The sequence below is a fragment of the Bradysia coprophila genome, unplaced genomic scaffold (genome assembly GCF_014529535.1).
Source record: "Bradysia coprophila strain Holo2 unplaced genomic scaffold, BU_Bcop_v1 contig_232, whole genome shotgun sequence".
Classification (NCBI taxonomy): domain Eukaryota; kingdom Metazoa; phylum Arthropoda; class Insecta; order Diptera; family Sciaridae; genus Bradysia; species Bradysia coprophila.
In genome coordinates, this window is record NW_023503493.1 from 16,878,243 (window position 1) to 16,996,196 (window position 117,954).

Genomic DNA, 117,954 nt, shown 5'->3' on the forward strand with positions numbered 1-117,954 from the left:
AAATTTTGATACAATATCTGAGCAAAGACAAATCTTTAACATCCGAAGTTTCGTAGAATTCTTTGAAATTTAAATGAAGTGCACTGTCTGTCACGTGTAACATAAATTTTCACAGAAGTCTGACCATCCCTTGCATTACTAAATTTGTGTCAAATTCTCTAATTCGCATACACGACATGATAACATTGTATAATGATCAATGGATGCATCGCAATCAGGCTAGTATAGGCACTAAGTTAGAAACTCTGAAGTACATCGCAAAATTATGGCTTTGATCATACCAATCGTATCAGTTGCAAACGGACTTGGTTTTGTAGTGTTTGCTCTAAGCCGAACACACAATTTTCGAAACAAATCTGCTAATTAGGCGTACTCACTCGAACTCCTGACAAAATATTTCTAAGCCCGGCCTGGAGGTAGTTTCCGCCTGAGTAGGATTCTTACAATAGCACAAAACCGTGGTCGGAACAAAATCATGGGAACAAGTCAGCTTCAATCGGAAAAAGTGACAGCGCACACATCCAGTTGGGATTGTAGTGAAACAAACTGATTTTTGTTGTTGGTTTCTTCGTTATCGGTTGTTTATTTAGAAAAAACAGTTTATTTTGCATGACCAGCCTTTCGCATTTGTGTAAGAATGTTCGACAATTCTTCACGCTTCTTTTTGCCGCGGATGTGTGTGCCCAAACGAGCTTTGCAGAACTTCAAGGCGCGCTTATCCTTGCTGATCTTCAACAATTCCATGCATCGTTTCTCGTATGGTGCATGTCCGACGACCTCACGAACCAAATCTCTGACGAATTTGGTGTGCTTGGTTTGAACCTGAAAGAATTGGAAGAAGGAATTTTTAGCTTCATTGACTAGAAACGGTGACAATGACCGAAACTATTTTGGGTTTTATTTTGTGTGGGGTTATCAGAGCCTGCTTTAACCAGTAGCAAGAAGATCGAATCGAAACAAAAGGCCAATTACAAAAGAATATTGCAACGGATTCTGTCCGATAAGGTCTGTAACCTTGCTGTCTGTGAATGGATAAATTGGTTTTCATCATTTCAGAACCTCACACACACCCACACTCAAATTCGCAAACAATCTGCGAGTGAATCAAAAATTGAAAACTTACGTTCTTTAGCCGTGATGACCGTAAACCTTTGACTTTCTTGTCACCAGTGTACTTAACGTTCTTGATTTTAGCGGTTTTGTGTCCCTTGTTGAGACCAACGCATATTTCGTATCTGACAGGCATCTTGGTGCTGGAAAACACAAATAAGGCAGAGGTTAGCTGTTGCCTTCAAATGCGAATATCTCGCGATAAAACAAATTTCCGCACAGAAATCCATTGCACTATTCATGTATCACTTATAAGCAATCTATTTTGCTGTTATTCAAATGGTTTTGGATCGAATTTAGCGATAGATGAATTAAATTTCGTCGGATAAAATATTATTTCGTTACCTGCGAATAGAATGACAACCGGAAAGAGTTTTACAGAGGACGATGACGTTCGATGTAAACTTTGACAGCTCGGCGGGAGGTAAGCGCATGCGTGTTTTCTGATGGGTGCGATGTATGTTTTGTTTTAGTGCGTTTAGTGCAAAGGTTGGAAAGCCATCTACATATTGAAGCGATTAGTATTTTTTGATGACATTATTTATAATATTTTCCTAAATCATAATCCGCGGTGTTTCCGCGGTTGTCCTGTAGAAGCCGAAATAGAGTTTTTTTTTTATTTTTACAGATTTTGAAATGTCAATTTGAAGAAAAATAGTTATCTATGCAACTCAACATCATAATGTGCAAAATTTGCAAACTTTAGATGTCTCTGTGGCATAAAACTTTGTATGCAACTCGATGCAAATAACTAATTATATGCTGCCTACTGGGGACGAAAGTTGAAAAATGTAAGTCCAATGGCCGAAAGTGACAGAAAATTGTGAGCCAAAGGGACAAAAGCGAAGCTTTCGCCGCGTGGGCTAACATATCTGTCACTTTCGGCCTGTGGGTTTACTTTTTTTTTCTTTCGCCCCGCAATATATCAAGTCTAAGGTTATTTGAAATGTCAAAAATCATCCACAGAGAACCCTAACCTCAACGTATGCGCAATGAAAATGAGCAGGCACTTTGATCATGATTGAAATTAGAAACAAATGCTTTAATGGTTTTCTTGAAAAATAATGAGCCTAAACACCTACGCGCAGAGAAATGATAAGCACGGCGCCTCACGGCTGCGATAAAACACGCCTGACGGATTTTTTCTGAAAAATTTAAAGACGATGCGACCAGAACGTTAATCATTTAGTCAAGGTATAGTTAAATGTCGCTTATGAAAACGATATATATCGTAAACCAAATTTTCCAAATTTTACATACAAATGTAAAAAAGATTGACAGTTCAACCGTTCTATGAAAAAAGCAGTCAGGCGTGTTCTATTCCAGCCGTGAGGGACCACGCTTATCATTTCTCTGACTTACGACATACAAGAAACAATAATAATTTCACCTTTTATACATTGGAAATCTATTAAATTAAACGTTTTTGTAGATTCGGAAAAAACATAAAATTAAACGGCATCATCTCAATAATTCCAAAAAAAATTTTCACCGAGTTCTCTATGGATGACGGTGCAGCTGTCGGATTTACAGTTACTCGGACTTGATCTTCATGCGAAAGTGCCCAAAATAAATCGTCCACAACAGATACATAATAGTTATTGCATTGACACCCACGGCTTGCGGCTTCTAGTAAAAATTAGCCACAAAATAACTAACTTAGCATTTACCACTAACTGCAGTTGAACTTTTCATGTGTCGGGCCGAAAATGAGAGAGTTTCGAGATTTTTCTCGGGTTTTCGACCCCTTTCATGAAAAATTTTTAGGTATCTGTTTTGGACGATTGATTTTAGGCACTTTCGCATGTAGCCGTAGCCCTCACTTCGTTCGGGCTACAACTCGCGAAATTGCCAAAAATCAGACGTCCAAAACAGATACACAAATAACTAATTTGAACTGTTGTCAAAATTTAGTTTCATTAACTCGGCGCGTTCACTGGGCGACGAAAAAATAGGATTCCTGTACGGGCTCTCACAAACTTGGTAAATAGAAAGAGCGGGTAATATACCAACGTTTGACCTCTACAGATTCAGTCTTCAGATTGCATTTGTGCTGTTTGGGTTGCTCTTCAGTTTTCAAGCGTTTTCAAACTATCTACTTTGTATAATTATGTCGCGCCTGGAACAACAATTAGCTGATTCGCTTTGTGTGAGAGAAAAGGGCTCTAGGCTACGACGTTTGGTGATAGATGATTCTGACAGCATTGACTTTAGTTCAAACGATTTTCTGGGCTTGTCTCGTAGTTTGAAAATGCGAAATGATTACTTAAACGAACTGAATTCGATGCCACAAATATTGGGATCAACGGGATCTAGAATTCTAACGGCAAATTCTAAATATGTCGAAGATTTGGAACAGTACTTGTCCACTTTTCATCGAGCACCATCAGCGCTAATATTCAATTCGGGATTCGATGCTAATTATAGCTTATTCAGTACAATACCGCAACAAGGTGATATAATTCTGTATGATGCATTAATTCACGCCAGTATTCATGAGGGAATGAAGCATTCTCGTGCTGGTCGTCTGATAGCATTTGCCCATTCGGATATTTCCGATCTGAAAAGGCATATTGATACGTTGAAGAATACCAAACAGAATATATTCGTCTCCATTGAATCGGTATATTCAATGGATGGTGACGTGGCGCCATTATCAGATATTGTCTCGCTGCTTCGTTCGTATTGGCCGAATGGAGAAAATGGACATTTAATCGTCGACGAAGTAAGATAACGTTATAAAAGAAAATGGCAATGACTTATTCGATATCGGTTTATTAGGCTCACGGCACAGGTGTATTTGGTGAACATGGACGAGGTGTCGTACAACAGCTAAATTTGCAAGACCAGATCTTTGCTCGACTTCACACATTCAGCAAAGCGTTGGCTGGCAGTGGCGGTATGATCATAATTCATTCTAAATGAAATTCGATGCACTAAAACGTGTTACTTTTTTCACACACAGCGGTCATTTTTGGATCACAGACACTTCGACAATATTTAATTAACTATGCGAGACCCTTCATTTTCTCAACGTATATGCCATACAGTGGCCTTGCGTTGATAAAGACAGCATATAAACAATTGGAGTCAAAGGAAACGGTGAAGGTAAATGATTAGACTTTGCAGTCATTGTAGGACGTTAATAGTTTTGGACCATTTAACCAGGCTCAAAAACACTTGAATGCCATTATACGACGCTTTCGTGACACCATTTGTTTACCACCTGTTGCCAAACTATTACCATCTACAGGTCCTATTCAGGGCATAATATTGAGTGGTACTGCTGCTGTTAAGTCGTTTGAGGATTATCTGAACAGCCAAGGATTTATCGTGAAGGCGGTCATGTTTCCTATTGTGCCTAAAGGTGAGGAGCGCATAAGAATTTGCTTCCATGCCCATAACACTGTTGCAGAAATTGATAAATTTGTCAAATGTATTCACCAATTCTTTCGCATTTATTATTTGAAATCTAAGATGTAATTGAAATTGTTTAATAAGATGAAATGTTTTCCCTTTTTTTTCAAATTAATTTGTAGATTATTAACAGGCTAAGACCCTGTACATTGATTAACCAAATGGTCAAAGAGATTCTAATAAAAATAATTTTACTTCCTTCATTACCCGATTTTCAATCAACAATTTTCCTTAGACTAACCATACTCTAATTACTCTAAGCAATTTTCTGATTGAGAACTTCTGAGAAAGTGAGTGGAGAGAAAGTAAAATTAAATTTGTCATCATCCATTGCAAACGGTGCAGTTGAATAGCTTTCTCAGTGAACTTCTGTGGATCTTCTTACCTTTACAATACAATATTGCTGTACACGACACCATTGGGACGCAGGTTCGTTACCAAAATGTCGGCCCGGATGATCCTTTTATCTCCTCGTTATTAAATGAACTACCACTACTCATCGTCTCCATACTTTATTACAGCACGTTAAATAGAAAACGGTGAATTTTTGGTCTTTAGCTTCCTATGTACGAACTAGCGACTCTTATCTTTTCTTGATGTTGAAAAGATGACTGGAGCTACCTCTTGCTTCTGAATTACCCTTGTGCGAATGTTACAGCACAATCGTAGTGAACAAAAGTAAACCAATTCAACGATACTCAAAAATGAAGCTCCCATAAACAGTCCCAGTAATCCACCGCAGCTGGCGGCAAAGTCAATGGGACCATACAATTCCGATCGCATCAAAGTGATAAATTCATTTTCTTTGAAAGAGATTTCGAATAGGGTCGGTAAGTATCTGAAATTGAAATCGGAATTTTACAAATTCTTTGACTTCGTTAACAAAACCGGTTGTACTCAGACGATTCGTTCTTGGGCATCTTTAACGATTTTGAATAACTGTTCCAGTCGAAAGGAGTTTGTGATATTTGAGCATCATATGTGATCGAATAGCAAGCCGGCAAGCAGTTACATGGTCTACTCATACTAGTCTCTGTTATACTGGATTTCATTAGAGTATCGCGAACAAAGTGGTAACACTGAATGCGGTCAGATCCACAAATTGGTGCAGCTGCATCTCTAGGTAGTGAAAACTTGACACAGCCGCATGATTGAAGCGTAGCATTCGATAGGCATTCCAACTCGCAATTTCGTTGCGTGTACACCTTCAAAAATCGCAATTTTCGTTCTGATTCGAAATAACATTTGCGTCTGAAACAACAAGATTGGTGAGTGTATTGAGCGAGCAAATACAGGCGTGCACAGAAAAATTCACCTTTCATGGTGATAATGCCTTAATCCTTCCGATGTTTTGATGATATTAACTTTGACCGACACTGAAACGTCTTGCAACGGTGGAATGAGAAAGAAATGTTTTGCAACTTGGGGAATTTCGCCAGGAACATGCAAAACTATTTTATATCCATGAGCAGGACCATGACACCAATTTTCCCTGCTTGAAGCAGTTAGTTCAAGCCAAAGACGAAGTTTATCTCCATCAGCACCGGATCCGGCCACTCTGTATGGATACGTCGTCGGTGAATAAATTTCAACGTTGTTGTTGTAACCACTTTCTAAATTCCAGTTGGCTCTCTTTTTATGGTGAATTTGTGAATAATCCGGACTTATGCTAGGTGATAAGGGTATTTTTCGTTGTTTTCTAATACCTTGCATGTCAAATGGCTAAGTTTTAAAAATTTTACCTCTCCGTATAGGTCTCATTTCCAGTTAACATGTTGAATGTGAAGCAAAGACCCTCCTCAGTCAGTATCTCTTCAAATTCACATGAATAGTTTTTATTATTGAGAAAAAAGGAATCGTAAAGCGTTTCGTTCAATCTCGGGGCTGCCTGAAAGAGAACGAAAAGAAAACGTCAAGAACAATACCGACCAAATGATTCTTGACTGGACTTTTTTGTTGATTCTTCGATACTTAGTTTAAAGATTTGTTATTTTCATTATTCGACCTTACGAGAACTATTTTTGATTCAAAAAAAAATTGTTTTTCCTGATGCTTCCAGCCATTTGAAGATGAATAACGGCCGGCAGATTTTCCTTCTTCCTATGAATGGTTATTTATGCCACTCAGAATCATAATATGGAAAATTTGCAAACTTTAGATGTCTATGTGGCATAAAACGTTGTATGCAACTCGATGCAAAGTACTTCATTTCCATCAGGCTCACGGTGTGTATTATGACACACCTCTAATTACACACCTAGATCAAGTATTTTGCACCTAGATTGCATAAATAACCATTATAACATCTAGTGCAGAGTACTTCCTTAGGCGAGATGTATAATTATGACACGGGGCCTTATAAAGTACTTCGCACCGAGATTCATACAACAGTTTATGCAACAGATGCATCCAAAGTTTGCAAATTTCGCACATTATGATGCTGAGTTGCATAAATAACTTTTCAGTTCTGTACTTTTTTGTAGCATCAAAATAACCACCATAGCACTGTCCCTAGCAGTAAACAAAGGAACATAGAAATATTCGAAGGCTGACAGAAGTTACAGACATACAATCAACACACGACTTACGACTTCGGCCAGTGAAAATTCGTGTTTACAGTTACTTGGAACAAACCTATGACCTTTTAAAAATTGTGTTTTGGTGACTGACCTACTGCTATTTCAACGAAAGAACTACTGTTCTTATGTGGTAGATCCACACTTGATGCAATATTTGCACTACTGTTAATTTAACGGAAGTATAACGGATATTCAATCGCTTCTTCGGTGACTCACAGCTGCTGAATCAACGATGGTATTATTGATAGTTTAATCTTGTACTAGCTCTTCTAAAATTCACAGTAATACTGTTGATCAAGGGTAGCTCTACCCTATGCTACTATTGCTACATTGTTGTCGATGCAGACTAAAAATCAATCATATTTAAACCTATTACTCGTAGTAGCACAACTAATGAGCAACCAGTCAGCAACTAACAACTTTGGTTGCATCTTGCTACTGCATGCGTTGGTACAATACAAACAATCTTAAGCGGTAGCTCTCATCACTAAAGCCTTCCAACGTTGAAGCTGGTTAATTCAGTGTTAATGCTACGAGCAGTGCTATGTAACCACCGAATATCTAACTAATAGACCCATAGATCTTATTGGAAATATTCACGTTATGTAGGTTAGGTAACAATTGTTTTTCTTTTTTAGAGTTTTACTCGTAATTTATGCGAATTAGTACCTATACCTCACTTTTCAACATTTTTTGGCCTCTTTTTATTACTAAATTTAATGTTGGCTAACAACAAATCATTAAGCATTCATCATAAATCTCATTTTAGAGTTCAATGTGTCGGAGCTTTTTTTTTAAACTTTCTCATACTTTTGAAATTTCCAATTAGTGTGATAATCGGAAAAAAATTGTTGAAAATTAAAATTTTAGTTTCGTTGACCTAGACAGCATATCGAAAGTGGAACTAGAATTATTGAGGCAACAACCCGGGTTCATGGATTTAAAAAAACAGAGTTGTCGTTTCTAATCATGTCAGGTTCTTTTTCGACTTTTCATAGGGTTGTTTTTGTATATGAGCACCCTAGGAAAGTTAAAACTGGTATTTGAGATTAGTGGACTCAACGTACTTTAAATCAACATGTCACGTTTTCTGCATAAAACATTGTTGGATGTTGTGCTGTGTAAATTGTTACAAACGGAAACCAAAGATTCTAAAACTCGAAATACATTTGTTCAAATTCTACCCGTGCTGTGCGTGAAATTGAACTTAGTAATATCAGAAAGTCCAAGAAGGACCAAAATGTTCAGAGACATTGGTATACACGGAAACTGAGTATTTAAAGTATAATTTAAAAAATTAAAGATTTTATTGCATCTCAGTTCGATTAAGAAAATTCTAAACAACACCGATCCTTCGGATGGTTTTAAAATGCAGATCATTGCATTAAAGCTAACAGGAGCCCTCAAAAGTTCGTCTGCGAATATATTTTTGAAATTCTTGGCAATATTTCCATCACTCTTAGTTATATCAAACTTTGTGCCCTTGGTATTGTCTTTCTAATGCAGAGCGATGTTTCATGAATTTTTCTTTAAAATCTGTCTTTATGTAACGATGGATCGGTATTGAATATACTGGAATTTAGGATAAACTGACAGGATCATTTACTGGAAATACATCACTAATTTGTGTCATTAAAATTTATTTTACGAATATAGGTTGTTCATTTGGTTCAATCATCTAACACAATCACCAAGTCATTCATTGAATCATAGTCCAAAGTTTTTATACCTCTTTCAATAAATCCACGATGGAACTATCTGCAATGTTATCGCCCAATCCTAACTGTCCAAACGCTTCGCCAATATATGCATCGCAAACTTGACTGACTGCATTTAAGACGGTGTACCTGATGCGACAATAGTACGAGTTGTGAATATGATATTGTGATACAATGACATCAATATCATTACTCTTCATCTGAAAAATTGACCGGACGTCTTTTTTGAAGAATGACCTCTCCAAAGCCGTCGATTATATTGAACATTGTAGCGTTAATTTTGGTTGTTGGACAAATTGTTACAGCTGGAAAGGGTATGTGCCACACTGGTGTCGGTTCCTCGGCAAAGCTAACAATTACTGAACTGACATTCCATTTGTTAAAAATTTTGTAAATTAAACCGCCGCAACAGATGAACGATATGGCAAAACCGATAATCCACCAACATCTGTTACGTGTAAAACTATTCGTTTATTCACTCTGTATTCGTGCAATAAATTATACCGCTCTATCCAATGGCGTTTCTTCTCACCGAGATATTTTACACCGTGGATGCTGCTGTTAGCACAATATTCTCCAAATAATTTGTTGACCTGATCGATAAAAACATTTTCATTTAATTAATTTTAAGTTTCCGGTAGACTGGGCGAACTTAAACAACAAAACAAAGATTCATTTATGGTTCTTCGACCTTTAACGTTTCGGTTTGTTTTCAAATCTACCTTTTCCCTTCGTTTAGTTCGTTGAGGTAATTGATTCTCAACATCGCCAGGTTGTTCTTCGTCGATCACTCTGTGGGTTAAATATTCAAGCATATCAAAACAGATGATCAACAAAAACATGAAATAAAGAACAAATCTGTTTGCATCGTATGCATTGGATGCTATGTAACAACAAAAAATACGATGCATTCGATGCAAGCGCAACAAGTGATACAGATTTGAAATTATTTTGGGGTATCATGCAGAAATAATGGTGAAAATATTGGAACCGTAGCCGTATAACATGATAATATTTCGTCACTTCAAAGCACGTTAATTAACTCTTAGTATTTTTTTGAGTTAACAAAGTCTCGACATAATTGTCACAAATCGGCGAATAGAGCAATTTCAACAAACCCGGTAAAATCAGAGCTAAGGAATAAGTTGTGACATAATAGCATTTTCACTTTGTTAAATTTAGTTTTGTATTGTGAACAAACATTTTAATTGAAGTCATTGGCAGTTCACAATATATTTCCGTGTTCTCCTAAAATTTAATTCAATCCGGCGGTACACTTATTATTATTATCAAAACAGTAGCGTTTTCCGAAAGCAATTTACATAATTAAAATGTTCGCAGTTTCATTGAGACCACACACACCACCTACTGTGCTGTCTTCTTCCGATCACACTGGTGATGCAAGAAATTTCTAAGCAAAATAGATGTTAAATTGGTGTATAATTGGCACTAAAAGAATGTGATACTTTTTTGAATCTGTTCCGAGCAGGAACAAGGCGTGAAGAAATGTTGTCAAAATGTTATTATTAGACTAGATATATTCCCGTCATAATTGATTGAACAGCTGTCCAGTTAAATTTATCCGGGTTACATTTACATTTAGTTATTTTCCAGTTTATCAACGAATTGAATTTAAGAGCGCTTATAAGAGCTGACGGTGATGCAGCTACTGTTTATGCAGCAACTGAATATGAATACTGTAACGAGCAGTATAGTGCAGCATTACGTTTATGCATTTATGGTAGAATTCATAACTCACACTCATCTTCCCATATCACACATATCGCATCGCCCTAAAACAGATCGACAGAACATGAATGTAATTACTTCCAAGTCAATTATCGATAAAACTACCGTATAACATGATATTAAATATATCATAGAATGACATATAAATGAATGAAAGAATAGGATATTACGCTCTGACTGGATGTTTTTTTATTTTACAATGCAAAATACAAGGCAAAATTTAAGCGAAACTATTTTTTACGCTCATATCAATGAAATTAAGTAATTTCCGGGGATACTTTAGTAATTTTTTGGAGATTGTTATATGGACTATCGTGGTTCGAGCTGCAAACGTCAAAATAAAAATCTTCAAACCAATACGAGGGATTCTTTTGAAAATCCACCTATCAAAATCGGACCCATTTCGTCTGGGATGGATATATGCATGGTCTGATAGGTCTTTGCCAGTAGACCTCAAAACAGGCCTCACACAGTCTCGTGCCACACTTTGTTGCTGGTGGAAGATCTCCGAAGTTGGAAAAATAGTGTTTTTTATCCGAATTTTTTGGCCGTTATGAATGATCGTTCCGGGTGAGAGTGGGCTCGTTGGAAAGCTGAGCTTAAGTACTTTCGGGTCATGCCTAGTTTGATTAGATTCAATGATATATGTTTGCAAAAATTTGCAAGAAAAATTTTCAAAATCTGTGTGAACTTTAGACAGGTCTGGGCTGGTACTGATGACGCTTAATGTGAACCTAACATGCTAGTCGAAACATACATTGTCTATGCTTTCCGTTGATAACTCATTTGCAGTAATGGTGATTGCCGACATAACAGAGTTTTATGTTAGTACAACCGCTACTCGTAAAAGTCGCCAGCAATCCAAGCAGCAATCACCAGCACTGCAAATGAGGTATTTATGGAAAGCTTAGATAATGTACGTTACAACTAGCATGTTAGGTTCACAATAACCGTCATCAGTACCAGCCCAGACCTGTCTAAAGTTTTGAAAATATTTCTTGCAATTGCAAACATATATCAATGAATCTAATCAAACTAGGCATGACCCGAAATTCCTTAAGCTCAGCTTTCCAACGAGCCCACTCTCACCCGAAACGATCATTTATAATGGCCAAAAAATTCGGATAAAAAACACTATTTTTCCAACTTCGGAGATCTTCCACCAGCAACCAGGTGTGGCTCGAGACTGGGTGAGGCCTGTTTTGAGGTCTACTGGCAAAGACCTTTCAAACCATGTATATATCCATCCCAAACGAAATAGGTGCGATCTTGATAGGTGGATTTTCAAAAGAATCCCTATATGTAATTTACTATATTTCGCTGATACACCTCATATTTGGAAGATGCGGGAAAAGGCAATAAAAACGCATAAGATTCTATTCAGTACAATTAGGCCGTGTGTCACCGCACATTCTTTAAAAGAATTAAAAAATTCTCAAATAAGTTGACATTTTTAGTCCGAACATTTCTGAAAACAAACTTGATGTAAGCCTACACGCCAAATTTTCCAATTTTCAACAAACTAATCCTCACCGAGTTAATACTGCAAAATACGAATACGACACACAATTTGTGACTTGGACTTTGCCAAACAAAAACAAATTGACAATATAATAGCATTTCAGTTGATCGCTAACAAAAATCGAATACACACAACATTGTCCTACAAGTTCACCACACTAATTTTAACTGAAAGCCAGACTTCCACTTCCAAGGTCTTTAGGCAATATATACCTTGCGCTTTGCGTATTTGTGGGGAACATGCAAAAGTTCATCACAGTAGGCTATTGAACCCACTAAAATCTAATTTTAAATCGCTAGAATAATTCCATAAATCTAAATGTGATACTAAGAAACCACGTGTTTCAATAAGTCCTGGGAGCGATCCTAAAGACATGGACCTAATCTTTTTGGGCTGAACGGCGGACTTTCGTTCACTTTTCCAAGCCCTTTCAAGAAATATCACTAAATAACTAAAGAAATCCAACATTACATCTACATTACACATTATATTACACATTGCACATTACATTACATTACATTGTAATGTAATGTAGCGTTACAAACTGCATCTTTGATTTCTGAAGCCAATCGGCGAGATAAAATTTTTTGGTTTGCGAACTTTTAAAGTACTCACAAAAGTTCACCAAAGTGTGCTGCTGAACCCAGAAAAAGTTGGGTATTAGTAGCTAGATTCGCTCACTGAACCTTGCAATATTACGTAATATTACGTAATATTGCAAGGTTCAGGGAGCGAATCTAGACAGTCGGGCTTAACTTTTTCTGGGTTCAGCAGCGCACTTTGGTGAACTTTTGTGAGTACTTTAAAAGTTCGCAAACCAAAAAATTTTATCTCGCCGATTGGCTTCAGAAATCAAAGATGCAGTTTGTAACGCTACATTACATTACATTACATTACAATGTAATGTAATGTGTAATGTAGATGTAATGTTTGATTTCTTTAGTTATTTAGTGATATTTCTTGAGAGGGCTTGGAAAAGTGAACGAAAGTACGCCGTTCAGCCCAAACAGATTAGGTCCATGTCTTCAGGATCGCTCCCAGGACTTATTGAAACACGTGGTTTCTTAGTATCACATTTAGATTTATGGAATTATTCTAGCGATTTAAAATTAGATTTTAGTGGGTTCAATAGCCTACTGTGATGAACTTTTGCATGTTCCCCACAAATACGCAAAGCGCAAGGTATATATTGCCTAAAGACCTTGGAAGTGGAAGTCTGGCTTTCAGTTAAAATTAGTGTGGTGAACTTGTAGGACAATGTTGTGTGTATTCGATTTTTGTTAGCGATCAACTGAAATGCTATTATATTGTCAATTTGTTTTTGTTTGGCAAAGTCCAAGTCACAAATTGTGTGTCGTATTCGTATTTTGCAGTATTAACTCGGCGAGGATTAGTTTGTTGAAAATTGGAAAATTTGGCGTGTAGGCTTACATCAAGTTTGTTGTCAGAAATGTTCGGACTAAAAATGTCAACTTATTTGAGAATTTTTTAATTCTTTTAAAGAATGTGCGGTGACACACGGCCTAATTGTACTGAATAGAATCTTATGCGTTTTTATTGCCTTTTCCCGCATCTTCTTGTGCAGTATAATATAACTCTTGTCCACATATTGGCTCAGTGTTCGTCCAATGTGTGTTGTTGTAACATAAATAATATTTTGAGTAATTCGATTCACTTCTGACTCGACCATCTCGCACAGTCACTACAATAATTTTCCGAATGTCTCTTTATTACCTTGGATTGAAATTGTTTGAGAAAAATCGTAAAAACCGTTGAAATTGAGTGTTGAATGGACGAGAAATCATTATAGTGAAATTAAACGAGTGTGTAGGAGGTAAATTTGTAAATACTTTAAGAAAACCACCCACCGCTAATGATTCGATTAAAGTGAAATTTTTAAAATAGAAATTGTTAGATCTTACGGCTATTTATTTATATGAATTGAGCATTTAACTAAAGTGTGAAGAAAGTAATGAAATTGTTCATTCATTCATTTCATTTTTTTTTTCGTTTTTTGATTTACAGTGAACGACATCTCAAATGTCTCACTGTCAAATTTTTTTGAGAATTTTATTGTGTCATTGCAAATTCACAATGACATTCTCTGAAAAAAATGACAGTGAGACATTTGAGATGTCGTTCACTGTATGAAAGATTCTGTAACCGAAAACAGATATAGAAGAGTCAAGAGAACAAGAGATGATCTGCTAGTGAAATGATCTGGTCTTGAATAAAATGTGTATAATGAATGTACCAATCGATTTAATTAAGGAAGAGCAATGAGCTTTTTGCAATTAAAAATTATTTCCATCGGAAGCAAATTCATGCTGAAATTTCACTAACTCTGACTGTACGAAATTAAAAATTACTTGACTCTTGAAGACACGAAAGACAGCATCATAGATATACCTGCCTTAAGTGGCAACTTCCAAATTATCGCGAAATAGAAGCACATTTTTTTAAATGGGGCGATCACATAAAAGTTTATTAACCCAAACGAAGTCATAGATGTGTCTACAACACTATTCTATACTTTGAACAAAAACGCAACGGATTTGATCGTTTTTATGCGATCCCCTAAAAGTTTCGGGAATCGGGTATTTCCGACGCATAAAAGTATTTAATTTGAACATATTCGTAAATTTCAACATTTTTTAAGTAAAATGACGTCTTAACATCGTAAAAAAAAGATTTTGATATGAGTTGAGAAACATTTATAAAAAGGCTTGTCGGCCATTTTTGAAAATGGAGGAATTCATTTTCTGAAGTGCTGTTCGTTTTTTATTTTTTCTTAAATAATTATTTTTTATTAAAGTATTTTTATGTTCTCATGTAAAGTATGGTCCATCTAAATGGTAATAAGTCATATACGCGGCCTTCAAATGTTGACACTTCGTAGTAATGCGATAAATTAAAAACACCTACTGCTGACGGATTCAGAGCTCCACAGATCTGCCTCAAAAACAGGTTTTGATAATTGAAAGTACTTTGCTGTTGCATTGGACTCTCAGCTATCAGAAAAGTCATAGTTCATGTGAAATAATTTGATATACGCAGATAAAACCAGTTTGGTCTTAGTCAGTGTCCCTTGGCAAATTGTGTAGTCCTAGAACAATTTCGCTAAAAACTTTCCGAGAACTTATATTTTTACTGTATTTTTTTCGATTATAAATTCCTCACTTTTACTCAAAGCAAATTATCCAAGAAACAGCGACAAAAAATGTGATCTCAAAGCGAGACTTCAGTATCAGGCTTTTTCGTGATTTAAATTTCTCGGCCTTAACATCTCAGAAGCGGAAAAACCTTCTGCCTGGAAAGGGATGGACTTTTATAACTGAAACATAAGCTATTGTTTCACTAGGAAACAGGTCATGTTACATCTCAAATTTTAGAAATAAACTGATCCATTTTGTAGGGCCGCTCTCGCATTGAAATTGCATGTGAATCTAATTCTTTCGATTTTTCCCGAAATTTCTGATGAAATCTGTTAGGATTCCTTAGATACATATTTTTAGGATTCTTTTATCGAACTATGCTGGTATTACATTGATACTGAGACCCAAACAACAGAAACCCTGGTCTAAACTTGCCAAAGTCGTGAAATTTTAGTTCAATTTTTAATGATAAGCCCTAATGTCTGAGTGCACCCTTTTTTCGAACTGAGTTGGCTATTTACCTTAAAAAATGTTGAAATTTACGAATATGTTCAAATTAAATACTATTATGCATCGGAAATACCCGATTCCCGAAACTTTTAGGGTGCCCCTCGTACACTTGCCGTTTTTAAAAGGTCAAAAATTATACAGTGTATGTAACACCAGATTTTGTTACGAATGTCATGAATTATGAAATATGTGATAGTATACACTAGAGACAAAAGTATCTTGTTCTTCAATGCCGCAAGAACATTAACTTTAACACCACTCTTTCTTCGTCGGTGAATTTAACTTCGTCTCTATTCTATCGAATATAAAACTTTTCTCACCAATGTATGATTATGCGCAAGAACGCACCCAAATAAAATGTTTTCAAGGATTCATATGTGAATGACACAGACAGTTTCTTTCGTTGTATATCGATTTTCACAGCAATTGATTTGTTTTATGGAGAAAATATATTCTAAACCGGTGAAGATTGAATTGGTGAGACTCAAACGAAAGTAATAATCTCATTATTTCGGTTTGAAAGTGAAAGAACTGTTATACAATCGGCTACATACGCAGATTCAATGTAAGACTTTATGTTATAATGGTAAACAAGCCAGATTTTCATCGAATGTCTTTCGGATTTAAGGTTACACAGTAAAAATGACATCAATTTGTATGAACTGTGAAAATGCGTTTATTAGCAACGGGCCGTATTTCACCTGTGGAAAGTGTCATGGACCCTGTGATACATTTCGTTATACCAACTATGGGGTGGATGAATCTTACTACGACGCAACGCATACTCGACAAAAGGACGACAATTTTTTCGGCAATCAATCGAACAATGCAGAAGATCTACCGTTCCGTCGAAGAGTTCCCAAGCCAGAACCATCAACATCGAGATCATTGAAGAAGTCACAAGCATCCGATCAATTTCGAGTGTTCGGCTATCGCATGCTAAATTTTTGTTCACGGTAAAAGCTGCCCACATTCATGTGTTACAGATAATGCTAATGTTTCATTCTATGATTCGGGTATTCAATATGAAGGTATGCCGACCCATTTACTTGGCTGGAAATGATGCGAGACTCGAAAAGCAAATACGATGTTAAAAAGAAAGGGAAGAGCCAAAGTGAAGAAAGGGATGAAAATCCGCGCGAACAGGACAGTGGGAGTTCGAATCAGCCTTTGTAACGGAGTTTGGATAATGAAATTGGAAATTGAGCCAATGATTTGTTTTGTAAGATTAGAATATTTTCTTATAGCAATTGTTTATATATCTGTTATTTAACTCTTAGAGTGAACATCAAACTAAAATAATATTTTTTTTAATCTAACAGAGACACAAACTAATTAAAGTGTTATTTTGCCACATATATTTGTAATTACCATGTATACATACAGTGTTTTATTTCAGCTAAAAATGTTCTATGTTCACACACTGTTGTGGATTTTATCTATTCCATCTGTCTGTACAGTTTACTTTCTTCTATAATTTTCTGAGATCGATATCAATTGATATGTAGGAAATCTTTGGGCTGCAAAGGGTCGGTAGGTCCGAAAAATTTAAATCTTTTGCACCTTTTTTTGCGAATCCAAACTAACGATGATCAGGCCGCTCAGAAGGTTGGACACGGCACTGCATATAGGAAAACGATGATTGGAAACTATTGCTCAAATGTAATTCGCCTAGTCGGTTGGCCTGTAGATTCGTAACATTTTTTTTATAGTATACTTCATTCTCACTGGACTGGTGTAACAACGTCACATTGATTCATTTCCATGAAATGACACAGCAGTGAAGTTTGTTCATGAAAAAATAATCCAATGACAAATAACAAAACGTACTAAAATGTGTCTGAGAGAAAACGGCCTTTCCTTCGGCTTTTCGTTTTTAGCGATCTAATTAGATATGATAAAACGACAAATTGTCGTCGTACAGCGTGTTGTAAAGTGAAACAATTTTTTCCAGCTCAATGTCGTTAGCTTCCTACAAATTAGATCTACGGATTGCAGTAATAAAATGTAGATCCGGACGTACTTTTAGAATAAAAATCAAAAATAAATAGAAAATTGACTTGTCCATGTGTATACATTCACAATGGTCGCCATTTTGACGGGGCATTATTGTTGGTAATTATTGTTATTGTTGGACATTATCGTTTTTGTCCAAAAAAGCTGGCGTCCTCAATTATTATTTAGTGTTATTACAAATTATAAAATTTCGTCACACATTAAGGACAAACTCAGGACATTTATTTGGTGACGGCTACAGGTAAATCGAGAAGTATTATTGTTCAACATGTGAACATGCCTAGTATAGTATAAATCGAAAATAGAAAAACAAATTTTGGCGCTTTGGCAGCACTGTGGACACACTACCGTTAAATATGTGTAGCTGGTTGTATGCAATAGGTTTCTTCCATCGTACAGTAAAAACGAATTTTGACAGGCCGAAAACAACCGACCGTCATCCACAGAAGCAAACATAACCGCAACTTAAACAAATTTGTTCGTCAAAACTTCAAAGTGAGGTTGTGTTGGCTTCTCTGTGGATGACGATTGACATTTTGAACGACCTTGGAAGAAACCTATAGGTTTGTTCCAAGGCTGTATGAATTGTCAAATTTGATCCATAGAACCATAACCTCAATAATATTTGTGTGTAAATCACGTAGGCGACGTTGCCATATTTGTCTGAAACATCTCGTAGGCGACGTTGCTATGGATCAAATCATCGTGGTTCGGGTTGTCAAAGTTCGTGTTTACAGCTATTTGGAACAAACCTTTTCAGGTGAATTTTGTATGACGCTAATACATATATTTACAGCATGTTGTACGTTGTATACGCATGTGTAATTGATATACTGCGGTACCTTCAGTGTTTATATAAATACTTTGGTTGCTGTGACTTCTCTGTGGATGACGATTAACTTTTTCAACAACTTCGGAACAGAAAAAATTGGTTGGCCTGTAGAGGCGTCACAGTTTTTTCCATCGACATTAGTAATTTTGTAATGACGAAATGTACTAGAATTATACGAAAATCTATTACATTTGAGCTTTAGTTTACAAACAGCATTTCAAATGCGTAATAGGTTTGTTCCAAGGCCATATGAATTGTCAAATTACTGCCAAATTTCATCCATAGAGACACAACCTCATCAACATTTGATGTAAAATGACGTAGGTTATGTTGCTGTGGATGAAATTGTTGCCGTTCGTGTTGTCAAAGTTCAGGTTTACAGATATTTGGAACAAACCTGTTTACGCAATACTATAATCAGCGCCATCTTTTCGTTGCAGTCTTGAATTAACTAAATGGTGCAGTCTTGTGTCTATTAGTGAACATCAACATTCAACACAAGGTATGGTCGAATGTCAAACGTTGTATGGAGCGGGGGTCATAGCGATTTCATATAAAGAAACTCACCTCTCATGAGAGGTGAGTTTGTTTATATAAAATCGCTATGTCCTCCGGTTTGTATGAATAGACCATACCTGGTTTATACTTTCATTGGTGTCTATAGCGTATATCATGACAGTGATGACAGTCTCCATGTGTTTTTTTGAGTCATGAAGTGTCAGGAGCACAGTCTCGAGCAGTGCCTTTTATAAGGATTTTTCACTGGGGTGCACAACTTTCCGCAAGGCCCCATTTTTTCTCTCGAAAGGGACAATTTTTCTCGCCAAGGGGCCCATGTTTATTTTTTGTTTTCGTTAACAGTAGTGAACGCAGATAAACATACATTAGTCGGTTCAAGATATTGCTTTTTTCGCCGCAGGCAAAAATTTTTGAAGAAAGGCTGGTCACTAGTTTTGCAAGATCTCATGGCTTCAAAAAATCGGTCTCTTCTAGTTAACATTCTCTGATTTCGAGATAAAGGTACAAATCGCGAGCGGAGCGAGCGAGAAAATTTTCAGATATTCTGCTTTCAAAACGTTCTATTTCTCTTACGCTTACGCGCGATGTAAACTCCAACGTCCTAGGACGGCCCTCTTAACCCCTCTTAATTCATGTCTCGCTGCCGATGAAATTATCAGCAATTATCAAATAAATACAAAAATATAGGCGCAGCTTTGAATTACAGCGGATGATTAGTTTTGAATTGCAGCGCTAAAATAATTAGATTAAATTTGAAGAAACAAATTATGTGACAGATTACAATGAGTTTTTCACTGGGCGGATTTATAAACAGTGGGGTGCACTGATAGGGGACTGGGTGCATTTTTCCTCCGACCTTGTATGTTAAAAAAGGCACTGGGCACCAATGAAAGTACAAACCAGGTATGGTACATCCATATAAGCCGGATCAAATAGCGATTTCGTTTATTTCGTCCTCAGACAAACTCAGTTTTCTTTTAAATTTCACCAAAATTATCAAAGTCACCAAATGGTTTAACGTAACCTCAGACACAGAAAATTTAAAATTTTGTGTATTTTTGCAATTATCGCATCCAGAAACCATTTGATCACATTTATTTTAATTCAAATCGATAATGTGTATGGTCTTCTAGGTGAAGACAGTGAGCTGGACAGTTGTATTTGCAAATTAAGTGTGCTATTGACTAAATGAGTTGTGTGTAAACAATTTTCTAATTGGATTTTTTTTTGCTCAATAGCACACTTAATTTGCAAATACAACTTTCCAGCTCACTATCTTCATCTAGAAGACCCTACACATTATCGGTTTGAATCAAAATAAATGTGATCAAATGGGTTCTAGCTGCGATAATTGCAAAAATGTACAAAATTTTAAATTTTCTGTGTGTGAGGTTACGTTAAACCATTTGGTGGGTTTGATAATTTTGGTGAAATTTAAAAGAGAACTGAGTTCGTCTGAGGACGAAATAAACGAAATAGCTATTTGCTCCGCTCCATACAAATTTTGACATTGGACCATACCTTCTGTATACTTTCATTGCTGGGCACTTGTTTTATCAATGTGTCCCGTTTGAGTTTCTTTTTTTGCCCTGCTTAGTTTTTTCATCGGAGACATTTTTTTAGATCAAGCGTGGAATGTATGGCTGATGATATTTTGACGTTTGATAGAATATTCGGAATAACTGTAAATGCTAACGTTCGAGTGGGTGCGTTTTATGTCATTATATACGATTTATTTGAATTATAGGGATCCTAAAATATTATTTTGTAGTACTGTGGTGCACTGGGTCGCACCTAGAACCACTGGGTCGCACCGACGGGGGACTGGGGTGCACTTTTTCCCCGAGCTTATATGTTATAAAAGGCTCTGGTCTCGAGCACAGTATTATTACTATTCAAAAAACTGGTTGTGTTTTCGGTTTAATAAAAAAAATTGAAAACTTGAAGAGATGTTTTCATTTTTCAAAAACAAGTCTGTCATTATTGTAAGTTACTCATGCAAGAGAATATTATTGAACATCACCGACTGACGAGACCAATGAATAGGTTTGTTCCAAGGCTGTATGAATGAATGAATAATAATTTTATTCTCTACTGTTCTCTAGCCGAGTACAAGGCATACATAAGTATATCACAGAATAAACATAAACATAAATAAATTCAATAAATTAAATTAAGCGTAAGAAATTAATCATTTAAATGCAAGCAAAAAGATAAGAAGAAACACAAACAAGCAATGAATTGTCAAATTTGATCCATAGAACCATAACCTCAATAATATTTGTGTGTAAATAACGTAGGTGACGTTGCTATGGATCAAATCATCGTGGTTCGGGTTGTCAAAGTTCGTGTTTACAGCTATTTGGAACAAACCGAACAAACCTATATAAGAAATAGATTCACACTGCTCACAAGTTAGTTTGTGTCATCTTTTTGACCAACGAAGGTCGGGACGCAAAAAGATTACCGAAATCACTCGCACTTCATTTGTTTACATTGTAAACATAAAAGTTTCTTCAATTTTATTATTGTTTTCGATCACTGACTGGATCAATTTTAATTGAAACAGCATGGAGACTGTGTTAAGTTTACTTTTACCGGATACGCTCACATGCCGAGTAATTACTCCAAAGAATTACCCAGAACAAATATTTCCTCCGTTTGTAGTTGGTCGAAATAATACGGAATCAATAAATCATTTAGTGAAAATTATGACCTTCTCAAAACATATTTTGGAATTACTAGCTGCTCTAGAATCTGTATCAGTTCCTTCAGTGCCAGCAGGTGCATTGGTGATTTATTTGATTGGGGTACTTGAGCAACAAGATGATTCGTTGGAAGAGAAGATTATTGCCCACGTTGACAAGGAAATAATCACTCAGAGTGTCCTGCTATTTGAAGATCGTTTGTACGATGTGAGAAAGAGAATGGAAATTATTACGAGCTTATGTAAATCAAATAAAAAAGAAGCAGAGCAGATGCGAAACGAAATAACAAGTGCAATGTCAACGTGTGATCAAATGTATTATCACTTTATACAAAAGGAGTCGATTTTTTACAAATATCCGCTATGTTCACCAACTTACCTCGCAACTTTCATCGCTGTTTATAATTCCGTATTGAGCGTCGCCAGTCAAATCAGTTCTAAATCATATTCGCCTAGTCGGTTGGCCTGTAGAGGCGCCACATTTTTTTTATAGTACTTCAATCTCACTGGACTATTTTTTTGTGTAACAACTTCACATTGATTCATTTCCATGGAATGTCACAGCAGTGAAGTTTGTTCATGAAAAAATAATTCAGTGACAGCAGACTTTTGATGAAGAAAAGTACTAAATTGTATTAGATTTTACCCTTAGTTTCTAAACCCCATTCTCCTATAGTGACCTAGTCGTTCGTGATAAAATGGAAGAAATGAAATTATTGATTGAAAACTATACAAGACGGTTCTGGGAAAAAAGATTATCCGATGATATCATTTCCTACAGGCGAAGGGATCCCGTCATGCAAGATGTACGATGATCAACAGGAAATACTTACAGTAATCGAGGACAGTTTCAATCCGGCAAGGCATTTCGAGAATATGAGTGTATCTGGTTACAATGAATGGATAAAAAAAGATACCATGAACGATTATAAAATGAAGGTGTGCAAAGTCTACAACGATTTCTTCAATAAAATGTACGAGACGCTTGTTCCGCAACCGAAAACATCTGTTGACGACTCATTCAACATGAAGATCTGCAGGGAGATTATCGATAAAAAATAATTTTTGTAAAAGCTACCAAAACACCAAATATGTACATTCACAGTTGTAAATCTTTATCTTATCAATTTATAAACATTTCTACATAAGTGAATATAAACTTCAGTGTTTTATTCTACGTAAAAACTCGGACTTGAGTCGTCGTATACAACGAAAGTACACTCTTGAGTCATCGTATACAACGAAAGTACTATTAGTATGGTCAAAATTTGTATGAAGCGGAGGAAATAGCGAATGATTTTCATTGCAAGGTGAGTTTGTTTATATGAAATCGCTATTTCCTACCTTGATTTCCTCTGGTTTCTACATTCATTGATCGTATGGGACAAGTGGGTTGGCCTGTAGAGGCGTCACATTTTCCATAGCACTTCAATCCCTGTGGCTTATTTTCATGTGAGCCAACTTCACATTTGTCATTACAGAACAATTGTCACCAGTAATTTTATGACAGAATGTACTAAAATATAGGAAAACTCTATTACATTTCTTCTTAGTTTAAAAACATCATTCTCCCATATTGAAACTGAGGTTGTGGTCAAAGTCTATAAACACTGAAGGTAGCGCAGTCCCTCAGGGAATAGCAAGAAATACGGATCGCGATTTACAGCATGTTGTACGTTGTATACACATGTGTATTGATATGCTGCGGTACCTTCAGTGTTTATATAAATACTTTGGTTGTGGTGACTTCTCTGTGGATGACGATTGAGTTTTTCAACGACTTTGGAACAGAAAAAATTGGTTGGCCTGTAGAGGCGTCACAGTTTTTTCCATCGACATCAGTAATTTTGTAATGACGAAATGTACTAGAATTATACGAAAATCTATTACATTTGAGCTTTAGTTTCCAAACAGCATTTCAAATGCGTAATAGGTTTGTTCCAACAATGAAAGTAAATAGATAGGTATGGCCAAGCGTTCAAATTTGTTCTAGCCGGAGCACATACGGATTTGCATGGCGCCACCTCAAACGAACTCATTTCTAGTGCAAATTTCCACTAGAAATGAGTTCGTTTGAGGTGGCGCCATGCAAATTCGTATGTGCTCCGACTTGTATGGACTGGCCATACCTACTTATCTACTTTCATTGTGTTCCAAGGCCATATGAATTGTCAAATCTGCTGTGATCTTAAATTGTGTTTTTGTAAATTATCAAATTACTGTCAAATATCATCCATAGAGACACAACCTCATCAACATTTGATGTAGGTTATGTTGCTGTGGATGAAATGGTTGCCGTTCGTGTTGTCAAAGTTCGGGTTTACAGTTATTTGGACGTGTTTACGCAATACTATAATCAGCGCCGTCTTTTCGTTGCAGTCTTGTGTCTATAACGTATATCATGACAGTGATGACAGTCTCCATGTGTTTTTTTGAGTCATGAAGTGTCAGGAGCACAGTCTCGAGCACAGTATTTACTATTCAAAAAACTTGTTGTGTTTTCGGTTTAATAAATAAAATTTGAAAACTTGAAGAGATGCTTTCATTTTTCAAAAACAAGTCTGTCATTATTGTAAGTTACTCATGCAAGAGAATATTATTGAACACCACCGACTGACGAGACCAATGAATTGTCGTAGTAACTTTCGACTCGTAACTCGAAAATTAAACCTTCTCATTCCTTTGAATGATATGAGACAAAGTCGCTTTTAGACGTAATTTATCTACCTATCATTGTCCTGGTCGGTTGCGGTACGGTGCAATAAAAAAATTATTGAATTATGTCACCTTTCAGGGAAGTTGTGTTGGAACAGCAGTTGGTGGGCTCTTCATTTTAAAGTAACATAAATACAAGAAATGTACCACAGTATATCGGCCCACGATAATTGATTTTGTAATCAAAATTTCAGAGATGCAATGCAAGGGGAACGATTCAAAAAGAAGACTCGAGCTGAGAATAAAGTCGTATTAATTGTATGCAGTCTATTCTAGGAGTATAAATCTACCGGTTAAATGTCCAATCTTCCTTGTATTTTCAGACCGGTTGCAATACGGGCATCGGCAAAGAAACGGCACTAGAATTAGCGAAAAGAGGAGCACACATTTACATGGCATGTAGAGACATGAAGAAATGCGAGGAGGCCCGCAAAGAAATCGTTCTTGATACTAATAATGGAAACGTTTACTGTAGAGAGTGTGACCTAGCATCATTTAAATCAATCCGAAATTTTGTGTCGCAGTAAGTTGGATCGGACCTAATGTTGAGATTTTCATTTCCGTCAGTTCGCGATACATTCTAGATTTCAAAAGGATAGTGAACGACTGGATGTTTTAATAAACAATGCCGGTGTCATGAGATGTCCTAAGTGGACGACGAAAGATGGAATTGAAATGCAGCTAGGAGTGAATCATATGGGGTAATTGTGTGTAGAATTTTTTGATGCACAAACTGTGGACTGCTTCGTTTTTGTAGGCATTTCCTGTTGACCCTATTACTGCTGGATACATTGAAGGTAAATTTCGAGTTTTCTGAATGTCATTCGATTTCGGATTTTTTTTATTATATGGCCAGAAATCCAGCCCCAGTCGCATTGTAGTTGTATCTAGCATCGCTCACGAGCGTGGAAAAATTAACCTCGACGATCTGAATAGTGACCAAAGTTATGATGAAGGAGCAGCATACAATCAAAGTAAATTGGCTAACGTTCTATTTGCCAATGAATTGGCGAAAAAATTGGCTGGAACTGGTGTTACAGTGAATTCTGTGCACCCAGGAATCGTTGATACCGATATCATCAGACATATGTCCTTTTATAGCAGCTGGATTGCAAAGTGAGTTAGACTGTGACCATTGTGAGTTTTCCATTTCATCTTTGAATATTCTTCAAAATCAATTTTGAAGCATCTTCATACGACCATTTGTGTGGCCGTTCGTGAAAAATCCAAAGTCAGGAGCGCAAACCGTTATAGCGTTGGCATTGGACCCGGAATTGGAGAAAACGAGCGGAACATATTTTTGGTAAGCGTTTCAAATTTTAGAGTCGATTCGGATCTAGTTCGTTTCTTTTTGGATTGACGGTATATCCAATCTTATTATTAGCGATTTAAAGCCATCCAAGATCAGTGAAGCAGCAGCCGACGCAAAAACAGCCGAATGGCTATGGAGAGTCAGTGAGAAGTGGACAGGAGTGTCATTTTGATTAATTAGTGTAAACAAAGATTAGGAATTTTATAGAAAGAATTATAGTGAAGATACGAATTGTTGGTACGCATTTTTCTGTAAGCTTCGACGACGACAACCTTTTATAACCAATACAAAATCTCTCACTTCATTTGATCTAACATCAGTTTTGGTGTATTGGCGATCTTCAAAATATCCAGGCGGCGTTACTTTCTCGGTGAAACTTGGCACTTTGACTGGTAACAAAATACAACGATTTTGTTTCAGAACTTTCTTCGTGAAAAGTGTCACTTTGTCTGGTATACAATTAATTACAGCTACGCGTCTCAATAACCAATAGTCTGTCGATATCTTTTGTTGTCACTGTCGCTGATACCATGATATGTTTAAATTAGAATTTTTCGGTATTTTTCAATGAAAGTAGATAAGTAGGTATGGCCAGTCCATACAAGTCGGAGCACATACGAATTTGCATGGCGCCACCTCAAACGAACTCATTTCTAGTGGAAATTTGCACTAGAAATGAGTTCGTTTGAGGTGGCGCCATGCAAATCCGTATGTGCTCCGGCTAGAACAAATATGAACGCTTGGCCATACCTATCTATTTACTTTCATTGGTATTTTTATCGTTGCGCTTTACAGGGCCGTAGCCAGACTTCAAAATCTGAGTGCGCTAGGGGGGGCGCAAGGTCCAAAAAATTATTTTGTATGGGAAAAATTAAAAAAAAATTGAAAAAATGACTTCGCTAGGAGGGGCGCCGCCCACCCTGCGCCCCATCTAGATACGGCCCTGGCGCTTTAGCAACGGACTATAGCAGTACACACGAGGAAAGTCTTCATTTAAAAAAATAGTCAACAGGTGTGTTTTTAGCCTTCTAATTGAGTGATGTCAAAGCTTCGGTGCTTGACAGTGCTTTGGTTTGTTCCAACCCGAACAACGACAATTTCATCCACGGCAACGTCGCTTACGTGATATTTCATACAAATCGAGCAACGTCGCCTACACAGAGATATTATTGAGGTTATGGTTCTATGGATGAAATTTGACAATTCGGTTCTATGGATGAAATTTGACAATTCATATGGCCTTGGAACAAACCTATTGGAAAATAACATCTCCAAACCGTCCTACCAGATCAAAACTGTAATAAGCAAAGCAGTGAACAACGCATTAATTAGACTAAAGACCTTGGAGAATATAAACATTTTAAAGACACAAACTAGAACGTCTCTGAGACATTCTCGTATTCGTGTATACCGTATAGTTCGACCTGGCCGGAGTGCTAATTTAAATTTGGCGCGGTTAAAAATTTGAGTGATAATCAGTGCTGTCATTCGCGAATAGCCAGTGCCGTCAATAGGTCAGTGCTGTTAACTAATATTACGTTGTCAAACAGGCATACCACCTGCATAAACCTAAAAAATAAACTTTAACAGAAAGACGCCGCCATTCTTCTGGTGACATTTCACCACTAATTGAACTGTGCAAGCATTCGGGTAACATATTTTCTCAGATATACATTTTTTGAGTAAAGTAGTGAAGTAAATAGACGTTCTGTAACTCTAAAGAACATCAACTGTGTTGCAGTTTGATCGAAAATTAGTCCTTGTTGCTTGCAATGCAACCAAATTTTTCGCAGAACACTTTCCCTGAGTTCATTTGAAAGATTCATTTTTTCCCCCAACAACTTTCTAATTCGAAATAATCCAACCAACATTTCCGAAATAAACAAGAAAAAGCGTTGTGAGACTGAAATTCCACTCACAGACAAAATCATTTGGTTTTGTCGCAATTAATCCTCAAATTTGATTCCCATCGTAGAACAGAAAAAATGGCTGATTCTGATGACGAATATGATCGTAAGAGGCGAGACAAGTTTCGCGGAGAACGTGAACGTAGTTCGGGCGATTACAATCGATCCGATCGCCGAGACGATCGGCCTAGAGGAGGTAGAGAGGATTGGGCGGATAGGTAAATTCGAATGTTTTTTGTGTGTTGCAAATGGTAAATTTTGATGAAATATTTCTTACAGAGGTAGAGGCCGACCGGACTACAGAGAATACCGTCGATATTCACCGGATCGCGGTCCACCAGTAAAACGTATGCGCCAAGAATGGGGCGATGATGGCCGTCCGATACGTTACGGTGGTAAATTTAGATTAGGCAATTAACGAAATTCAACTAAAAACTTAATGCAATTAAATGGAACCCATGAACTCAACTTCAATCACCTTCTAATTGATTTCATAATTCTCTTTGTTTGCATTGAACAAAAGGCTAGATGTGAACTGACAATGTTTTCTTGACACGTTTTAGGTCACGACGGTTATATGCCATATGGAGGACCTGGTGGCTGGGGAGGTCATGATCATTATCCAATGCATGGCGGACATGCACCTTTTCCGCCCAATCGTGGTGGACACGGAGGAAGTGGAGGCGGTGGCGGCGGTGGTGATCCGCAAGCGAATGGCGATTTACAAACACAACCGCCGATGTTGACGTTAAAACAGTTTCTTGCAACGCAAGATGATTCGATTTCGGATGCCGATGCTATGAGCAAATACAGTGAATACAAACAGGATTTTAAACGGCAGCAATTAAACGAATTTTTCGTCACCCACAAAGACGAAGAATGGTGAGTGTTCTAGAATATTACGTTAAATGCAATGTGTTTGTTGTCACATCAGATGAAAAACTGTCCATGAATGACGTCCAGGCCTCTTTGACCGTTGTGTCACTTGTTAAGCTTTGTCTAAATGTGTCAACCGTCTGCTTATCCATCCGGTGTATAACGGAATCATTTTAACGATATCACCGAAGAATATATCGTTTATACTGCAGTTTTGTCGAGGTGAATCTCTTGATTCGTTTGTCCAATTGTTGGTCAAAACGATTCAACGGACACGGTTGCAGTTACTGCATGTCCGGTTGGATGCTTATTCCAGTAATTTTATCTATTTACCCTGCGCTGGGACGTCATTTATGAACAAATGGACACCCCATAGACCAGGTATTGTGTAGACAATGGATCGATAACGTCAAACGTATACAGTGGAAACAAAACATTTTGCTCATGACCATGGATTGAATGAGTAAAATGAGACATTTTCTTTTTTTTAAATAAATTTTCTTTTTTATACAGCCACCAGTGTTTACCATACAATAGAACCATCAAATCGAAATTTTTTTATACATTTCTCACGCGTACTTTTATCTCGAAAAGTTTTTAAATTATTTGCAAAATATTTTGATGAAATTTTAAAATAAATAAGAAAGAATGAAAAAATGACTAGCGCGTTATACCACTACACAAACAACGGGTTTTAAAAATTGAATCATTTGAGCGAGCAATGCCGATGTTTACTTCAATTATTTTAAACGAAAAATAAAATTTATTGTTGTGAAAGGTAAGATTTTCTTAAAACAAAAAACGAACAGCACAACTATACTCTGTCTTTTAGCTCTAAGTTGTAGTTTTAAGAGTTTTTTTGTGTTTAATTTATTTTACCATTAAAGCCAAATTTAGTGATTTTAATTTATCAATGGTATACACACCTATGTGTTGGATGCATAATTTAATTTTATCATTTCAAAAGGAGCCTGCTGGGACGACAGTATTGATAGTTATCTCTGTGATACGGATATTATTGTTATGGTTCTACGATTTCTTTTAGCTATTGCGTTTTACATAGACATTTCAGAAAACTTATAACAAAAAACCTGACCAATTCATTCTGTCCCCAAAAGACAGAAAACCCAATAGTTTTCTTTACTAATCAAACTTTCTTCTCTTTTTTTTCCTTCTCTCCAAACAGGTTCAAGATCAAATACCATCCGGAAGACTCGAATCGAAGAAAGGAAGAACAGCTGAGTTTCCTGAAGGTTCGCACTTTTTACCCAAAATTTTTTCGTTCGATTTCACTTAATCTATTAACTTTCGTTCCGTTAGAACCGTGCGGATGTATTCACGAACCTCCTCAATTCCGGTGATGTAACAACCGTTAGTGTCGACACAACACAAACCGAGAAGCTGTTGAGACTTCTGGACACAGTTGTCATCCGGTTAGAGGGCGGCACCGACGAAGATTTAAAAGTTTTGGATGAGAAACCAGCTGAACCGAAACAATTTGAACCGCCACCACGGCCTGCGACTATTTCCAAGAACAACGACGATGAAAACGTAGCAGTTAAGCCAGCCGGGCGACCGAATAATCCGTTTGCCAAGAAAATTGAGGATGAAGCGACGAAAGGTGACAACGATTTTAATTGGAAAACATCGAACACCACTTCATCCGGCAAGAAGTCCAAGAATGATGACGACGAGGAGGATTGGGATGTGGATTCGGAGGATGGCAAGAATGCGGTGCCGAATGAAGCTAATAAGAAGACGGAAGATGATGATGACGAATGGGGCGAGAATAAGAAAAGTGAAATTGAATCTGGTGCAAAGGGATGGGATGATGAGCCAGCGTCACCAGATCAGAAAGATCAACCTAGTTCTCCAGATGTGAACGATAAGCAGATGGATTGGAATGAAGAGCAAAATAAAGAAGTGAAAAATGAGGTATCCGATATTCCAGAAAGTAATCCAAGGAAGAGATCCCGTTCGGAGTCTAGTAGTTCATCATCCAGTTCGAGTGATTCAGATGCTGAAACGTCACCAAAACAAACTATACCCCAAGCTGCTGATTCCATGGACGGTGAAACTAATGAACCCAAGGACGCAGAAATGGAAAGCGTAGAAGACACGGTTCCGTCTGAGCATCCAAAGGACTCAGAAGCAATTGACGAAAAAGTCGAAACCGACCCAGAAAAGACAGCCAAGGATGATGTGGACAAAGATGACAGCAAAACGGAAGACAAAGTCGAAACGATCGATTTGGACAAGGAAAGTGACACAAAGGAGGAGGGACCGGTTCACAAAGCATTGCATCGAACCAGTTCGATTTTCCTTCGTAACTTAGCTCCAACTATAACCAAAGCTGAGGTCGAGGCAATGTGCAAACGTGTGATGAGCAATGGTTTTCTGCGAGTTGCTATTGCAGATCCTTTGGTGGAACGTAGATGGTTCCGACGCGGCTGGGTAACATTCGAACGTGACGTCAACATCAAGGAAATTTGTTGGAATTTGAACAACATTCGGTTGAGGGACTGCGAACTTGGAGCAATCGTAAGTGCCTTACTAACAAATCACACTGTGCCAGTCAATAATTCCCTAATTTAATTCTAGGTCAACCGTGATCTCAGTCGACGCGTTCGTCCAGTAAATGGAATCACTGCGCACAAAGTAATTGTTCGCAGTGACATTAAACTGTGTGCGAAAATCACATACAATTTGGATAACAAAGCCGGTTTGTGGATCAACAGTGATGCTGCTGCCCAGGACAATGGAAGTACCACGTTCGGTCTCAATTCGAACAATCCCGTTCTTCAAAATATCACCGACTACTTGATCGAAGAGGCATCGGCCGAAGAAGATGAACTCCTTGGATTGTCCACCAACGAGAGTAAGGACGCTGAAGGTGAATTGCTGGAAAAAGACATCCATTTGATATCGGTACTGGATAAGCTAATTCTATACTTGCGTATCGTCCATTCGGTTGACTTTTACAATCATTGTGAATATCCGTATGAGGATGAAATGCCCAATCGTTGTGGTATTATCCACGCTCGTGGACCTGCACCGCAAAACAAGGTCACCAGTAACGAAGTTCAGGAGTACATACGGAATTTCGAGGGAAAAATGTCATCATTTTTGGCGAAGAGTCAACCCATTGAGGAGGAGGAATTGAAAAAACTTGGCACCAAGGACACTGAAGCTGAGGTCGAGAAATTCGTTCAAGCAAACACGCAAGAACTAGCGAAAGATAAGTGGCTCTGCCCATTGTCGGGTAAAAAGTTCAAGGGTCCCGATTTCATTCGCAAGCACATTTTCAACAAACATGGGGAAAAGGTCGACGAAGTTAAGCGTGAAGTTGAATTTTTCAATAACTATCTGCGAGATCCGAAAAGACCCCAACTGCCAGAACATCCTGGAAACAATCGTAAACCGCCAGAAATGCAACAACAACCAGGAGGGTAAGCAGTACTTAAGTAATTATATGCCATCTTGAGATGCAACGAAATTTCTTATTTTGTTTAGTTTTCGACCGGGAGGTTTTCATCATGCACCAGTTTATGGAGCTCCATACGGATATGCACCGCCAATGATCATTCCACCAAGGGGACCTCGAGGTGGATACGGTGTGAGACGGTAAGTTTTCTGGATTTCAATCAAATTCGAACGTTCGACTCATGTTTATATCCTTGTTTCCAGCGGTGGCGGTCCGGTAGGTGGTGACAGTCGACCAATTATTCATTATAGAGATTTGGATGCACCTAGGGAGCCAGAAGATTTTTTGTAAAGGAAACATAAGCACTATGTTTTTTCAACTGCTAAATAAATATTCTAAATAGAGTTGTCTAGTTTTTGTTGTTACTTTTCCTGAACATATGCAATCGCAATCCATACACAATGATTACTCATGAAGTGTTTCTCAGCTCAAAGATTCTGTATTCTTTTTCATGAGTGTGAAAATGTAGATAGAACCGAAGTCCGAAACATCTCAGATCCTTGCTCAATTACGCAAATTTCATCTGTTATTAAAAAAAGTAAAAATCAGAAAGAGTTAAAACTGAAGACGTTAGCATATGACTGAATGATGTAAATGGACTAATGGCTGGTAAATTAAGTTTGAATAATGATCATTTTCAAACCAAGAAGTAGTTTTATCGTTACGAGTACGAACACTCTATTTTTGGTCAATTATAACAGTAAGGTAAGTTTTTCGACGGATCTCTTCTGCACATATGTTTTATAATAAACTTAGATCGTTCGAAATCGTACGTATAATTATCTAGACTGGTATTTCGTGCGATAAAATGTGTCAAAAGCAAAATGAACAATAGTCTGAAACGTAAAGTGTTCGATACGTGTGTCCTTCCTGTGCTCACATATGGAGCGGAAACGTTAACGTTAACAAAAGCTTCCGAAAATAAATTAAGAGTGGCACAAAGAGCCATGGAACGGAGTATGCTTGGAATTACGCTCAGAGACAGAATGACAAATCAATGGATTTGACAACAAACAAAAGTCGTTGATGTCATGGAAAGAATAGCATCTTTAAAGTGGAGCTGGGCGGGACATATTGCAAGACGGACGGACGAACGTAGGACCAAAAAGATCATGAACTGGAGACCACCTAAAACACGACCTAGAGGTAGACCACCAGAGAGATGGAAGAATGGTATAAAGAGAATTGCAGGCGCAAATTGGCAACAAGTGGCAACGGATCGTTCGGAATGGAAGAGAATTGGAAAGGCCTACGTCCAGCAGTGGATAGAATCAGGCTGAAAAAGAAGAGAAGAAGAATGTGTCACCAACATCAGCTTGTATAAGATGCACATTTCGTACGATTTTACACCAACACACGTACGTGCTGACGCTTTTGATAGTTCAATTTACCCACTTAATAAGAGGGCAAACACAAACTATCAAATATTTCGTATTTCGTGTTGGGACCACATATTTTCAATGAAAGTAAATAGATAGGTATGGCCAAGCGTTCAAATTTGTTCTAGCCGGAGCACATACGGATTTGCATGGCGCCACCTCAAACGAACTCATTTCTAGTGCAAATTTCCACTAGAAATGAGTTCGTTTGAGGTGGCGCCATGCAAATTCGTATGTGCTCCGACTTGTATGGACTGGCCATACCTACTTATCAACTTTCATTGCATATTTTACGTAATTTTGTTCGAAACTTCCTCTCTAGGTATAATTACTCTTAGGTTATAAATAACGTCAAAATACAATCTTCTGAGCTGTACTTAACTATCAATTTTTTTTTTGATGAATGAACGAACAGAGACTTTTCGTAACAGGTGACAACATCAAAAAATTCACAACTTACGTAATCAAGGTTCATTTTTTCGATTCCATCGCTACAGATGCTACAGAGTATGGTAGGGGAACGGTATCCAATGGGTAATATACCAGTCAGAGCTACACATGACCTACTTCTAAATCTATGTTTTTAAAATTAAATTTTACACCCAATTTTAGTTCAAACAAGCTGGCTTAGTTTTTCTCATCATCTGCCAAATAATTTTTACCAAAAAAAATTTGACTGGAAACAACCAAAATTTTACCAAAAAAATCTGCGTCGCATGTGGCAGATAAATTTTCTTGCTGGTCTGTTCCTGAACATTTGCCACTTTGCGACGCAGATTTTTTTGGTAAAATTTTGGTTGTTTCCAGTCAAATTTTTTTTGGTAAAAATTATTTGGCAGATGATGAGAAAAACTAAGCCGGCTTGTTTGAACTAAAATTGGGTGTAAAATTTAATTTTTGCATAACGAAGCTGAAAGCGTCAACTCTAGCGATATCATTCATTTTAGAAATTGTACTTCAAAGACTGCGTCACACTTTTCTCGAAGAGATTTTTGTTGGGATATCAGTCGTTTTAGAAGTTTTAGAACACTGCTCTTTATAACAGTTTATAACAGAAATTCGGAAATTTGACGAAAATCGATAATTTGACGAAGATCGAAAACTTGACGAAAATCGAAAATTTGACGAAATTCGAAAATTTGACGAAATTTGAAAATTTGACGAAATTTGAAAATTTGACGAAAATCGAAACTTTGACGAAAATCGAAAATTTGACGAAAATCGAAAATTTGACGAAATTCGAAAATTCGACGAAAATTGAAAATTTGACGAAAATCGAAAATTTGACGAAAATCGAAAATTTGACGAAATTCGTAAATTTGACAAAATTCGAAAATTTGAAGAAATTCGAAAATTTGACGAAATTTAACGAAAATTACGAAATTTAACGAAAATCAAAAATTTGACGAAAATCGAAAATTTGACGAAATTCGAAAATTCGACGAAAATTGAAAATTTGACGAAATTTAACGAAAATCGAAAATTTGACGAAGAAAGTAATTCTCTATCTGCCACCATTCAAGAAATATCTTCAAAACCCCAATTGACCCACCCATTTCCAACTTTCGACATTTTTCGCAAATGCCCTTCTTTTCTACTCGTAAAACTCTGAGACTTTGCCGAAGAAAGTAACTCTCTATCTGCCACCATTCAAAAAATACCTCTAAAAACATAATTGACCCACCCATTTCCAACTTTCGACATTTTTCACATATGCCCCTCTGTTCTACTCGTAAAACTCTGAGACTTTGCCGAAGAAAGTAACTCTCTATCTCTCATAATCGCAAAAATATTACACGAAAAAAAAAAAGAAATATTCAATACCAATTTAATGTAAAAAATTGGTATCGAATATATAAATATTTGTGGCGAATATATTAGATAAACATTTGTAGCAAATAATTAACTATATTCGTTACAAATATATAAATATTTGTCCGAAATATATTTAATTATTTGCCACAAATATTTTTTTAATAATTCGTCATAAATAATTAAATATAATTGTGACAAGCAAATTACCTGAAATTTTGTGACAAATATAAATATATTTGTCACAACTATAAATATATTTCTAGCAAACAATTCTTTCCAAATCTTTTTTTTCCGTGTAGTCCTTTCATCCTACGCTCGAGTAGCTCAAAATTTGGTCACTCTAATCACTCTAGCTCAAACGAATCTGACCCGATTTTTTTAATTATTTTTTTGTTCGAATCGTGTTACGAATACCTTTCATTTGATGGGTCACATGCCTCTGTAGGTTTCAATACAGCTAAGCTACAGCCGAAAACGCGTTCCCGACCCTCGAAAACCACACTCAGAAACCACTTCGAGGCCAATAAAACTAAATTCTGGTTTTTCCTGAGGTAATAGCGTATCACATTTTCATTTTTATGCCCACCCTGAGGTTACTGCAAAATTTCATGGAGATTAGCTGACTAGTTTCCGAGATCGACCGTCGATAGATAGACAGATAGACAGATAGAAACATACAGAGTAAGTTGAAAGATTTTGATTGTTTGGAAAACGTTAATTTGGTGCATTTTCTATCAAAATGACCAACTTCAAAACGATGTATCTCCGGCAATTTTAAAGTTACATAGTCGAGTGATAGCTCGTTTTGCTCGTATTTGAAGCGCGAATAAGATAGAATAGGATTTGTGGTGATACAGGCCAAAGAAAAGAAACTTAAATTCTCGCCTATATATAGTTGCCGCGTCTCAAAAAATTTTCTTCGTTCTTTTTTTGGAAGTTAGACTGCGTCAAGTCCTCCGCTATCGCTCCGGACATGATTTTTAAGGCATTAAAGAATTTCAGAAGATCTTTGATAACCTCAAAAAAACTATCTCACTGGCACCTGTTGCTGTAGGAAGATGTAACTTAAAAAATACTTAGTCTAGTCTATAAAGCTTATTTTGAGAACTTAATCCACGGGCCTGACACTATTCACTCGACTCCTCATTTTTAAAATGCTGCTATTCATTGAGTGTCCAGCCCGTGACTTAATCTAACAAGGGATGGCACTTCGTTCACTCAAAACGTGGACCAGATTGTTACCCTTCGTGTCCGGAAACGTTTCAAATGACCCTCTTTTGGGGCGCGCACGTCCAATTTAAAAGAAAATCTAAATGAAACGATACATAATTTTTAATGCTCGTGCAATTTCTATTTATTTTCATGTAGTACATAAAACATATTTTGTTAAATTCTTCTATTTACACATAAAATTTCTACTTAATTTTTTTGTCCATTTTCTTTTTTTAAATTTACCTCCATTTATTAATTTTGTGGTTCTCAATTTTGTCTTAAAGCTTTTGTTCAAAGTGTGTGGTGTGGCTGATTTCTTTTCCGTATGTTTATCTTTTTATTGTTTGTTTAGTTAATTACAATTACAATTTTCGACCTTACTTGTTTTTATTGTTAATTTAAAATATTTTTTTTTATTTTTATTTTTTTTAAATTTAAATCAAAGATAAAACCTTACGGATTTTTATTCACTTTTTATGTTCATTAAGTTTTATTGACAGATTTTTTTTATTACTTCCATTTCTTATGTTCGTGTAAAAATATCGTAGTTTTATTATTTTTCCATTTTTTTGATTTTCTATTTTTAATTTTGGTTTTTATTTTGTGATTTTATTCATTTCTTTCTTCTTTTACTATTTTCGCTGTAATGTTGTAGTGATTTAAAGTTTTATTTTTGTTAATTTGTTCCTAAAAAGTTTTTTTAATGATAATGACACCGCAAAAAAATAATATTTAAAAATAAATGAAAACCTTTCCGTAATTTTGTTTTATTTTGTTTAAAAACTACTGATTGTTAAATACATTTTGTAGATTTTTATGAGTAATACTAGTATTTGATTCGTTTTTATTTTCTTTTTTAAATAACTTGGATTACATTCAATAAAAACTACCAACGAAGTAATTGGGATTCTTTTTTTATAGTAAAATTGTTATAAATTCACTACAAACAACATTTAATCATTTTTGTTTAGATTTTTCTTTGTTTTTCTTTTAATTTCTTTCTTTAAGTTTACGATAAAAATGAAACTGGAAAGTTTTTATTTTAATGGATTCGCAAACGAACTAGAGGCAGTATGCAAATTGTCGATACCAATGATTTCGGAAATGAAAGTCAATTCGTTTGTAGTAACACAAAAAAAGTTTCAAAACCGCACAATTATGTACCGATCACTGTTCCAACCTCCAGCAAGTTTATTTTGGATGAATTGAATCGATTTTAGTTGACTTGAATTTCGCTGATCTCTTGTAATCAAAATTAAAGCATCATTACATCGCTTCAGATTTAACTGTAGGTACCGTTGATGTATTGAGTCGGTGGGTATTTGGTTTTATCTTCAAAGACAATTACATCGAAGTAAATTATCGTCAATATCATCATCGTCAGCGTCTAAACTTTTGTTTTCAAAATGGTACGTTTTCGAGTTATCAGATGTCCCTTGCTAGATAAAAATTGGTTCGTAAATTCATAGATTGTTGATTTATTGTGCGCGCGGTATCTGTTCATTTGAGTAACTTAGTGAAATTTACTTCCCAAATTATCAATTCAAATCTTTTGACATAACGGAGCACCGTTTCTTAACTGAATTTTCGGCAAGGTAAGAGGATCAGAGATAAGGTCACAAAGAGAATCTTAGAGAGTTTTCGTTAGATTGCTTGGTTTGTTGGTGCGTTTAATTATCTGAATACAAGCTATAACATAGGTTCATCATTTGGAATAAGAAATCTTACAGGGAAGGAATTATAAATTCCATCAGCATTGTTATCAATGCAATTGATTTTATTCATTCAACATGAGAATCAACCACATGGCTCGTTTAGGTCAGCAATGAATAGAATCTAAATAGCTCGAAATACTCATGTGATTCTACGCTTCTAAAATTTCCCGTGTTTGTAAATTTTTACAGATTTTTCTTAATGTGACGGGGGCTCTGTGTTTATATTGTCCAACCCTAAGTTTGTAATTTGTTTCGTATTTCGTGTGTAAATTTCTATGTACACAAATTTATACACGAAATTCGAAAGGATTAGGGATACGCTGTTTAAAGCCCCACGTTTCCATGTGATTGTTGACCTCGGATCTTGGATCAACAAAAATCATGTGACAAGTAGACGTGTAAAACATGTCTAAAATGATTCTAAATGGTTTTTACGACTTTAAGTTATTCCTCAGAATTTTAATGGTTCTGCAGCGAATTTGTAATGACAAATGACACATCAGCAGAAATTCCAAAGTCAAAAAATAAATTCTCGAATTTTGTCTCTTCGTCTATCGCTCACTTAATGGATGAGATCACTCGAATTGTAAAAATGTAATCGAACTATACAAATTAACCGACTTATTTTATGAACCGGAATTCAATTTTTCTTTTCCGATTTTTATGGTGATGAGAACGTAAACAGTTCGTCCGCTTTTTCCTTAAAAAAATTAATATTTTTTTTACATTTTTTTTGTTTTTATTAATTTGAAGAACTAAAAATTAACTTTTTTTTAATAATTATTTACATTGCTTGACGGTTTAAATTATTTATTCAAATTTTCTTTTCATTCAGTTGCACAACGTTGAACGCTGAACATAAAAAGAAGAAAAAAAAGACAAAATTTGAAACTAAAAATTTACTTTTTGTTTTAAATAAAGTTCTCTCTTTTGTTACCATAATTAATTATCTCAACTCACACACATAAAAAAAAAGAATTTGTTTTCATATCCACACAATTTCGTAAATTCACCTTTCCGTATTTTTCACCTCTCTGTTCCGGCTTACTTACTTCGCGTCTTGTTATTACTGATTTTTGTTTGACATCTAATCTTACTTTGTACTCTTCGTGCTTTTTTAATATCACTGCTACCATTATTCGAATTAGTTGACCGTACTGCCGAACCAACCGTCAAATCATCGTCCATTTTTCGCTTATCACCCACTTTCGGCGAACCCATCGGACACGATGCGCCAGCGACCGTTTCGTCGTCCGTCGCACGTTTATCCGATTCGGTGTGATTCAATTTACCGTCTACGGCCGTTGCATCCGCCGTTGAGTGCTGAGTCAGTGTGGCCGGTCCAGCGGCTAAGATGGTATCGTTTTCATTTTGTATTTTGAGATCGACAATATTCTCGTTTATTTGTACTGGATTTTCTTTATCAATTTCTGCGCTTAAATTAAGGTGTTCGGCCTTGACGTCGACGATAGGCGGTAGATTTTCTGGTGTGACGGCAACTAAATGGCCGAACGAATTACTAACAGTTGTAGCTGGACTCTTTGAGCGCCAATATTGCAATTCTGTTTTGCATTTGTTTGCTTCCTGTGAAAATGGAATAAGGGAAAAGGGAAAATGAAACAACCGCCGAGCAACAACAGCAAAAAAATTGGGGAACAAAGTCTTGCTATTTTCGCAATTCAATAGACTAAGTCATCAAGTACTATCGAGGAAGAATTGTTACCTGTAACAAGGTTGATATTTTCATAGACATCTCTTCGTATTTCTTTTCACTTTCGTCCAATCGTGCCGCATACTCGTGAGTCTGTTTCTGTTGTTCAGCCAAAAGTTTCTGCATTTCCGTTAATTGTTTTGTTTGTTCCGTTGATTTCTTCTTACAAAACCGTAAATCGTTACGCAACACAGTTAACTGGTTGTTATATCTGCAAAAAACGAAACACCCCATTCCCAGTTGTTACTATCAAGACAATCGCAATGCGAGCGCAACAACAGAAACGAACCTTTTCATTCCTTGCTTGATCTTACGAATGCCCTTTCGCAGCACCATATTTGTTTGTGGCGGTGATGGCATCGAGCTGGAATGACTACTACTTACCTTGCGTGTCGACGTTGTCGAATCTAGTAGTGTAAATAAGAAGTTTGAATTAAGATTTGGATTGGCTATTTGGATGGGGGGAAAATGGAAAAAAAAAGAAAAATTAAAAACAAAGAATTTCTCGAGCTAATTGGAATATAATATTGGTATTGAATTGGGACAACCGAAGTGTCGTTTTGGGTTCATTCACTTACGTTTTCCGAAATCGAGAAAATCTTTATTGAAATATGCAATTTCCGGTAGCGTTGATTCCAGATGCTCTTTGAAATATTCCATTGCCATTGTGGACAAGTCAAATAGTTCCTCGATTATGATGTATGGACGCCCCAGTTTCGGTGTGGTACGGATATAGTTCAATATGTTGTAGACTTCATCCAAAATCTAAATCAACGGACGGTGACATTGTCATTCGTTTTTTTTTCGCTGTACTAATGACAATTTACTTACGCTGCCAGGAAAGAAACAGATGTGATTTCGGTCAATATGCTTGCCAAAAGTCATTTGAAGCAACGATAAACGCATGTGACACGTCTCGACTAGGTCACACTCACCAGCCGATGGATGTGAGCGTCTAGCTGATTCACTATAAATTAATGCAATTTCGGATGTTATTTACACTTGGATTTGATGCATCGGTTTTTGTTCAATTTACCGTCGTGGCATAATCTTCTTAACATTCTGGAATCGGTTTTGCAGCTGAGTTTGTAGTTTTTGAAATGTTGAATTTAGTATTCCTTTACAAACTTGGTTCATCTGCTGTGACACCTGAGGATAGATTGAGTTGAGTATTGTGATTTAAATGAAAACATTAGTTTCGAGTGACTCTGCGATTTCGTTTCAAGAGATTTTCTTTAAGATGAAATTCGCTAGGGAAAAGATTGCACCAAAGACATTGGGAATCAAAAGGAACAAAGGACTTTTTCATTCGGCACGATAACACTCAGCAGCAGGGCATATTTTTGGATTTTTTTGTGGAAATTTTTCACAAAATTTCCAAAAAATTGTCAAAAATTTCCAAAAACTGCGAACGTCGAAAAACCGAATTTTTCCACCATTTCGAACGGTTTTGGCAACTCCTGAACTCAGTCTTGCGTTTTAGCTAACTCTCAAGTATTTTGTTTGATTCTTGACACTATGAGCTTTCAAATGAAGTCGAGCATGATTAATTTGAAGGATGAGAGCGTCAATAATCAAACAAAATCATTGAGAGCTGGCTAAAACACAAGGCTGAGCTCAGTAGTTGCCAAAACCGTTCGAAATGATGGAAAAATTCGGTTTTTGAACGTTCGCAGTTTTCGGAAATTTTTGGCAATTTTTTGGAAAATTTGGGAAAATTTTCCACAAAAATTTCCAAAAATAGGCCCTGGTCTGCAACACAACGTCGTGTTATTGAAAAATGACTTATTTAACATTCGTTATACCTCATCTCATAGTTCCAATAATCTGGAACGTAATCTGATTCTACCGAAGTGCTGAGACACATTTCTCTAGGATCCACATGCAAATCGCGTTTTTATGTCTTTTTCTCTGTTTATATTTACTATGTTTACTCTATTCTCCACCGATTTCCCATTACTTTTATGTCAAGAATGTCGTAATTTGAATGACAGTGCGCATATAAGTGTCATTCGTGATGAAATTATCTGTCTGCTGAAACCATTTCTCTTACGAATCAAAGTATGTTTCAAATCACAGAGGTACATTTTGTGAATTATTATTACGAAATTGAACAAAATAAAATTGAAAAAGAATCCCAAGGTTATCTTTATACGCTAGACTCATCACCAGGGCGAATTAAGGTTTTCAGCGCCCCTGGGCAATTTCATCGTGACTCATACGTTATCAATATCTATCTTTTCCGATGAATTTTTTAGGATAGGATATAGTTGGTATAAGTAACGACCGATTATCCTTGCACCACAACTGTCAATGGGCCTGTTGTACATTCACTCATGATAACAACCAGTTTTTGACTTATCAGTGACGTAAGTATATGTTACTAATAGGGAAGACTAATCATCCATGATTAGGAAAAAAAAGCTATGAGCTTCTAATTGATCGATAGGTTGCTTTCAATTTCAATTTCATTTATTTCCAAAAGAAATTTGTTAAACTTCGCGCACCGCGTAGCTCCAGTATGCGTTACAATTCTAAGGAGCTACAACAGCTAAAACAAGAGCTACCGCTTTACGGTAGAGCCTTTACCTACTAAGCTACCTGAGCGTCCTAATGTGGACGAAATACACGAAACTCACATATTTTATACAGGCAACCTAAGGTCGACTTAAAAGATCGAAGGTGTTACTTTAGAGCGGTGAGGCTTGCCGAGCTTCTGTATCTTACAAACACAACAACAAGTATGTTACAGCCGAAATACACGTATATTTTTTGTTGCCTTTGTATTCTCCGCTACTGGATATAGGCCTTCCGATGATAAGGGATTTAACCATGAAACACAACGCGAATTGTTAAATTCACGTGAATTTCGAACCACACCTATAGGTTGGGAAGTGGTTAAGATTTTTGTCTGGTGTTAATTATATCTCCGGATAAAGTTGGACTCAGATATTTGTACACAGAATTCATTCATATAGGTCTAATATGTACGGTACGTTGAGGGCACCAAACTACCAAGATTATGATTGGGTATAGGCCTAGGAACATTACTTTTCTACAAAACACCGAAGAAAAATCTTCATGTTGGAAGACCAGTACGCTACCACTTTTCTTGATTTAATTGAGATCTGATAGAAATTGATAAGCGCTGCAGACGAAAATTTTTTCTTCTCTTACTTATTTCAATTATGAGAGATTTTCGTTAGATTAATTTCCATTTTCGAAGCTCCTCATATTTCCAGCGCCCCATTTCTCTTTCCAGCGCTTGGCTAGAGCCAGAATTGCCCTGAGGTTAATCCGCCCCTGCTCAGCACATTCGCACAGATTTAATCTGAGATTCAGTTGTGTGAAAAGTGGAAAGTTGTGGCCATTCCAATAACAGACATAAATCGCATGTAAAATTAATAGAATTCCCTGGACAGTCGATCTCATTAATTTGACCAGTTGGTCGAATGCATTGTACCACAGTAAAATGCGATGATTAATAACAGTTCGTCCAAATAAGGGAACATTCACACGAAAACCGACGAAAATCGATATTTTCATTTCAATAATTTCTTGTTCACTCTCTCCCGTATTATCAACACGCGTAACGAAATCTGCTGAATCAACTTGAATTTGCGAAAATGCCAGAAAGGCTAATAAATATTCATTAAATTATGTTGTTGCTATTTCGGACTATTTTTCTAAGTGATAGGTTCGTTGTCGGAAGATTAAAAGTTGTTTTTCATTCCATTCAATCAACGCTGCTCATTCATTTACAAAATTATACGGAGCCGACGACTAATCCTGGAACGGTAAAAAGAAAATACGTAGAACCAGTGCATGTTTAGGATGGTTAGACCGTAGTAAAATGTGTTTGATTATTCATTCACGTAAGTAGGAAAGAAAAAGGGGATTAAGCTATCCGTTTTGTGTATATAACGGCAAACACACTCTCTGTATGTTACAAAGTACACGAAGTGATTGAAATTAAATTTGATGGCTACATATTTTGACATGAAAAACTAATCAAAAGGGCGAACTGGAAACGAAATCTAGAAATTTGGTTTTCAAATTCATGCTACCATGTTTGTCTGTCGATACGAGTAAGAAGAGAAGAAAAGGTTGAATTATACATGAAGCCAAGTACATTTTTCGGTAATCACTTGTCCTCAACAATTAAAACAATTTCAACATGCACTCACATGGCTCTTCCAGTTACAACAAACACATTGTGTATGAGTTTCGCAGCGTGGACACTGCCATATTTGCAGATGATTATATTTATGTAGATAGAGCGCTAGATTTGTTCCACATAGATCTCATAAAGTCGTTGAACCCGTTGGTTTTCGTTTTGAGTTTTATCAACACAACACAGACACACGCACACAAAACAATTTTTAACAAAATTTCCGTTTAAAGTTACGCCATCGGAAGCGACCGTTGAATACGCATCAGCGATGAATATCGCCGAGCAATATTTATATAAAATACAAAATAATCATCCCATGGGACTCAAAAATGATTTCAATTGAAACTTACCCCTCTCATTTGCGCGCATTGTTTGTAGCCCACATATGAAAATACTTTATCCAAAATTTCGATCGGCAAATCTAGCAAATATATTCTTTGTTTTGGAATGTCGTCGCCATTCGCTGATCGAGATGTCGCACCACTAACGTTTCGCGCTAGTGTACCAGCCGATGAATCACTGAACGGATCTTCCACAGCTCCTGGCCCCGTCGTAATTGTCATTTGTCGTGTCGAAACCATTTTGCTCGCAATATAGATTTTCTTTGATTTTATGTACAGATCTCCTCTGGAAATTGGAACGGAAAAGAAAAATCGTTTTAGTTGGATATGTGATGCATTACACACTGTGTGAGACTGTACGATTGGTATCTATTGATATATTTGATTACTTCAGACAAAAAATATTCCACATAAAAAGCGGGTATGATGAGCAATAATATTAAACAATAAAAGTGTAGAGAGAGAAAAAAATGGCAATTAATCACACTCGTGTCTGTTTTTTATTTATTTATTTATATAAGTTCATGTATAATGTCTGGACGACCAACGTGAACGTAGTTTTTTGTGTGTTGTTTGTATATAATAAATGACTACGAAGATGAACTGAACGTAAGAACGTATACGAGAAAAGATGAACGAAATTGATTTTTTTTTTGTTCTTTAGTTTGAAATTCTGATCACGAATAAAGCATACGATTTAAAATTCTGGACGGTGGATTTTTTAGCACCGCTTACGACAATCGTATTTTTCTATTGTCAAGTACTTATAAGATTGGTCTCGCAGGATTTCTCTGTCAGAATGCAAACGTGGATTTAACTCAAGGTTTTGTACACGTATGTGCGTAGAGATGCCCTAAGACCTTTGGGAATAAACTGAAACTTTTGGAAAAGCCTTCGACGTTTGAATTAATTTGTGTCGTTTCAACTTTTAATTTATTCCACCAAATTGAAGTAACAGAGCGCTTCATTTAAGAATATGTCTTGCCGTGCCAAGTTATTTGCCGAATCAACATTGGGTTAAACTGTATAAATTATAGTATAAATTTCGTTTACTAAGAACGGAGCAACTGGAATATTTGATTTGATATACACAATTTCACTTGATTCCACTGAGTGTTATAACGAATAATTTATTGAAGATACTACTTTGACGAACGTACCTCTGGCATCGTTCAATAATTATACGTGTAACCAGTTGCTGGTCTTCAGTCACCTATGACTCTGAATGAGCACAACTTAAACGATGGTACCGAGTCGAAAGTCCTCAGCATTTCAAACTAGAGAACTAAGAACCGTATCGAAGTCTGCGTTGTATTGAATGTAAACCTAATCAAATTTACATACTCGGTCGGTACCTATATACAAATGTGTACGTATGTGCATGGTGCTATGTATGCTATCATCCACCATTTATGTACATATACAATAAACAGTATTTTACATTTTACCTAAATTCTGGTATTGTATACATGACTCGGCGTATAATACATTGGTAAAATACGTTTACATACGAGGCACAATGGAAGTGATATGATCACCGAAAATACTACATGAACCACTACATTATGTATAGCTAAACAAAAGGTATGTACAGCAAAAGGGCAGCACAATATCACGATTTAGGAGATTCGGTGCAGATACAAGAAGAAACCATAAAAAAAATTGGATGTTATTTCGTTATGCTTACATCTTTTTCGGTTGATGGTAGTGGTAGTCACTGTACCGAAAAAATAGCAATAATAATAGGGTGTTTAGTTATTTAACTGAACACAGAAAAAATCAATGACTCGTGAAAATATTTGATATTTTTTTATCTCTAGCTTGAGCAATATATCATCGTCTTTCTTGTACACGAGTACACGAGCATGATGTTTATTATACGAACAACTTCACACAGCTCAATTTTACTGTAAAGGAAAAAAGAGTCAGTATTTTCGTTTAGATGTTGGATGTGTCGAGAAAAATTCGTCTCGTTAAGAACGAACCGAATTCTTTCATGAATCTATTCGCTGGAAAGTATTAACAAAACACTTTTCTTCCAGACTGTAAATGCTGCAGCGTGCATGCATTGAAATTGTTTAGATTCATGTCAAATATTTGAGATTTTTTTGTGGTGTGGGTGAAGTTAAAAATTTCTTTTCCAATTTGTTATGTTACGTTGCGTAGAACATGAAAAACTTAGTTAGGTTTTGTCGAGGGTTTTGTTTTCTTACAGTCAATGCACTAACGGTCACAAGTAAATGAAATACAACTTGAAAATCTACCTTTTAGAAACTGGTAGAAAGACGACAAAATTATGCGATGAGCACTGACGAAGAAAATGTTTTACGACAAACAAAGTAAAAGACTTTGTATTAAACACGAGATGAAACGTTAAACAAGCCACAGATTGACTAGTATATATGACAAAGCATACGAATGCTGTTTCGGAAACAATAAAACCTTTTCTCTGACACAACTACTATGTAAGAATAAGAAATAAGGATCAGCCCTTGCTTTTCCATCTATATATTACAAAGTGTCTTCATATTTGTACTTTCTATAGGATTACATAAATCAAAACAAATAGAAGAGCATAGAAATAGTTTGCAGTACACGTAGCATCAGTTTCTCTATCCAAAATTGACCTGTCTTTGGGTTCTGAATAAGGGAAGACCGACATTTTCTACCTGTGAATTAAGAAATTTGAAATTACGAAATTTGATCGGTCATTCATCATTGTTGTACACAGAACGGGCTCAGGTATTTAATACGCGAAGATCAATCCTATTCGATCCGAAATTGGTAAATCTAATCGGTAGAAAGGATGGTATTCAACAGGAAACTCGGTTTCATTTCTACAAAATGGAGATGACGACAAGAGCTGTAGAAGTCGAGATGGAAATTTTGTAGGCACCGAGTTTCCTTTCGATTTCTTTAAATTTACCCCCACTGCCGATTCGCAAGATTATGCTTCCGTCCGCTCTGACAATAGTCTAACCAGTTAATAATTTCGAAACGACAAACGTTTCGTTAATCGTTAAATACGATACTTCATTTGTGTAAAGCGTCTCGTAATGTGTGGTACCGAATCTATCACATGCTGAGATCAAGAGATCACTAGCCAGAGCTCATGGCTTAAACATTGTCACAATTGTTTTTGTTGAAATTCAAATCCAAATCCCCTATACAATTTGCTAAATAGACACTTCCACCAAAATAGCAAATGTATGTAGCGCTCTGGATCGTCGACAGTGCGTGTGTGTCCCACAAAATACCGAAATTCACAAACGAAAAGATTAGATGTATACATTAAATGTCGCTTGATCGACGATAAATCCAACAAACCGGTATACCCGAATGGAATGGATGAATTTGACTGAAAAGTTTCAGCAATACTACAAAAGAACTGTGTGTGTGCATAAGATAATAATGCCGTACATAAAATGCCCGATGAAATCCGTTTATTTCTGTCGAAAATGTTTTTCCTCGTGAATTTTTATTTTGTTCGAAATTCTCCCCAAAAATCTTTTCAACATCAACAACAGCCATTTAAGTACATCAAAGCTCTTTACAATGTATAATATATCTACAAAAATGTGCACAACTCACATAACATTGTTGACCCGACCGCCTATGCAAGAAGGACTGAAACGATTTGCTATATACTACGAGGAATCGTCGACTGTTATCGTTGAATTCGGTCTCAACGATTCACATAATATATTGCCATTGATCGTCACAAATGGTGACACAAATGTATACGAGCTTTATGTCGGTACGATATAGGGGTCTGAGTACTACACACAACATCTCGAATGCACATTATATTCATTAATTGGCGTCAAATTTCATTTTATTTATTACATTTCGTGTATAGATCATTAAACCTACGACAGTAGCGTACTGTACGTATTATAAAGGGCTGTGCAATGGATGTTAAATCACAAAATTCAGAATAGATGAGGCACATAAGAGCTGCTTGCTGCTTGATAACCATTTAAAATTTACGCTCGCTTAGAATATTCTACTTATTTACAATGTCAGACCCATTCAACAACGAAATGACATTCATTTTGGATTTTGCATCAAAGCATTTATGGCTTATACGACATTCATTATTACTGTGCACCTATATCTATATTATGTCTCTGCACATAGTATATGTTGCTCAGTATATAACGTAGGCAAAATATTTATTCTATAATTGCACTTTAGACCAGAATATTTACTTTGCATTGCGTACATTTTCAATGAAAATTACCAAGTCAGCACATTACAAGTTTCACTTATCACGTCAAATCTTAATTTTGCAAATATCGTCAATGAAACAAAAGGTGTTGGAAGTTGGAGCACATACAAAAGAAAAAATGTTATGGAGAAGAGGTTCTCAACATACACGTAACGATCTGTGTGTTGTGTATTTATACTTCTGTGGTAAATGTTGGTCGTCAGTGAAAAATATTGGAATAATGTGCGGTATACATTATCGCTGAATGTTGTTATCGCCGCTACGATTCTTGATGCTGGGAGTGTTATACAGCAAATCAATATTAAAAGCAACCTCGAATTTTATGAAATTTACAACACAAATATAGATTACAGACGTGGGCAGACAATGAAGAATTATTTAGAAAAAAATTACGAAACGAAGTGACAAAGTTGATGGTATGTTTGATCTTGTCTTCATTATAATCAAAGCAATAGAAATCGACCGGTGTCGATACTCTTTCTTTCATCAAATTTTATTTACAAGATGTCGCGTTCCCGGCATTCTAACATTATAAAAACGAGGTTTTATTGAGTTCCTCCAAATTGTTTTTATTCACAATGATCATCTTGAATTCTATTTTTAATTCTGATAACCCAAAAACTACAGATTTTCCCATCGACTAATATCTTCATGAAAATGGCACATTTGCAATTTTTAATTGCTAAAACATTCAAGTTATCAAATACACAACCGCAGTTTGGAACTGAAGATATGGTGAGGTCATAACCATTACGCATAGTAATAAAAGAATGCGATAATTTTAGCGTACCTACAAGGAACAAATTGGTACAACAAGACAAAATATGGATTTTCCATACTCGAAATTTAGAACATTTTTGTGAAAAAATTGGGTGAAATAATCAGAGATTACCCAAATCCTAAGTGAACTATGGAGACGATGGAGACATAAACGAATGGTATATCAGTTGACATAAGTTGGAAGAAATAATTGTGAAAAAAGGAATGCTGAAATCAAAATGAATGAAAAATTTCTTCGTGAAGAACCAAAATGTCGATGTTCATAACCTGTCCATTTTTCACAGCGGAATTTATATTACCTCATTATTTGGTCGATTCTCGATCAGAATAGGGAACGTAGGTGTTGTTCAATCACAAACTAATCAACACAGAATTGTAAGAAAAAGTTCAGTCGAAATTTTCAAACTTTTCTTCTAGAAAAGAAAATGTATTTAAGGACGTTACTGTAACTGTAACCGTTTGTTCGTTTTCGAAAAATGTAAAAGTAAGCACAGACTTAACAATCGAAACAGTATCTTCACTCCAATAGAAAAATTTGAAAGTCTTATCGTATCACTTACACAGAAGAAGCAAAGAATCGGAACCATTGGGTAAAATCCATCTTCAATTGTTAAAACACAATTTTTCTGTATTTGACGAGAATTTTGTTACTTTTCATATTTCTAAAACTGATAACATGCTGTGACACAAAAACAATTTCAGTTTTAAGATTGCACATCATAAGAAATCGGAAAAATGGTAGGATGTGGTATAAACTCAAACCACAGAATTTACACACACACACAAGGTCTAACCAATTTTTAGTTACATCGCTTGTAGGTAGGAAATTGAGGAAATTACAAAAATTGATAAAATATTCAAGTAACTTACATTGATACTTACTAGTTTTGAATAAAGAAAAATTGACGAAAATATTTGTGCATTTCCAACAAAAAAAAAACTTTCAATCGAATTCAGTAAATTTTCTTGCATACAATTTGTACAACTTGACTTAGTCCAACGATTTGCGTTAACAACAGATAATTGGAACTACAATGAAACGAAATCCACTACTTGTGTATTAATGTGAGGCAATTTTCGTTGATTATTATCGTAGGTTTTCAATCAATACAAAATTGGCTATAGGATATATACATTTGTATACCGAATAGCGCACAATGAACAGGAGGAATTTCCGAATCGATTCTCGGAGAAAACAAATTTACTTTTAAAACAAAAATGTTGTGAACAGAAACCTCCACAAATGAAACAAACTCATCAAACACTTAAACTAAAATTTACATTCAATCGGAATGAAAACCTACTCCGCCATTTTGCCCCTTGGTTTTATTTAATATAAAAAAAATGTTTTAAATGAAATTTCGAACGATTTCAATTTTACGAGAAAATGATTGCAATTGAATTTCCACAAGCAAAATTCTTACCTTTTCCACTATTCCAAATCGTACGAAAATTGTTTATGGACACAAAGGAAAATCTCTTACAGAAAATTCAATTGTGTGATGGAGCGATGGTAAAAGAGACGAATATGTAAGTAAAAATATATCGCGGAAATCGAAAAGGCAAAAGACAAAATATACACTCGCGTGACGGGTCGTCCGAATAAAATTTAACGTCAATAAATTTGCATTTTTTTCTCTTCGTCGCCGTTTCGATTCAATTCAGTTCGAGCACTCGGACACAATTTTCATCGATTCTATTTCCATTTGGGATGGAACGTAGAAATTTAATTTTTAATTTATCAATTTTCTGTTAAATGATTTGTAAGAAAGTCTTCTTTTTGTTCGCAAATTCATTCAACGAAAAATAATGGTTGAGACGATGACTGTTCAGCACTGAATGTTGGTATGATTGTTTACAAAGCTAATAAGATCTCTTCAGTTGGCGAAACACCCGAAACACTAATGACAGAAATGTGTACAAAACGCAACTAACTTCACAATTTCACATAGTTAACCAAAAATGTAATTGTCGATCTTTACGTCTTACTAAGAGATGGTGCTGGGGTAAAACATAAAGGACCTAAGACTAACTAGGTATCCTAGGTATATGTTTGCTCCAAGTAACTGTAAACATGAATTTTCTCTGGCAGAACGAACACGATTGTATCGACATAGATCGGTTTTCATAAATATTGATGAGGTTCTATGTCTCTATGGATGATATTTGACAGTTCGTATATAGACTGTTGTTTCTGAGTCGCGCAACCAGGGGCGGATTAAAGCTTTCAGCGCCACTGGCAAACGTAATTTAAGCGCCAATTTTCCTATATGAATATCTTATAAACAAGGTGGTAATAATGAAAATTACTGCTTGTTAGATACGTACATTCCGGAGACCATTGAAATGGATCGTAGTGTGGAAGAAATGTAATTGCGAGCGCAGCGAGCAAGAAATTTTTCAAAAACAGACATCACTAGAGAAATTCTGATACCACAAGAAAATGCTGTTTTGATTATTGGCATAGTACTGGTATGAGCTAAAAGTTACAAATTTTAGTTCATGAAGACCACATCACAATTCGTAGTTTTTACGCTAATTCAATGGTCGAGCTTTCCTTTTTCGAGGCATCCATTCTGAACTAGTTTGAGAGATCGAAGAGGAGCGGTTTCCTTCTTTTTTGCCACTTTCCATTATGTAAAGGACTATTGTTTTAGACTTCACCATTCATGCTTCCCGGCAAAATAATTTCTTTTTGTAAATGTTCGGACTGAATACTATGACATGCGAAATGAAATTTTCAATTTTAACCCGTGAACTCATGCACTCGCCAGAATAAAAATTTGGAACTCCGTGCGTACTGTGCTTTACGAGATTAGGCATCAGCAAACACTCTACAGTTTTGTGATAGATTTCAGTTTGAAACTAATAAACAATTTCTACTCAGAAAATAATTGTCAATTTAGTGACTGAACTCAGCGCCAAATTTTTCCAGCGCCATGGGCACGGTCCCGAATTTCCCATAGGGTAATCCGCCCCTGCGCGGAACGCAATCGAAAATGCATGCGTTTCTATGCGTTTTCATGTAAACTTTTAATGCATTGCGCGACTCAGAAACAATTTTTTGTCAATTATGATGTTCTAGAGAATTGTTTAGTGTCCGATAATGAAACGAAATCGATATTCCTCCGAAGGATCTGAATCAAATTTTTTTAACGTTAGCAGTGCTAATGATCAGAGCGAGAGAACCGAAGACTAGTTAATTATTGGGATACTTGTCAAAATATTGCTTTTTCTTTAAACATGTTACGTTGAGAGCGAGAGGGCCGAAGACCAGTCTATTATAAGTTGTCTTGGGGTACTTGGAGTACTCTATAGTGTTATGATGAAAGAGAAAGAGATGTTTTGACAAGTATGCCAAGGCAAGTTATAATAAACTGGTCTTCGGTCCTCTCGCTCTCAACGTAACACATTGAAAGAGAAGCAAATACTTTCACAAGTACCCCAAGGCAAGTTATAATAACTAGTCTTCGGTTTTCTCGCTCTGATCATAACAGAATACTGACGATTTGCAAGAAAGGGTGGGAAGCGTATTGGAAAGAAATTTGGTGACAGTTGTTTTTTCCAAGGTTTTCTGTGTGAAAAATTTTAACTTATGTCTGATGTGTCTGATATTGAAATATTTGAACAAAGAAAGTAGTGTCATCTGTTGACTGTAAAAAAACTCTAACATATTGGTATTTCGTCCGACGAGGGGTGGATAATCATGGTTCAAACTTGTTCAGGAGAACTTTTTTTTGAAAGTGGACCAGACCCGTATTTTTGGGTCGGTACATAAAACTGTTACTTTACAGGAGAGAATTTGGTTTCTCAATGCAAACTGCCATTAAAAATAAGCGCTTAGTTTGAGCATTAGCTTAAAGTATTATTTACTTAAAGAAGAGGCAAACAAACATCATGTTATTTGAATCACTTGTTTCTTCTTCTTCTGTTTCAGCCTGTTTCTATCCACTGCTGGATGTAGGCCTCTCCAACTTCTTTCCATTTCGTACGATCCATTGCCATTTGCTGTCAGTTTGTACCTGCAATATTCTTAATTCCGTTTGTCCATCTCTCTGGTGGTCTACCTATAGCACGTCTTTTATATGGTCGCCAGTTCATGATCTTTTTGGTCCAACGTTCGTCTGTCCTTCTTGCAATATGTCCCGCCCAGCTCCATTTCAGAGATGCTATTCTTTCCATGACATCAACGACCCTGGTTTGATTCCATTGATTCGTCATTCTGTCTCTGAGTGTTATTCCAAGCATACTCCGTTCCATGGCTCTTTGTTTCACTCTCAATTTATCTTCGGATGCTTTCGTTAAAGTTAACGTTTCCGCTCCATAAGTGAGCACTGGAAGGACACAAGTGTCGAAAACTTTGCGTTTCAGACTATTATTCATTTTGCTTTTGAAAATGAGTCTGAGTTTTCCGAACGCTGCCCATGCAAGACCAATCCTACGTCTTATTTCTGCAGTCTGCTTGTCCAGACCTAACTTCAGTTTATTTCCTAGATACACGTAGCTGTCGACTCGTTCAATGACAGTGTCACCAATTTTGATTTCTCTATCGTCCCCGATGTTGGCCATGACTTTTTTTTTCGATAAGTTCATCTTGAGGCCAACTTTGCTTGCCTCTTCACTTAACTGTTGTAGCATAAGCTGAGCCTGACCTAGATTCGCTGATATCGGTACAATGTCATCAGCGAAGCGGAGATTGCTCAGGTACTCTCCATTTACCTTTATTCCCATTTTACTCCAGTTTAACTTCCTAAAAACACTCTGTTTAGCATTTTAAAAATGTAGAAGAATTTGTTTCTGAATTTTCAAGGGAGTAGGCATACCGAAAAAATGTCCAGTCAATGCCTAATATCCACATTAAAAAAATGCTTAGCCTAAGTCCAATAAACCAGACTAATTAGCCCATCCCAATAACCGTTACATGTTTAAATTTTACTATTTCTGTCAATTTCCTCAATTTGAACAAGCCCATTCGTCTATAAGTTGGATATAATCTGGCGATCGCAAAAAAAGATGTTTTTTCATTGCACAAATTTCGTTAGTTTTATTCCATGCACATTTTGTAAAATAATCTGGTTGTACCCAAGGCTGTATACTTTGGGGAGGTCACGCAGATCGCCATTTTATTAGATAAGCGGGAACACACTTTTCCATACAAACAAATTCACCAAAATTGAATTTGTATGGTGTGGTGAATTTTTTTGTATGAAACGTGGTGTGTAAACCACGTATCTGCATCTGCGTGACCTCCTCAAAGTATACAGCCTTGGTTGTACCAACTCTTTTCCTTTCATCCAAACTATTTAGAAACATTAGCTGCATTGGAGCAGGCTTTAATATGTTTTTTACCATCGAGATGCTGATTGAACAGAACTTCATTGGGTATTGTAACGTCACAGGGTTTACAATAAAAATACCCGGATGGAGTTCGATATATCGAAATGTCTCTTTTCTTTAAATGACCTTTTGTTGGTTTAGTGTCTATGCACTGTAGAATGGTATCATTACCATCAGCTGTGTATGGTGGTGCTCCTGTACAAAAAGAATATTTATTGTTTCATCTACATCCGATTGTTAGATCCGTGGTTGCTGCATACCAATGGCTTTCAGTTTTTTTGCATGTTTTTGCCCTTCCAAATGCAGCTTCATTTGCGGTTGTGATGTCACAGATACATTGCAAATTTGACAATATTTATCCGGTTCAGTTTCCACCGATGGTGATGATGTTGAAGGTGCTATTGTTGATGGGGTTGACACCAATGTTGATGATGTTGCGCTTTCTGATTCCTGCTGATGATTATTCAGAAATGACTCGCCAATATTAAAACGTCCAGTCGGGTCAACTGCAACTTTGGTTTGTCTGTAAAGTAATGAGAATGAGGGAGTTGATGGAAACGGAATTTTGTTCATATTCACATTCGTATCCATTTGCCGTCAGGGCCATAGTAGCCAGAGCCATGCGGATTTGAACGGCCAGCTAGTGCCCTGAAATATTTTTTTAACTTTTGAGTTTGGGTAAAAAAGTAATTTGGCTATAGTCTGAACGACCAGCAGTAATTGCAATGGCAATAATACGGGCACAATAGAACATCCAGTGTCAATAAGAGAGGCAGAGGATGTCTTAGGTGATTTTGGACGCTCTTTATATTTAACTACCCATCGAGTTCAGCCAAGCCCGGAGCGATTCCTATTATAATTCTGGATATCTTTCAATATAACCCAAGACATCCTCTGCCTCTCTCGTGGACACGGAATGCTCCATAGTTCCTGGATTATAACAATCATCTCGAACCACAGAAATTCTGTGCAGGTGGTACAGACTGTCGCCAATAATTTTAACGATTTAAATACATCCTATGTCTCTTTCCAGAATAATGTTGATTAGCGTGTTGCAAAGAGGTCAGTGGTAAGTCACACAGTTCACAATGGAAGGCATTCGGTCCGGAAGGTCCTTCTGCCACCTGAACACAAGTGTTAAAGAGTGTTTTGTACTTGCTTTGCATCATGCATAAATTCTCATTTGACACTAACCTTTTGTCTCTTTGGAATTGGTAGGCCGGTACGCGAAGACCATTCAAGCAGCCATGCATTGACCTTTTTATCGTGAGGTTTTGCCTCGTAGTGGATTTTTGCGGTTATCGGGGAGTTCAACGTGACCGAGCACAGTTCACAATGCAATGGTAACATCAGTTTGTTTAATTCGATGGGAAGAGATTCGTCGCAAGGTGGTCCTGAAACATCGATAGGTTTGTCTATTACGATCGCTCTACATTACGGAACGTAATGGCTCAGAACTGTAAAATGAACGCGGTGCTCCGTCATCAAGTTTTCGTTTCTTAGCAACAACATCGGTTGGTGGCTTAGGCGGATACAGTGCCACTGCTGGTTCTGTTGAGTAATATTCCATTGGATTTATTTGATTCACTGGTTCATTGTCAGTCGATGTTGAGCTCTTGTGCGGTATTTTGAAGTTTAATGGAAACGGAGCGGATATTTCGCCTAGAATGTAATGCGAATTAATGGAGATGATTTAGATGACTCGATTCGGTGCCAAATCAATATCATATTCGGATGACAAATTTTACGCTGCAGTAGTTACATTTAAGAGGGCGTGTACCTGTGAATTCATCTTCGGCGTTCATTTTCAGTGGCACGGCTGATGATGCTAAATTTATTCCGTGATTAAACTTGCACGACGAAATTTGGATAGAAAAAACAGTTTTTTGAAATTTTATTATAAATCAACAAACTTGACAGATTTGACAGTCATACACATTTTTTGAACTTTGTTATGACATTAGGATGGAGATAGAACGGATAGAGAGGAACGTACGGCCCGTGTGACGTCTGTGTTGGTGGAATGATTTTGAAAAATTATCAGGAGTAAAATGCTTATATTCTGGTTTATACTTTCATTGAGAAAAACCAAACGTCAGCAAGGATAGTCCTAGCGGTCTTGAGGTCGAAAATATGAATGAAATGCTGAATTTTGGATTATTGAATTGATCTTTGCCTTAGTGAAGTCAAAAAGAAACGTAAATGTGGTCACTGTTGGTTTGAAGCGAGATTAAATAGGGAACGCCGACCACCAATAATTTTTTTTTCATATTATCAATCAGTGATGGACAAGAACATCACACAGGAAAAAATCAGACCGAACGGCTGGGCCGTTTCTGAGAACCAGCAGGTGTGTCGTCCACGGCCGGTGGAGTAGCGGGTAATTCTAAGACTTTTTATTTAAAAAAAAGTTCACATTGGAACATCTAGTTGGGCAGCTGTAGCCCCAAGTAGTCGAAAAATCACGATTTTCAATGAGCGATATCTTCGAAAGGAAGCAACCGTGAAGTTTCGGATTGTTGATATGGATAGAAGGTTACAAGCCCTGATTTTTTAGATGTTGTCTCTAATGGCCAATTTTTTACCATCTTTTCTTTTTTGCTTCCATCGGCGAACTTTGAGCACTGCTGGAACACTTCCAACATATTAGCCGAAAGCTTAAGCTTTGTAACGATACCAAACATGATACACATCGGTCGCGACGCGTATCCTTTTAGTTATATTTTTTGTAGCGAGATCGCTCTACGACGAAATTTACAGTCGAATCTTAAATTTCAAAATTTTAGAAGAAACCCGCATAAGCCCAATAGTGACACCTACACCAAAATCAGTCATATCTGACTTCTTCGACACTCAACTGCTGTCTATTAACACGAAAAAATCATTCAAGAACAGAGGACACGAAGTAGCTGAACTACAATTTCGAAATTTAAGATTCGTTTGTAAATTTCGTCGTAGAGCGATCTCGTTACAAAAAATCTAACAAAAAGCGTACGCGTCGTGACCGATGTGTATCATGTTTGGTATCGTTATTGTTACAAAGCTGCAGCTTAGAACTAAGCAACTGTACATATTTTGATTTAAAAAAATATGTTGGAAGTGTTCCAGCAGTGCTCAAAGTGGTAGCAAATGGTAGCAAAAAAAGATGGTCAAAAATGGGCCATTAGAAACAACCTCTGAAAAATCAGTTACTAGTGGTGGACAGGGCTGGTAACCTTCTATCCATATCAACAATCCGAAACTTTCACGGTTGTTTCCTTTCGAAGATATCGTCCATTGAAAATCGTGATTTTTTGACTACTTGGGGCTACAGCTGCCCAACCAGATGTTCCAATGTGAATGTTTTTTTTAGAAAAAGTCTTAGAATTAGTCGTTCTACCGATCCCAATATAAGGTGTTCCTGATCGACAAAAGGTTCCATCGATTTTTGTTAAACTGCTAATGACGAGTCGTAAAACGAATACATTTTCAATTGAAACCCAAACGATTTCGCCGTTTACTTTTATTGCCACACTTAGTTAATCTTCCAACTTAAATGCTATTAACAAACTATAAGCCTATTGCCACTACTACCAATCCACAACATGCTTCAGTTTTTTCCTTCCTCAATTCGAGCCGCTCTTATTCGAAAATTCATTGATTTCCACCAGGCACCGTCCAAACTCCTCCAAAATCATTTTCTCCGCTGTTGTCGGGTCCATTTTAGTCTTTTGACATTCTTCGGCCTGCGCGATGACACACTGAATGGTAGCTTCAATAACGTCGGACGTCATAAAATTGCAAGATCGTTTGCCAATTCCAGCGGTCGTCGATGGCGGTGTCATTTCACGTAGCAAACGATTTTCGGCTGTGGTGCGCTCGATAAACGATTTATCGAATGAATTGTTCAATTTTGCTGAAGCATTGTTTTCGTACATTGACTCATCCATGTCAATGTTACGACATCCTAATATTAGGACAAATTTTTTTTATTGAAAATCAATCCACTGGGAAGATGATAGACGATAGGACACTTACCGACACACTTGCAGTTGTCAGAGCATGCGATTTTCGCTTCGTAGCATTCGCAGTAGTTCTTAAGGCATCCCGAACGTTTGCAGTTGCAACCCTTGGTGTGTTTTCGATTAGCACTGTCCAATTGATCGCGAGCCTTACCGATCTTTGGTCTAGAAAAGAATTTCTTTCAGTTACAAAAGTTTCAGTCAATCAATTCGGTCACGCTTACTTAAACGCAGCTGGATTACGTTCCAAGCAGATGCGAATAGCTCGCTGTCGTTCCTCTTCATTCTCCAAATTATTGAAGCATTCCTTGCAGTTACAATTAAAGCAGAACTCTCCGTTTGCGAAACAGTCACAGTACAACTTCAAGCACATCGACTTGTTGCAGTTACAGTGTTTGCGTCGAATGCCTAAATATTGACAAGACAAATTCAGAAATTGAAACTTTCTTGTCTCTGGCAACTGTTACCTTCATCGGATGACTGAGAACTTTTCATTAGCGCAACATCGTCATCCTCTTCCGCTTCGAGCGTAACATTTTGTGTTTTCCTCGGTGAAGCTGGTTGTGCACTGTCATTTCCACCTTCGACTTTGATGAATTTCGGCTTGGTAACCAACACAAAATGTGTACGATCCTCAGTTGCTGAATCTTCTTCCTTTATCAAAACAGCCTTAGAGGTAGATGGCTGTCCAGCTGAAAATCTCTGACCCGCACCAACCGTTTTGAACGAGTCCTTGGCATTCTGGAACAACAACAAAGTTAGTGAATTTTTAACTAGAACTACGGCGCCTTAACATCAACTTACATTTGTCCTCACAACATTGCTTCCGATAGCTAGACCAACCGTTGTCGGCTTTGAAGTTTGGACGAGTGACGGTCTCGAATTTTGATTCGGTGCGCCCTTGTTGTGTACAAAAACCTTTGGCGGTGCTTTTGTGACAGTTTGTTGTGATGGTTTCGTTGGCGACGATGTTGCAGATGAATTGGAACCCATGACACGTACATATTGGATACCCTTTCCAGCTACATTGACCGCCTTTATTTGACCGCTCTGTGCAAGCTTTATCAGATTGGGTGGCAACGACACTTGCTTTTGTTCGCCAGATGGTGTCTGGATGATAACTTTTTGCGTTACAACCTTGCCGGTTGGAGATATAGTCGTTGTTGGTCGGTTGTTTTCTGGTGACAATGGCGTGTTGATTTTCCCTTGTTTTTGGGCAGTGGCTTGCGAAACAAGTTCTTTCAACTTGGATGAAGAAATTAGTCCCATTTGTTGTGCTTGGGCAACGGTAAACGTCCTTTTGACTCCGGTCGGTGTTGATGACGCATTTGCTCCGACAGATTGTGCACTCGTAGTTATGATTTGTCCGGCACTGTTTTTCGAAATAACTCGTTTCACCTGAACCGATGAATTGGCTGATGTTGGAGTGGTCGGCTTTTTGGTCGAACTAATGCGTAACAGCTTTCCATCGGCTGTTTTGATGAGCTTGATGGGTCCACTCGACGACGGTGTATTTGATGTACCTGCGATTCGAATCTGTTGTGTAGTTCCACCAGGCCTCTGTATGACAACGATTTGGCCCGGGACTGCTTTCGTGGTGCTGATTGGCTTCGGAGCGATTTTCGTCAGAGTCATCGGTACAATCGATTTTGCTTCGGTTTTCAAGCCACCGTACTCATTTGTTGGTGATGATAAGATTTCTTCCTGCATATCCAAAAGATAAAATTTAATTTCACGACTTCAACGAAACATTTCGCACAAGAAACTTACGAGATCGTCATCCGATGTCTCATGCTTGATCATTGTTTTATCATTTTCAGTGAGTGGTATTTCGTCTATGTCCATAATGATGTTGTCGAGTAAATCTTTGTCCACTGAAATATAAAATTTCAAATTTCACTCTATTGTTTGAATAAAGTTTAAAGATAGGTTAGTCGATAATTAGTCGATCTAATAAGTGCAAGCGTCGAAACAACTTACAATCGTAGTGTAACCGAAATGTGGCGAAACAAATTACCGAATTCCATTTTCATTTTTAAAAAAAAGCAAAAAATTGTGCGAAATTAAGCTAAGTATTGAGAATATGAAGTTGGGGCGTCCAAATTCTTTTTTTCATAAACATATCTGTCAGCTCGATCTAAAAACGGTTACATAGTTGGTCAAAACTAAGGAGATTGTGTTATATCACCAATTTCGACACAAGTTTTGGTTTAAATTCTCAAAATAGAGAAAAGCTTGACGACATAACTCACTGTCAGATTAAACTTTAGCGGAAAATCATTCAAAAAGTCCATTTCTTTTGGTAAGGTTGATGATGGGGCGAGGTTGACCCTAATTTTAATGGTTTAACAAACAAAAATTTAATTAATTTCATCTCAATGGACACAAAATCTTCTAACAAATACAAGGAAGAAACGAACGGTAAATAAACGGGATAGAAATTTCAATCTGGCATATCGGCGAAGTCATCTGGCGAAATCCAGACACATACCAACTTCTTCACTCATTCAAATTCAAATTTTCAAAATTGTAAGATTTTGTTTCGATAAAAGATCGGCACCGTACAAATGGAATGCTTTGCTAAATCGATTATAAAGTGAATGCAAAAACGGGTGTAATGGTAGAGACGATTTACCTTCCATAGTTAACAACAATGTATTTGGCTTTATCAACTTTTTCAGAGTAATATTAAAAAACACATAAAGTCACGGCCACCATTTAGGCAAATTGAATATTGCGGAAAAAGGCGCACTTTTCACAGTCCACTTTTATTTCTTTGATTACACTGTGTAGCGCACCACTTCTTAATAGCGTTAATGCTAAGCGATTTACAATTGCATTCGACAATTTCAAATAGAAATGTGTAAATAATAATTTTTTTTGAAAACTACGAAACTGTAGAACGCTGCTTTTTTCGTGTGCAGTTTCAATTTATTTGATAGAAGCGAAGTCGGTAATTTGACACTCCAAATTTCGAGGCGATCCCAGTGGCTAGAATTCAAAATTTGAAAATTTGAGCGCAACGGCAGACGGTGAAATAAGGTTTCTTTGCCGGTATCAGGAAATAGAACAAAATTATGAATATATATAGTATATATACTATAGTAGTGCTACCTCCTTTGCTCGGGATCGATATAATCTCAAAATGTTTAAATTTCACGCGTCGAAAATACATTTTCGCCAAACGCCAAAATTTTTTCTTCATTTATGCCCTTCGCACACAATATGAGCGACATACACAACGAATTAAAATTGCCATACGATTTGACAGTTAAACTATCAAATAAATATTGCGAATGTTGAAATGTGTTTATGAAATATTGTGTATCTTGTGTATACGATTGTGTATGATTCACCCCGTAAGTGTTCCAAAAATTTGAACGAGTCGATGAAAAATTGAACCGAAAAATACAGTTCAACGCTTCCTTGTATGAAAATGACGCTGCGTTAGAAAGACTTGCGTTAGAAAGACTTGCGTTAGAAAGAATTTGAATATCGACCGCACTTACGGCGTGAATTGTGGCACAGGCATTAAAGAATAGAGTTTATACTGGAAACTACAAAAGCGACAAAAGCTATATAAGAATTGCTGACAAGTGGAGAAACCGTCAACAAAAACATGCGATACCCATCCACGATGCAAACAATCAAAAAAAATGTGTGAAAATGAAATTGACTTAACGCGTTCTTCTTGGTAGTCGGAACAAACCAACAAACATTAGACTTTAGTTGCATCCAAATTTATACTCATTAAGTCAAACGACGCAGTGTCTCGGAACAACGAACTTCAAGCATGAGTGGTGCTCTAAATAGGGTACTGAAACTTGACAGTGAGTCAAACAACTGTAAAACACTATAAAAAGCATTTCATACAAAATAGTACTCTATTTGGCAGCTGTCAACTATGATCACTTTTGCTTGAAGCGCGTTGCTCGGAAGCATGGTGAAATTAGTAATCATATTTATGGCTCATGACGTAGCCACCTTTGAGCTTTGTGAAAAGATTAATTGAATTCGACTTTTTGTTTGTATTGATCAATATGCTGTGTAATTAAGGAACTTATGTTATGTAAGCAGCACCTTTTATGTTAAATAAATGTTTCTCCCTAATCGCTTCGTTTCATTGATACTTTTTTCAAGTTTATTCGAAGCTATCATCTAATATCTATTGTCTATTTTAAATTCTACGTGGGTCGCAGGGTGCCGAAGATGGCTGAAGTCATTTTATCAAGGTCAGAACTGTGAGCGTGATTTCTCAATATTTTTGCCCAGTCCCACTGATTTGTCATAATATTTATTTACTGGGACTATATTCGAAACAAAAACAGTGCTGCCAACATCCATAGCCACCTAGTCAAGAAAATTCGAACTATCCCATGTCTCTTTCAAAGTTTCTTTGATAAAATCGTGAACGCACGTTTTTGGGTGAGCGATATTTTATTGATTTTTTCCAATTTTAACTCAAAATTTTGATCATGTGTACGATCAAAGGCCTAGCGGCACATATTTTACAATTGAAAAAATCAAAGTTTCCGTCGAAGTTCATAATTCGGCAGTGTTACACTTGATGGACGTGAACTAACCTCAAACTTTTTCTCATTTGTTTTACAGTTTTATTTGCGTTGATACATTTCGCTCGATCAAAATGGTAAGTGAAACCGTCTATTCATGGATTCAGTTCTTCCGCAATCGAAATGTTGACATTTGATCGTGAAAAATGTGTGTTGTTGTCACTTGTTTCACGTTTGCTTTTTTCGTTTGACTTTCAGACGAAGAAGAGACGTAATGGAGGACGATGCAAACACAACCGTGGTCACGTAAAACCAGTACGTTGCACAAACTGCGCACGTTGCGTACCAAAGGACAAGGCGATCAAGAAATTCGTCATCCGTAATATTGTGGAAGCAGCTGCCGTTCGTGATATTACTGAAGCATCGGTGTACAGCTGTAAGTGAAAGAAAATACTGCGTTCCGTCCGCAATGAAAACTGACCGAAAATATTTTCGTTATTTACAGCGTACGTTCTCCCGAAACTGTATGCAAAATTACACTACTGTGTATCGTGCGCTATTCACTCGAAAGTGGTCCGCAACAGGTCAAAGGAAGCTCGTCGCATTCGTACACCACCACAAAGAACTTTCCCTCGAGATGTAGCACGTCAACAGGCTCAAGCCAGAAAGTAAATTTTGTTTAACGCAAAGTTCCAATAAAAATTTTCTGAAAACCGGATCGGAGACTTGTTCATTCAACGGCAGATAACAAAAATACGATTGAAATTCCGGTACTTGAGACAGACACGGCGTTTTTTGACGGAGGTAGAATTTGGTGTCCAATGCTTAGCTTAAGTAACAGAACGTAAATTTACGTTCCACCTAGCCACGTATTCTACATTTTGTAATAATCAGCGCTACTGTGACTTAGAATGTTTTACGCAGATGGAAAGACAACGGGAAACCTCTTATTGAGAATAGTCAATGTTCTCCTTTAAACAATCACAAATTTGACAAAACGAGTCGCTGTTCGTATACGTAGAAAGGTAAGCGATGCGAAAAAAATATATGAAAAGATGAACCAGCATTCCTTCCTAGAACATTGTTGATACTCGCATTTCAAAAGGGGTTTTGGGTTGAACTTTCTCTCTTTTTTATTAATTCTAAATTTTATGCCGTCTCACGGTAGGATTAAGAAATACAAAAATTAGGTGTGTTCTGGCTGATGTAGTATCCCTCACATTACCACATTCAGTATGAAAATTTTCCTCCTAACCGTAGCTCGATCATCCAAATTTGGCTAAATCTGATTGAACTTCATAATATGGTACAGACGATATCAGGAAGCTTAGAGATGAAATTGCTTCCCCGCTATTTTATTTTTCATCTTTCTTCACGGCCTGCGGCGCTGACACCTATGTCAAAATCATGATCGTATTCTCACTTAGGATTTTCTACTCATGTGTATTGACTGAATTCCAGTACAATCTCGTCACAATTATAGTCGATCTGAATTCGCTCCATATACTCAATATACTCGAGAAAAGTCCATATACTCGTAAAAAGTCGAGAAATACTCGACATACTCGAATGTAGTCCAGATATACTATAATAAAGTCAATATATCTTATAATATAGTCAAGATATACTCGAATATTGTCGATGTCCTCGAATATTGTCGATGTCCTCGAATATTGTCGATGTCCTCAAATATTGCCGATGTCTTCGAATATAGTCGACGTCATCGAATATTGTCCAGATATACTCGAATATAGTCGAGATATACTCGAATATAGTCGAGATATACTCGAATATAGTCGAGATATACTCGAATATTGTCCAGATATACTCGAATATAGTCGAGATATACTCGAATATAGTCGAGATATACTCGAATATAGTCGAGATATACTCGAATATAGTCGATATATACTCGAATATAGTCGAGATACACTCGAATATAGTCGACATATATTCGAATATATTCCAGATAAATTCTAATATAGGCGATATACTCGATTATAGTCGATGTCATATAATATAGTGGATGTCCTCGAATATAGTCGACGTCCTCACATATAGTCGATGTATTCGAATATTATCGATGTCCAAGAATACTGTTGATGTACTCAAATATAGCCGGCATCCTCGAATATAGTCGATGTCATCGAATATAGTTGATGTTCTCGAAATATAGTCGATGTCATCGAATATAGTCGATGTTCTCGAATAGGCGATATTTTCGAATATAGTCGATGTTCTCAAATATAGTCGATACATACTCGAAAATATACTCGAATATACTCGAATATGGTCAGAGATATATAATAGATCATAGATCTGTGAAAGAGTTATGTACACTAGTGGTCGGAGTAAAAAACATAAAAAGATTCTAAAATTTTTAATTTTTTATAATAGTCCGACTACTCATAGATATCCGGTGACTGGTACACTGACCCTACGCCATATATTCTGCTAGCAGGTGTTATTCACAATTTGTTTTTAAAATATGTGTTTTGTAGTTATATTGTCCGGGGTTATTTTGTCCGGGGTAATTTTGTCCGAAAGTTATTTTGTCCGAACGCCCCAAATTTCACTAACGTCGACTGTATACGAAATGTATCCACAAATTACGTCACGACGCTTGGTTTGATTCGGAGGTGTGGGGTAATTTAGTACACAGTGCTACAACAACGCATTTTGAACTACATTAAAGGTGAACTCGCACACGATTTTTCGATTCGATACCAAAATTTTATAAATGTAGTCATTAAGTCGATGACATGGCTAAAAAGCTTTTGCAGCAATAAACTTGCGTGTGCGAGTTCACCCTTTATGTAGTTTAAAAGTGCGTTCTTTTTGCATCGTGCGCCAGATTCCCCGACAACTATCATTCGGACATTTCGCAATCGACAAAAGTGTCATTGTCGTTGTCCCCGATACACATCAAATTGATCGTACGCTCAATGTTATGCCGAGTAAAGTACTAAATGTGTGGTGTGATAAATGATCAACTTTTGAACTTTTCTATCGCTAATGAGAAGAATCGAAAAACCAATATTTTTTGTGTAAACTTCTAACAGCAGCAACTGATATCGTTTTAGGTAGGTAACGGAATAGTTTTAATAGTCCCTACAAGTTATGTCTTACGTGAATTGACTGACCCGGCGTTTTATACTATTACTACTATTTTTTACTATTTTATAGCAGTGGACTCACCTTCGAATGGCACAATCAAGTAGGTTTCAAATGAAGAACATTATCATTGAGTGAAAAACGGTTGATAATTCCAATTTCTAAAACAATCCCCAAACGAAATCGGACAAGAAATGTTTACATTTTCGTATTTTGTGCCGTTAATGTGGTGAAATCTCAGTCACATTTTTCTTTTAAACTTCGGAAATGTTTTTCGGTGTCTAGTAAAGATACTACACACGAATGTTTAAAATTGAAAGAGACCGCCCTTATCAATAACGAACATTTGATTTATTTACTTAAGTTGCTGCATTATATATACACACACACGAGGCTCAATGGTCGAATTGAAAGTTCAACAGCGTGTCGGTTATTCCATTCTAGCGACGTAAATTGATTCAATTAATGTGAATTCGTTATTCGATGAAACCAAAGTAAAATAAAATTGGAGCTTCCATTGGAAACGGGGATAGAGTCTGTAAAACAGCTTCCGAGTGCACACATTTCAATCGAAATAATCGTCTCGCATATTTTTCTCGAAAATCTTTTTTGCGTCACAGAAACCTTGCTTCGTCTTGCCGAACGAATTCGGACCGGATGACGTTGGGGTGTCTCTGCGTAAGATCGGAATTATTAATTGGTGTTCCAGTCAAGCTCCGTTGCCTGTGCTTACCTGCCGATATTTTTCATTCTCATTCTCGCTTCCGGTGGCATTTCTTCCACTTCTTCGTCACTGTCGTTGCTGAAAACTGAAGCGACTTTGATTTTTTTGGTGGGTTCTTGCGGCTTCGGTGCAGCTAGCTTCATTTGAACAGGCTGTTAAATTACAAGCAATTAGTAAAAGAAATTCGAATTTTAAAATAGAAATGGTGGCACATACCGCTATCTTTGCTGCTCCTCCAAATGCCATGGATACCTTGCCTGAAACCATTGTAAACAGACTTGAAAATTGATACCTAAAGTCACAAAGTAATAATTTACCGATTCGTGGAGGTGGTGGAGGTTGAATGCTCTCGTCGTCGGAGTCATCTGCAAAAAAAATTTAAATCAATCCACGGGCTCTGTATAGTCAACGAATATTCAAGGTCGTTTCAAAGAGAATTTAAAACAAAAAGCTGAACAGAATCAGAACCATCCGTACCCCAAATAAAATGAGTGTTTAAAGTCTTACCTTCAGATCTGTGTACTTTTGATGACCTTGCCGACTCGTACCGATTTTTATCGCTGGAATATTGTTTATGACGCCTATCGTTGGGAGATCGTGATCTTGACCGTCGTTCATATCTGCTCCGATTATAGTTAGAGCCTGGATAATGTGACAAACTGGCAAAATTAAGAACTAATTTCAATATTACGGCTTATAAACAAAAATAATGGTCAGCCGTATTGCACAACTATAGTGTTATCCTATCCGCATCTTCCGATTGAAAGGCTAGCCAACTTTGAATGATATTTTCTGGTAGATTTTGTTAGTTACAAAACGTTTTTCGTTTCACGAATTTTGGTCAAGGCATCGAAAAATCGAACTCGTCAATTTTTCGCAAGCCAAATTACAGCGTCAAATAAATGAAATAAAAAAAGGTTTGCTGATAGTATCGGGTTGCTTACCTTTGGCATCGAGTTCCTCGCTTTTATTACTCATCGTCCACAAAAACCAGCTTTGCTTAAAAGTCCGAACGAAAAATGATAAAATTATCGTCGCAAATTCAGCTGTCACCACAGGTTCATCACTGACGTTTCTTAAAAGTCAGCCATCGTGCATGAAAGAATAATGACATCTGAGAATTTCGAAAAACTTCTGAACACATTAGTGAGTGTTGTGATTGAAGATTATTCTATCCATGGACCAGGATTAATTCACTCGTTAAACTGTGAAAACAAAATCAACACCATGATGGCTACAAGGTTTCTAGCCAAACGTCTGCATCTATCATTTAATTCGAACGGTTCGAGGATAATTTTCAAACTTCGTACGGTTCGACATACGGTTCGATACTCCACTGTATCGGATAAATTGAAAACCGTTGCTAATGGACCTGGATTGAAGGAATTTTTAATTGCTGGAAAGAATTTACCTGCTGTCGAGCTGGAAAACAACTCCGTACCATATTTAGCATCGAGCCAATATGACGGAAATGGTCGCAAAGTATTCTTCGAAATATACGGTTGCCAAATGAATTCGAACGACGGCGAAGTTGTTAACTCCGTCCTGAAATCAGCGAACTATGTAAAAGTTGACAGCATTGACCAAGCGGATGTAGTTCTGCTGGTAACGTGTTCTGTCCGAGATAATGCTGAGGCGAAGGTGAGTTGAATTCTTTGAGCTCTGCATTGATACTTCTTCAATGAAAACTGGTCATCGGAAAATTCTCAACCGGATTTCCATGTTCTAGATCTGGAACCGTCTAGAGCACATTACGGCTATGAAGAAAAAGCGTTCGAAGAAAAGGGGACCATTTCAAATTGGCATTCTTGGATGCATGGCTGAGAGACTGAAAACCAAATTACTGGAAAAGGAGCAGTTGGTAGATGTTGGTAATTAGCCGTTCGCAGTTTTCATGACTTATGATGTGTCTATTCCCCGGGTTGCATTTTTATTATAGTTGCCGGACCCGACAGCTACAAAGATCTTCCCAGATTGTTAGCCTTGACTAGAAACGGACAGAGTGCTGTCAATGTCTTACTGTCGTTGGACGAAACATATGCTGATGTTATGCCGGTACGCTTAAACGAAGGCTCAGTGACTGCATATGTGTATGTAGCTGATTAATGTTATGCCTGACGTTGATTTGTAATCTGGAATTTCATTTTAGAACAATAATGAGAGGATGTGACAACATGTGTACGTACTGCATAGTTCCTTTTACAAGAGGCAGAGAACGATCTAGACCAATGAGTTCAATCGAAACCGAAGTAAAACTATTAGCCGAACAAGGTGTAAAGGAAATCACACTTTTGGGTAATTAGTTTCTGCCATTTATTACGTAGAAACAAATGACTCAACAGGCAAAACAAACAGGTCAAAATGTCAACAGTTACTGCGACCTCAGCTCCGATCCAGACCGAATCAAGAATGCAGAAATCGTTACAGGTTTTAAAACTGTCTACAAACGTCGAGCGGGTGGTGCCCGTTTCGCCGAACTCTTAGGTAATTTACTCATCAGCATCAAGTGCGCTAACCGAAATCAAAATTCCGAAAATATTCCAGAAACGATAGCCAGAGCGGTACCGAATACCCGAATCCGTTTCACGTCTCCTCATCCAAAGGATTTTCCAGCCGAGACTCTTCAAGTCATCAGAAATTATCCGAATATTTGTAAGAGCATCCATCTACCAGCTCAATCTGGTAACAGCGCCGTTTTGGAGAGAATGCGTCGTGGATATACTCGAGAAGCATACTTGGAGCTGGTCAATAACATTAGGGAATCGTTGCCAGGAGTGTCCTTGTCCAGTGATTTTATTTGTGGATTTTGTGGCGAAACAGATGAAGAATTTGCGGATACACTGTCGTTAATGGAAACCGTTAAATATAACGTTGCGTACATGTTCGCCTACAGTATGAGAGAGAAAACTACCGCCCATAGACGTTTTAAAGACGATGTACCGGAAGAAGTGAAAAACGAACGACTTAATACGATGATCAAAGTATTCCGGGAAGGAGCAGCCGAAAGAAATTCGGCATTCATTGGCAAAAATCAACAGATTTTAATCGAGGGGGTGCGTCAATATCCGTTTTCTCTATAAGCAAATTCCTTTTCACAATATTTTAATATTCCATTTCAGAGGAGTAAACGATCGTCGAACGATGTGTACGGCAGAAATGATGCTAATATCAAAGTTATAATTCCATCAATTGTAATACCGAATTCAACTGCAGGAGAAGCTTCAACGAACAGACATATTGAAGCTGGTGATTTGGTTATGGTGAACGTTACGGAATCAAATTCGCAAGTCCTAAAAGGTCAACCGTTGTACCATTGCCATGAATTGATTTAAGGAATAAAGACAACGTTTGATAGTTACACTAGTCACGGGATGATTTCTAGTCCATACTCAAGATGTACGTATCTTAATGATTGAGTCACGGATCTAGTCAAGATGTACATGGGAACATATTCATGTGTGATAGTTATGCATCAAAATTCTACTATACTCACTCATTGAACTTATGTTACTTTCTCTGTAAGTGATTATACTTCGGAAATAGATTCATGTTGGCCTATACTGTAACTGTATATGCCGTGCGTAATAACAGGTGAATTGAGGAATTAACTTTGATAACTTTGTCTTTGCTGTACCAAATTTTGTTTGCCTAGACTGTCTCAACAGTGTACAGGTTTGTTTTAAATTACTGTCAAATTTCATCCATAGAGACATACCCTTATCAATATTTGAATTTCCTCTTAAAAGAAACTGTCGAAAGTCAATTGCGTCAGTTCAACTAAAGCTCATTCCATTGTAGCATTTCTGGAGCGTAAACAGATTCCTCCTAGGAGGACAACGTCCGCGATTCATTGGTGTGAAATGTTTGACCGATCTCTCAAATTAAATGCATCCTCTTTAAACATTGTTATTGCAAAATGCTGCGGAAATGGGGGTAGAGCATACCTTCAACTTTCCAAAGTCTATTGGTTGCAACACAACATACCAATCTGAACAAGAAAAAAATATTTTTCTTACTATGCTGCACTGTGTGATTGAAAAACTACTCAAGAAATTCACCCAAAAATGATATACAACAACGCCTTAGATTAAAAAAAAACGAAAATTTTCACACGGTGTGCCTGAACTAAATTTAATCAAATTTTTTGCACTTCTGATTTTTCTTCTTATTTCTCTTTTTTGGGTCATAACAAACAACTTTTGTTCGAGGGCAGAAATTTTAAAATTTTAATAGAGAAGCGCCTTTATGTACCTCGAAGACAAAGAAAAGACACTAACATTAATAAACTGTAGTCATATTGAACTCGGGTTGGTCTTACAATGTTGTTACGTACGGCTATACTCCGTAATTTTGGAGCGCTGCTCACATACATACAAGAATATCGTCAGAATTGTCACATTTAGTGGCACATTAAGTTCTTATAACTAGTTGAGAGTACTTTGATCACTTTCAATGATCAGATGACTTACTATAGTTATGTAATAAGTCATATAGCCCACAATAGTGCTAGAAAAGGCCAAATAATGGACTTCAGTTGAAGTTTTCCGAATTTTTTCGAAAAGCGCCCGCTGCGCCACCCTACCCCTCAAACAAAAGTTGTTTGTTATGACCCAAAAAAGAGAAATAAGAAGAAAAATCAGAGGTGCAAAAATTTTTGATTAAATTTGGTTCAGGCACACCGTGTTCAGTGTAGTCGATAGTCAAAATCATTACAATCTGCGTTATCGTGAAGCAGTTGCTCATTAAGGACACAATATCGATCTGAAACACAGTATTGACAGTAATCGTCTCGCTCTCGTCGAATGTGTACGTTCATAGTGTAAATATAATTTTTGTTAAAGGAGCCAAATTAGTCTACAAGTTGATCCACCACTTTAATATTCCTGCCTCAAGTCATCGTATAGTAAATTCAGAAAAGTTCAATTTGAAAAGTAAAATTCAACTCATCTCCTTTGCTTTGATTGACTTGTTTTTTAAGACAAAACTCGATTTTACAATGAAAATCCAAACGACGTTTTTTATCTACATCTTTTGTCTGGGATTTTTATTAACGACTGCAAAGCCTAATGCGATTCACAAATGGACAGGACTCAAATGTGGAATCATAAACGAAAAGCTGCATGACCGAACACTCAATTTTGACACGTGCTTTGCGTACTGCGTAAGCACTGGTGGTTATGGTGAATGCAAATCGAGACCGAACGAATCGGAAAATGGGAATGGTGAATGTCAATGTGAATACTGAATCAGCTCCAGAAAACCGCTGTTGAAACAATTTTCTTTCATCATTGATATACAATTCAGACGCAATTAGATTAAATGAAGGTTCAATAAAAACGAATTTCAACAGAAAAACCGATTGATTCTCCTCCGAAAACAATGACATTGAACAATAAGCCTAATTTTCCTAATAGTGTTTCAAAGGGGCTATTAATTCTACTTATATGGGGAATGGTGGTAAAGAGAATACTTAGTGGCCCATAAGAGAAATTGAAAATAAAGTGGCTTATAGGCTCATAATCTCCAGGAGACATAATTTGCAAGGGTTTGTATTTCCATCAAGAATTAACTTCTTTAAGAGACGTCAGAAAGTGGTTGTCGATTTCTTGTAACTATGACGAATTCGTTACATTTATAGACTCATAACTCTTGATGATATCCATCGAAGGCCCATAAAATTGGAGAATTTGTAATAACTCTAGATGACATGTAACTACAGAGGGCATTAGGACAATAATTCTCGATAAGTTATGGCTCCCGATTCTTGATGGAATTGTGAAGAAAGCGGTTACCTTGGATCTGGTAATACGGTTCCATCGAAGAAAAAGCAATGAAAATATCTTTTGCTTTCAATTATCTTGTTCCCGGACTCCGAAAAACCATGTCTCATGTAAAATTATAAGGAAATCATTGGCCTCAGCCATATAATACAACTCACAAAATCGTGTCATAGTGTAACACTGTCACACAAGTTTTTCGTCGACTTTTTTTTAATGAAACGAGCAGAGTTGTTATTTTCAAAAGATTCCACCAAATGGTGTTCAAATATATCGACAAACATGTTTAGATGAAGAAAGTTATTATTATAGGACGTTTATTAATTGCTGAAGTAAACATGCACGAAGGCCGTTGACGGGCCCATTGTGCGACCCATTTTAATTTTTATGCGGTAGTATTACACCCCATATTTCGGTCGGAATCTTTCTCTGCTACAGATGTGGTTTAGGATATCTTTACGCACTTCAAGCAAAAGCGATTATATTTGATAGTTGTCAAATTGAGCACTATGAAATGGTTTTTTACAGTGTTTTATAATTGTATTACACAATGTCAAGCTTCAGCCCTATTTAGAGTCTTGTCGCTTTCCTGTATATTCGTAAGGTTCGAAGTGTTCTGTCATTACTCCTGTATCAACTTTCAGCCTGGTTCTATTGAGGTTCGTATTAGGAACTTTTTCTTTTTATTTTAAGATAAGCGAAAAAAAAAGACTGCTCAAATTGCACAGCCAGTAAAAAATCGATCGAAATTACAATAAATAAAAATCGTCCACTCTATTCCTTCCCAACGTTCCAAGAATACATGCTGCGTTTCCTCTTTGAATAGCAATTGAACTAAGCTAATACTTCGATACCTATATTCTCTGATTTTCTGTTCAATTGAAGAGATCGGTATACATATCATTCTATCACTGGCAGATGTGAATGTTCCTTGTCCAGCTTGTCAGCTCTCTCGTTCCCTCAATGACTGGGTGTCCCAAGTTTTTTAATCGTAAGTGTTAGAAATAAAGGTGAAAATGGAATACCTTGCGTTGAGTTCTTTAGTTTGTGATATCAAATCGAGAAAATATGTAAGTGAATTGGTTAGATATTCACCGGTATATGAGATACAATGTGTTTGATTTAAAAAATTATCATTTTATTTCTATTGTAAACTTGATCCAAAGTAAAATATTTTTTTTTCTTTATTTACAAACACACAAACTTAACCAAGAAAAAAAACCTATAACTCTTTTGTGTGTAAATTACATAATCATTTCCGTGTTCTATCTATAGCAGGAAAAGAAAGGAAGTGTTGAATAAATAAAAAAAAGTATTTTTTTTATTCGCGCTGGTTAATATAAGTTTGGTTGGTTGGATATGAATTGTGTTAATCTCAATCTTATATTCAACAATTTTTCTTTTGTTTTATTCTAATATAAAATTTTAAAGTTTCTCATATTTTTCTCTTTCTTTCATCATTTTTGTTTCTTCTTTTTTTTGTTTTACCTAATATCACTCTCGAAATTATTTTATCTTTTTATTTAATCATTCCAACGAACAAAGAATCCTATTTCTTCTCATACATTTTATCTGGATAAAAACGTCGTCTATATCATCATTTTCTAGTCTCTTCTTTGTGATTCCAATGCGTTTTATTTTTATTTTTTCTCAGTTGGCAGTTCTTCGAACAACATTTTTGATATAATAATTAAATTTTATAATAATAATAATTAATGATTTCTCCCATAATATAATTCTTGTCACATACAAAATCATAATAAATCGAAAAAGAGAAAGAAAAACATGAAATAAGGAGGAAAACTTTCATTCAACCGCAAATCCACACGTTTCTTCCACTGCCTGAGTCAGTTTGTCATTTAACAATTGATGTGTTTCGTACGGTGGCAGATCGATACGGTTGAAACATGTGTGCGCCTTTGGTAGATTTTGCGTTGGTACGTCGGCGGTCAAATGGATGGTAAACAGTCTTGGACCATTTGCACCAGTCGATCCTTGTAAAGCTCGAAAACCTTGAATTGGTACGCGCGATGAACCGGTTACGAATTGCAGCAGACGAGCTCTCATTTCAGATGAATACGATTCAACGATCTGCAAAATGAAATTTGCACGAATTGAATTAAAGTTTTACTAAGCGGTGGACAATCACGAAAAGTGGTGGAAATCGTAACTAGTTAAAACTTTCGAAAAAGAAAGTTAGTTTGACAAGTCACTCGAGCTACACATAGCGACGGGAAAGAGTCCTAATTCAAAATTTTCTTTTGTTATACTCTTCAACTTGACAGAAGAACAAACCACAAATTTGAATTAGGTATCTTTTTCATCGCTCTGTGTAGCTGGAGTGACTTGTCGAACTAACTTTTTTTTAAGTCTTAGTAATCGACCACACATGGTGATTTAATGGTTTGGATAACCAGCAAACCAGTCTCGGTAAAGACACAGAACTATGCGAAGTATACCGATCAAAATATTTTTAATTTTTTTATTTCAAATCTTGTACTTCAATTTTATTAACATGCATTTTACTATTTAAAGGACCATATTACTTAGAGGTTGTCATTATTTTTGCCGTCGTTAACGATAACAGATGAATAGTATGTGACAGGTTATTTGATTCAGACTGGCTGCTTAAAATAATTGTGAATAACAGGCGGAAGAAACGATGATCAATAAACATAGTCGTTAAGTATGATTTGAGTAATAGGTGTTGTAGCTTTATAGTAGTAGTCTTGGGACCATGCACTGCATTAGCATCTGTGGATCATAATCCTTGCTTCTCATTTACCCTCTCTCATCTGTTATCGATAACGACGGCAAAAATAATGACAAACTCTGGGTAATATGGACCTTTATATAGTAAAATGCACGTTAAAAAATTGAAGTACAAGATTTGAAATCAACAGATTGAAAATTCTTTGATCGATTGAAGTAATAGACCCGTTAATAATAACATGCTTGCCGTCTGTAACAGGATTTCTTAAAAATTCCATAAAAATAGGCCCTGGCTTTCAAATATAAAGGTCAGTTTTTTTTAGCCACATCGAAACGAAATCTGCCGGATATTCTCACCTGCCAGAACCATTGAACTTGTGGCGTATCAGGTGTGCAGTGCTTAAGTCTAGTGTGCGTTTTCCAGTCAACTACATCGATGCTGCTGATGCCACCAATCACAAGTTCTAATTCTCGTTCATCGAATGGGCGCAAGAACTGATTAGGTATGAGCTCACAGAAACCTGTGAAACAGCGAAATGGAAAATTATTTTTTTTCCTGTCCAATTGATTTTCCGAAACGTGGTCAACATTCGCCATCTATCATATTGACTCACCTTTTTGTAATGCCAAAAATTGTTGCTCTATACCGCGCATAAATCTGTAATTTACGTACAGTTTCACATATTCTCGTTTATTTTCCTCCGTCACAGTCATCGTTGCACCAGCCGGTTTCAATTCGTGAACTTTCAGCACTCCAAAACTATTGTTTTCCACGCTAAATGTTGAATCGATGATTCCGTTAATATTGTTCTCTCTGAAATCAAAGAAAAAAAATTTTGTTGTTGAAGAAATCCACGCTTCAAACGCTCTGATAGATTGCTTACAGCATCCAAGTTAAGCTGCGATGCAAGTCGGGATCGACACCTTCGATGTCACTCAATGTAATTGGCTTATTCAACAATTGTTTGTAGAAAGGTGTCGTAAATCCTCCATCCAAACAGTGACCGTGAAAAACAGCAATGCCCAATATTCGTCCAACGAAATGAAAATACGTTAAATGGTCCGGATTTACGCCTGTAACGATTTCATAAAGTCAATTAATGGAAAAGCGGTACCGACAACGAATACAGTCATTTAAAATGGCAAGGTGTCTCGAACTTAATCAAAAAAGAATTTATTTCTAGAATCAACTCACCTGAATCGGTATTGATTTGCAATGTGTAATGATCGTCTCGACTGTACTGAAACAATCCATATTGCGGATTGAGCATTTCCCTAGATAGCAAATGTAGCCACTCGCGTGCCACACCACCATAATCCAGTCCCTCTTCGCCGCGAAATTTAACCATAAGTCTTTTCCTCATTTCCTTCGGACGCATTTTCATAATCACTCTGTAACTCTCTTCGAAAATTTCCGCCCTAGACACCTCTAAGCGACAATGGCCCGATTGCGGTTGTAATGCTTGCAGATCGGCACGGAGAGCACGTATTTTACTGACTAAATCTCTGCGGTATTTAGGCAACAAATCGGCACCCTCAAGCAGTCCTTGCGGTAAGTCTGACGGTACAACGTGCGGTTGAATTGTGCGTGTTTCGTTCGATATGTTTCGGTTGTTTGGCGTGCCATTGGTTGTGATTGTCGTGGAATTGTTGGAGTTTGTTTGATTTTGTCGTTTTAGTTGATTGATTATGTGACCATTTAGACGGGGATCGGTGAATTGTGTGGTACGATTGTTGTGGTCCACGTAGTACACACGACCTGAAGCAGTTTTTCGTTGTTCCCATCCAGTTGGTAGTGGGCCCAATGTATCAAGAGCCAAATTTTGTGGATCGAAGTCTCTGGGAATCCGAGGATCGTGCCTTTGACAAAAATTATTGGGAATTAAGAATTGATGACGACGAAACGGATTGGTGTGCTTACCAAGTTGAGACGCCTGTAGGAATATGATAAAAATAGACTTGACCCTGGGGTGTTGTGCGCATTTCTAAAAAAAAATATTTCTTTAGAATTCCGATGTTTTAACAGTCGAAATGCAATCATCGCCTTACCATAACCAACTGGTAGATCTAAGGTCGGTCTAATCGATGATCCACCGGCACTTCGACTTGCCGTTTGTGGACACGATGTTGGTGTTCGTGAATTTCTAGTTCGTCGCCTCGATGATTCTTCCAGAGTTCTCGACGATCTACGAGTGCGCTGCATTTGTGCGGAAGGAGATTCCCTCGATAAATCAATGTTTCTGGACCCAGAGTCATTCGATCCATTCACATCTTGAACACTAGTGGCATTTGTTGTTGAGCTGTGTTGTTTGGGAACATTAGGTGTGCTTGCCGACCGTTGGGGTGAATCCAATGCAATTGAGCCGATAGCCGAGGTCAGGGTTGTTATTGGCTGATCAGTTGATGTTACGTTAGCTAACCGTGTTGCACATGTTGTTCGCGACAGATCACTTTCGATAGCTATAGAAACGGGACTGGCAACGGCACTTTGGGGATTATTTGGACTAATCGGACTTGGTACATCTGACGCAGCATTGTCATTTGATATGTTGTGTCGGCCGGTGCTGGATCTTTAAATGAATTTATTTGTTTGAGGGTTGAGATCGATAGAATCAATCAAATGTTTTATAACCTTTGTTGGTCTTCCTTAAACCGACTGGGGCTGCAATTATCTTTCATCAAATTCAACAGAACTTCTGTCGAATGTCTTCTACTAATCGATTCGTTATTTCCATTAGCCAAACTAGTTGAAGTCGACGATCTTGACGTTCCAGCTGGTTGAATGTCATCGTGATGACCATTGGCTTGGGTGGCTGGTTGAGTTGGTTTATCCCATTGTGTGGATTTCGTCACATGGTTAACATAATAACTTCTACCGATGCTAGTCTTACGCTCTTCCCACCCGTCCGGTAATCCATCAGTCGCTGCAGCTTCGAGTTCTGTGGGTCCATGTACGTCGCCACCAGGTCCAACTATAGCCACTGGATTGCCACCAGACGGTCCATCTTTTGATGTTAATGATATTATCAGCTGTCCCTTAACAGGATCTGCATCGTCCGGACTTGATTTGCACAGTTCCAGTCGTTGATCTGAAGCGATAAATTAATCAAAACGTAAATATCGGTGTCGTTATAACGGTTCTCTTCGCTTACATCCGGTATCTTTCAATCGTTGAATTGTGCTGGCTAAAATTCGAACACATCCTAAGAAACCGCCTCCATGTTTTTTGTGCACCTTTCGTTCATTCCATACTGATATCGTTATGCCGTCATTACGTCCCAAAAATAGGTCGTAATGAACATTCCATTTCGGATCTAGGGACGCCTTACAAGGCTCTGTGGTAAACACTTGCCCCGTACCATCGACAACAACCTTTGCAAAACTATCTGGCAGACCTAATTTTTTTACACAACAGAAAAAATGATGTTAAGTACTGTGACGAATAACTAGGGGTTAAACACTAGCACTTACGAAATAAATCTTTGCGAGCGAGGTTCCTTGCACATAAAACTGTAACGAAAATGTACATTGAATGAAATTAATTTGAATTATTTACTGCTGGGCGAAAAAATATTCCAACGAGCGTAGCGAGCGATTTTTTTTTATTTTTTTATTTGTTTATTCAGTTGAATGAAAGGTATTTTATAGATAGATAATAGGGTGTAGCGTTTTGACGAAAGTATTTTGTTTTTTAAGGCCTGCGGGTAGGTTCGATGCAGAATGGTCCATTGAACACGAAAATACGAAGAAAAAAAAAATTGAAGTTCGAAGCTCCCATGCGCACCTCTGAAAACCGACTTTTTTGGTCTCAAAGCCATAGTGAGATTAGTTCTGCCGGCTGTGCGGAAAAATATATCTTAAGTGTATATGATAATTAATCGTAGAGACCGTGGCTTCAATTTGGCACACTTTAAAATTCAAAAAAATTTGAGTCACCGTTGAACAATTACAAAAAGTGCTCCCGACCATGATTTTTTCAGATTTTCTTTGGATTTAAAGCTTTCTAAAATATGTGACTGGAAAGGAATATAGTCGTGTCGTAGCTCATTTTAGAGCGAATATAGACTCGACGTAAAGATTCACCGGGTTGCAGATTCGATGACCTTCTAGTGTGTAGAAAATGGTATGAGAAAAACCATATTTTTTTAATTTGTCACAGAATTTATGCGAAAACGGTTCCAAATTGTTCTCAGTATTGCTGGCGTTAATAATGCAGCAATTCTGGGAAAAAATAGCCGAATTTTGGGGTAGCTTTAACTCGAATCTTTATGATAATCGAAAAATCATCAAACTGACCATTTTTTTTAAATTTCTCCTTATATCGCTCATTTCTTCCCAGGATTGCTGCTCTATTAACGCCTATGGGAGTTTCGAACTTCAATTTTTTTTTTCGTATTTTCGTGTTCAGTGGACCATTCTACATCGAACCTACCCGCAGGCCTTAAAAAACAAAATACTTTCGTCAAAACGCTACACCCTAATACAACGCACCGTATACCCATTGAATCTATATGATTAATGGGACTTAAGGGATAGTCGTAACTAATTTGTGTTTATTTTATCATTGAATGATGGGTAATCGGTTTACATATCAAAAATTATCCCTTAAACCGTTTCTGAGATTCGATATGAAAAACGAATTTTACTAAAAATCATTTATTTCGGATGTCAATCAGAAATTTCGTTGTAAACAAGAAGTATAAGTTCTCTATAAAAGGATATCAATACTGAAGTTTGTAAGGGGTACTGAACCGTATCAATCCACTAAAAGCAACCTTTTGAACCGTTTTTTCTACAACGTTCGGCGAACTCTGGCACCATTTTCAACATTTCGCAGCATTAGCCTGAATTCGATGCTTTACAGCGTACAGCGTATTTCAGTTTACCAATGAAAAATTAAGATTTTGAGTGTCAAAGAGCTGTAAATCAACAATAATCTCACTAAGCGTCGTTTGTACAGTTGGCCAATAATCACTCGTTGACTCCGACATAACAGCTTTGCAAATATCGGTAAAAATTTTGAGGGATTTCGTTGCTTATAAAGAGTAAAGATGTTTAATTTTGCCGCTTGTCCAATAAATAGTAAGAATTCGTACCGTCACTAGACTCCTAGGTCGATTTTTTTCATAAATAATTCTTTATTATCACGATTCAAAATTGAAACTAATTCAAAACTGTCAAACTACTAGAGTACCAACGAACTAAATCGCTTGTTTTTCCACTTGAAAAAGAAGTGGCGTTCTCGGCGTTCACGACGTTCTCGCTTTATATTCCAGGTTGGTTCTTCTCTATTTACGATTTTCACGGACTGACGAGCAATTTTGTTGATACACAGCAAACTTGTATACATACAACCGGACTGTAAACGGCGAAACTTTTATCAGCTTAAACGTGTAAGTGACTAACTTGTCTTATTGTTTTTGTCGTTTTGCTTTCAATAACTAATCCGAAGTATCACGTTTGAAAAAATGGGTTTATGAAATATTAACACATACGATGTGTACGGTAAATTATACGTATAGTACCCGAGAAGTAGATAGTTTCATTCATTGATTTCGATGAGAAAAGGAAATTTGAAATTCGGTGAAGGAAAAGAAACTGGAAAGAATTAGAAAGTAAAGTAAAGAGGTAAGATTTTCGGTCTCTTCCTTTCTACGAGAAAATGTACCAAATCTACCCTTGTTTGAAACTTGAATTGAGAAAATGTGTTGTATAACCGTTGACCTACCCTTAGCTTAAAGAAAATAAAAGGAATCATGAAAAAGGCTCTATTAAAGAAAACCTCACAGATAAAGAAAAGAAACACCCAAACATGAAACCCGTATAGATGACTCAGTAACATTGTGCGAATGTCAACAATATGATGAATTAAGTGCAGTTTCTGGTAATTAAAACTTTAAATTTAGTAATTTTAATCGATAATCGATTAACGATCTGAAGATGATATTTCATGATTTTTACCATTATTCTAATGACTCCACAAAACACATCTCCAATATGCTGTAGCTTATTTACAAAAAAAAAGAAGAATTTTTAATGTCGATAATGCATAACGGCAAACAAAACAATCTTGAGCAGTTATGCATGACTAAAATTGGAGAATTGTTTGTTGCTTAATGAAGACGCAGTATATACCTACATGTATGATAATCGTAAGTAAAAAGATTTTTGTATTATTTTTCTGTAGAATTTTTCGGTATATTTATGTACATTGAACACAATATGCTAAGTACCGTTCTGGATCTAATTGATTTTTTTTCTTCTTCAATTAATAAGCGAAAATTCTAATTTTAAAAGAATGCTCAAGTGACTTGAATTAAGTATGCACGGTGACAAGAATGAAGAGAATGTTTTAAATTTTTTTTATTGTTAACTCACTTGTGATTCTTATTTTGCTTGTACCACGACGGTACTCCAATTTGTTCATTGTTGCAGTAAAGCCACTTAATATCAACACAAAACACCATTTAACATACACGAAATATTTTCACTTTTTTGCTTAAATGACACAACTAAAATAGCCTTCTGCACACAACTTGTTTTCCTCTGCGATTTATTTTGAAAAGAACCAATAAAATAATACATATATATTGCTGTGTGCTGTTGCAGAAACGAAGATCCTTTCTATTGTCCGATTGCGATTAACTGATGGCCGCGACAAACGATATCATAAACTATTTACAATGGTAGCACACGACAATTGGACAATTGGAGATGTAACATATTTGTAAAAATAATTAAATCAAAGAAACCACATTAAAAACCGATGTAGATCATTTTGAACGGCCATTTTTGTTACAATTTTTTCGAACCTAAGTGACACTTCGAACGCTTCGAACGCAATAGTCGTTTTTGGAACTTGACACTTGACAGTCTACCAGCACTGAAAGTTCATTTTGAAATAAATTTTGTTACCGGCGACAACGTTCATTATAATAAAAAACAAAAATTAAAAATATTTTTGCAAAACTTAGCGATTAGTAATCTTAGGAAGTTAAGTGGCAACGAGAAAGATATTGTGAGTGTTTTTTTAATAATATCAGCGAAATTCTTCAATTAAAATAAAAACGTTTATCGACTACTTTTAAGGTTAGATCGGTGTAATTTACTTTGTTTGAAGTATTTCCGGTGATGATTGAAACTTACAAACTTATAAAGATCACAAGAAAACTACTTCCTCTGAAGTAGCCTAAGTATTTCTAATATTCCTTTAAACAGATTTTAACTATCGTTAACCAGTTGTATGCCAGTCCATTTTGTCAGTGTAAGTATGAGACTTCAATGTATACTAACCCTCTTTCTCCTCCCTAATTCATTATATCATGAACAACTTTGCAGCACCTCTTAGTTCAGTCCAGTTCAGTCGATAAGAGTTTTTGTAAGAGTTCAGCGTCCACTTCATCCCAGTTCCAGTGTGCCAGTGTAAGTATCAAAATCTATCTTATCTGACTCTCTTCCTCCTCCTTATCTAATCCAAAATATGCTATTCAAGTTTATTTGTACAGGTGTTTCTGTGTTGACCGTCCATCAAAGATTTGCTGTTTCTGTTCCGTTTACAATTGTTCCTTGTGTGTGTTTGTCAGCGTTAAAGGTTAGTATTCGAGATAGTGCGATAACGGTAGTGTATTCTAGACTCCAGACATAACTAGATATAGTTTGTTAATTGTAATCTTCGTAATTCCACAATATTCAAATAAAAGATTTGTTAATTATTATGACAGAGGTAGCACAGTGTGTGTTGTACAAGATTTTAAAGCTGCCCTCCGCCAAAAACGAAAATTGCAAGTGTTACGGGCCTAATATCTTCATAACATGATCAAAACATTCGATAGGTTTTATTTGCATTACAGCTTCCTACCTCGAATTGGGATATTTTTTAGTAAATTCCACTCCCTTACAATCGTCGCTGGCTTGGTGAAAAATCAGGCCAGGGCTCACCGACTTCGGTGAACATTTCTAGTAATTTCTATGCACTAAATGACTGTCCCTTGAACAGAACTCGTTATTGTCTCGTATTCCACGGTCCTGTGAATCACAATACAAGTATGAGACCTACTTTCAATCCTTATTTCAAATGCTGTATTGCTTTGGTATATTCGAATTCGAAAATCATCTTGAGATAAATTTTAAGCATGGAAACTTGCGAAGTAAGATAATAAAGTAAAAACCGGAAGAAAGAAAATTTGTGCTATAAGCCCAAACGATATTAACGAGCCGGGCTGATTGTTAAAACATTCACTGGATCATTATTCGATTAATATAATTCGTTAGGCGAAAGAAATCTAGAATAGCCGAAAAAACTTTCGAAATCTGTAATTACAATCATATTGAGAAAAAGCGAAATTATCTGTACATGTTTCAGTGGTAAGAAAATATGACGGAGTAAAGTTATACGCCCAAAAACCTAGCTCAACAGGCACTGTGACAACCATAGAGGTAGACATTTATGACACACTAATATTCTTGTTAAATGATAAATTGGATATAGCAGCTGATACTGTTATAATGTGTAGATCATTTTTTTTGCTAAATAAATGAAGAGATGAAAGTTTGAAATGAGATTTTACGTTTAAATTAAAATTGAAGGTCTTCATGCGAATCTAAAAGATCGATCTCGAGTCCAATGAGCCGATGACATTCTTCGAGGCTTTCATCATCAACATCATCAAGATTGTTCATCTCGATCTCGATCCCAATAAGCTGTTGACGTTCTGTGGCATTATCATTGTCAACATTCTCAACTTGTGTGTTCTCATGTAGGTGTCCCGATTCTAGGTGTAAAATATTTATTTTATTGAAGAAAATATCTTTTTGATGCAAACGAACCTTTGCGGTGTTCAGTGAAAATTTTTCCTAAAAGTTCTGGCATTACAACTTCTTGATGAAATCTAAGTGCTTTCCCTTTTGACTTGTTCCAAAATTCAGTGTCTGCATCAACCCGTAAAATTAAAGTATTAAGAGGGGACCATATTACCAAGTCGCAATAATCGACTTCGGAGAGGTGAATCTGCATTTGTATCTTATAGAACAACTCATGATCTCGTTCAATTGCAAAATTATCATTGACCTTGTTTAAAATATTTTTCGGCTTCCGTGTCAATACATCAAAATTATGACAGAACTCAAGTACTTTGAAGCATTTAATTTCGATGCAACCGTTTCCATGGCAGCTACAAGATAATAGCCCGTCGGACGACACAGCAAAGTATGGAAAATCACCGTTAATGATTAAACCACTTTCCTTGTAAATGAAATTTTCATGGTTTTCATCATATACTTGGGTCAGATAAACGTTCAATGCTTTTTTCTTATTTTTCTGGTGATATTTGATGCTGGTGATTTGATCCAAATTTTTAATGGGATTGATGATTCGATTGAGAGTTGCAATCGATGGTGCTACAACGTTTGTTACGCAGCAATCTTTAAAAGTACAACCGGTTATACGTCCTCGTCTTAGGGCTAGCCAAAACTTTGATTTATCTTTACGTACAGTTAACGAAGCAATTTCCTTAGATTCTTCTTTGGACACTTGGAGTTGTTTCTGCTTTCCCATCAAAATTAATTCGTCAAGAGACTTATTCTCGTTTTGCGAATTGTAGATACTCGCTAGGAAAAAGTCATCTTTTAAATTCGATGCTCGACGAATTTCGTTAGGATACATAAGTGTTCTCAATGCCGATTCTTGGCCATCTGATTGAATGAGATCTAGGAAACTGATTACTTCTTCATCCATAAATGGGGTCAATGAATTACAATGAGCACGAAACGTCGGTTCTTTATCTTGTGGTGAAGAACTAGGCTCGATTAGTTCTGCCGAAGTCCATTGAATATCTCGAACTGAACTCATGGATACATCCTTAAACTTTGGAACATTCCATTTGCATAGCATGTCTGTTACTGACGTCTGATGAATAAATTTGTGAAATTTACCAACATATTTTTAAGGTTAATTAGATTACGGTATCTGTTGCTTCTGATAAATTCATAACGGCGAAGCAAATAGCTCCAACGTGACTGCATGTTTCTGAAAGACCAGCTATGCATGTACAATGCGCACATATAATTTCTCCATCCATTTTTGCAAGCACCCAAACTTTGTGAGGGGGATCATTCATTCTTTGAGAATGTCGTACCTGGTAATATTCTATATTAATAAAAAGGAGTTAATAACCGAAGAAGTCTGATTATCTTACTTTACCGACTAAAATAGCGGTATTATCGATTTTCCGGGCTCCAAGGGACAAAACATAGCCGGATTCAAAAAACTTGTAGCCGTCCAAGCTCTTGTAGGCCTTAATTGAACGTTTTGTGAAAGTACTTATCGAATGGATCATGTAATTCCCGATATCTAACAACGTTATTTCGGGAAAATTCGACCGATCTACCGATAGGGCCTTTTCTTTTATTGTAAATGGATCGTTTCCACCACACTGTTCCATTTTCACATCATATCTCGCTTTCATTTCTTCATTTAGACTTTCATAGTAACTTAACTTGTTTCGTGCCATATTCAACATACCTAAAGTAAAGACAGAATGTGTAAAATAAAAGTGTCTTCTAGAAAATGGTTCTGAAATGCTACATTTGCAAGACCTATGATTCAAAGAAACAAAGTCTTTTTCGGATCCCTCATCGAAATGAAGAAAATTCAGAACGCTGGCGTCTTTGGTTGAAGATATTGGAAGAAAAAGAGATCAATCTCAGTAAAATCAGAATTTGCTCTGATCATTTTATTCAAAGTAATGTATTAAGACCCTTACAATTATACCATAAAAGTATTTCAATTAAGTTTGGGGTCATGAACAGCACAGTGACTTGCAGATATTCTTTGATATTCAATTATTTTCAACATTGAAAAGAAATTTTAAAAATACAAGCTAATTACAAGCTAATGCAGAGAAATTAATCCATTCTGTCTAATTCAAAATAATTTCTATTTACATATGATGTGTTTACCGGCATGACTTTTCCTTCTGCTCGGGTAGAGATTTGTCTAGGTATCATTCATGAAGTAGGTCACGCGTGACGACTATTCGCATCTCTTTCTGTTACATTTTTATCCATATCTTGCATTTCTTTCGCAAGCGTGACATACTTTTTGAATGATCCCCTAATTGATATGTGATGTATTTAGCAGTTTTATTCATTACAGATCTGAACATCGAAAGAGCCCATCGAATCGATTGAGAAATCTCATATTTTTCAATTACGAAAAGAGAGAAATCAGAGATTTCTAGGTCGATGTGCTGTTTAGATCAGTGATCAGTTCAGTGAGAAAACATTTCATTCGAGAAGAGAAACCACGATTTTCTGTGTTGTTGTTTATTATTTTCAAAAGTTTCAATTCTTTTAAACCAAATCTATAAATAATTTTAAAGTATTTAAGGAATCTGATGTTCTTAACCTTTTACGGGCGGCTTTTCATCTGTTGTCGATAACGACGACAAAAATAAACACAAAGCTCTAACGAATGTGACGTTATAAAATGAAATGAAGTAAAAGATTTCGCATCGATCTCATAAAACTTTGTAGTTACAAAAATTATAAGCTTGTCGTCTGTGAAAGGTTAAACATCTACAATTTACTTATTTTCTTACAATTTATTCTACTGTTACAGAAAAACCCGCGAAAAAGGAAGATTACTTAAATGTTGATTGGGCTCCCAATCAAAATTTGGGACGCTATGCAAAGAACCAAAATGTTTGGAAGTACTACCTTGCTTCCAAAAGTCGTGATGGGAAACCTCGCCTGGTAATTTACAAAATACTAAAAAACGATTTATCAATTATCGTGATCTAAATTTAAATTTACAGAACAACACTACATCTAATGGTCAAGAGACCATGTCGTCGAGTCTACCCGAAAAATCGGTTTCACATCTGCTCTCAACATATGACGTAGCCCCGGGCACACTTACATTAACTCTAAACAGCAGCCAATCAAATGCCAAGTCACCAGTGGGAGCGAATACTCTGAACTCACTTGTGCCTGTGCCTGAAAAGAAAAGAAAAAGAATTGAAATTATCGAACAGAAATTTTTTTTCCCAATGGAGATCCAGACTGAACTGACAATGACCGATATAAGTTATCTGTTCTAGCAATATCAAGGTTTAGTTCAAGACAGAGAAAAGATGCTGTTGCAGATCTCAAATTTGAAATTGGATTACGACTACTTCCGAGGTAACGATAAAAAGACTTTGTTTTACACTGGGCTGCCTACTTGGAAGTTGTTAAATCATTTATTTAAGTGGGTTGAGCCGTTTTTGCCAGAGCATGGAAATGCGAAACTGTCCCCTTTTCAAATGTTTGTTTTAACGTTGATGAAGCTTCGACTCAATCTTCTCTTTACGGACCTAGCTTACAGATTCGAAATTCAAGTAAGCACGGCCTCAAACTATTTCCATCGATGCATATACATTTTATACAAAAAGTTTTTCGGTTCTAAGTTAATTTTCTGGCCTGATGATCAATATTTGATTATAAACACCCCGAGCTATTTTCGAAGTCATTTAAAGGATAAAATTACAGTTGTTGTCGACTGTTTCGAACTTTTCATTGAGAGATCATCAGTTTTGCGTGCACTAGCACAGGCTTGGTCCACCTATAAACACCATGTTACCATCAAATTTTTAATTGGCATAAGCATGTCAGGCGCAATCATTTTCATATCGCCAGCATTTGGGGGTAGAGCTAGCGATAAAGAGATTACCCTTAAAAGTGGTTTCCTTAACTTTCTTAAAAAAAATAATCTCGTGTTGGCCGACAAGGGATTTCTTGTTGAAGAAGAAATCAAAAAGACCGGGGCTTCTCTACGTATGCCTTGCTTTGTCAAAAATGTTAAACAATTGGCCCCGACGGACGTTGAGCACACAAGAGAAACTGCTAACTTGAGAATTCATGTGGAAAGACTTATTTCGGTCCTTCGACAAAAATTCAATATTTGCTCAGATTTGGCTCCTATGTCAGCCATATCGAAGAAAAACGATTATTATAATAACGACCTCTACGATAAAATTGTATACATTTGTTGTTGTTTAGTCAATTTGTGTCCTCCGACCATTGTTAATAACTTTGAAATGTAAATACATGTTAATACATCAAACCAGGCAAAGTTTTCTTTCTCTAGCATAATGGTGATTATGGGAGGGAGGAAGCATCTTACTCAAATGTATTTCGTCTATTTCAACACGATAACTAATTGCTCAGTAAATCTTTAATATCTGACTTCTACATCCATTTTCATTTCAATTGTTCGTTCTCATGTTCCCATTTTCCAATATTTTATACGATTATCTTTAACTGTTGAACATATACATGATATTGCACATTAGTACAATTTGTTTATTAGATATAACTACTTACATCAAAATGATAAAATTTAGTATCCTCGAACAACGAATTTACGAAAGGAATGACCAGACCACGCATATGTTTTGTTGTCTGACAATCGATTTTAAAGGCCACTGAAATTGCCACTCTGTTGAACTTCAAGAACGAGACTTTAAACCTGATTAGTGGAAAGTGAATTAGGAAAGGCTGTGAGAACATATTGAACTCTGATACTTACATTGACCGTCTCAGAATCGACTCAAACAGTCACGACTTGACGAAACCATAAGATTCAAGATGTTTAAATTGACTTCTTTTTGACGATACGAACGGGTCTTTAAAGTTATTACAAAAAAGGTTAGACGACTTTTAGGTTACATCAAAAGAAAAAGTTTCTTTCGCGATTTTTGATGTTAAGATTGGTTTTCATCGACAAACGCATGCAACTTATTATTATCGTAAGGTACAAAAGAGACTTCTAACCGGAACAAATTAAGTGAATCTAACCTATAAAATCGCCAAGAAACTCTTTGATTCAATTTGAAGGGTTTCGCCTAAAAATACACTTACATAATCTTTGGGTTAGCGGCATATAACTATTTCTGTTTTTACTGCACACCGAAACTATGCACACATATTTTTATTTTGTTTTTCTTCTTGTTTCGATTTTGGTTTTTATTTACAACGGACACTGGTAACAAAAATTTATTCCGAATGAACTTTCAGTGCTGCTAGATTGTCAAACGTCAGGTTGCAAAAACGACTATTGGTAAATACTAGTATGTTTGGTTTTGTTAGGTTGTATGTCTGAAATGTTTTCTAACCGGTAGGAACGGTAGCGGATAGTACTTTTTACCGTGTCATAATGTCGAAGATACGGACCTAGCTAGAGTTTTCATCGGAAATAAAATCTGATTCTTTTTCTATTTTTTTTAATCTTCATTCAGGCCGATCAAAACCGTTGTACTCTCTCAGATACAGAGTCAAAACAACCACTTATTCACGTCTTCTTTCACTTTTCGTTCCTAGTGACGTCACTTTTCATTCCCAGTGACGTCACTTTTCGTTCCTAGTGACGTCACTTTTCATTTCTAGTAACGTCACTTTTCGTTCCTAGTGATATAACTTTTTTTTTTCTAAAAAAAATCCTTTTATTAATCCTAAATTTGTACCTATACATGACACAAATTCCACCCATGGAGTGGCTTCTATTCTTACCAAAAATTACCCTACTACCCTACATAACTTTTCGTTCCTAGTGACGTCAAATTTCGTTTCTAGTGACGTCATTATTCGTTGACGTCACTTTTTGTTTCCAGCTGTGTCAATTTTATTACGGAATTTGGTATTTATTGTACGAAATGAAAATCAAATGTTGGAACAATAGGTCTATTTCAAGCAACTGTAAACACGAATTTTCGCTGGCCAAACGATTTCATCCATAGAGATCAGTTTTCATATTATATAAATATTGATGAGGTTACGTCTATATGGACAAATCTAAGTAACAAGTAGTTGTTTTGGAATCTCTGAGTCTGTTCGTTCTTCATCTATTTTAACGCATTTTAGCAGCGCATTGACTTGACTTGACTCGACTTGACTTGAACATAACAAATTGGTGCCTGCGCACATACCCGGTAGAGCTTGAACGTGAAAACTTCCAACGATGCAACGTTGCCATATCATCGTTGAATGAACTCCCTTTTTGCAAGGCTGTATACTTTGGGGAGGTCACGCAGATGCAGATACGCGGGTTACACACCACGTTTCATACAAAAAATTCACCACGCCTTACAAATTCAATTTTGGTGAATTTGTTTGTATGGAAAAGGTGTGTTCCCGCGTATCTAATAAAATGGCGATCTGCGTGACCTCCCCAAAGTATACAGCCTTGCCTTTTTGCCCCCCTAGTTTACTGACAGCGGCTCAACATAAAATAGAGGTCTGAGTTTTCTCTGCTGTGTAATTTTGAATACTCTTCTCTGGCTTCGTTCTCGGTGTACCTACACACATTGTGTGTATTGGGATATGTTAAAATATACTATTTAAAACGGCTAATCATCTGTTATTGACAACGAAGACAGAAAATAAATTATGAAATCTGACAAAGTGTAATGAAAGCATTGTCACTTCCTACCCGACTATTTCAGCAGATTTTTTGTTTAAAAAGCTAGAGTTTGCATTTGCCAAATTTGTTTCATCTTTACCCTCATTTGCCTGTGATGCCAATGATTCAACAAGAATAAATAAATTGTTTTTCATGTGTCGGGGCCGAAAATGAGGGAGTTTCGAGATTTTTCTCGGGTTTTCGACCCCTTACATGAAATTTTTTTTGAGTATCTGTTTTGGACGATTGATTTTAGGCACTTTTATTCACTCGCGAAATTGCCTAAAAACAATCGTCACACAAATAACTATTGCGTAATGCGCGTAATGTGTAAAATTTTAACCTCGCTCTACTCCAATGTGTGGGAATGCCTCTAGTACAAAGTTAAATTTTACGAAAAACGTCAACACAATTATTTCTCATATGAGGGCACACACAATAAAATTGCACAACTTTCTATAAGTGGTAATATCTAATGACCTACGGGGAGATTTAAATTTAATTTTAATAGTGAAACATGTATTTTGGTGTATAAATTTTAGCAACGAAAAGTGTTTTAAACTCGACGCAACCACCCCATGTAAATGATTTACTGACAATTTGGTTTGCATGGTCTACACCTTAAAATTAAAGCAAAAAAAAAGTGATGAGTGGATAGTTTACATGTTTATGTAAACATAATTGAGGACACACATTAGACCATCGTTGAATTTCCATCAAATAGCCATCAATGGTAAGTGGAATGGTAGTTCTATTCGAAAAAATCAATTTTCTTAGGTCGCATTTAAAAAAAAATTGAGTTTCTGAGAAAAATGTTCATTGTGGAATTACTTCTTGGAACTGTTTCCACACACACACCAATTATATCAACATGGCCGACCAACCTTTTTTTTTCGTATATTTTCGCTTGAGTGTATTGGTGTGTTTACAAATACACGACTGGTGGAAGAACGATCTCCACAGACTTTTTCATTTTAAAAGCAGAGGAAGAACTGCAAATTTTACCTCTATCATAACGTCCATAAACATTAGCCACTTTAGGAGATGCGAAGATGTTTTGTGTATGTTTTGTCTGGTTATGATTCTCGGCATTTTATATTTATATGCGTTGAGTTGTTTCAATGTGTGTTTTCGTTGGATAAATGAAACATTGGGATATGCTTTTAATAATGTTATTTAATGGCACATATAATCATAACAATAAATAATGTTTTTATTTCCACAAATAATGACATTCATTATCGTGTGTTGCCTTATCTCTTCCACTTTGCTCGTAAAAATTAACATTTTATCAATGAAATGGCTGGAATAATTATAATGAATGAATGAATGAATGAAAATGTATAAATAATTTTAACGTAGAATTTTGCATGCACTATTAAAAATGTAACCGGTCAGGTCAGCAGTCAGTTAACACATTTTAGCAGATTGGAATGAATTTCAATTCAGTATATGAAAATATTTTTGTATAGTCTCTGACTGAATGAAAATAATCAAAAGTTCAATGAATCGCCAAGAAATGTGCACCGCAAACGACAATCGAGACAGTTATAATATTTTCGAATGTTCTGAATTCTCTCACGTATTTTGTCAAGAAAAAATTTATTTTTGCGCTATAAAATGTGTGCCGATTCGCGGACTACTCATTTAGTAAATTGCATTTAATTTTTACAATGTTGCAACTGTAGACAATTACTACTGGAAGTCGTATGACTGCATGAATCCTATTTTCTATACGTATTTCATCCAACGGTTTTATTAAAGGATCATTTTGGTCAAATGTTCACTGTTAAGGTGATCCCCAAGAAAATGTGGCACTGACTCCAATTTATTTGTAGAAAATCATTTTCCATGTGAAATAATTTCAACTAAATTCGAAAATTCGCATGGAAAATTCCATCTTTGATTGATTACCAGCACAAATGTGTTAGTTGTTTGCTCGAGAGAAAAAACAACGCAATTAGTGAAGATATGGAGACTTTGATAAATCTTCGGTTTAAATTAACGCGACATCTGAACCAATTGACCTTGTAGAACAGATTGTACTGATTGATTATTGTCGCTTAAATCAACTTATCAGTTGGCCAATTAATCGATCAGTTGACGAAGTGAAGAAGATCGACTGATGAAGTGGACAATGTATTTCGACAATTTAAATTGTTTTCTGTCACATTAGGTCGAGATGTTCGTTTTTATTACGACCTTTCGTCTGAACAGATTTATTCCTAGTTTTATTCAGTTTTTACTGAGAGATTTTACTTTCTGTGGGAATCACGACAGAGTAAAATAAACCAGACAGGAGCGCTTCATTTGACTGGGGACCAGAATTATCTAGTTGCATTATATTTTACGAATAAAATTAATTCATTTTGTGTCAGTGTTCATTTGAGTTCATTTTCATACAGTATTAGGACCCTTATTTGACGTTTCAAAAATGAACCGCTCCTCATGCCTGGTTTATTTTAAACTTCCGTGCTTAAAACCCATGTTGACTTTCTTCTTACTACATTCGAGTTTTAAGAACTCTTAGTTTAATCTGATTGATTCAACTAGCTCACATTCGATTTTCAATACATTCGGAATATTTTCCATTTTCTTACAATTATGTCCATCCATTTCCCATCTTAAACATAATTGAAAATCTTCCAGCAACACACGAAATAAATTATTTATTGGAATTGAAAATTTTCTATTGTTGCAAACCATCAATGTGTATACGAGATGAAGTAATTGACTACGAGTGAAACAAAAACTCTTGTACCCATTGTATATCTACCGCGAACGGTATGTAACGTTGATAGATGTGTTATATCAAAATAATGCCTCTCTACTTAATATGCTTTATGAGTCACGCTTTAAAAAAAAACCGTCTACTTCCTCAATGTTTAAACTCTCTCGCCGAGTATTAACAGGTATTACATCGTGCGATGTGTTAATTACATCATCATGCCATCTATCATCATCATCGAAAATATGAAACCAGAATGGTGTTGTATTATCAGTATAAATATAGCTAAAAGTTCCTTATGCTTTAAAAATGTACGAAGTCTATTTTTAGCCTTAAAGTACAGAAATTATAATGTGCGTTGGAACGAAAAGAAAAATCATTATGATGAAGATGTGTTGAATACTTAAGCTTTTTAAGTCATTAAGAATGCTGAGATCTTGTAAATTTCCGGTGTGCTGACGATGTTCGTAACTATAAGCAAATATAACAACAACACAGCCACTGTGTGTTTACGTAGAAAATGCGATTTTGATATTGCTGAAGTCACCGTAGCAACGACAATGTTAAGTGATGTTTCTAAACAAGTCGTACTTTGTGGATAAGGAATGTATAATGCTTCAGTGATAGATAAAGTACACTCTGATGAATGAAAATTCTTGACTTAAGTGCGTCTCAGACGAAACTTGAAGTAAACCAATTAGTGTTTCTCTCAAATAGATCAATTTATTTTGACGGTTAATTCGACACTCAATGATTTTGTTCAATTAAAAATAGTCTAAGTCATGGAAAATTTTGTAAAATGTTTTGTGTCGTCATTGTCCTCATCGGTTAGGACAATGACTCGCAGCTGTACAGTAATTTTTCGATAAATGAAAAGTAGATCGAACAATGACTCGCAGCTGAACAGTAATTTTTCGATAAACAACAAGTAACAACCATAACAAGGAACGCTGAGCGAATGTGTCTGTTCAAAGGCTCTAAACCAGGCAAAAGATTAACATTTATCGGTCAAAAATGGTCCCTACTATTCGCACGTATCGGACGCATTTTTCAGCGGACTTTTTGATATGTTTGGTCAATAGAAGCCAAAACTTCAGAATTTCATTATTTTACATTTGATATCGAAAACGTAATTACATGCTCCGCAGATTTTTTTTAATACAATTTTTTCGTCTTCGTAGATTTTCGAGTAGAGGAGCCTACTCTCAAATTTACACGTCGCGTTCCAACAACACTTTTCACGACTATGTGGCTTGCATGTATCTAGAAAGAACTAGATACGAAAGTGCATGTTTGGTGTCGTTAGAAAGCTGACAGCGATCGATTACAGAGTAACCGTTAGAAGTTCCCTCATTTTAAACTGCTCTTAGTGTAGGTAAATTGTAAACCCAAGAAAACCCTAAACGCCTCGAAAGTCGCAATTACCTTTCCAACAACACGCCTCTCGACTATGTGGCTTTCATGCATCTAGAAAGAACTAGATACGAAAAGTACATGTTTGGTGTCGTTAGAAAGCTGACAGCGATCGATTACAGAGTAACGTTTAGAAGTTCCCCCATTTTAAACTGCTCTTAGTGTGGTAAATTGTAAACCCATGAAAACCCTAAACGTCTCGAAAGTCGCAATTACCTTTCCAACAACACCCCTCACGACTATGTGGCTTTCAAGCATCTGGAAAGAACTCCATAAGAAACTTGCATGTCTTCCACTAGACACACAAGCATCGATGAATTTCTTTGATAGTAGGTTTGGCTTCTAGGGACTGTTATCTTTCAGGGCACATATAAATGGTGTCTTGGTATTTTAACCTCAAATCAAGCTGACAAGCACACCTAAAATACTCAATGTACACTTCCTCATTAAGAAACTGAAATTCAAAAGTTTTTAAGGTCTGAATGGTCCCTATTTTCAATTACAATTAGTCACTAATTTCTCAGACGTATTTTTCTCAATAAAAATCAATCAACCAAATATTCGGTGTCCCACTAATCATACTCAGGTAACTAGCTATAATTATGAAGTGCCTGTTAGCGTGTGTAATAACCAAAAACAGATATACACCATGCATGTTTATTCATATTCCATTGCAATGAAAAGATTGAATAACTACATACGGCAATTGCAATTTGGTTTTCCATTAAAATTCTCTATTTCCTAGAATAATTGGCTGCTCCCTTATTCAGTATTGTTGAGGCTTGTGATTTCAGTGAAAAGTTTAACGTGCAAATTCTGAAATCAACAATAATTAAAACCACAAAATTTATATTCGAAATGAGTTCTACGTATAACATACAACAAAAATACAAAACCATTCCATAAACAAATTTACGTGTAAAAATATTTGTGCAAAATTCACTTGAAATTTTCTGTTGATACAACGAATTAACCGCACACCAGCAGCGCACAATACATTTTGATAAATTTCGTTGCCGAGACGAAAAATGTGTTCAATAAAATCAACATTTTTTTTCGTTAGTTGTAGTTCAGCCGTTCTCTGAGCTGGAACGTCTTCTTGTTTCGCTTCATAAATCGGACGAGAGATATAACATTTTGTCAATGAAATAAAATTTCACAGAAAACGACTAAGTTTTGAACAAAAAAAAGGTTTTCTTTGGATATTGTGTTTTTGTATGTCGAAAAAAAAAACAATTTTACGGTGAGGTGTACTTGTGAAATTGGTTTATTCATAAAAGAGAAATAATAAAATTGTTGAAAGAAATATAAGTGAAAAACGTTCGCTAGCTTATTGTAATATGCGGTGTATGTGTTTAGTTTAGGTGTTTTTTTACTCTTCGTGTTTGTCGTAGATAAAAATTCATCTTGAAACCAATTCGTAGTGACTTTATTAGAGAGAAATTTAAAAAAAACTACTTGTATGAATATGCGGACGTGTTATATGAAAACAAAAATCCGAGATTGTTAAACAATCAAATTCGAATTTAAGGAGAAATTCACTTTTCAACTTTTCTGACTGATGTGCAGAGTGATCGACGTTTATATAAAATTCAAAAAATTTGTGTTTCACCGCACAAAACTCCATTAACCTCAACGCCTGTATCATTAACTTGATTTTTTCAATGTAAAAAGGTGAGATAAATTTTGAAATTAATTTAGAGAAACATTTTTCGTTGTTAATGTCACATTTCTTTTGCAATCCACTAATTCCATTCGTTCTTTTTGATGTCGTGTGTTTTTTATTTCTATCGAATCCATAACGTTATAATATAACACACACGGCGATTAATTTGATTTGCAAACATTCGCTCATTAACAAAAATGTCGAGACAACGAAATTATCATCCTCGTCTAATTATAAAATTGTTTCGCTTCACAATTCAGCGGCTCAATTTTTTTTTTTTCATTTTGTAACAAAAATCTGAAAAGACAGAAAAAATATCAAAAAATTGAATGGAGAACGATTCCACGGAATGAGGTCGATTAACTTGAAATTTATTTTCTTTGGTTCGATTTTGTTTTAAATGAATTCCGGGAAAAAAATGGTTTACGACAATGTTGTGTTGGAGCGTTTAAACCTGATATTGTTTATGTGTTTCAGTATTTCAGCCGGGGGTGTGTGTTAGCTTTCTGTGTACACAATTTTGATAAAAGGATCAAGTTTTGAAAATGTCACAAACGCAACAAGTGTTGTCTACTCATTTTCCGTGCCATATACAAATCAACGGGATGCCACTCCTTGCTGTTTATGTTTATGAAAATGATATTATAAAATCTGACATCATTACAGACATGACATGCACAGAAAATTAGTAATTTTGAAGAAAACGTGAACTCTATAATTTACTATTCTCTCTCACTGCCTTTATTCTGGAATGAGGAATGTGGTCGTGACCTACGCAGTATTCAGTGATGATTTATGAATTCTATCGTTAATGGTGCGCACATTAGACAGCTAGTGTTGGCAAATTGTGTCAAAAACTTTTATTTTCGCAACAAGTGACGAAACGTAGCACTTTCCGTTGCCTTTATTGCGAGAAACGTTGCACACAACTAGATGATAAATGCTTTTTTTAGGCACACGATGTGTATTGTCACACTCGGCTTACGACCTGGCAATCTTCACATCTAGTGCCTAAAAAAGCATAATCACTCGGTTGTATAAATAACTATTTCGATTTCTGGAAAGATTTCTACTGAAAATATTGTCGATGAATTTTCGATTAAATGAGACCTTAGCAGTACAAACTTAAGGCAAAGAGTGCGTTCGAATCCTACCAAATGCTGAAAAGACCAAATCAACTTGCAATTGTTTAGTACAGAATTATCTCTCGAATATCGTAAATACCAATAACCGCCTTAATCACATTCTTTCGGTTGGTTTTTATAATCTAATTGTACTTGATCTTGTTCTCGCTGTCGGTTCCCTCCACTTCAATTTCATCGAAATTATTATATTAGTTTAGGGAAAAGAGATCTTCAGCCATGCTCCAACTATCAGAAAACGTTTGTTGCTGAAAGTCAAAAAAATTTTCGTTTCTCAAAAATTTCCAGACCACGTAATTACAACAAAACAATACGGAATTCATTTCTCAAACTTTAAATTTAATTCTCTTAATGCATGACAATTTACTGGGAATTTTACATTGTCGTCATAAGACTTATAGCTGCGGCTGCGGTCCTCTGTATCAGTGTGATCTAATAAAAGTCATTATGTTAATGACGTAAGCCTAAACATTTCCATTATCGTGTCTTGTCTCACTGTAAAATTCATTTTATCAGTGAATTCTTGGGATTATAAACGGTAACTGAAGAGATCATTTTAATATCAATTTTCCGAGTATAGTCTATAAATTTCTGTTAACACATCCTTCATTGTCTTGCAGCTCTTTTTCCAGGAATTGTTCAGATAAACTCAAGAGTTCATGCGAAACAAAATGTTTATTAGCCCCAATAATAATTCTATTGCCTGTTTGCTCTTGAAAAATGTGCTAAAATTAAACAACGAGCGCATATATACACTGATATCGACGAATACTTAGAATATTTTATGTATGACGTTCGCTTCTTCATTTTACACTAAATACTCTGCATTGGTATTGCTCGTTGAAGAAAGAAATACGAAATAATTCTGCGAATATTGAGATTCGGCTATAGGTTCGTCTTTGTATAGATTGAATATAATGACACAGTTACGGCCGTGTATGTATATTACTTCTAATAAGATAGATTTGAAACGTGCACAGTCGTGTTCATTCAACAATTTTAGCTTGGTTTACTCACGAAATGATCTGAACGAAATTAGGAATAGTGACTGACATGTCATCGGATTTCTTTCACATGTCGCATACGTAAATCAATTGACAGAAAATTATGAGTTCATGAATAGTTTTGTTTAGTTGAGTCATCTACAACATTTTGTAAGCACACAAACACTGAAAAATTCCATTACACCCCACGTGCTATTGCTTATTGGAAAGTAGCAGATTTATAATCGAGAAAAATCATAAACAGTAAAGTTTGAATTGAAAAGCATTAGTTGTGCGCTGAAATGCATTAAAACTTTTAAAAGTCGACTTAAATTGTGGATGAAAAGCCCTTCAACATAATGTGGCGAGATGAGTTGTAGGTTTTGGTAAACATTCCTGCTATATCCATTGAAGATGCGGTAATTAAAAGTTTTGTAATGGATTTCAAATTGATTTTCATACTTGAAAGTGGAGAGTCTAGTAGTAGTAATAGGGTTTCAGTTATGTAACAAACATTTCATTTAACGAAGATGTGCAACTGAATAAAGTTTCCATGGAAGAACGAGCTTTGCCAGATAATTTAATCTAAGATTTTCTTCATGTTTTCCTCGTTTTCCACGAACCTGTTACACAATCAGTTACGTGCAAAGGGAGTATTTCATTTTAACAAAGGCTTCCAGACATTTTTGAACAGTTGAGTGTTTACGGTCTGCACCTTAATGCAATAATGCGTCGTTAATCAACGAATTTAGCGCTTCCTGTTCGAATAGTTATAATTTTCTCAATGTATTGAGTAAAACCCTTTCAGGACTTAACACACTTTCTGCCATTATTGCTGTTCTGCTTTTGGACACATACAAAGGTTTGCGGTTTTCTATTACGTTTGTGATATTTGGAATTTGGTTACGTCTGCAAAAAGTATTCTAAAGAAACCATGACGTTTGCTGGTGTGTTTCAAGAATGTTACGGTTTTGACACTCGGTTTCCGATAATGTGGATTTTGGGAAAGATGACAGCAAGGAAATTATTTATGAAGGGAACTTCTCAGAGTTTACCGAATACAAAAAAATTTTTAGGCGAATAATTGAAAATTACAGTTTTTGGATGTTTGTGTTAACCTCAGGATTTGACCTTACAGAGCTTACGGAAGTTTGTTAGCATCTTCGATTCAATATAAGCACTTAAACATTTCAACTTCTCATAATTCATCGTAGATGCTTGAAAACTCCAATAAGCCCTATTTACCCTGAAAGTACATGCAATTACCTTTCTAATGACACCCCACACGACTATGTACGTTTCGTGTACCTCGAGTTTCTGTAAAAAAAATTGTAAGTTTTCAGTCGTCTCTCGGTTGAAAACGTCAACTGCACATATCTCAGTGTGGATGAATTTTAAATCCAATCAGTCCCTATTCGGCTCAATAGTACATGTGATTACCTTTCTAATGACACCTCACTCGACCCTGTACGGCTCGTGTAACTGTAGAAATTTTTGTAAGAAAAGTGCAAGTTTTCGGTTTTTGATCACCTCACACTAGCCAGACAAGCTTCGAAGAATTTTTTTGAACGTCGTTTTGGCTTCTGGAGTCGAATACCTTACTGAGCACATATAAAAAATTCCAATAGAAATGCGTCCGATTTCGGTCTTCTGTTTTTTCAGAAAAAATTCTCACCTTTAATTGAGAGATCCTCACCAAGAGAAGTTATACGTCTTCCGATTTTATTTAGCGATTTTTTAGGCATTTAAGCTTTGGAATTTCGTCGTATCTGTACAAAAAAAGTGATACTGGAATAAGGAATGCGTATATCATGCTAAGTTTTAATAATTTCCAACGATAAATGTTGTAATTATTTCTTCGAAACAGCAAAAACAAACGTGGACGTTATCTTGTTGTGATCAATCATTATATAGTGTCGTACTTTCCTATTTCATCTAATCTGAGGTACTTGAACTTGACTCAAAAACACTTGAATTCGACTTTGACAAAATTGCGAGAACCTTCTGAACACCAGAATCTGATTGAAAATCGTTCTATGAACAACTATTAAGCTGAACTTCAAGGATGATGGGATTTTAAAGAATTCGTCGCTGGAAATGTAACAATCATAACATTCGAATGTTTATTTTAGCTCGGGAAGGACTATACTTGTTGATATATGTAGCGTATATCGTTAAGTGGAATTAAATTTTGTTCGAGTTCTGTTGTGCCAACTTTTCCAAATTTAGAAATTAGTAAGGCTTCGCCAGACAAAATGCCAAATTTCCATTTAAAACTCTATTTCTGTCACGACATTATGTTCATATAAGCCTACCTGATTTAAATATTTCCCCGAAAATGTCGTGATTTCATCACTGTACATTTCTAAAATTACGCAACGTAACACAACCACGTACAATGTAAGATAACAATTTTCAATAAAATAATTGAAAAAAAATCCAAATAATAAAATGACGCAGCGACGACACAGATAACCAGTGTTCCAGTGTTCCAATATAATTCATCACTGAACATGACAATAGGAATCTTTTGCGTTTTATCTGAAGAAAAATTTTGATTAGAGAAGCGTGTGTGTAAGACGCTCAAAATAACTGCCATTTACTAAAGTTTTTATCATTTTTATAATATCAAGTAAATTATGTGATTCATTCATATTACAGCCCGTTCATTCGATCTAAGTACGATGGAATTACCAGGTTGGGTGCATAACCTTTTATTGTCAATGACACATTTCATTAATCTTGGTATTTTTCATTGGAAATACTACTTCGGATTACATCATTTTTTAAGTAATTATTTTACCTGGTCCCCAGTCTGTATCAGAATGAATGAAGATAGATAGGGCCTTGAATTGTTCGCATATCAAACGACTCCACAATTGATAGATTTCTCAGAATTTCTTTTTTAATAATTTTTGGTTATAACTTCTTTGCTACGGTTTGTTTTGCCTGTTTTACTTCTGGGTAGTCAGTTTCGTTGTGCGTAGGAGTAGCTTAAAATGTATAAATATGACGAAATTCCGCCAAGAAGAATTTACTCTTCAAAGAATGGATTGGGGGAAAAGAAATTCGTTACGATTGAATAAACTGGAGATAATTGAATTTTAAGCTCGTCACAGAACTTTTTTTCCAGTAAAATGATTATCTTCTCGAATAAAAGTGTTTTCAACGGAATTGATTGCAACATTTTTTTTCGGAATCAGGTTTATCGAAAGATATTTTATTTTATATATAACAGGTGATGTTCACACCTCTCTCTAACACCCGTCGATCGTAATTGTCGTTTCGAGGAATCACCCACTGATTATTTTGTTCGAACAATCAACGTGCGAAAATTAACGTCTAATCAGCAAATAATTGAAATTGATTTTGCGATAAAGAAAAATGTTAAAATGCCACCGTAACCAATCAATCGGGTTACCTAAATAACAGTTTAAGACTGAAACCTATACGTAAAATCGGTTCTGTGCAATTAAATTGCTTCGAGTGAGTAAATTTGAAAAAAAAAAAATTCTTCCAGCAGAAAATTAAACATTTTGATTGATTCATTAGTCACGATAATACAAAAGTTTCATTTCAAATTTTATTTTATTTATTCTACGAACCGTTTTACCCAACACCACTTTGTTTCAAACTGCCTGCCTAATAAATCAATTTTGTATGCTATCCTTCAATGCTCTTGTAAAATTATATTTTAACATATTTGCCTCGTTCGTCTTGTCTTGTTCTGTCTCACTTTGGATGAACAAATTAAAATTCTGAGAAAATGCAATTTTGCAGTGTTCTCGACCTCTTCTGTGTTATTTTCTCTTGTTTTTATGAGTCTTTTTTTCTGTTCTGACTGGCTTAAGTTTTTGGAAGATATGTTTCTATATAACTGTCGATCGATTTAGTAAACAGCAGAAGGGAATGTTTAGTTAGTGTGTCATCGACTCTACGTTTTAGTCTGTTGAAACTGAAATGTTTTCATTTCGAAATTGGGTTTCATTTAGTCACAACACTTCTACGAATTATTATACAGACTAGACTGTTGCGTTACTCGTTTTTTACTTTTATGGAAATTTCATTTGTGCTCTCTTGCAACCCGAACATTAAAATATGTTGGGATTCATATGTGCTCGTAGTATTTTAAATAAATAACTGGACTGCATAGCTGTGTGACGAACATCGTTGTTAGTTATCTGATTCCAGCGATCTTATAAAGTGAATTATTTAGTCTGTTCCAATCTTTCACATATAAGATATATGTCCACCACAATTGAAGTTCATTTATTTTAACTGGTTAAAGTTGTTATAATCAAATCATTTAATGGTCTCAATGCAAAATTGTTTTGAAACATTAGTTCCCAGTTCCCATTGAATCGAAGTGCGCTCTTAACATACTCTTTTCTTTACATTTCCAGACAATATTTTACAATAAAATGCATCAACAGTGGAACTGTCGAAAGAATAACCAAAATTGTCCAGCCGGAAACATTTTTTAATTGATATTCATCTCACATGGGTCATCGGCAGAGCAAAAATCAGCGACCGCTAGCTTTACCGAAAAACGATAAACGCGCTAAAGATAGACCGAGCAAACGAGCGTCAGCGTTACGATCCTCAATCATCATTAAAATTCGTATGCTTAAAATGGAATCAAAAGATTTAACAAATAATTTAAACGTGAAATGCGATCAAAGAAGTAAGTGCTCTTGTAACGATAATAATGGACACCAATCAACAAACCCAAGTTTTAATAATCAAAACACAACGATAACAACGTTACCGTCACCACAAAATCAGTATATTCAACCGGATGCACAATCCAATAAAATGAAGAATGAAGAAATTGAGCATCTTGAAGACCGGATTAATCAAATTAACAATGACAATAGTACGACGTTTGTAGCTCGACGCAATCAGTATAATAATCGTTCCAGCAACAGCATCAACAACAATATTATCAACGACAATGAGATAAACAGCGATGCCATTGGCCGCAATGAAACGGAGGGAAAAGCATCAGCCATCTGTGATAACGTAACATCAGAATCCGATCGAATACAAATGGAATTGAAGAACATCGGTGTGAACAATTACAAACGAAGCAATTTAATGATGCATCGTGGATGTGACATCAGAAATATCCCAAATGCGATGCTTTTGTCATCGTTGGATCAGCAATTCGTTGATAGTATGCCAGCGAACACAAAAACTATGAACAATTCCAGTATTTATCCAAATGCCAATAACGCAACAACAGTAACAACACCGTCCACAAGCAAAGGGCCAGATTATATTCCGATGGCTCCAATTAAGTCTAGCGATAAGATTGCAACCGAACAAAATTTCCTCACCAACGGCGATAGCGAGCTGGCCAATTCTTTTATGCAAATGGGTCTTCCATCGAATGATGGTGAGTGTCAAAATTTTATTTTGCCTTTCGGGGTGAGTTTATGTTGTGCAACACTGTTTTATCGAACGAACTGACGAATATCGTAAATTGAAATGAGGTCAAGAAAAGCGGAAATTTCGTTTCACTAGTCAGAACACACCTTTTTATTGCACTGAATCAACTTAGTGGATTTTATAGATTCGTTTTAATGTTGTGTGACAATTATCTGCAACGAAGAAAATGTTCGATGCGCGCTCGTTTTGAATGAAGTCGACATTCATTAAAGTGGAAGAGAACCTTGAATGTGTCGTCAGGACAGACGAAAATACATTTTCCCGATATTATTGATGCATTTCGTCTCACGCTCTCATTACACATTAAAACTTTTCCCTTGACATAGAAATAGGATAACTGAAATACATTTCTCGGAAAATTTTCTTTTATGCATCCATCGACATCGTTGTGGACGACTATCTTCTCATCAATAGACAGAATGAAAAGAATCCGTCGGTTGTACAGAATAATTTAAATTGAAAATGGTTTTCAATATTATTTGGAAAACAATTGGAAAACTTTTCCATGAATAATGTGGAACGTTCGATATAGTGACGTCGAACGGTTCGCTTTAAAATTCTATTCTCCATTCGACGTGGGATTAAATTCCGTTTTCTTTCTTTTTTTTTCTTTCGCTGAAATTGTGTTCATTTCAATGGCACTTGATGTCGTCGTTTCAACCACATGACTTGGTTTTATGTGCAAATTCTGAAAACTTTTGCCAATAATTTTTCTCTTTTACTCGGGCATCTGATATGTCTTGAACGCATATAGTTATTGTAATAAGAAATGAACATCGTTTGCTGTATACTTAAATAAAACACGAAGTAAACAAGACTATAAAGTCGCTTTACGAGAAGGAAAACGATATTTGAATTTCATTTTTAATTTGAAATGTTTGGAATCTTTGGCTTTATTTCGTTTTCTGTTATTTACAAATGGGGAAAAGGATGACAAACGTATTTAAATTGTACTTGGAAAAGGCGTCAATTTTTTTTCTGAAATTTTAAATTATCTAAACAAACCTCGGTTCTAGTAACTCTCCTACAATGTTTTAAGTGGTCACTTTTCCGATGGTTGGTGGATGGATAGGTGAAATGAATTTCGAAATATTTGATGCACTCCAATGTCCATTTGTTTATTGAATCATTCTGAAGGGATAGATTTGCGGTAATTAATGAAAAGAGATCAAACTATCAGTTTTAAGACGCATGAAGAACATTTTTGAATCCAAGCATTTTGCCACGGTATGTGGGGATTCATTATTGATACGATATTCATTAAAGTTATAGTTATAACTCTCCTTAGATAAAGTATGTTAAAAGTGTCTGTGAAATGATACTGAAGAATGTGCCCTAAATGCTTTAACATAGTGGAAATAAAAAATTCAGATAAATTCTGTGGAAAACGTGACTATTGTAAAGCTTTGCCAGCCATGAATAATTTTAATGTCAGGAAAATATTTTTCCATATAAACTTAGGAATGTAGAAAATATTGGGTGCTGTGAGGGGTGTAAAAAACACGAATCGATATCCACAGTCGCTTATTGTGTAGCACCCAACAGCATTTCCGGGAATTCGAAGTACAGTCGTCACTCCATTTTATTTCGTAAGCTGAGAGTAAAGAGAAATTACACTTTTGTTGAGTTCATAAAATGTGTTGTCAATTTCTTAAACCGTTCCATATAGCCTCACAGAAACAAGAATCTAATTAACTGTCATTGCAATTTCACAGATTGCACAAAGGATCCAAAGGACAAAGAGACCAAAAGCAAAATAACCAATTGGTCGAAGAAATTTAACTGCGTCAAAATTTTGAGTCCGAAATCATCATCACATATCCAGCCACAACAGCAGCAACATCAGCCGTCGTCATCCAGGTCACAACGGCAAACCGGTTCGACGGACACGAACAACTCTATCGTTAGGCATTCAGATACCAGGGCACACAGCGATCATAGAATGGCAGCTGAAGCGGTAAAAAGACTGCTGGACATGGAAAAGTAAGTGTTCAAGTTGCAGAATGGACTTTCGAACGCTTTACTAAACGTTTTTCCATCGACAGATTCAATCCCTTAGAATATCCAACTGAAGATTGTGACGAAGTAGCTCGAGTGCAACGTGCCCGTGAAATACACGAAGGTGTGGATCCACCACCGGGATATCGAACAATTTGCACAGATCCGGTTTATGTGGCTGCTGATCCATCGTTGGACAATCGTTTATCTACCTGCTCCGCCGATGATAGAGACATAATGAATGCGATACGGTCGATACCAGATGGTCATATTGACGGCACTAGCATTTTAAACACCTCAGACACTTTTCCCAATAATTTGTTCAATTCGGTTGATCAACAGCCGAGAGTCATACACTCTCAGGTAAATGTTTGCTTGCTTGCAGTAATATTGAGCTTATTTAACCAAAACGTTTTCACTTTTCAGGTGGATTTTATTCATTGTCTTGTACCTGACTTACGAAAGATTACAAATTGTGGCTTCTACTGGGGCAAAATGGATCGTTACGAAGCGGAACGATTGCTGGAAGGGAAACCAGAAGGTAAAATTCACATTGATTCGATCGAATGAATATGTGGCATTGACAGTTGTTCGTTCGTTGTAGGTACATTTTTGCTTCGTGATTCGGCGCAAGAAGAGTTCCTATTTTCCGTATCATTCCGGAAGTACGGAAGATCGTTGCATGCCCGCATTGAACAATTCAATCACAAATTCAGTTTCGACTGCCATGATCCTGGAGTCTTTACATCACCCGAAGGTAATTATGCGATCCTTTTTTTTGAAGATTTCATTGAGCATTATAGAGTCATTCACTGACTGTCAGTGTACTAAGAAGCTTCGTAATTAAAATTTGTTTTTTGTTTCGCCTTTCAGTTACTGGTTTACTGGAACATTACAAGGATCCGGCCTGCGTTATGTTCTTCGAACCGGCGCTAACCCAACCGTTAAACCGTAATTTCTGTTTCACACTACAGCAGCTATGCCGATCGTTAATCGTAAGCAGTACAACATATGACGGAGTCAATGACTTACCTCTGCCCAGCACACTAAAGTCATACTTAAAGGAATACCACTACAAACAGCGCGTTCGAGTGAGACGCTACGACCAATAATCAGAAGAAAAAAGGAAAATACAAATTTTTACTTGAAAGGAGTATACGGTGATCGGACCGCAAACGGCGGTATTCGATCGAAATTTGTAAACAGAATACCCATACGGTAGAATCTCCTGATTATTAGTTTTTTCTTTTCTTTTTAATTTATTTGATTTGTACATAATAATGGGCTAATTTTAGATTTTTAATCATATTTTTTTACAGAATTTTAATGATCATTTTGCTTTTTAAAAGTTGACGTTAAATTGACGATTTAGTTTTAAATTTTATTCAGAAGTCAGAAATTTTGTCTCCGATCGAATGTTTCCCAGTGACAAAAACAATGTATCAAACGATTTAATTTTAATTGACTTCGCTTCGAATTATAGGCTATAATCAATTCCGATTGATTCTGTTGATTTATCTCAATTAGCAGTTGAACGAACATTGTCTTGGTTTTTAAATTTGAGACTTGTGTTGACAACTTTATTTTATCGAAAATACAATTAGCGTCGAAATGATACTAGCCCATTCAACCCACTTGTCATTTTCATTTAATTCTACTGATTCCTGTGACAAAGCCGTCAAACGAACGGTTGCATTTTTCACTTCTGTGGTTTTACGGCCGCGATTCTTCCGCGGGAATTTCGTTTCAGACTTGTATGTCCATGCTAAAATCATCCAGGGCCTATTATTGGTAATTTGAATTACCGAATTCACCTAAACTATCAATTTAATTACGGAAATCTTCTAATTTACTGATAAAATTACCGATCTTACTTTACGGTAATTTTGTCAGAAAATTAAGTAATTTCGGTTTTTTTCATGGGTAATTAAATAATAGGCCCTGCATCATACACACAATATCTAAGAGTAATTTTTCAAAGCACAATAATGACAATATTACAACATTTTGTTTGTCAAATCGTATGGCTACAAACTTTCCGCTAGTCAAACAACATATTTCTAAGCAAAGACGGGGAAGGCGGTACAGTTACCCAATTATATTATGACTACGGTTGTGGGATTCATTCCTTTTACATCCTACACACTTCCCACATTCAATTGAACCAACGAATTCAATTTCATTTTTGATTTTGTCGATTCGCACCATTGACATACAAGTGGTTAGTTCTCATTATCTGCTTGTGGTGGCACCATATACTTTGCGTGTCCAAGCAGTTCAAGAAGTACTAGGTAGCGTCAATCAAAATTCTGAAAGAACAGTTTAGATCACATCTGATTTGATCGCAAAGGCAGTAAGCAATTTAGAAGGTTTTTTTTGTGCATTATATGTATTTTACATGCTACATGCGTCGAAAACGGTACTTTTCATGTTTCACGCACTAATTTCGACTTCCAAAGCATGCAAAAACCACTCGGGATAAAAAGATGAAATGTCTCGTTTTCGGGTGTTTATTGACCTCGGCTACGCCTCGGATCAACAAAATTCACACGAAAACTCTACTTTTCATCTTTTTATCACAAGAAATGTAAAATACAAATGCTTTTCTGATCTTTCAAACGTGAGAAGCAAGTTCGTGTGAAATGGGAGAAATGTAAAACGCTAATGAAATACATGTATAGAATGAATGGAATGAATTGGATGAAAAAAACCAACAAAAGCGGTAAAAACGTATGTTGATTGTTGAGTTTAAATTGGACAAAATAGCAAAATTCTAATCATAAGATGTTGTGCAACAAAATGACGATCGGCTGTACCTCCACCGTTTTTGATATCCGCCTTCTTGGTACATGACATATGCAAGATTCTTTTCATAACATTTTCATTGTTCATTTGTCAACAGATTGCGAAGTGACATTTCAGTTATTTTTAAGCTTTTCGTGATATCGCAAAAACTGCAGGTTATTTCATTATCTTTGGGAACACGGGTTCTCCAATTCAAATGAGTGATAGATCGTTGGATTCGTCTTTCAATTCTAGAGAAGTCGCATCTTTAATTTTTTCGATTAATTTTGTTTGCTTTCGGTGCAAAGTGTTCAAAAGTGAAGGCTTGTCAGAGGGTCCCGCGAACAGTTTTTCGGAAATTACTCAAGAAATAATTATTTAAAACCATTGTTATGCTGTACTAATGTCGGTCTTGGGAAGACCTACCAAAAATATAGTGCTCGCCTTCTCAGCAAAATTGATGTTTCACGGGACTGACTGTGTAGTGTTCTAGCCTGCCTCACCCACTATCGTTTCACATATATAAGATCCCAGGTCTTCTGTGTGGCAAGCCTACAGAAACTGCAAGTCTTCGGAAAAAGGAAAAAAGTATATAAAAATGACTGCACTTCCAGACGCTGTTCCAGTAGTAGAGCCCTAGAAAGAAAGTTAAAATTTTCAACTTTACAGCAACCTTTTTCCGAAGACCTGCAGGTTTTGTAGGCTTGCAACACAGAAGTACTGGGATCTTATATATGTGGAACAATAGTGGGTGACATGCTACAACACTACACAGTCAGTCCCTTGGAACATCAATTTTGCAGAGAAGGTGGACTCTCTGAACACTATATATTTGGTGAGCAGTCTTTTTTTTCGCTTGTCAATAAAAAGAAATAAAACGGTAAAACGTAATAAGGTCAAAAAAAATGTTTTTATCATAACTTTTGTGGATGTACTTGCACCAACCAGTGCAAGTCCTGTAGTACGTCTTCCCATGACCGACATTAGTACAGCATAACAATGATTTACAATAATTATTTCTTGAGTTATTGATGAAAAACTGTTCACGGGACCCTCTGACAAGCCTTCACTTTTGAACACTTTGCACCGAAAACAACAAAATCAATCGAAAAAATTAAAGATGTGACTTCTCTAGAATTCAAAGATGAATCCAACGATCTATCACTCATTTGAATTGGAGAACCCGTGTTCCCAAAGATAATGAAATAACCTGCAGTTTTTGCGATATCAAGAAAAGCTTAAAAATAACTGAAATGTCACTTCGCAATCTGTTGACAAATGAACAATGAAAATGTTATGAAAAGAATCTTGCATATGTCATGTACCAAGAAGGCGGATATCAAAAGCGGTGGAGGTACAGCCGATCGTCATTTTGTTGCACAACATCTTATGATTAGAATTTTGCTCTTTTGTCCAATTTAAACTCAACAATCAACATACGTTTTTAACGCTTTTGTTGGTTTTCTTCATGTAATTCGTTCCATTCATTCTACATGTATTTCTTTAGCGTTTTACATTTCTCCAATTTGACACGAATTTCCTTCTCATGTTTTTGAAAGATCAGAAAAGCATTTGTATTTTACATTTCTTGGGATAAAAAGATGAGAAGTAGAGTTTTCGTGTGAATTTTGTTGATCCGAGGCGTAGCCGAGGTCAATAAACACGCGAAAACGAGACATTTCATCTTTTTATCCCGAGTGGTTTTTGCATGCTTTTTGGAAGTCGAAATTAGTGCGTGAAACATGAAAAGTACCGTTTTCGACGCATGTAGCATGTAAAATACATATAATGCACAAAAAAAACCTTCTAAATTGCTTACTGCCTTTGCGATCAAATCAGATGTGATCTAAACTGTTCTTTTAGAATTTTGATTGACGCTACCTAGTACTTCTTTAAATGCTTGGACACGCAAAGTATATGGTGCCACCACAAGCAGATAATGAGAACTAACCACTTGTATGTCAATGGTGCCAATCGACAAAATCAAAAATGAAATTGAGTTCGTTGGTTCAATTGAATGTGGGAAGTGTGTAGGATGTAAAAGGAATGAATCCTACAATCCCATAGTCATAATATAATTGAGTACCTGTATTCCCACTCGTCAAAATACAAATTTGGACCCACGGACGTAATCTACTATTACATAGCAAACATGTTTTGAATTGACAAAATTGACAAAACTTGTAACGTGTAAACGGACGTTCAACCATTTTTATAAAGCAACTACCGCAACTTAAGGTTTAGTTTCAGGAAGAGAAGCGTTAAATCAACACAAATCAAAGTGTCAAATAATGACAGCGAAACGAAGCAAGGATAAAGTCTGTGTGTTCTGTTGAGTATTTGACAGAGAATTTTAGTTTTAAATCGGAAAAAATATGGGAATTTTGTCCCATAGAAACAGAACCGAATATTTCTTACTAAAATTCTTCCTGATTCGTTCAGTCGACCTTCAAACGTTTTTTCCGTTTGTTCATTCACTGATCATTAAAACAGAAACTTGCAATATTACATGACAGAGATTAAACAATTAAAAAAAAATTTAGAAAAAAATATTTATTAAAAGAAGAGGAGCGCAACTTAAATTCACTTAGTTCCACTTACCGTCTCGATTCAATCTTAACTTCAATCAAATCTGACTTAACTTAATCTAAATCAACTTAAATACGTTCCTTCAAGGCAGAGGAAGCGTCTCCGAGGGCAACATTTTTGCGAAAGAGATAATTATCATTTTATCGATTGTCATAGCCAATTCACTAGATATGAAATGTTTTTATCCAATGATATTGACTCTGGTAGAAAATGTTAGAAGAAAATAAGTAAAATCAAAAATTTAAATGGAATGAAAAATCAAATGAAACATTGTTTTGAAAACAGTTTTACGATAGAAAACGTCGTCTAGCGAATTTTTGATTTGATTTTAGTTCTTATTGTAGGCAAATAATTAATTTTTAAGTTTTTTAGTTATAATAATTTTGGTTGAGAATTTAAATGTTTATATTATTTATAAATGTATAGCTATTAAAAGAACTTGTAAAAATCTATAGAAAAAGTCTGCTGTGTTTTGTTATCACTCCGTCTAGAACCCCAGTACAGTCATCGAAGTCTAAACTGTCATAGTCATCAAAATCTTGGAAATTGACTTGCTTTTACCAATTGTAAAAGGAATAAGGTTTAATAACTTTCGAATCAGGCTGATAATAGATTTCACAGGCCTCCCATTTGTCCTAATTCGTCCTACTTGTCCTACAGCACAAAATTGAAAAAATTTATTCGAAAAATTATGAAATTCAAAAATTTGGTATTCTTTACAAGTTTCCATCGTGAATTTATGGCCAGTCTTCCATCAGAATATGATAGAAAGTAAAGACTGCTCACAATGACGCAGTCCGTAAAAAAACGATCTTTTTAAAAATCAAAGGTTACAACATATGGAAATCATCTACTCTATCCGGTCCCAAAGTCCCGGGAATACACGCAGCGTTGCCTCTATGTATCGCAGTTGAAATTTTCTGCAATAAATAATCCATTGAGCGCGATTCCCCTGAAGCGGCCATCATAATTTTTCCTAATTTCTCAATGAATTTCTTTGTTTCAGGTCCCATGCAGTCTAAAGTCTCGAAAGCTAGAGGAGTAAACAAATAATTTTCTTTTAAAAGCTTATAATGACTGTGTTTAAATCTTTCCGCGTTATTTGTAATCGACCGCAATCGATGAAAAGTACATGTTACAAATATCAGCAATTTCTACCATAATTTTTAAGTGTGCAATGAGTTTACATGATTTCTTAAGAATGAAAACATTTTCACATTAAAATAAACATAGTCCCCACTCGTCAAAATAAAAATTTGGAATCTCGGACCTACTATAAGTAAGAAGTCTGATTACAGCCTGAAATGCAAAATCTGACTAGAATAAATTCGCAATCTTCTCTTCATTTTTTACACCTATCTTTGTGGTAACAAAATTGTGAAAAATGCATTGTGTTACTAAAATTTGTGAAAAATGCGAGCTTCGAGCTATTGGCCGCGAAACTTCTCACAAAAAATGAGGTATACAACTTTGTGGATGAATAGGTCCAATGAAAATTGACGAAAATGAACCCAAATGCTCAGAATGGGTTTTTCTCCAATAAAAGTTGATTGGCCTGAGCGGTGACGATCAGGAAACTTCTGGTGTTTACAGGGCTTACTTTAGAGAATTTTAATTCTGAAAGCTCCGAAAATTCTGAAAAAATTCCAAAAAAGTTCCGAAAAGTTCTGAAATAATTTTTCGGAATTTTTCAGAACTTTTTCGGAATTTTTTCAGAATTTTCGGAGCTTTCAGAATTAAAATTCTCTAAAATAAGCCCTGGGTTTTATGCCTTTTTTAAAGCACCAGCAAGAAAAACACAATATTTTATTTGATAAATTCAGGCAATTAAACAAAGATCAATCAAGTGCCTATATAGAATGTTATTTTATTTTTATCAGTTTAACGATCGACAGGCAGGTCGAAGCCCAATAATATGTCAATCGGCAAATTACAATGAAGCATTAAGAAAATCATAAACCAAAAAACATAGCAAATTCATACGATGTAAAAGTACAATCAGGAATGATCAATAACAAAGTTTAAAAATCGAAACGATCCTTGACAAGACTCTTGAAAACCGAAAACCGATCGTCCATCAAATTAACCTGCGAAAATAAGTGTCGTGGTTTTCTTGCAGGCGTTATAATGGAGAATTACGTTGTATATTAGTCTTGAAGTTTGGAAGATAAAACAGTTTCTTTTGCCGGGTAGATCTGCAACGACTATCAAACGTAAGCTGTTGGCAAAGCTGCGAATCGACGCGGTGATGAACCAGTTTGAAAAGAGTCAGTTCGTCGTTCTCCAATCGCCTGGATTCTAACGAGTGCAGCTTGAGAACTTTGAGCCTTTTGTCATACGATTGTTTCTCGATGCTGAATTCGAAGAAAAACATTCTCAAAAATTTCCTCTGGACTCGCTCTATTTGGTCGATTGAGTTGTGATAGAATGGATTCCATAATGATGAACAATACTCCAATCTGTTTCGGACGAGAGCGTTATAAAGCGTCATAATACTTGACTGATTAGAAAAGTATTTTCCACAACGAAAGATAATCCAACTTGTTCCACATTCGATATCCACGTACAAACAGTGCCTTTCGGGAATTTTTGTAATTTTCTCAAATTTTCGTGAAAAACTTCTACCGAAAACTCACAAAAATTTGAGAAAATTGTGAAAATATTTTTGCGAATATAAGCCCTGTTTACAAATGTATTTGTATTTAATATTCATACAATCGCTAAAACGAACTGGTGTGCATACGTTATTTTGCACCAGCTGGTCCTATTTGGAATTGTATGTGACCAGCTGGTGCAAAATAACGTATGCACACCAGTTCGGTTTAGCGATTGTAGTTGAATGTTGAAGACTTTCAAAGTTGACTCAGAAATTTGGTTGGACGCATAAGTTGATAGGACATTTAAAAAAGTAGCGGGAGGCCTGATTTCATGGTGATGATGGATCTAAGAAATGAAACGCTAGATAAAATGTCCTATACCTTGTGTTCCAAGAAAATTTTGCATGTTGTTGAGATATCGATTGGTAGTTTAGGAGCTCTTATGGTACTATCCTACTTCAATAACTTTGAAAACGTTTTTTTTTTGCCATAAATGGTGTCCAGGGTTCAGAGATAAATCCGTGACCGTGACATAACAAGAGCGGTTGCCTGTACACTTTTATCCAGTAATCCAGAGATAAATCGAATGAAAATAATGACTGGTTCGACAAAGAAAATTCCAAATGAACAGTCACCAAAATAATAACAGAAAATAACTGAGAACGCATAATACTTATCTTGCAAATATCCGTGCCTATTCCGGTGCAGAGATTTTTTTACAATACGGATGGGCAATGGTCTTTGGTAACAACAAGTCGAAAGTAAAGAGCCAATACTACAGCATGATTTTTATGAATAAGCACGGTTAAATCAGTGATTAACCATATTTCACGATTAATTGTAGTTTTGCGACGATTCCCCCGGTTAAATGCTGGTTAATCACTGATACGTCATCGTGTTAATCGCTGGTTACTCATGTTAATTACGTCAATAAAAAAGAGTGGTTTCCCCTTCGTACTACAGTTAAATTATTGTGAAGCCACTATCAAACCGATCCAAGTGATTCCAGCGCCAAATCAAAAAAGAAAGTATAAAGTTGGATTATAACCCGAAAGTTACAAAAACCTCAGCTTTCCAATGATGCCACACACTTGATACTTCAAATGAAGAATGTATTTCTTTCGATGTGTTGAATGTAGCAGGACACAATTTCTCGCAAATAGTTATTTCACAATAATTCATCTATGCGCTGAAAACGTTAAACGGATATAGGTGGCGCTAGAGTGCACTTTCGGTTTTCAAAAGATGCTGCGTCTTTGAAGTTTTTCGTAGCCTCTCGCTATTTTGTCGTACTATCGGATATAAAAAATCAGCTGATATAAGTTTCTGTGACATCAATGAGTTGCCCTAGATGTGCCAACTTTTTTCATGACAGCAATTTGTAATGGAACCACACTGTGAAATATATATTGCAAGTAAGAAATTCAATTACGCGTAGCCTTTAATATTTTTATCATGAACCATTATTTTGAATACGTGTACACGTTCGACGAAGATTATCATTCTTCACAAAAGCGAATGAATCACATAATTTTATCGGAAATGAAACATTCTTTTTTATATTTTCATTTGATTTTATTATTAATTTCAGTTGCCAATAATGATTTCTTAACATCTGTCTCACAACAGAAACTAGGACGCATTAAAACAATACATAAAAATGCAAACTTATGATAAGAATATTATATGATGTACCATAGCACCGTTGGATGTACAGATAATTTTTTGTATGTTAAATATTGAAAATTTCACTCAAAGTAATCGCGCTCGTCACATCTACCTCTCTTTAAAACTCTTAATTGAATGCTGCGACCCTTTACTGATTTCGCTTCACAGTTCAATAAGCATGGGTTGTTGTATGATTGCAGATCTGATCCGCACACTGGGTCCATAATTCGAGGACATATGCAATTGTCAGCGTTGATGGAGTACAGAATACTTAGCAATACAACCAAAATTGTGAGCACGCAAAAATACTTCATTTTTGATTTGATTTTGATGTTTTTTAAGATTCAATTAGAAATTGTCTGGACAATCGCGGCAGGTAAATAGGTAACACTAATTTGCACCTAAACAAAAAGTTTTCATAAATAGCTGGAAATTTTTATGAAATCGATTGGTCTTATCTATTTGTGAAAAATGTGTAATCAGTTTTTTGTCTCGTTTTGCTAGAGATAAGATAAACGACAAACCATTGTTTGATATGAGACCAATACTAGCTTGATGAAATGACAATGTTGATCGAAGAAAATGATTTGTAGTTGGAGTTTTACAAACCACATACTATTCCTCTAATAGAAATATTTCCTTGTGTGGGATAAATATGTTGTTTCCACCTCCATTTATACTTTTGACCGTGACCGTCACATTTTTCTGAATTTCTGGAAAACAACTAATTAACATAATTATCGGTCCTCAAAATTCTGTTTCTTGATTCTTGAAACGATTGAGTCGTATAAAGGTAGACCCAATTTCAACTCCTACACTTGACAACTGAACTCCGAATCTATCCTCTTTCAGAGAAAGTACACCCAGAAAAAGAAAATTCATACAATACTCCGGGCTATGTGTAAAATTCTTCGGAAAGGTGGAATATACTTGTGGTGATACACGTGGAATATGAATAACTTACGAGTGGGACGGAAGCTAAACGCACATCAAGTATGTTAAACGTATATAGTGGATGCTGGTCTCAGACATTGAATCGTGTAAATCGTTGATAAATTCAATAAAATTCATATTTTTATATCTCTGTCAAAGCGAAATACGTCTCACACGTATTATATTCGAGCCCGCTGTATAACTACCTTACCACACTTTTTAACTGGTGGCACGAATGATATACGCATAGCACGTAAGAAATTTCGCTCAGTGTATGACCTCACAGACAGTTCTTTTCATTTCTCAAAAAACTAAATAAACAAAAACCTAAATCGAATTTAGTAAGGCTTGGAATCCTGCCAGGAGTATATACGAATTTCATATTTATTACGGAGACAAAATATTACTGCAATAAACGAATCGATTCCACGAATCGTCTCAAAACAGTAGGGTCGAGATAATAATGAGGACATCACTAAATAGTGTAGAATGACGTCAATGAACTCAAATCAAAGCAGATATAGTACAATACAGTGCATACATAATGCATTATACTGCTACTGCATACACTCTATTTAATGTTCCCAATGTTCCAGAGGACTGGTATTTTGACCTAAATACCTTCATAAATTAATATGCTTGATGAACCTCATCTCCCTTTTGAATATTTTATACACGAAACGAAAAGCTACATGTTAAAGCAAATTGAAATTCGATGTGAGGTCAAAGTTCGTATATGAATTAAAATTTAAATAAATTCGAGGAATAATTTATTGGATGACCTTTGATTTGCATTGATTAAACAATCTCGATAAACTGTCCAGAGGACAAGATATATGCCCAAACGAGGTGTTAAAGTCCAAAATAAAGAATGCGTTACTCACGTCATTCAGTTTATAATTCT

At 36.1% G+C, this 117,954-nt stretch overlaps 14 protein-coding genes and 2 long non-coding RNA genes across 25 annotated transcripts; 9 read left to right on the forward strand and 7 right to left on the reverse strand.

Annotated features, from left to right (window-relative positions):
• Nucleotides 1-550: 550 nt before the first annotated feature.
• Nucleotides 551-1,595, reverse strand: LOC119077038 (60S ribosomal protein L36). Its single transcript, XM_037184162.1, has 3 exons — nucleotides 1,456-1,595; nucleotides 1,124-1,253; nucleotides 551-822 (listed from the first exon to the last, which is right to left on the reverse strand). Exons 1-3 carry the CDS (start codon nucleotides 1,542-1,544, stop codon nucleotides 601-603), a joined length of 441 nt encoding a protein of 146 aa, XP_037040057.1. The 5' UTR covers nucleotides 1,545-1,595; the 3' UTR covers nucleotides 551-600.
• Nucleotides 1,596-3,134: 1,539 nt separating this feature from the next.
• On the forward strand, nucleotides 3,135-4,730 carry LOC119077036 (8-amino-7-oxononanoate synthase-like). Its single transcript, XM_037184161.1, has 4 exons — nucleotides 3,135-3,835; nucleotides 3,892-4,009; nucleotides 4,076-4,218; nucleotides 4,279-4,730. The coding sequence occupies exons 1-4, from the start codon at nucleotides 3,221-3,223 to the stop codon at nucleotides 4,591-4,593; spliced, it is 1,191 nt and encodes a 396-aa protein (XP_037040056.1). The 5' UTR covers nucleotides 3,135-3,220; the 3' UTR covers nucleotides 4,594-4,730.
• Nucleotides 4,731-5,037: 307 nt separating this feature from the next.
• Nucleotides 5,038-10,428, reverse strand: LOC119077034 (pickpocket protein 28-like). Its single transcript, XM_037184159.1, has 9 exons — nucleotides 10,026-10,428; nucleotides 9,547-9,616; nucleotides 9,329-9,417; nucleotides 9,018-9,272; nucleotides 8,836-8,953; nucleotides 6,270-6,415; nucleotides 5,843-6,196; nucleotides 5,425-5,778; nucleotides 5,038-5,365 (listed from the first exon to the last, which is right to left on the reverse strand). Exons 1-9 carry the CDS (start codon nucleotides 10,040-10,042, stop codon nucleotides 5,101-5,103), a joined length of 1,668 nt encoding a protein of 555 aa, XP_037040054.1. The 5' UTR covers nucleotides 10,043-10,428; the 3' UTR covers nucleotides 5,038-5,100.
• A 5,696-nt stretch (nucleotides 10,429-16,124) lies between these two features.
• On the forward strand, nucleotides 16,125-17,156 carry LOC119077039. The gene is made up of 3 exons (XM_037184163.1): nucleotides 16,125-16,325; nucleotides 16,389-16,716; nucleotides 16,792-17,156. Exons 2-3 carry the CDS (start codon nucleotides 16,403-16,405, stop codon nucleotides 16,934-16,936), a joined length of 459 nt encoding a protein of 152 aa, XP_037040058.1. The 5' UTR covers nucleotides 16,125-16,325; nucleotides 16,389-16,402; the 3' UTR covers nucleotides 16,937-17,156.
• A 3,910-nt stretch (nucleotides 17,157-21,066) lies between these two features.
• On the forward strand, nucleotides 21,067-26,097 carry LOC119077040 (retinol dehydrogenase 13-like). Of its 2 annotated transcripts, none has more exons than XM_037184164.1 (9): nucleotides 21,067-21,112; nucleotides 24,629-24,672; nucleotides 24,744-24,807; nucleotides 24,873-25,072; nucleotides 25,134-25,250; nucleotides 25,307-25,346; nucleotides 25,406-25,665; nucleotides 25,736-25,852; nucleotides 25,934-26,097. In XM_037184164.1, exons 1-9 carry the CDS (start codon nucleotides 21,077-21,079, stop codon nucleotides 26,031-26,033), a joined length of 978 nt encoding a protein of 325 aa, XP_037040059.1. In that variant the 5' UTR covers nucleotides 21,067-21,076; the 3' UTR covers nucleotides 26,034-26,097. The 2 variants fall into 2 exon arrangements, with proteins under 2 accessions (XP_037040059.1, XP_037040061.1); XM_037184166.1 differs by lacking the exon at nucleotides 21,067-21,112 and adding an exon at nucleotides 24,253-24,406 and having other exon boundaries at nucleotides 25,934-26,067.
• Nucleotides 26,098-27,401: 1,304 nt separating this feature from the next.
• LOC119077041 (serrate RNA effector molecule homolog) lies at nucleotides 27,402-32,480 on the forward strand. Of its 2 annotated transcripts, none has more exons than XM_037184167.1 (9): nucleotides 27,402-27,511; nucleotides 27,837-27,986; nucleotides 28,048-28,178; nucleotides 28,332-28,650; nucleotides 29,831-29,897; nucleotides 29,965-31,185; nucleotides 31,246-32,093; nucleotides 32,158-32,268; nucleotides 32,332-32,480. In XM_037184167.1, exons 2-9 carry the CDS (start codon nucleotides 27,847-27,849, stop codon nucleotides 32,417-32,419), a joined length of 2,925 nt encoding a protein of 974 aa, XP_037040062.1. In that variant the 5' UTR covers nucleotides 27,402-27,511; nucleotides 27,837-27,846; the 3' UTR covers nucleotides 32,420-32,480. The 2 variants fall into 2 exon arrangements, with proteins under 2 accessions (XP_037040062.1, XP_037040063.1); XM_037184168.1 differs by having other exon boundaries at nucleotides 28,048-28,163; nucleotides 32,332-32,472.
• Nucleotides 32,481-37,098: 4,618 nt separating this feature from the next.
• On the reverse strand, nucleotides 37,099-51,340 carry LOC119077046 (F-box only protein 28). 3 transcript variants are annotated; one of them, XM_037184175.1, is made up of 8 exons: nucleotides 50,911-51,340; nucleotides 44,485-44,761; nucleotides 40,997-41,109; nucleotides 40,792-40,927; nucleotides 40,539-40,725; nucleotides 40,250-40,409; nucleotides 39,973-40,171; nucleotides 37,099-39,833 (listed from the first exon to the last, which is right to left on the reverse strand). In XM_037184175.1, the coding sequence occupies exons 2-8, from the start codon at nucleotides 44,713-44,715 to the stop codon at nucleotides 39,294-39,296; spliced, it is 1,566 nt and encodes a 521-aa protein (XP_037040070.1). In that variant the 5' UTR covers nucleotides 44,716-44,761; nucleotides 50,911-51,340; the 3' UTR covers nucleotides 37,099-39,293. The 3 variants fall into 3 exon arrangements, with proteins under 3 accessions (XP_037040070.1, XP_037040071.1, XP_037040072.1); XM_037184176.1 differs by having other exon boundaries at nucleotides 40,250-40,367; nucleotides 50,911-51,339; XM_037184177.1 differs by lacking the exon at nucleotides 50,911-51,340 and adding an exon at nucleotides 45,636-45,799 and having other exon boundaries at nucleotides 40,250-40,367.
• A 307-nt stretch (nucleotides 51,341-51,647) lies between these two features.
• LOC119077050 lies at nucleotides 51,648-72,528 on the forward strand. Its single transcript, XR_005087735.1, has 3 exons — nucleotides 51,648-51,658; nucleotides 64,413-64,418; nucleotides 71,955-72,528. It is a non-coding gene; the product is annotated as an uncharacterized LOC119077050 (long non-coding RNA).
• LOC119077047 (zinc finger matrin-type protein 3-like) lies at nucleotides 54,693-56,763 on the reverse strand. The gene is made up of 7 exons (XM_037184179.1): nucleotides 56,604-56,763; nucleotides 56,282-56,485; nucleotides 56,018-56,217; nucleotides 55,838-55,947; nucleotides 55,403-55,471; nucleotides 55,084-55,346; nucleotides 54,693-55,018 (listed from the first exon to the last, which is right to left on the reverse strand). The coding sequence occupies exons 1-7, from the start codon at nucleotides 56,626-56,628 to the stop codon at nucleotides 54,786-54,788; spliced, it is 1,104 nt and encodes a 367-aa protein (XP_037040074.1). The 5' UTR covers nucleotides 56,629-56,763; the 3' UTR covers nucleotides 54,693-54,785.
• Nucleotides 58,289-80,168, reverse strand: LOC119077043 (protein lin-54 homolog). Of its 4 annotated transcripts, XM_037184172.1 has the most exons (8): nucleotides 80,161-80,168; nucleotides 79,766-79,768; nucleotides 60,595-60,698; nucleotides 59,629-60,528; nucleotides 59,292-59,565; nucleotides 59,049-59,232; nucleotides 58,841-58,989; nucleotides 58,289-58,769 (listed from the first exon to the last, which is right to left on the reverse strand). In XM_037184172.1, the coding sequence occupies exons 1-8, from the start codon at nucleotides 80,162-80,164 to the stop codon at nucleotides 58,429-58,431; spliced, it is 1,959 nt and encodes a 652-aa protein (XP_037040067.1). In that variant the 5' UTR covers nucleotides 80,165-80,168; the 3' UTR covers nucleotides 58,289-58,428. The 4 variants fall into 4 exon arrangements, with proteins under 4 accessions (XP_037040067.1, XP_037040065.1, XP_037040066.1 ...); XM_037184170.1 differs by lacking the exons at nucleotides 79,766-79,768; nucleotides 80,161-80,168 and adding an exon at nucleotides 61,462-61,763 and having other exon boundaries at nucleotides 60,595-60,703; XM_037184171.1 differs by lacking the exons at nucleotides 79,766-79,768; nucleotides 80,161-80,168 and adding an exon at nucleotides 61,460-61,763.
• LOC119077049 (40S ribosomal protein S26) lies at nucleotides 63,128-64,053 on the forward strand. Its single transcript, XM_037184181.1, has 4 exons — nucleotides 63,128-63,249; nucleotides 63,436-63,472; nucleotides 63,594-63,771; nucleotides 63,841-64,053. The coding sequence occupies exons 2-4, from the start codon at nucleotides 63,470-63,472 to the stop codon at nucleotides 64,005-64,007; spliced, it is 348 nt and encodes a 115-aa protein (XP_037040076.1). The 5' UTR covers nucleotides 63,128-63,249; nucleotides 63,436-63,469; the 3' UTR covers nucleotides 64,008-64,053.
• LOC119077048 (PEST proteolytic signal-containing nuclear protein-like) lies at nucleotides 66,779-68,264 on the reverse strand. Its single transcript, XM_037184180.1, has 6 exons — nucleotides 68,118-68,264; nucleotides 67,681-67,815; nucleotides 67,491-67,538; nucleotides 67,390-67,430; nucleotides 67,183-67,325; nucleotides 66,779-67,123 (listed from the first exon to the last, which is right to left on the reverse strand). The coding sequence occupies exons 1-6, from the start codon at nucleotides 68,149-68,151 to the stop codon at nucleotides 67,015-67,017; spliced, it is 510 nt and encodes a 169-aa protein (XP_037040075.1). The 5' UTR covers nucleotides 68,152-68,264; the 3' UTR covers nucleotides 66,779-67,014.
• Nucleotides 68,272-70,541, forward strand: LOC119077044 (CDK5RAP1-like protein). The gene is made up of 7 exons (XM_037184174.1): nucleotides 68,272-68,814; nucleotides 68,903-69,044; nucleotides 69,113-69,263; nucleotides 69,323-69,468; nucleotides 69,529-69,657; nucleotides 69,718-70,226; nucleotides 70,293-70,541. The coding sequence occupies exons 1-7, from the start codon at nucleotides 68,281-68,283 to the stop codon at nucleotides 70,503-70,505; spliced, it is 1,824 nt and encodes a 607-aa protein (XP_037040069.1). The 5' UTR covers nucleotides 68,272-68,280; the 3' UTR covers nucleotides 70,506-70,541.
• On the reverse strand, nucleotides 74,594-82,495 carry LOC119077042 (E3 ubiquitin-protein ligase SMURF2). Its single transcript, XM_037184169.1, has 11 exons — nucleotides 82,041-82,495; nucleotides 79,134-79,172; nucleotides 78,815-79,057; nucleotides 78,295-78,751; nucleotides 77,712-78,232; nucleotides 77,584-77,647; nucleotides 76,858-77,522; nucleotides 76,547-76,736; nucleotides 76,277-76,476; nucleotides 76,020-76,183; nucleotides 74,594-75,041 (listed from the first exon to the last, which is right to left on the reverse strand). The coding sequence occupies exons 1-11, from the start codon at nucleotides 82,087-82,089 to the stop codon at nucleotides 74,757-74,759; spliced, it is 2,877 nt and encodes a 958-aa protein (XP_037040064.1). The 5' UTR covers nucleotides 82,090-82,495; the 3' UTR covers nucleotides 74,594-74,756.
• Nucleotides 82,494-83,896, forward strand: LOC119077051. Of its 2 annotated transcripts, none has more exons than XR_005087737.1 (4): nucleotides 82,494-82,751; nucleotides 82,881-82,926; nucleotides 83,001-83,084; nucleotides 83,155-83,896. It is a non-coding gene; the product is annotated as an uncharacterized LOC119077051 (long non-coding RNA). The 2 variants fall into 2 exon arrangements; XR_005087736.1 differs by having other exon boundaries at nucleotides 82,494-82,680.
• Nucleotides 83,897-91,486: 7,590 nt separating this feature from the next.
• On the forward strand, nucleotides 91,487-107,843 carry LOC119077052 (putative uncharacterized protein DDB_G0282133). 2 transcript variants are annotated; one of them, XM_037184182.1, is made up of 7 exons: nucleotides 91,487-91,831; nucleotides 103,434-104,428; nucleotides 106,197-106,464; nucleotides 106,527-106,842; nucleotides 106,906-107,020; nucleotides 107,084-107,236; nucleotides 107,353-107,843. In XM_037184182.1, the coding sequence occupies exons 2-7, from the start codon at nucleotides 103,531-103,533 to the stop codon at nucleotides 107,589-107,591; spliced, it is 1,989 nt and encodes a 662-aa protein (XP_037040077.1). In that variant the 5' UTR covers nucleotides 91,487-91,831; nucleotides 103,434-103,530; the 3' UTR covers nucleotides 107,592-107,843. The 2 variants fall into 2 exon arrangements, with proteins under 2 accessions (XP_037040077.1, XP_037040078.1); XM_037184183.1 differs by lacking the exon at nucleotides 91,487-91,831 and adding an exon at nucleotides 96,306-96,913.
• Nucleotides 107,844-117,954: the final 10,111 nt, after the last annotated feature.

Excerpts from the sequence above, each read along its gene's own strand:
- LOC119077038 (XM_037184162.1), bottom strand. The coding sequence starts at position 1,544 with ATGCGCTTACCTCCCGCCGAGCTGTCAAAGTTTACATCGAACGTCATC. Across the intron at positions 1,254-1,455 it reads GGTTGTCATTCTATTCGCAG|CACCAAGATGCCTGTCAGAT; the intron begins GTAACGAAATAA and ends TGTGTTTTCCAG. Across the intron at positions 823-1,123 it reads GGTCATCACGGCTAAAGAAC|GTTCAAACCAAGCACACCAA; the intron begins GTAAGTTTTCAA and ends CAATTCTTTCAG.
- LOC119077036 (XM_037184161.1), top strand. The coding sequence starts at position 3,221 with ATGTCGCGCCTGGAACAACAATTAGCTGATTCGCTTTGTGTGAGAGAA. Across the intron at positions 4,010-4,075 it reads AGCGTTGGCTGGCAGTGGCG|CGGTCATTTTTGGATCACAG; the intron begins GTATGATCATAA and ends TTTCACACACAG. Across the intron at positions 4,219-4,278 it reads AGTCAAAGGAAACGGTGAAG|GCTCAAAAACACTTGAATGC; the intron begins GTAAATGATTAG and ends CCATTTAACCAG.
- LOC119077034 (XM_037184159.1), bottom strand. Across the intron at positions 9,418-9,546 it reads GAACTAAACGAAGGGAAAAG|GTCAACAAATTATTTGGAGA; the intron begins GTAGATTTGAAA and ends TTTATCGATCAG. Across the intron at positions 8,954-9,017 it reads GTCAATTTTTCAGATGAAGA|GTACACCGTCTTAAATGCAG; the intron begins GTAATGATATTG and ends TTGTCGCATCAG.
- LOC119077039 (XM_037184163.1), top strand. The coding sequence starts at position 16,403 with ATGACATCAATTTGTATGAACTGTGAAAATGCGTTTATTAGCAACGGG. Across the intron at positions 16,717-16,791 it reads ATGCTAAATTTTTGTTCACG|GTATGCCGACCCATTTACTT; the intron begins GTAAAAGCTGCC and ends TTCAATATGAAG.
- LOC119077040 (XM_037184164.1), top strand. The coding sequence starts at position 21,077 with ATGTTTTCATTTTTCAAAAACAAGTCTGTCATTATT. Across the intron at positions 25,073-25,133 it reads ATCCGAAATTTTGTGTCGCA|ATTTCAAAAGGATAGTGAAC; the intron begins GTAAGTTGGATC and ends GATACATTCTAG. Across the intron at positions 25,347-25,405 it reads TACTGCTGGATACATTGAAG|AAATCCAGCCCCAGTCGCAT; the intron begins GTAAATTTCGAG and ends TTATATGGCCAG.
- LOC119077041 (XM_037184167.1), top strand. The coding sequence starts at position 27,847 with ATGGCTGATTCTGATGACGAATATGATCGTAAGAGGCGAGACAAGTTT. Across the intron at positions 31,186-31,245 it reads ACTGCGAACTTGGAGCAATC|GTCAACCGTGATCTCAGTCG; the intron begins GTAAGTGCCTTA and ends ATTTAATTCTAG. Across the intron at positions 32,269-32,331 it reads GGTGGATACGGTGTGAGACG|CGGTGGCGGTCCGGTAGGTG; the intron begins GTAAGTTTTCTG and ends CCTTGTTTCCAG.
- LOC119077046 (XM_037184175.1), bottom strand. The coding sequence starts at position 44,715 with ATGGTTTCGACACGACAAATGACAATTACGACGGGGCCAGGAGCTGTG. Across the intron at positions 41,110-44,484 it reads AATGCGCGCAAATGAGAGGG|GTGTCACAGCAGATGAACCA; the intron begins GTAAGTTTCAAT and ends ATCTATCCTCAG. Across the intron at positions 40,726-40,791 it reads TCTGTTTCTTTCCTGGCAGC|ATTTTGGATGAAGTCTACAA; the intron begins GTAAGTAAATTG and ends CCGTTGATTTAG.
- LOC119077047 (XM_037184179.1), bottom strand. The coding sequence starts at position 56,628 with ATGAACGCCGAAGATGAATTCACAG. Across the intron at positions 55,472-55,837 it reads TCTGGAAAGAGACATAGGAT|GGCACTAGCTGGCCGTTCAA; the intron begins GTATTTAAATCG and ends AAAATATTTCAG. Across the intron at positions 55,019-55,083 it reads AAAAAAACTGAAAGCCATTG|GAGCACCACCATACACAGCT; the intron begins GTATGCAGCAAC and ends CTTTTTGTACAG.
- LOC119077043 (XM_037184170.1), bottom strand. Across the intron at positions 59,566-59,628 it reads GCAATGTTGTGAGGACAAAT|AATGCCAAGGACTCGTTCAA; the intron begins GTAAGTTGATGT and ends TTGTTGTTCCAG. Across the intron at positions 58,990-59,048 it reads CGTAATCCAGCTGCGTTTAA|ACCAAAGATCGGTAAGGCTC; the intron begins GTAAGCGTGACC and ends ATTCTTTTCTAG.
- LOC119077049 (XM_037184181.1), top strand. Across the intron at positions 63,772-63,840 it reads TGAAGCATCGGTGTACAGCT|CGTACGTTCTCCCGAAACTG; the intron begins GTAAGTGAAAGA and ends CGTTATTTACAG.
- LOC119077048 (XM_037184180.1), bottom strand. The coding sequence starts at position 68,151 with ATGAGTAATAAAAGCGAGGAACTCGATGCCAAAG. Across the intron at positions 67,539-67,680 it reads AAAAGTACACAGATCTGAAG|ATGACTCCGACGACGAGAGC; the intron begins GTAAGACTTTAA and ends TTTTTTTTGCAG. Across the intron at positions 67,431-67,490 it reads TCCACCACCTCCACGAATCG|GCAAGGTATCCATGGCATTT; the intron begins GTAAATTATTAC and ends CAATGGTTTCAG.
- LOC119077044 (XM_037184174.1), top strand. The coding sequence starts at position 68,281 with ATGACATCTGAGAATTTCGAAAAACTTCTGAACACATTAGTGAGTGTT. Across the intron at positions 69,658-69,717 it reads CCGTTTCGCCGAACTCTTAG|AAACGATAGCCAGAGCGGTA; the intron begins GTAATTTACTCA and ends AAAATATTCCAG. Across the intron at positions 70,227-70,292 it reads AACAGATTTTAATCGAGGGG|AGGAGTAAACGATCGTCGAA; the intron begins GTGCGTCAATAT and ends ATTCCATTTCAG.
- LOC119077042 (XM_037184169.1), bottom strand. The coding sequence starts at position 82,089 with ATGAACAAATTGGAGTACCGTCGTGGTACAAGCAAAATAAGAATCACA. Across the intron at positions 78,752-78,814 it reads ACGATTGAAAGATACCGGAT|ATCAACGACTGGAACTGTGC; the intron begins GTAAGCGAAGAG and ends TTATCGCTTCAG. Across the intron at positions 76,737-76,857 it reads GCAAATCAATACCGATTCAG|GCGTAAATCCGGACCATTTA; the intron begins GTGAGTTGATTC and ends AAATCGTTACAG.
- LOC119077052 (XM_037184182.1), top strand. The coding sequence starts at position 103,531 with ATGGGTCATCGGCAGAGCAAAAATCAGCGACCGCTAGCTTTACCGAAA. Across the intron at positions 106,465-106,526 it reads AGACTGCTGGACATGGAAAA|ATTCAATCCCTTAGAATATC; the intron begins GTAAGTGTTCAA and ends TTCCATCGACAG. Across the intron at positions 106,843-106,905 it reads CGAGAGTCATACACTCTCAG|GTGGATTTTATTCATTGTCT; the intron begins GTAAATGTTTGC and ends TTCACTTTTCAG.